Source organism: Marmota flaviventris, chromosome 10 (assembly GCF_047511675.1).
Source record: "Marmota flaviventris isolate mMarFla1 chromosome 10, mMarFla1.hap1, whole genome shotgun sequence".
NCBI classification, from domain to species: Eukaryota; Metazoa; Chordata; class Mammalia; order Rodentia; family Sciuridae; genus Marmota; species Marmota flaviventris.
In genome coordinates, this window is record NC_092507.1 from 109725114 (window position 1) to 109869292 (window position 144179).

At 37.8% G+C, this 144179-nt stretch overlaps 1 protein-coding gene and 2 long non-coding RNA genes across 10 annotated transcripts; 1 reads left to right on the forward strand and 2 right to left on the reverse strand.

Annotated features, from left to right (window-relative positions):
- Nucleotides 1–12945: 12945 nt before the first annotated feature.
- On the reverse strand, nt 12946–87082 carry Wars2 (tryptophanyl tRNA synthetase 2, mitochondrial). 5 transcript variants are annotated; one of them, XM_071618232.1, is made up of 7 exons: nt 86972–87009; nt 75332–75381; nt 44790–45047; nt 28782–28862; nt 26308–26393; nt 16582–16700; nt 12946–15035 (listed from the first exon to the last, which is right to left on the reverse strand). In XM_071618232.1, the coding sequence occupies exons 3-7, from the start codon at nt 45036–45038 to the stop codon at nt 14587–14589; spliced, it is 984 nt and encodes a 327-aa protein (XP_071474333.1). In that variant the 5' UTR covers nt 45039–45047; nt 75332–75381; nt 86972–87009; the 3' UTR covers nt 12946–14586. The 5 variants fall into 5 exon arrangements, with proteins under 5 accessions (XP_071474333.1, XP_027796059.2, XP_034492711.2 ...); XM_027940259.2 differs by lacking the exon at nt 75332–75381 and adding an exon at nt 15953–16047 and having other exon boundaries at nt 14945–15035; nt 86972–87082; XM_027940258.2 differs by lacking the exon at nt 75332–75381 and having other exon boundaries at nt 86972–87082.
- Nucleotides 87083–93850: 6768 nt separating this feature from the next.
- Nucleotides 93851–102158, reverse strand: LOC114096726 (uncharacterized). 4 transcript variants are annotated; one of them, XR_011708916.1, is made up of 7 exons: nt 101584–102158; nt 96295–97415; nt 95339–95400; nt 95156–95235; nt 94605–94717; nt 94116–94175; nt 93851–94023 (listed from the first exon to the last, which is right to left on the reverse strand). It is a non-coding gene; the product is annotated as an uncharacterized lncRNA (long non-coding RNA). The 4 variants fall into 4 exon arrangements; XR_011708918.1 differs by lacking the exon at nt 94605–94717 and having other exon boundaries at nt 101584–102157; XR_011708915.1 differs by having other exon boundaries at nt 93851–94175; nt 101584–102157.
- On the forward strand, nt 99681–101696 carry LOC139707283 (uncharacterized). The gene is made up of 2 exons (XR_011708919.1): nt 99681–99941; nt 101497–101696. It is a non-coding gene; the product is annotated as an uncharacterized lncRNA (long non-coding RNA).
- Nucleotides 102159–144179: the final 42021 nt, after the last annotated feature.

Genomic DNA, 144179 nt, shown 5'->3' on the forward strand with positions numbered 1-144179 from the left:
ATATATATATATGCAATGAAGTACTAGTCAGTCATTGGGAAAAATGAAATTACATCATTTGCTAGTAAATGGATGGAACTGGAGAAGATCTTATTAAGTAAATAGGCTGGAATCAGATAGTCAAGATGTGAATGTTTTCTTTCGTATGTGGAAGCTAGAGAGAAATAAGGAATTTTAAAAAGGGGATCTCCCCCCAAATAGAATAGAGGGAGGGGGTTGAGGGGGATGGAAAGGGGAAGAATTACAAAATAAAACCAATCAAATAATACCAAGTATATGTAAGATCAATCACAGTGAATCCCAATTGTATGTAAAAGTACAATGCAGGGCTGGGGTTGTGGCTGCAGAGGTAGAGCGCTCGCTTAGCATGAGTGAGGCACTGGGTTCGATCCTCAGCACCACATAAAGTAAAATAAATACATTATGTCCATCTATAACTAAAAAATAAAAAAAGTACAATGCACCATTCAGAAAAATAAATAAGTAGAAGGAAGACCAGTAGAATAGAGAAAGGAGATTGGGCAGGGCTGAGAAGAGGGAAAGGGGAAGTGCTGGGACTGAAATGGGACAATTTATGTTAAATGTATATATGAATATATTACAATGGTCTGGGATGTAGCTTAGTGGTAGAGTATTTGCCTGGTATGTGCAAGGCCCTACATCAATCCCCAGCACCCCCCCCCCCCCACCCAAAAAAAGAAAGAAAAATGTCAGAATGAACCGATTATAATGTATAATTATAATAAAGTAATAAATGCTTTAAAAATAAACGTTTGATAAAGAAAAAATTAGTGAGATAAAACTTACGGCTCTGATATAGGTTTGAGTTCATTGTCAAAGTTAATGCAAACAAATAATAGCTACTGAAAAAAAGAAATTTAATTTTGTATTTTTATAAGAACTTTATAGTTATACATAGTAGTTAGGTTTATCCCAACAAACTTATACATGCATGAAATTTGACTTCAGTTCGTGATCCACCTTTTCCTCCTCCTGCCCTCCTTCACGACCCCCTTCTCCTTTCTCTACTAGACTTCCTTTCACTTGACTTAAAAAAGAACTTTTAAAGAATTAGAGGATCAAAAACTGAGTAGAAAGTAATGGGACTAATCCACACGTTTTTTACATACCAGAATTTATTTATTCAAATAAAACAGTTACCCTGGGATTCTGTGTCTTATCCAAATGATTTTTTTTGTGAAACATTTTTGTTTTGTTTTGTGCATGGGACTAAACCCAGGGCCTTGTGCATGCTAGACAGCACTCTACCACTGAGCTGTATCCCAACCCACTCAAAACATTTTTGGAATGCCACTTTTAGAGATGACTTCATGGGCTGTTTACCAGCCACACAAAAATCTCTGAATCATCACTTACTCTAATATTTTTTCCTTCTGCCTGCCAATAAGGGTGTGCTGCCCGTGCTGAGGAATAAATTCTAAAGTTCACTCTCCTGCCTCCAGAGCTACACTTGGTATAGTTTTTATAATTTCACATTGAAATAAATCATCTTGATGAGGTCATCTTTGACCTTCTCTTCTCCAGAGATAATATTTTCCAACCTATATCAACAATCATCAGGAGTATCAACTGCAGAGTAGCATCTTCACCTAAAGAAAAGGTGTCATTTCAGTAGTGTCCCTGTGACAGAATGCACAGCAAGCAATGTAGTGGCCTAAAGTAATTGTGGGCTGGTCCCATCCATATCTAGGGATCCAGATCTTGGGAACAAAGCAGCCCCAGGAATTCAGAGCAGATTCCTAGGAGGTATGCATCTGCCCAGAGAACCCCAGATATGGTGGGTCACCTTATTTCAGAGATTGCTTGTTCTAGGACAGCATCCCTGTATATAAGTTTCTGAGAATTTAGAAAAGGTCTCAGAAGAGTTGAAACAAATTAGGTCTAAGTCCCTTCCTTTCCCAACTCCTCCTTCCAAACAAAGATAAATAAATCAACAAAAACAAATGCATTAGACCAGAAATCATGCTAGCAGGTCCAAACAGTAGAATTATAAAAAGTCTGGTGATGATTTAAATGAGGACAAACTACCTATAGTTTAAGAAGTAGTTACCCAGTGGTCAACCACAGGTTCCTGAATGACCTCAAGACAAAGTGAAGACCAAGGGAAAACGCCATGCTCGTGACCCTACCCAGGCCTGCTGCCTAGATGATGCAATTGGCAGTTGGAGGTAGGGGAATTGTTTCTTTGCACATCATTGATACTTCCAGATCATTATTCCCCTCACCTTCTTATCCAGGTTTTGTAACGCCTATCAGCCTGAAGACCATGTCTCCCTACTTAGAGATTTTATTCCTGGCTCACTCTCCTGCCTGCAGAGCTACGCTTGGTATAGTTTTTATAGTTTCACATTGAAATGAATCATCTCCACAAGGTCATCTTTGACCTTCTCTTCTCCAGAGATAATATTTTCCAACCTATATCAACAATCATTCTTTGGGCCATACTCCAAACTTTGTCATTGCTAAGAATTGCACCCCCCCCCAATAATCTTGATTTCAAGTTATGACCCATATAAACTTGTTTTCCAGTTTACTATCTCAATTATTTTTTTGGACACCATCAGGACTGCCTATCCATTGATTTAACCATCTTTCCACCCACTCGGCACTCCTCACAGCCTAACCTCCCCACTTGCTCTGTTTGGTTGCCATGACTCATTACACCCTGGCATACTACTCAGCTTCTTCACTCTTGGTCCTTTATTGCAATCATCTGGCAAAGTTCAGCTCTAGATGAAGTCCAACTTTGCCTAGACTCTTCCTACACCCGCGCAGCAGAATGTGGCTGGAGCAACACCGTCAACTTTGCCGACTGCTCACATTGTAAATTCATGTTCCCTACCCTCAGGAGAGCCCTTAAATGCTGCCTGGCACTTCTGCATTTCCCTGGTCCATTCCACTCCCTTTCCCTAGTTGACGATTTCACACCTTCTCCTCCTACTTTTCCCTGGAACCTCTGACAGATGCTCCCTCTTCTTCAATCTCCACTGAGGATCTTGATTCCTGTTTCTCTAAGAAAACTGAAGCAAGAAAGAGAACTTCTACTTGCTTTTTCTGAGACGTGTAGGAATCCATCTGCCTCTGTATCCCTATATTGTTCCTTTTCTCTTCTCTGGTCTCCCATCTAAATTTAATCTGTTCACATATGCTCTGGATCCCATTCCCTTCTGCTTATTCAAGGGTATCCCTTTAGTAAGCAGCCTCTCTTATTCCAGCCCCATCAATTTTTCCCTCTGGTGAATTATAATTATTTTGCAATTAAAAATGCAATTATTTTCCCCATCCTAAAAAAGTGACAAAACCCTCTTTTGACTCCATTTATCACTGTAATATTTTTCCATTTCTCTGTTTCCCTTTACAGCAATACTCCTTGAAAGAGTTATCAAGGACACTGTCTCCAGTTTCTTTCCACTCCCCTTTAAATATATTTAATTAGGTTTTAGACCTTACCATCCACCAATGTGCTTTGATCCGGGTCATCAATGACCCACACATTGCTAAACTCAATGGTCCTTTTTTTTACTTCCTTGACAGAGATCAGTCTTTTTTTTTTTCTCTCTGAAAACAGCTTTTCTGCTTGGCTTGTAGGGTTTTCTCCTTGGTTCTTCCTCTGTCACATTGGCTTTTTTTTTCTCAATGTCTTTGCTACCTGCGTATTTTCTCATTTCCCTGAACTTCTGAATAGGATTAGTTTTTGGACCTCCTTTTTCTGTCCATACTCACTCACTCATTTGGAGATTTCATTAAGACTTCTGGCTTATGAAATGCTATCTATAAATTGATGATTCCCAAATTAGTATCTCTAGCCTGGACCACTCCCTGGTTTCTAGTTTTAAATATCCAGTTGTCCACTTAACATCTCCAACATCCTAAGCCAAACTCCTCTTCTTTCCAGATGGGTTACCTCTACATTAGTTCCCATCTCATTAGACAGCAACTTCATCTTTCTAATTCTTCTAGTCACAGACATTTTAATTAACCTGATTTCTCCCCCCCCCCATCTTTCTCAGATACGAATCTATTAGCAAATCCTGTCAGCTTTACCTTCACAAATGTTTTTTCATAGCCAATTCTGCCTGAACACTTCCATCACTGTTAGCCTACTCTAAGCCTTCCCTTTTACCTCCTACCTGGTCTCCCCACTTCCATCTCTAACCACTGTTTTCTATTTGCACCACAAAATAAATGGTCAGCAGGAACCTTTCATAACTTAAGCCTGCAATGGCTCCCCATCCCAATGTCATAAAGTAAAAACCAGTCCCTACAATGGCTTGTGAAGCCTTGACCTCACTACTGTTCTGACTTTGTCTTCTGCCACCATGCCTCCCACTTACCTCCACCTACCCTGTCTCCTTCCCACTCTTTAAATGAGTCAAGCATGCTCTGTGCCAGGCCTTTGTATTAACCGTCCCCAGATATCACCCTGTTATCTTCCTTACTTCATTCCGTTTTTTTCTTAAATTTAACCACAATGAAACCAACCTTTACAACTCTATTAACCAGTGCTTGCATTAGTTTGCTGGGGTTGCCATAACAAAATACCACAACGGTGGCTTAAACAACAGACATTTATTTTCTCAGCGTGTGGAAACTGGCAGGTCTGAGACGGTGGTTTCAGCTGGTCTGAGGCCTCTCTGTGTGGGGACCTTCTCACTGCACCTCCCATGGTCTTTCTCTGTGCCCGCCAAGCTCTTCTTATAAAGACCTCAAACAAATTGGGTTGGGGGCATCCTTACAGCCTCATTTGAATTTAGTTACCTCTTTAAAGGGCCTATCTCCCCTAAAGAATCGTAATCTTGAGATCCTGGGGGTTCCGTTTTCAATATGTAAATTTTGGCAGAACACAATTCAGTTCACAACATTCCATCTCATTTTCTTGTTATTTCTACATCTGGTGACCTACCATCTTATTTTCTATTTATTTCATGTCTTTAATCGCTTCTTTACAATGTCAATTAGAAGAGGGCAAAGATCTTTTTCTCTTTTGTTCACAGCTTGTGCCCAGAACCTAGTAAGTCTTGAATAAATACTTATAAAAGGATTTAATGGATTTACATACTATTTCTTTCCTGAATCCATTTGAATTTGTAACCTCTAATCCCTCAGTGTGGTTTTCAATAAAAAACATTACGTTTGCATCTACTCTGTGTCCAGTATTGTGCTTCATAGGAGAATGATTTAAAAAATAAAAATAATAATTAAAAATTCAAAATCCATTTTTGCAATAATTTATGCTCAAAATACTTACAAACAACTCAAACGTGTGTGTGTGTGTGTGTGTGTGTGTATGTGTGTGTGTACTCACACATATCAGGGGGAAGAAGGGCATTAAGAAATTTAGTTGGTAACCAAGTACTCAAGGAAAACTTACCTGTAAAATAGGGATAATGATACTGATATATTAAACAAATATGTGAAGATGAAATACAGTTTTAGTTTGCCAAACACTTCTTCATATTAGGAAAATGTTTGAAAGTTATAAGAAGAAAGACACAGACCTCTGGGAGCCATATAAGCCCTCTGGTGGAAGGTTCCTGAGGATCAAGAAGGAGTTAACATGCCTGGTAGTGCCCAGGGTCTTGGTGAGCCTGGGCAGCCAATAGAAGCAGATCAGAGATGTGATTTTTGTAATATGAGTCCTTGCTGGGGTGCACAGGGGTTGTGCTAGAGACTTACAGAGGAGCCCCTCTCTAGCCTGCCCACACAGTTCAATTTACTCTCTATAAAAATGCAATAAAAATCTCACTTGCTTCCAGAATGTTAAATACTTTTTATTCCAAATTATTTGAAATAGAAATCCTGATTGACAATGTTTTTGGAAGAAGTTGGATGAAGTATCTTTAAAAAGAAAAAGAAAGGGGATGGGAAGAAGACAAAGTAGCTGTATTTTACCAAACTGGATTATAGTTTAAAGACATTGCAAGATTTTAAAAACATGTGGGCCAGGGCAAAAACAATTTTTAGCAGCAAATGGCAGATATGCAGAATGACTCTTGTCATTCTGGTGTTCCTAACAGTGGATGGCAGAATTAAACCTTGTATTCTGAAAATTCACAAAACTTGGGGGAAGTTGTGTGATGCTAACTGCAACCTCTTCATTATCACATAAGTCTACCTTCACTAAAGTCCCAAGTTTGACTAGTTTTTGGATGTGCTAAACAATTCTATGTTTGTATTATCCAAAACATTCAGCTCCTATGTCAAAGATATAAGATCAGTTTGCTGTTGTGTGGTAATAATAATATTTTATTAGGTTTTGGATTTGTGTTACTGATCTTTCCATAACTGTAACAAAATACCTGAGATAATCAACTCATAAAGAAGAGAGGTTTACTTTGGCTCACAGTCTTTGAGGTTTCAGTCTATGGCTGATTGACTCTGTTGCTTTTAGGCATGTAGTAGTGCAGCACATCATGGAGGAGACATGCAGCAGAACTGTTCACCTCATGGCTGAGACATGAAAGAGAGAAAGGAGAAAGGACTAAGGTACCAATATCCACTTCAAGAGCATGCTCCTCGTGATCAGATCTCCCATTAGGCTCCACATCTTAAAGGGTCCACCATCTCCCAATAGCTTCATGGCTGGGGACAAAGATCTTAAGTCTTGTTAGGAGGCACTTTTCCAAACTATAGTAGGATTACATGCAGATTTCAATTATCTGAGTTAACTCCTGTTAATAAGAATAATGCGGGCTGGGGATGTGGCTCAAGCGGTAGCGTGCTCGCCTGGCATGCGTGCGGCCCGGGTTCGATCCTCAGCACCACATACAAAGATGTTGTGTCCGCCGATAACTAAAAAATAAATATTAAAAATTCTCTCTCTCACTCTCTCTTAAAAAAATCATGCCTTATTGATAAAAAAAGAATAATGTACTTTAATTTTAACCTCAAATTATATTTTTTTAAATGAATTCCATCCATCATCTCCCTATTTCCTCTGTCTTTATGATCCATTAAATAAGATCAGTGTGCATTGACCGATCTCATACAAAATACATTAAGAACAAGAGTCTTCATTCTCATAAATGTACTTGCCAGCCCATTACCAATACCATGTTAGTCTAGCCTGGTCTCTTCTAGTGTTCTAAACATTGAAGGTTATGATAATAAGGGTGCCAACAGCAAAGATGGCAGTTTCCTTCTATGATATTGGTGTCAGACACTTTCAGAAATGATTTGAACATTCCTAACGTGTGTTTAATGCAATTTTATGACTTACTCACTCATAAATTTAATCCATGCTCAACTGTTTTTATTTCTAGGCCATATAACCCTTTACAGGGTAATAAGTACTATAATTTTACTACCCACTGTGTAAAAACAGCTCCCCCTTCTTGTTTGTCTCTCTTGGCTTCAGGAAATCCTTATTAATTCTAATATTGGTGATCTAATCTCTGTTCACTTTAGAAACGAAATTATTTCTCCTTTTATGATTTGCATAGACCCAAATGACCTACATTTCAAGGTCTTTATAAATAATCATACACATAAACAAAAACAATCTGAGCTAAATTATTTTGGGTTAATGTGATGGAAAAAAAGGGAAGGGACAGAAGACAGGAAATAGCAGAAAGTCAAGATAATAATTATGTTTTTGTGCCTGATTATGTATTTATACCTCTCTGTCCAAATAAACTCCTTGAGGACAGAGACTGGTTGTGGTTCATTTGTTCTATTCCTTATTTCCCATGCAGCAGTTCTCAACATCTGCACAATCTGTCTACCTGAAGGCTCAAGTCTATTACCAAGCCCCACTCCCAGAGTTCCTCATTCAGTCAGCGTGGGGTGGAGTCTGGATATGAGTATCTAACAAGTTCCCAGGTGACCCCAATGCTACTGCTCTGGGGATCATAGTTACAGCCTCAGCACATAGAAGGCTGTCACAAAGGCTAGTTGCACTGGATTAAAGCAACCCAGTTGCAGGGGCAACATTAGACAAAGAGGCTGGTAAGGTTAGTGTATTGCCTGGGGTAGTAGCTAAGGTGCAGGAACCCAGAGAGTCCAAGAGAAGGTGGCTTAAATATGCTAAAAGTTATTTACCACACAACAGTCCAGAGGTAGGCAGGCAGTCCAGGGCAGCAAGGCAGCACCTTTTGTTGAGTCCAGGAACCCAGGCTGGGAAGTCAGCTCTGCCCATCTTTCCCTGGTGTTTTCCATCAATGGGTTGAACATTCTCCAGGATGTGGGGGAAAGGAGGAGAAGTTTCCTTTAAAATAGATACAACTTAGAAACTGCACACATCACTTTTTTTTTTTTTTGAACCCAGGGGAGCTTCGCCACATCCCTAGCCCTTTTTATGTTTATTTGAGAAAGGGTCTCACTAAGTTACTTAGGACCTTGCTAAATTGCTGAGGGCTGACCTTGAATTTGCAATCGTCCTGCCTTAGTCTCCCGAGCCACTAGGATACAGGCATGCACAACCTCCCCTAGCTTGCACACATCACTTTTACTCTTTTCCCATTGGCTAGAACTATTTATTTCCCTTGCTTCCAGCTGGCAAATGTAGTTTCTACCCTGCTAAAATTCATAATAAGGGTTCCTTTACTAAAAAGGAAGAAGGAGAGACTGGATACTGGGAACTAGATAGAAATCTCTGCCACAAACTTTTATGACCCATCTATGAGTAAAGTGATGAAAATCTGAGCATTAAGTACAGAGGGGTTTTCTTTGCATTTATACATATCGTTTTGGGGGGAGATGGAGTGAGAGGAAGAGGCAATTATGTTTTAATACTGAGGTTGTTAGTTGGCTAGTACTATGGATCAAAAAACCTTTCTGTTCACCTCAACATGTCCATATTCCAGTATATCAAATGAGCATCAGAATGTGCTTCCCTCAGTAGAGAGATGTGGAGGAAGAGATGGCTTGATGCAATTGTAGAAGATGCAAGAAACAGCATGGAAGTCATGATAACAGTGGCTGGGGCAGAGGGACAATGGGCTGACACCATTGTCACCATTGAGTGAGGCACACAGTGGTAGTTCCTGCAGAATGGTGGGAAGATGGAGGAGGCACAGGGAGGATCCTACACATGTGGCCACATGGAGAGGCGAGCCTTGGCTGTGATGGTGGGGCATCAAGGGAGACTGTGGAGGGCTGTAATAAAACCCACAAAGATGTCATGGAAGAATTTGGCAAGAGCATTTTATACAGTGACTAACAGCAATAAGCTTAGAGTTTCAAAGCATTGAGCTAGAAGAGGGTTGAAGCTGAGAAGGTCTCGGGAAGAGCATTATTTTGTTTCTCTAGAAGCTAACAGGTAATAGAGAAGCCATAGGTAGAGGAAGCAGAAGCAGTGACTGGATTGGGCATCACTTAGAAATGGAAGGGGGAAGAAAAATGAGTTCAGGATGCCCCAGAGGCTGAAGCACGTGAATCATTGTGCATAAATGTGGATGCAGACTCATCAGCAGGGAATTCCCGCTTCTTTGGATTGAGCTTGTGGGAGCTTTGAAGATGTTTAGATGTCACGAGCCGTCTGTGGGCTGTGTGTGGACTATGTTGTGCATAGTAGCTTAATAAGAAGATAAGTCTGGCATTGGGAACCTCCCATGGCACCCCTACAAGGACTGATTGCCTGAGGCAGGTGAACTTGCCCCTCAAGCTCAGCCAGAGATCCCACACAGCACCTGAGATGGGTGTGATGGGCCAAGATGTCAATCAGCCTGCTGACTGCAGAGACTCCGCCCTTGAAACCTTATCCCTGCCTTTGATGTCCCACCCCCAACCCCGCCATATAAATAGAGCAAGTGCAGGCTCCATTTTGCCAGACTATAGAAGCTCCATCCATCTGATCGGCTTGCCCGTCCTGCCCAGCACTCGAAACTACTTTCTGTGTCCTGTGGGTTTTTTTCGTCTTTCTATTTTTTTTAGCTTTTATTTCTCAGCCAGCCCATTCCACCGAGGGGAACTCCATTTCCACCGCCTGTGCAGGATGCAGGCGAGAAAGAGAAATTAGCAAGGAGAAAAGGAGGGTAAGAAAACAGTGAAAGAATAATAATCATTCACTGAAGAGCTGGCAACCTCAGAAATTCTATTTGTTAAATTTTTATGTGAGTGGCCCAGGAGAGAAAACCATCACAAAACCACTTGATCACCCTGCATTTTCGTGAGTATTCACCTCCTCTTCTAGGGCAAGAATTTTTTTTTTTTTTCGGTGATACCTGCTGAGGAACTAGACATTTCTTGCTCCCTGGTTGCCTAGTTCATGGAGGGAATTTTTCTTTCCCAAGGGTTGTCTCCTGGGTCAATCTGGATAAGCCATGCCATTTTGTTATTGTTGTTGTGTAAATCATCACAGAACCCACTCTTTTGGGTGGAGGCTTTTGCAAACTCAGGGAACTCTTAGATAACCCATTTATTTGAACTGACAGTTGCTCCCAGTGGGCTTCCCCGTGGGACATGTTGGTAGGGGAGACCTGGTGGTAAGGGCCATGTACACAGCACTTCTTCATCTCTGCATTCACACATAGGAATCGGGACACAGCTGTACTCCTGGGAAGAGTCTGTATGTTTAAATATTACTCAAACAAAGGAAACCTGTAAAATCAGAACACTATTCTAAGTAGAATCACATCATCTACTTTTCAGAAACACTTTTAGAAACTGACAAGCATAGTCCTGACTTATTATGTGTATATGTGGATAAGAATGGGAAGGTTATGTTAAAAAAAATAAAGTTTGCTTTCAATAGAGCCAACACAATGACATCAAATATCAATTGTTTTATTTATCTGAGGACTACTGAATGTGACATTTTGCTGTGCTTTGAATATGATTTGCCCCTTTAGAAACACCTCTTGAAGTCTACTCTCAACTGTGAGGTATCAAGAAGGTGGAAACCTAATTGGACGATAGTATTGATAGGCCTTTGGGAGGTAATTAGGATTAGATGAGGTCATCAGGGTAGAACCTCCTTGACTGATATTGGTGGCTTTATAAAAAGAGATCCAGAAGAGACCCTCCCATCCCCTGCCTTTTGCTATGTGATGTCCTGCAATTCCTCGGGACTTTGCCAGAAATAAGGCCATCACCATGTGCATTACTTCCATACATACAGAAGACATTGTGTGGAGGCCACTGTGACCTAGTGAACTCCAGATCCTGAGTCCACCCCTTAGAAGCTGAGTTTGAGCCTGATTTTACTTCTTAGAAGCTGAACTATGTTGGGCAAGTTTCTCGACCTCCTGCTCTTCAGTTTCAACCTTAGTCATGGATGATTGGATGGTTGGTAATTATTATTAGCTATGAGGATTAAGTGAGAGAATTCATATGAAGTGGTGGTTCTCAAAGTTTAGCAGGTATCAGGACCACCTGGAAGGCTGTTAATGTAAAAAATTTCTGAGTTCATACCCCAGGTAGGTCTGTAGTGGAGCCAGAGCATTTACATTCCTGATGAGATCTCAGATGATTCTCATGTCGCTGGCCTGGGACCTCTCTTAGAAAAACACTATGTTATAGTTTGGATCCTAAGTGTCCTCTAAAGGCATGGTCTCCAACATGGTGTTACTTGGAGGTGGAGGAAACTTTAAGAAGTGAGGCTACTGTGAGGTCTTCTGGTCATCAAGGCTGCATCTTGGAAAGAACAGTGGGTCTCAGCTACTGTTTTTTTTTTTTTTTCTCTTTAGCTTACCATGAAGTGAACAACTTTACTCCACCATGTATTCCCCAATATGATGTGTTATCCTGAGACAGGAACAAAAGCAATGGAGCCAACTAACTATGGACTAAACCTCTAAAACTGTAAGCCAAAATAAGGCTTTTCTCTGTATAAGTTTACTATAACAGGTATTTGTTATAGTAGTGGAAAACTGACTAATATACTCTGTTATATGACATTTAATACTGTGTCTAATCCATCACCAGAACCCAACAGTGTTAGATGTTTTATGATAACCACCTTTATGATGTGTGTCAGGAGGGTTTCTAGGAGCAAGAAATATCACATTTTATTAGAAATTTCCAACCCATCTTCATTATTTTGATGTTTATGAAGAACCTACAAAGAGCAAGGTAATACCCACAATGTTCTGTGTACCTAGTTAGAGCCAGTGGGTTTGTGGTAAGGTTTGTCAGTAGGTGGAGCTATAGCGCATAAGCTACTGACCATTATACTACCATCTGAAATATTTTGCACCATTTCGGTTGTCTATAAAACATAGAAAATAATAATGAAAATCCCCCTTTTGTAATGAATCATGATAATATATTTCCCTGTGATTCTTCATCTCTATTAAAAAGACTATGCAGAAAAGACTGGGATTCAAATCAGTAGACTAAGTAAAGATCTGCCCTCACCAATGTAGGTCGACAACATCTAATCCATAGAGGGACCATCCAAATAGAACAGAAAGATGGAGGAAGAGTCAATTTGCTCTTTTCTTAAGCAGAGATATCTACCTTCTCCTGTCCTGGGACATAAGAGTTCCTGGTTCTTGAGACTTCAGACTCTAGGATTTACATGAGATCCTCAGGTGTTGGACCTCAGACTGGAAGTTACACCATCACCTCCCCTGATTCTCTGGCCTGTGGATCTGGCCTGAATGACACCACTAGTTTTCCTAAGTCCCCAGCTTATAGACATCATATTATGGGACTTCTCAGCCTCCATAATCATGTGAGCCAATTCCTGCAGTTAATCCCCTCATGTACATATATCTTACTGATTATGTTTCTCTGCAGAACCCTAACACATTAACCAAGGTTTTTAATCATTGTGGGCTAATTCTCGACTTACCTAGGGTTATTTTCAAAGAATAACAACGGGATACACATAAGTTCAATCACACCTCTGCAGACGTTGCTCCTTGGAAGTTATCACATGTTGTCTAGTTTTCCTTCCTTAAGATTATTTTCCATAGGGCCTTCATTTCTTTGGAGAAAAATATTGTAAGAAGGCAGAAACCACACAGACAAGATAAACAATTAGTTTGATAGATTCATCTTTATTTTGACATTTTCCAGTATTTATAACAGGTTTCCTTTGAAAGGGGGAAAAAAGAGAATAAGTATGACTTGGAAGATATATACACCCAAAGATGATCTAGGACTGTAGATATTCCATTCCAAGAAAAGATCCAAAGGTAACATGTTTTCTTTTCCCATGAGCCAGGCTAGCTCTAAGAATCCTCAAAAGTGTTTTTTGTTGTTGTTTTTTAATATTTATTTTCTAGTTGTGGTTGAACACAATACCTTTATTTTACTTATTTATTTTGAATGCATACTTTTTTATATGCATTTTTGTGTGTGTGTGTGTATGATGCCAGGGTCTTGTGCATGCGAGGCAAACACTCTACGAGCTGAACTATATCCCCAGCCTTTACTTACTTATTTTTATGTGGTACTGAGAATCAAACTCAGGCCTCCCACATGCTAGGCAAGTGCTCTGCTACTGAGCTACAACTCCAGCCCATAAGCTTCTTTTAATTTAGGCTCTAGGATACCATTTTGTGGATTTATATCTGTTCTGCTGAAAGGACAGCTCTACTATAAGTAAAATTTTTAAAAAATATTTATTTATTTATGTATCTTTTTAGTTTTAGGTGTATACATTAGTTTGTTTTTATGTGGTGCTGAGGATCGAACCCAGTGCCTCATGCATGCTAGGCGAGCACTCTACCACTGAGCCACCACCCCAGCCCCTATAAGTAAAATTAAAAAAAAATTATTTACCCAACATTCTAGGTATATAGGTATAAATAGTGATCATAGTACAGATGAAAAACAAAACTAATCTTAGAAAGAGTAAAGGTTTTACTCTTTTATTTTAAAATTTATAAAAGGTTTTACTCTTGGATTTGCTTCTTTCTGAGTAATACTGTATGAGTTTATTGTATTCTCTGGGCCTCATTTTCTTCATGTGTAAAATGGCAATTCCTTTCCTATATATTTCATAGGGGGTTGATGAGTCTAATTCCAAGGAATGCAAAAAAAAAAAAAAAAAGAAAAAAAAAGAGGGGGACTTATTAATAACTTAATTCAGGAGCTGGGAGTGTAGCTCAGAGGCATGTGGGAGGCCTGGGGTTCGATGCCCAGTACTGTAGTGAAAAAGAAAAAAAAATTAAAAAGATGAACAATAATAATCAACCTACTTTTATGAGACTCGTATACAAACTGTATCAAACGGCATCTGAAGGATTATAAATCTAAGGCAATTCGTGTGCTGCTTTTTAAAAGGGCTGGGATGAATACTTCTTACAGTAAATATCAAGAGCACAAATCATCTCATTTCCCAAGTTATTGCTCACCTCAATCACATTTGTTCAGATATTTCAGTCCAAGGAGTGTGCTTCAAATAGCTGGGGATTCGGACTGCTATACCTCCTTTTACAATTTGCTGTTTTTGTTTTTCTGATCACAACATTTTGTTGATGGGATTTGGAACATTGCTGTATTTGAGGGCTACAAAGCATTGTCATCAAATGAAGACAATAATCAGCCATATCAAATTAAATGTCCCAAACTATAATTTATATTAATTAATTATTTTTGTTTGAAAGAAAGCTGCCTTTGTTGCAGTGCACAGACTATAAGATACAAAAACCTTTTGTGATTGGTTCAAACTTCCTATAGAATTCCCACCAATTTCTTCACCTCCTGGAGGACAGGATGGGCTAATTCTTTGGCTTTTGCTGACCCAGCTTGTAAAACCTTCTCTAAATATTCCTTGTCCATCTTCAGTTTTTCAATTTCATTTTTAATTGGAGCAAATTTCTCAATCACAGCATCTGCCACCACCAGTTTGTAGCGGGCAGTATCCATGCCTGTGCTGCGGCGGACCACCTCCTCCGTGGTGAGCCCTGTCACCGCAGCGTGAATCGAGACCATGTTGGAGACGCCCTCTCGGCTGGCAGGGTCGTAGGTGACCTCTGAGGTGAAGTCCGTCACAGCCTTGCGGAATTTCTGCACTATCTCCTCTGGGCTGTCTGTTATTCGGATGGTGGCCAGTTTGTCAGGGTCAGATTTTGACATTTTGGAAGAAGGGTCACGGAGGGATTTTACCTTCTTCATGGATGCTAGGTCAAAACACCAACACACATGCCAAAAAACAAAAACAAAAACACAAATAAATCAGCAAGACTCACTGCTGGAATCTGGAAGATATCAAGAATACCAATGACTTTTTTACCTGTCTGGTTATAAAAATAGCAAATATTCATTGTGAAAAAGTCAAGCAATTTATGTAAGTATGAAAGTAAAGATTATCTGAATTATGTAACACTGTTAACATTTTCTCCATACTTTCAGGCATCTTTTAATGCATTTGTCCACCTAAAATGTATACTCTTACCCAGATGAAATTATGCCAATCATACTGCTTTTGCTGTGTACAACTTTTAAGAAAGTATTGTTTCTTCTCCTCTCTGCTCTTCCCTATTAGTAATCATTTATTTACCCCCTGCAACCATTGCCATTTCTACCCCCCAACCAGTTTTAACAATCTGCAGTAATCCTTCTATTTCTTTACCCAGGATTACACACACACACACACACACACATACACACGAGAAATGGCTTGTTTATTGCTCTGATAGAATCAAGATGTTAAGCTGTGCTTCATAAACCAGTGTTATTAATAGTTGCCTATTTTATGGCTATTACAGAAGCATATAAAATTGAAAAGTAAAATAATAATGTCATATATTAAAATTTTATTTATTTGCATTACAATTCTTAATACACCATTATACATTAAAATCTGATTGTTAAAAGAAGTCTGACTTCAATGCCTGGGATTTCTTGAATTTATTTGTGTGAATTTTTGAAATTACCTAGAAATTTATACCTGACTTCTGTCTTTGAGTTGAATCTAGGATCATATTATACTCCTTTACAATGTTGTCAGCTTAATAAAGATGAACAGTGCTTAGGTTCCATGATCTCTGTCCCTGCCACAAAATTTACAAGTCTATCAGAATGCTGGTAGACTTACAGCATCAAGAAGGTTCCAGACTAGCATAGCAATGGAGGCTGAGGCTGATCTCTGAGACCCAGCAGGTGGATTGTACATTCCATCTCCGAGGTTCACTTAAGAAGACAGAATATGAGGATTACAGATTCCCTCTTATTTGATGTAGATTGGGATACTTTCATTTTGCTGTGAGTACTCAGGAAGGCAAGGTAAGTAGGCTTTGAGTTTACAAATGCTCAGCATAGGACCCAACTCTGCCACAACTAGACATGTGACTTGGACACAAAGTGAGCCTTGCCAAACCTTTGTTTCTTTACCCATAAAAGAGGTGAAGATATCTGCTCTACCCAATAAAGTTTGTTATTTTAAATATATCTATTAGGTAAATTATATAGTACTTTACAAATTAAAATCATTTTTAGTTTGTAGTTTCTTCCATATTTCTCAAACATTTTAGTTATCTTTTTCAATAATCTAGTGTGACGTGCTAGTCCTACATGACAGAAACAATGAAGATTCGAGTTCCAAATCCTGAAGTTTGTCTATGAGAAAGCCAAGTTTTGTCCTAAGACAGTTCCCAGCCTCCATCTATTATCCAGTTTTCACTTCAGAATATGCCCGGATTTAACAATCATGTGTTTGTTACTTACTGAGGATGGATTTGGGCACTGGAAAGAACTCCCCATACTTCTTGTTGAAACCTTGTGCTAGATCCTGAACTAGTTCCATGTGCTGGATTTGGTCCTCCCCGACAGGAACGTGTGTGGACCTTTAATAAAAGACAGAAAAACTCAGCAAGGCTTCTTCTTAGATGGAAATGATATTGCAAGCAGCTGCATTTCCTGTGTCTATTTCATTGTTAGTGTTCAACAAATGTTCACAAACTACAGAGGGAACGTTGAGACCCAAGTCTTTACCCATGTATCAGACAAATGCTGGAGAGATGTTTGTCTATTCTGGTTCAGTTTCTTCCATAGCAGAAGAATACAGCCATCAACACCAGTGTGACAGGGTCTTGCTGGGAGGGAGGCATGGGATCTTCAATAGCATATGCGTTACACATAATTGTATTCTAAAACCACTCCTCATTCCCTCACTCAGTCAGCACATATAACCCGAGCCTGACCAGATGCTTTTTACTCAGAGCAGTGGCTTGCACTTGAAAGACACTCCTCCCCATCTTCAAATCAGATATGGCAGAAAGCTCTCTCTCAGGCAAGTGTTTTCCCTCCCTGTCACACAGGGAGTGATTCAAGATCTTTTTGGAACACACTGTCATTTTCAAGTAAATTGCAATCATAGGAGAATTAAGATGCTGGAAGGAACGTAAATAAACAACATCTCCAGGTACAATAATAGATAGATCTTGCGTTTTTCAGCTTCTTGTTGCTGAAAATACCTGACTTGAACAACTTAGAGGAGAAAAAGTGTCTTATGGCTCACGGTTTCAGAGGTTTCACAACATCCTGGTGGAAGGGCAAGGCGGAGGAGCTGCTCCATTCATGGTGGCAGGAGGCAGAGAAAGGGTAAGGAACCACAGAGTAGATGAACCCTTCCAGGGCACGCCCCCAGGGACCTTTGGCCTCCAGCCACAACCAACCTGCCTACAGTTACCACCAAGATAGTCCTTTCATACTAGCATGGTTGGATTAAGTTACAGCTCTCATTATCTAATCTTCCCCACCTCTGAGCATTCTTACATCAACACAGCAGCTTTGGGGAGATAACTCATATCCAAACCATAACAAATCTCAAAAACAATGCTGAATGAAGGAAGCAAATTTCAGAAAACACCTAGGGTACACATTGGCATTTACGTAAATCGTAAAAGTACATAGGAAAATACTACACATTGCTTATAGAGGCATAGATCTGGAGTGATAAGTACGAAAACACACTGGAGGGGTCTCCTCAAATTCATGACCATAGCTGCTTCTAGAGAAAGAGAGAAGGAGATGGGTCTGAGGAAAGGAACAAAGGAGGCCTGAATTTTATCTATAATATTTTATTAAAAAACAAAGATGTGAAACCAAAAATATCAGAATGTGGAGAATCTATTTATAATGATTTTAATTACACATATAAAATTTGTAGGGTCAGATCATGATGAGGTTCATCAAGAAGAATTAACCATTTCAGAGAAGATCTAGTGGGGAAAACTGTACTGAAGTGTTACTGTGGATGGAGATAGGTGATGTTAGTATTTCATATCTTGATTGGCAAGTTTATATTTGATATTTGATAATATAAATATAATAAATAAAGTGCCATAGTTTCTTTTCTTTTCTTTTTGGGTACTAGAAATTGAGCCCCAGCAGTGCTTAACCACTGAGCTACATCCCCAGCCAATTTATTTATATTTTTATTTTGAGACAAGGTCTTGCTAAGTTGCTCAGGGCCTTGCTAAATTACTTAGGCTGGCTTTGAACTTGTGATCCTTCTGTCTTAGCCTCCTGAGCTGCTGGGATTACAGCATGTACCACTACGCCCAGCTACATAGCTAGTTCCTTTCAAGGAAGTTCAATATTACTCCTGGGAGAAGCAGTCAGTTATCATGGGCAAGTTTCTTACCCTTTCCAAGCTTTCAATGTCTCTGTAATGCTGCTTATCTCGTTGGGTGGTTTCAAGGATAACAAACATAGTGCTTGATGCTAAGGGCTCAGTAACCCTTGCTGGTGGTATGCCATATTAAGGGCTGACACAATGAAGGACAAAATGGCACAAGGAAGATATATAGAAGGGTCCTTGATGTGAGGTGCACTGTGACATTTTTCAAAGAGATCATTTCCTTTTTTGGTAGCTGACTCATATACCACAAACACATAGTCCCAGAGATGGTCAGAGACCTGGGTGGCAATCCTGATACGGGTAGAAAACATACCTGAAACGGACACTTCACCTATCAGGTGGTCCCCAAATACAGACAGCATGCTAATATAATTCTGAGAACTCTTTTAATTTAAAGAAAACAGCAGGGACAGAGCAATGAAAGGAAAGGTAAACTCCAGGGACAAAGAAGATGAATCAGGAAGTGCTTTCTGTTCTTAAGTTAGTAAATAAATGTAGGAAATTCTACTAAAGGATTGTGAGGGCCATGTCCATTGTTCTCTTCCACACAGTGTGGAGCAGAAAGCCACTGGCTCAGTGGTTAAAAAAAAAAAAAAAAAGATGTAGGCCCTGGGTGTAACCCATTCATGCCTCACCTTTGAGAATTTCCCTTCTTTGGACCTTGTTGCTCCTGTCTGGTAATTAGAGTGAGGCTGACGTGCAGAGGTCACTTTGATTCCCCCAAACCAAATTAGCCAACAGAGCAGGTTAAAAAGCAATTACAGTAGCCCATAGGAAATCAGAATGGACTGCAACTAACACAGAAAAAACAATTACCATAATCAATACACTTTAAGCACATCAGAATGAATATTTCCACATGCCAAAATGGTTCCAGATTCACCAAGCAACCAAACTAAACAGAAAACACATTTAGTTTTCATAATGACGCTGTGTGCGTCTTGCCTTATGTCGGATCCCTGCCTCTTTTCTTACAATTTGGTGAGGTTTTGATTTTTTTTTTTTTAAAGGAATAAAAAAATTTTAATTTTTTTCACCTGGTCCCATTGCGCCACGTGGCTTTTGCATCTGACTTTGTTTGTTTCTGGTCTCTCCTCCTCCTGCTCCTGCTTTTCCTTTCACCTCCTATAATTTATCTTGGCCTTTACTTCTTATCCATTGAGTTCACACTTCACCTTAATTCAGCCTGTCTTTGATTCTACTCACTTATGGGGCTTATTCTTTTCACGTTTTTAACCTCTCTCCTCATACTCTTCCTTTCACTTCAAATAATTTAGTGCTGTTCTTTTAAAATTTATACGCAACTTAATGATATCCATATTAATGTGCCTACTCTTTTTCTTTTTCTCCAGTTTCTTTTTTTCCCCCTTACCCTGACTGTGCTTTCTTAGACACAACATAAAACAAAAGTCTTTCATCATTTTGATTGTTATAACTTCTGTCACATAATAATGCGTCTGATCTTCTTCTTTGGTGACTAAACCATTTTTCTTTTGCTTAGTTCCTTATTGCATCTTCATTTACTTGGGATCCACCCCACCCCTCTGGCAGAATTAGTGTCCAGATGAATAATCATTGCTTACATATATCTGCTTGCAGAGATTTGTTCTCTTGTCCCCCCACCCCCACCCCCCTCCTACTTTCTTGGCTTGTGTTTGTGGATTTTCAATGCTGCTGCTTTTACCCAGCCTGACAGGACAGGGGTTTGGTGTTGTCTTTTCTATCACGAAGGATTGATCCCCCATCCCTGGGCAATTGTTGGATGTGCTATAATAACTCTAATTCATCAATTATTTAGAAGACCCACAATGTGAAAGGTCCAGTGCTGGGTACTGTGAGAGATATAATAAAGTGGTTACCATCTCCAGGAGGATAGATATTGAATAAAGCTATACATTCTTCCAGTTAGTCCTCTTTCAGTATTCTCATTGCAACACCATCAATCTAGTTACCCAAGAAATGTGCGGTCATCCCTGACAGCCCACACTCCTGCACATCCAGTCCAATGGGAAGCCCTTTCATTCTGACCTCCTGAAAATCTCCTACATTTGGTGAGGCACCATGGTGCACACCTGTAATCCCAGAAAATTGGGAGGCTAATGCAGGAGGATGACAAGTTCAAGGCTAGCCCCAGCAACTTAGTGAGACCCTGTTTCGGGGAAAAAAAAAAAAAAAAAAGTAAAAATGGCTGGAGATGTAGCTCCGTGGTAAAGTGCTTCAGAGTTCAATCCTAGTGCCACACCCCCAAACCAAAAAATCTTACATTTGGCTGCTTCTCCTTCCTCTTCATCATGGTCCAAATTAGACCAGTGAAATAGCCTCTGAAAAGTTCATCCTCGCTGTGCATCTGTAACTCATTTTCTGTATTTTAATCAGTTTATTTAAGTAAAAATTATATGAAATTTATTCTGTCTTTAAAATGTACAAAAAGCTTCCCACTATGTTTGATGAGCTGACATCTTAGCTCAGCTCTCTTCCTTCTATGCTGTCTCCCTCTTTTTAAGGGCTAGCAGCCTAGAACCTATTTCAGATTGCCTTCCTAGGGTTTTGGTTTAGTGTAGCACTTGCCTGATGGCTAGAAAGAAGAAAGAGAAAGAGAAGAAATGATTGTTCAGAGAGTTGTGGATGAATATGTGGGTATTAGCAGTCTGCAGAAATGAGGCCCAGGCAGCTGTTTGCAGGATCTCATAAAAATCCAGGATAGCCTGGTCTCACAGAGAAAGGAAGTAGTTTAAGAACTGGAAGTCCTCAAAGCAGTTTTAGGAACTCCAAACTTTTAAGACGAGCTCTCAAAAAGGTTATCAAGGGCAGAAGTCTGATCCTCATACATTATGAAAACTTTTCTCTGACTCGACTTACTGAAGTATTGTCCACTTTACTCTCCCTACTTTTTGGTTTTGGTTTGGTTTGTGTTGATTTCATAAGTCCACTTCCCCACTGGGAGGTGGTGGAACCTTTAGGAGGTGAAACTTAGTGGAAGGAAGTGAACTCACTGGAGGATGCCCTTGAAAGGAATAGAGGGGCACTGGCTCCTTCCTGAGTCTGTTTTGCTTTCTAGCTGCCATAGGGTGAGCAGCTTGGCCTCACCACATACTTCCCACCATGATGTTGTGCCTCATCACAGGTTCAAAGTGACAGTCAAGGGACCATGTACTGAAACCTCTGAAACTATAATATACCTTTCCTCCTTTAAGTCGACTTACCTCAGGTCTTTTGTCACATGATAGAAAGATGGCTAATGGCTTGGTTTCTTCTTACTCAGTTCTTTTTCTTCTTCCTGTGCTGGGGATTGAACCCAGGACTTCAAGAATGCTAGGCAAGGGGCTGGGGCTGTAGCTCAGTGGCAGAGCTCTTGTCTTACACATGGGAGGCCCTGGGTTCAATCCTCAGCACCACATAAAAATAAACAAATAAAATAAAGGCATGCTGTTCATCTATAACTACATAGAAAGAAAAAAAAAAAAAAAAAGAATGCTAGGCAAAGGCTCTACCACTCAGCTACAACCCAGCCCACTCCATTTCTTAAGGTTACTGTTCCCTCATATCAGCTTTTGCTTTCACTATCTTCTTATCCTCCTCTCATGTTTCTCAGTTTATTTTTTTTTGTATTGGGATTGAACTCAGGGGCACTTTACCACTGAACTATATTCCCTGTCCTATTTATTTATTTACTTATTTAGAGACAGCATCTTGCTAAATTGCCTAGGGCCTTGCTAAGTGGCTGAGGCCAGCCTTGAACTTGGGATCCTTTTCAGCCTCCCAAGGCTCTGAAATTACCGACGTGCACCACTGTGCACAGCTTCAGTTCAAATTGTTGAGAAAGATAACCTATTAGACAGTCAATCGTTCTCTAATGTGAGTAGACATAACAACTCTTCCCTGAAAGTTAATTTCTTTATCTGTAAAATGGCCCATCACCCATTTATCCTACAGAGCTGCTGTGAGAATCTGAATAGATAATGTGTGTCACAGCTATTATAATATCTGGCAAACAATGATGGACACATGTCAATCCTTCCTTCTCTCTCTCTCAAGGCCATGTACAGTTCCTTTTTTTGAATTAGTGACTTACCAAATAGTTGCTGAATTTGAATAAAAACTACATGTGTGTATCTGAGAGGGAAAGACACACATATGAAGAGAAAGAGAGAAAGAAATGTATACTTAATATAGAGCCAGTCTATTGAAATTAGGCATTCAGATAAATAATGCAGGGTACAAAATAAAAATTATGAATACTTGCTATTTTTGAATATTTTACCTTCCTTCAAATGGCTGCTATTTATTAAGCTTTCAAATTAAAGACAATCTCAGGTCTCTATTCTTGGGTTCCTTACCAAGTTCCACCAAAACATTATGTAGGTCTTTTATTAACCTATCTGGAAGATTTTTCTTTCTCTTGTGTTTTTCCTCCAGCCCACAGTACCTAACGCTGATTTTAACAAGAGCAAACATTAAGTCTGTATTTAACTTATAGCAACGTTTTATGAAGAGGCCACATAGATTTACTGGCAGAAAACAAAACAAAACAAAATAAATGTTTTATCCATCCTTCAACCTACCAAACTACCTGTCTATATTTATAATGTAAATATTCATAGACATTCTGGCTATGACCTTTTCCAAAATCCAGAAATATCTGAAATAAAACAAAAACAAATAAACAATACCCCCACGAGTGCAGGTTGTCTAACCTGAAACCAGACGGGAGGCAAATGTTGGGCTGTTCTTCCTAAGAATAAGAGGAGGCAGATGTCTGCCCATGTCTATTATCTAATTATGGCACCAGATCTGGCAGATAGCTGGAAGGCTAAGGTAGTAGGCACTCATCTTGAACACAGATAATTATCTAGTTGTACAGAAAAACATCTCTATCTATTTGAACAATCTGTAACTAAAATGCCAGAATGCTGATGAGGATAGATAAGAATCCCTCCACTATTATCCTCCTTTTAGAAGGTAGTCAAGAGAGAGGCACCTCATGCTTTCCTTAAGACAAGTTCTAACCACCAAATAGACCAGCAAACGTTAAAGGAGGAATATGTATCATATGGGAATTTCTTTGCTACAGAGAGCAGGCTCGGGGATAATAGGCTGAAAAATAAATGCCTATCCTTGGGGTCAAGTATTTTTATGTGAGAATCCTGCTGATGTTGTAGAAAGTAAGACAGACAAGAAGTCATCAGAGACTTTCAAGGTTTACCTTCCATGTCTGAAATACTTATAGTTTTGTATGAGATAAAAGGGCATTCACAGCCTCAAGCCTGGCTTTAAAAAGGACAGCACATAAAACAAGTTTTGAGATCTTAAGAGGCTATTTTTGCCAATGTCAGTCTTTTTTAGAAGTTCCTCTTATATCTTAAAATACCAGGTGATATCAATTCGTACATAATTTGCTCAATAACCCCCACAGGTATATCCAAGAGTCCACTTATGGATAAGAGAACTGGAGTATTTTACGATTCTTCCAATTGTATTTTGGGAAATTGAGAAAAACATACAGTATTTCCCCCTTATCCAAACTTTTAATTTCTGCTGTTGTAGTTAGCTGGGGTTAACTGTGGTCCAAAAATATTCCAAAAATTCCAGAAATAATCGATTCATAAGTTTTAATGGGCATGACATTCTAAGCAGTATGATAAAAATCTCTCACCATTTCCTGCCCCCATTCATCCTGCTTGGGATGTGAATCATCCTTTGGTCCAGCATATCTATGTTGTATATGCAACCAGCCCATGAATCACCTGGTAGCTACCATGGTCACCAGACGACAGCTGCAGTGTTGGGGGCTTGTGCCCAAGTAACTCATATCTTAATAATGGCCCCTGACACAAGTTCAGTGATGCTGGCAATTCACACATGTCTAAGAGAAGCTGCAAAGTGCTTCCTCTAAATGAAAATGTGGGAGAGTTTTCAGCTAAAGGAAAGGAAAAGAAATCATATGCAAGGTTCCTAAGATTTATAGGACCAGTGAATCCTCTGAGAAATCATGTAGAAGGAAAAAAAAAATATATGTGTTAATTTTGCTGTCAAATCTCAAGTTGCAAAACTGACAGCCATGGTGTGTAAGTGCTTAGTGCTTACTGTTTACTTCCATCTCATCATGTAGGCACTGTGTCATCCCACACTGTCACAGGAAGGGTGAGTGAAATACAGCAAGATATTTTTGAAAGAGCCCAAATTCACATAATGTGTATTCCAGTATATTTTATATTAATTAAAAAAAATCATTTATGTATTTATTTTGATGCATGCTAGGCAAGTGCTCTGTCACTGAGCTACAGCCCCAGCCCTCCAGTATATTTTATGACCATATAATTAGACTTCATTCTGCTTCCTTTAAAATATCATTGGCTTGGGGCTGGGGATGTGGCTCAAGCCGTAGTGCGCTCGCCTGGCAAGCGTGCGGCCCGGGTTCGATCCTCAGCACCACATACAAAGATGTTATGTCCGCCAAAAAACTAAAAAATAAATATTAAAAAAAATTCTCTCTCTCTCTCCCTCTCTCTCTTTAAAAAAATAATAAAATAAAATAAAATATCATTGGCTTCCCAAGATATTAAGAGTCTAGCATTTAAGTTGATACAACAAGCAGACACATAATCCCATGTGCAAGTTTTGATCATAATTAAAGACAGGTTGCTTGCTCTCATGGACATTGCCTGTTTGTGGAGTTAGGCAACTATTCTTTGGGCTGTTTCCATCATAATTGTCCAAGGGCTTTGAAGCCCTTCAGCGAGGAGGATACTGTCATCTGTATGCTATCATCAGGTTCACAGGCAAAAGAATTCTAGTTCTCCTAGGGGACAATCATGGCTTTAGGGGGAAAGGGATGAGACAACAGTCCCTGATGCTTTCCCAGCAACAAGGCAAAGGCCAGGAGTGCACTTGCCTGGGAGGCTTTGCTTCTAGAAAGTCAAAGGGGTGGGGGCCGGCCAAGAGAGGCTAATGGAGAGAAAGCAGGGAAGAGCTAGGGGAGAAATGAGATCTCAAGTCCTGGCCAGTACAACAGAGAGCACAGAGAGGAGCATTCTTTGTTGTGTATTTTTGAGGCCTATAAATGGCAGTAGTAGTCAACTGGATGGATTATAGGTCCAAGAAAAGTGAGGGTGTATCACACAACATGTTCAAAATATTTTGCTCTCAACCTTCAGGTTAAATATGTAGCCACTACCCACAGATGGCTATTTAAGTTAATTAAAGAAAAATTTTAAATTCAGTTTCTATGTCACACTAGCAACATTTCAAGGGCTCAATAGCTACATGTGGCTGGTGTTTCTGGATTCAGAAAGTGCAGGTGTAGAACATTCCCACGGTCACAGCAAGTCCTATTGGTCAGCATCACGTTAGAGTGTTGATTACTTAAAAATATATCAACATTTAAAGCTTGAAGTTTGTTCGTGAGGAAATATATATGGCCCCGAGGTTAAGAGGCACAGACCCGAACTTTTGGCACTCAAATCCTGTCTCAGCATGCTACCAACCACTCAGTTGCCTCATCAGTGAGACATGGAAAATAATAGTGCAAATTTTACAAGGTTCTTGTCAGGATGAGTATACATAAAGCATTTATAAAAGCTCCCAATATACAGTAAGTGCTAACTAAGTGTTAGTGCTTAGTATTGTTAGTTTCTCATTGAAGCATATTTCCATATTTTAGTATCTGTTATTAGAGAATAATATAAACTTATTCACGTGTCTAACTCTTTCTGCATGCCCCTTCTCCACGAACCAAGCCTTTGTCAGATGGGTTAAAACACTTTTTTATCATGGCGATGTGTGAGAACAGGGGTGGCCTCTCTCCTTACTTGTAGGAGAGAACGTCAGCTGCTTGGAGTACTGGGTATGTGAGCAGGCCCACAGTCCCGTCGTGCTTCTGCTTGGCAGTCTTTGCCTGTGGGGGATGAAAAGAGGAGGGAAAGAAATCTGATTTGAATTTAATTATATTGCTCAATTAAGAAATTTTTAAAGTAAGCAAAGTGTGATCTGAAGCCACCTGTAATAACATTATATCTCAATTCCTTTTAGCAACTCTAGCCGTCTTTAGCTGGTTTGTCTTCATGCTCCATGCCTGGGCAGGAATAAGGTGAATCAATTTTTCTTCATTTTTTTTTTTTTCTGGTACCGGGGATTGAACCCAGGGGGTGCTTAACCACTGAGCCATGTCCCTAGCCCTTTCTTATATTTTATTTACAGACAGGGTCTTGCTGAGTTGCTCAGGGTCTCACTATGCTGCTGAACTTTGAACTCATGATCCTCCTGTCTCACTCTCCAAGCTGCTGGGATTACAGGTATGCGCCACCATGCCTGGCTCAAGGTGAATCAATTTTACTAATGTCCCTTTATTTGATTTATTCATGTGTTTCTGGTCCTGGGATTGAAACCAGGTACCCTCATGCTAAGCACGTATTGTAACACTGAGCTATCCCACAGCCCCTTGCCCGAAGGAAGGATCCCACACCGCTACTACTTTTTACTCAATTCACTAAAGTACATACTAAGGCATTTTCTAGGTTTCCAAATCAGATAAATTCCAGATTTCACAGATAAGAAAAGAAATGATCATGAAATTAAATTTCCACAAATTAACATGAGTTAACATTCTCTTACTACAATTTATCTGATAAGGGTTGGTTAACAATTATCACTGGATAAAATCATGAACATTTAATTTGGAAATGAGCAAATGGGAAAATAATTCAATTTTTAAAAGTTAGCAAAGCATTAGATTTATAGTCTTTTTAATATTCGCATACTGGACCTAGAATTACAAAGTAAGCAAGGAGACATGAAGAACATTGCTTACAGAGCACCTGTTACATCTGCCTTGCCATTTGTTACTCATTAATCCTCCAAATAACCTTAACCTCATGCCCACTCTCCCATCAAAATCAAGCTGGGTGCTATACCCAGGGCCCTAATATCCTGCCCTCAGAGCACTTTTCACATGTTGTGACTTGTATAATGTCTTTCTCTAAATAGACTACAAGCCTCCTTCAGGGCTACTCTGTTTGTCTTGTTGACTACACTATCTTCAGCACCTAGCATGACAGAAGAAGACTTGCAGAAGGCATTGCTGTAATTCACTAGAGAATGAAGGCCCATAGAAGGCAGTATCACCCCCAGGATGAGGGTTTGAAATCCACGTGTTTCCTATAAATAGAAATCATGGACCAGTGGAGAGGCTTCTCCGGAAAACCAATGTGCTCACAAGACCCTTAGAAGCTATTTCCTAGGGAGAGCAGTTCCTAATTAGTATTAGGTTCCTACAAAAAGGACTTCACCATTCAACTTAGTGGTAGAGTATTGTGATAATACGGGATAATCTTAACCTAAAATCAAAATATAGAACATTAGAGAAGCTAAGGCTAAGGCAAAGTCAGTGTCTAGACAGGACACACTGCCTGGCTTTGTGATGGTGCCTTCTCTTGTCCTTGCCTGAGGGAAAGGAATAAAGGTCTCCCTGGGGCCTTTTCTCTAAGAGCACTAAATCCCATTCTTGAGGCTCTACCCTGAGACCTGATCACCTCTCAAAGGCTTCTCCTGTGGGGGTCAGACTCACCAAGAGCTATGGGGAGACACAAACGTCAGACCACAGCTTTCAGGCACTGTCACTACAAAGCTGTTTCTATCCTGTATGCAAAGGCTTCTGAAGATCCACTTGAGGCCAATGGCCCTGAAAGTATGCTCAAAGCCAGCTTGAAACTGAAAGTAGTGTTGACATAACTGGGGCTACCTACCCTCAAGTTATCCAATTGCAAAAAAATAAGTGGAAGTAAAGTACTTTGAATTATACAATTTATTTTTCTCAATCAAACTTCTTAGTGAAAGTATATCCTTAATTTTTTCTGTGGGTTTGAACTGTTGCCTGGACTCAACTTGTTTAAATGTTAAATAAAATATGTTGTCTCTTCTCCCCACAGTGAAAACATTTCTTCCTTACTGCCAGTTAATTCCCGTGGGGATGGGTGGGCAACAGCAGTAATCCAGAAACTGTGATTATTTGTTAATTATAACATGGTACTTTTCAAATCATTACCAAGTCTATCCAAACACAGACAAAAACAGTTAGTAGGATTTTTAAATGAGAAGAAATCTTGGTGAACCTAAGTCACATTTTGTTTAATGCCCTGAAGTAGAGAGGTGGAAGAGGCTGTCCCAGCCTTCCGGGGTTGCATTCCACAGAGGAAAGCAAACTCAGGGCTCCCGGGGCCCAACACACGCATAACCAGAAGGGAAAATGGTTTCCTTTCTGATTTTTAAGCAGATCACTGATACTTACCTTCCACTGGTGTAAATGCTGTAATCGAGGTAGCCTGACCATGCAGGTAAGGATCCAGTTTAATTGTGTGTGTTCAGACACCTAAAGAAAGAAAACAACATCAACAAAGGTGGCCAGTGTTTCCTTGCATGGAAACAAACTCAACAGACAGCAGGTATTATCATAAGCCACTGAAGACACCCCAGGTCAAGGTTATTGAAAGAAGGACAGGTGGAGAGGGCTTAGTTGTGATTCATGCTGCATAGAATCTTAGGCGAGGAAGAAATTATAAAAGGCCAACTCATACACACACTACTCAAGTGTTCAAGTTCTCCACAGCATCCCTAGCAAGGGGGTGACCAGTCTGTTTCAATATCTTCAGTGAGAGGGATTCATTATGTCCTAAAGCCACCTATTTTACCCTTCAAAAGCTAAACTTACTAAAACAACACACACACACACACACACACACACACACACACGTTCCAAGTCCTCTCTAAATAACTTCAAAGTATATGAAAAAGAACATCATATATACATAGCAGAAAAAGGCACCAAAGTTAAATATTGAATTCTTGAGATCTAGAGTGATTTGAATTTTAGGGATTGCTTTATCATCCCATCATCTGGAAGGGTATTTTTATCATTTCTAGTTCTTCCTCTACTTCCTTCTCTTTTTCTAATCAACAGGAAAATATCAACTTTCCCAACTTGTTTTTGTTTGAATCAAATTTAATGAAGTAACCAAAGCTAGCAAAAACTGGGATGATTCTTGGGCCCTGGCCACATTCTAACTGATCACCCAGAATTTAAGTCCTATGCATCCCGTTTTGAGCCCTGGAGATTCCCAGCCGTTCATCGACTGTGGCTTTTTTTTGTGTGTATGTGTGTCCATATGATTTCCTTAAAAAGCAGAGACTGTTGCCAACTCTGCAAAGTAGCCCCAAATGTGTTCTTTGTGGGTTTTGCAAAAGGAACATAAAGGAATGGGGCTGAACCAGTCCAGGCTGATTTTACTAGCAAGGAATCACCATCTGTTGTAAGATAGTTTCTCATTTTTTTCCCCTCAAGTTATAGGGAGGGAAGAGTAGTTTCCCACGTGTTTGACAAGGAATCACTTTTAAAGTTTTGCAAGTTGCTGGGCTGAACCTGTTGTATTTCTTCCAAGAGGCATTTGGGTTTCATTGAGGCCACTGACTTTGACAGGACTCTCCAAGCAAACTGCTGACTGCTGCTATAAACAAACAGCTATCAGACAAAACAGCAACTGGGGATGTAAGCAAGGGGATTAGAGTAGCCTCTAGTCCATCAAGCAAAAGGCACTCTTGGTAGAAGTAATACAAGGCTGTTTTTAGGCATGAAAAAATGTAAGATAATTTTTTCCCCCTCTTTACTGGGTTGGGGAAAGGAATGAAAACACAGAAAATAACCATGGACATGTGGAAAGAGACAAGATGACTCCTTCCCTTCATCTCTGGTTCACATGCTTAGCTTTGGTGATACGGAAAAAAAAAAAAACTATCAATGTCTCCATGAACTCAAGTATTTTCCTTGGATAAGCTTTTTATTTGGACATATGGAATGAAACTTACTTAATGTTTTTCAGAGATCTTCCTAGTGTTTCCAAAATAGAGAGCATCAAGTTAATTCAAATTATTCTCATGCAGAAAAAGTAGGTCAAAGGTGATTGATTTTTCATAATCCAGCTTCAATAATTGCACAAGAAAAGAAGTACTTCAGAATTTAGTTCTCTTCCTATTCAAGACAATTTCCTGGAAAGGTTCAGATTTTTACTTGAGGAAAAAGAAAATATGGTAGGTAACTAATTACAATATTTTCTTGCATCGTGAAGCCCCAAAATAATAAGATCTGTTTTAGCTACAAAAAAACAACGGTATGGGACAAGAGACTGGCCACAAACAAGTCAACTGTGATTAAGTTGAAAAGAACTGAAGATTTCTGACCCTCTAATTGTAACAAGTCAAGTCATGTATTCGTCAGCCACAGCAGTTTTGCCTGTCTTGTTCACTCCTATGAAACACAGCCTGACGTTATATGTGCTCAGTAAATACTTCTCAATGTACAAAGTCCATGAAAGGCTCTGGAATAATAGGGCCATTATATTTGTCATCTTGATGCTGATCCAGACAGAAGCCATTTCAAGGGAGTGATTGAGATGGATTACAAAGGCATTAAGAGTGGGGCTAGGATGCAGGATATGAAGATAGAGGTATGAGGAGCATAGCAGAGTGGGGTTAAGAGGGCCACCTTTGCAGTAAAGCTACCTGGATCTGAATGCTAGTTCTGCTACTTAGTAGCTGGGTGACCCTGGGTAAGTAACTTAATCTCCCTATGTCTATGTTTTGTTTCTTATAAAATGAAAAAAAAAATAGTACCCACACGAAGGTACTTAGAATAATACCTAGCACATATTAATCAATATTATTATTATTATTACTATTATTATTATAGATAAATTTTAGAAATACTACAGGAAATTCCCATATAACTTCCACCCAATCCCCGCCATGGCAACAACTTGCATAACTATAGTTAAATATCACAACGAAGAAACTGAACTTCAAACAATCCATCCTACCCTAGTTAGATTTCACCAGTCTTACATAGTGAAATCTAAAAAGGGTCTATTTAATTCTATGAAATTTTATTTACATGTGTAATACATTTGCTTTTTAGGGAAAGATAAGAGATGGGTAACAAAGAGCAGTTAGAGAGCAAACATTTTGTTTTTTAAGGGAGGAAAATACTATGGTCTGATGTACTAAGTAGGAAGAGAGCCAGGAAGACACAGGAAACGATTAAATCAAAGAACAATGTTTCTGAAGGAGGAAAGGGAAGGTGCCCAACAAAGTCAGAGAAACAGAGGACTAAAATGTCTTCCACTGTAGTAAGAGGTGAATGTGGCCGAGGTATATCTTGTGAGCTAGGAGTGGAGAATGGACAATTCAGAGGAATTCACTTCTAATGAGCTCTGTTATCTCTGAAAATAGAAGACAGGGCAATTAAAAACAAATGGGGTAAGAAATATACTTTACAGAATTTCTGGGTTCGATAGGAAGGAACAAAAGATCTTCCAAAATGGAATGAGAGAAGCCGATGTTTTGAAGATATTCTTATAGGTGAAAGGGGCCCATGGTGCATAAACTGTACTCTTGGGAAGCCTCTGAAATACTCTCCTTAATCATTATAGGTATTTTTAAAATTTGCAGAAGAATTCAAATCAGTTCACTGCACTTTTAACTGACTTTTCAAAAACAGGATCCACAAAGTGCTAAACATGAAGAATAAGCCTTGATAACACAAACTGCATTAAAATCAGGAACTTCTCTTTATTACATGCCTTAAATGCAAACTAAAGCTATGTATGATATACCACTACATATTCACAGAATGATTGAAGTGAAAAATCCAACAGTATCGGGTGTGGTGAGGATGTTGAGTAAATCCCATACACTGTTGTGGGATGTAAATTGGTCTACCAACTTCAGTAAACAGATATACCCTAGCGCTCAACATTCACTTATCCTCTGACCCCAAAATTTAATTCTAGGTATATATTCAGCATAAATGTCTTCATATATTTCCCCAAAATAAATGTGCAGGCACACTGTAACAATCCCAAATTTGAAATAATCTAAATTTTCCACGTGTAGTTGAATAGACACATAAATCACAGCACACAAAGAATAGGCAAAGCCATGAGGATTAATGAACAATTACATGGAACAACATGAATGAGTGGAAGAAAGAAGCCAGGTACATACCAACAAAATGAGTGCATATTGAAAAAGAAAATTTATACAACATTCACAAATAGGTTACCTTGGGGACCAAAGTAGTAAGTAATTTGAAAGAGAAATGAAGAACATTCTAGCACTTACATGTGTGCATTCAGTGTGAGAAAACAGATTTATGATTTTGTGCTAGTAGGCATGTTTGCTGTAGCTAATATAAAGTTATATAAAAAAACTGAAAAAACTTGAGTCAGGTAGTAAAAAACTCAATAGATGTGATAAATACTAGATTGCATACAACTGAATACAGAATTAGAAGAAAAAAACCAATCACTCCATGGAGAAACAGATGGCCCCCAAATCAAAGCGGACTCTAAATCCTTTCAATGTGGTCAGAGGAGAAAACAGGTTCCCAGCATTGAAGAAAAAGAAGGAGGCCAGAGCAGCCATCATACTGTGCACACCCAGGTTTTATTCTTGTTTCTTTACTTCTATTCCTTATTACACTTGCTCCCTTTGCAATTTCATCTCCTTTCCATTGCTTTAAGTGCAGTTCATATGACTGATGATTTCAAACTTACACCCAGCCACACTTCTCTGATGAGCTCCAGATTCAGGTACCCGACTACCTGTTCAGCATCGCTGTGTGGACATCTAATGGACATCCCGAGCTCAACATCACTGAAACTGACCTCCTGATCCCCCATCCCAAACCTGTCCTGTTCCAGGATGGAAACTCTACCCTGGCAGTTGCTTCGGTAGAAACCTTGTGCCATCCTTCACTCCAGTTTTCTCACACCCTATAGCTAACCCACCTACAAATCTTGTTGCCTCTATCTTCAAAATATATTCAGGACTTCACCACTTCTGCCCCTGTGGCCCGGGGCACCATCTCTCTCCTCTGGCTCACCGTAATAACTTCCTCAGTGGTCTCTGATTCTACCCCAGATCCCCTCTGGTCTATTAGTAACAGAGCAGCCAAAGGGAGCCTTTCAAAACATAGATCAGATCACTTCTTGGCACAAAACCCTTAAATTCTCATTTCCTCAGAGTAAAAGGCAAAGTCCCGTAATGAACTGTGAGACCAGGCAAGGTCATTTCCCGCTGCTCAACACTGTTACTCTATGTCACTCTGGAGGCTCCTCCAGCAAGCTGGTCTCATATTCCTGGAATACACTGATACACCCTCACCCCAGGGGCTTTGCCAGGGCTCTTTCCTCTGAAATAATTCTCAACCTCCTGATACTCACCTTAAGTCTGCTCAAATATTATTTTATCAAGGGGGCTTGCCCAGACCACATTGAAATAGCTGTCTATTCCCCTCCACCCCACTCCCAATTCTCCTTCATCTTTTCCCATATCATTTGTCACTATTTAATATACTTTGTGTTTGGCTTATTTAATATGGTTATTATTTATTTTACGTTATCCCAACAGAATGTAAGTACTATGAGGGCAGAGATTTTGGTCTGATTTATTCACTGATATAACATGAGTACTGAGTTTAGGATATAGTAAGTGCTTATTAAACATTCATGAAATGAATGCATGAATAAAGTTAAAAGTTTATTAATAAGAAATGCCTGTTAAAATGTGGTGTAATAAATGTGGCATAATGGCACCCTGTTCACGAGTATAAGAAATAAGCTAGATTTACTTGAATAAACATAGAATATAAAAACCCAGTTTCATGAAAAAAAGAAAACTGCAAAAAGGTACTACAGCATTACACCCCTCATGTAAAAATTTTAAACCACAAAACAAGTTATATATATTTTGATGGAATTATAAGTACAAAATATGAGCGTGTGGAAAAGAAGTGTGAAATATGAACTAGATTGATATACAGTGAATCTAAGGTTTTGATTGCCTGGAGTTAGAGAAAAGTGATGCAGGGGATGGAAGTAAAGAGGCTGGGCCAGGACAAGGATTAAAGAGAATTTTAACTTCATCTGTATATGTATGTATGTATATATATATATATATATATATATATATATATATACACACACACATACACACACACACACACACACACACACATATATATATATATTTACTTTTTTTTTTTTTCATATAAGAAGTCAAAGTAAATCCAGATATTAAGAATCTTCATTCAGCATTCCCAAATGCTTGGCATATCGTTATCTGTGTTTCACTATATTTAAAAAAATCAAAAATATTTAATTAACAAGAAGAGTACAAAGAAGCATGATTCCAAAAGATATAGCTGCTAGGTATCAATCACACCTAGCTAAGCAATTACTGGTTCAGTAATTCCTGAATCAAATCTCTAAGATACTCTCTGTCCCTTAGGGTTTTACTATTTCCCATATAAATGTTATCTTCCCAGGAATCAGGTCCTGTAAGTTCTAGATAGGACACTTGGAAGACTGTTCAGACTCACAAATTCCCATTTATTTCTTCCTCTTGGAAACTAGCAATTTCATGCTGAGTTATTTTTATTAGACTCTTATCATCCCCATGACAAATCCCCTTAACAAGAACCTTGTTTGAGAATCTGATTTTAATTAAAATAAATCTGTATCAATGATGAACTCTCTTTCCAACTGCTCTGCCTCCTGTCAGTACTTGTATTTGCCAATGAATATTGGTCTCTACACACTTGGTGTTGCCTATTTCTTTATCTAACACTTCCAAAGCTAAACGAGTTACTTCTATCAGCCAGTTCCTGACTTAAAGTCATTTCCATTTAAATTCTGTTGCTTAATATGTATTCACTTATGTGTGTATGCATTTTTTCTTTACCTGTAGCATTATATTTATCAGCTTTTGCTAGGCTATGTCAATAAATAAAACAGAGTGCTTATATTAGAAAACGTTATTATTAGAAAATTATTATTATTAGAAAATGTTTATATTAGAAAAGAAGAATGGTTGCAAATTAATAAGGTCCACTAGAAAGTTAGTAAAGAACAAGGAAATAATTTCAAAGACAATAGATAGAGTAATGAAACAGGAAACAAAGATACAGTAGACAGCCTCACAAAATCATTTGTTCTCTAAAAAGATTCAGAGTAGCCTCTAGCTAAACTCATCAGAAACAAAGAACAATGGATATTTCAAGAAAAACAACCCAGAAGCTGTGGGTAAAAAAGTGGTAAAATTTTAGCTTTCCAATGCAAATGAGAATTTTTGAAAACAAATATCCATCACTATGTGCTACACAGTTTCCCAACACTTGCAGACTTCCCTGATGAGATAGTTGGTGATATTAACTACATGTTTGTGTGTGTGTGTGTGTTTTATCTTATAAACAAAATGTGTTGTAATTTGTAAGTTTTATATAAGTCAGTCTTAAAATACATTTTGGAGATAATAAAGAATAGCTTCATGCCATTAAGCCAAGAAAGAATTACTTTAAAAAACACTTCAGAAGCACACAATCACAAAGGAAAAGACTGAATTATGTACATTAACATGAAAACTTCTGTACAACAGACAGCATTTAAAAAGACAAACCATGGTCTAAAAAAAAAAGACAATATATAACAAAGGATTAATATTCAGGATATGTAAAGAACTCCTACAAATCAGTAAGAAAATAAAAACAGGCTGGGGATTAGCTCCGTGGTAGAGTGCTTGCCAAGTATGCATAACACCCTGGGCTCAATCCTCAAAATCACAGACACACACACACACACACACACACAATTACAAAATGATAAAAGATATGAAAAATTTACAGAAGAAATTAAAAGGGTTAATAAAAGTGCCTAACCTTACTAGTTTTCAGGGAAATTCATATCGAAACAATAAGATAGTATGTTCCATCGATAATAATGGCAAAAGTAAAATGTCTAATAATACAAACATTGCTGAGGACTTAGACCAACAAGAACTCTCCTGTTAGTGGGAATGTAATTAGAATCCAATTTGGAGAGCAGTCTGGCAAAGCCAGTGAAGTTGACCATATATACATCATATATCCTCATGATTCCACTCTTAGGCATCTATACTTAGAGAAAGTCTTTCAGATGTACACACAAGTTTTTCCAAGTATGCCCTGTAGTATTGTTTATAGTAATAAAAAGCTGAAAAAAAAATCTATATATCCTTGGCCAGGAAACTGGGTAAATAAATTGTGACAGAGCCCGACTAATGGAATACTATACAACAGTCAAAATAAACTAATCTCGGACATGTAACATTGAACAAAATAATTATGCATGCAAGAAGATATGTAGCAGAATATCATTTACATAAAGTTTTAAAAAATGCAAAAGAAATCATATAAATTATGGCCATATCATATTAAATAACAATATAAACACATGTGGGAATGATAAATATCGAAATCAATAGAGTGGTTACCTCTGGGGAGGCAGAGAGTGAAATGGGATTAGAGTGAGCTAAACAAAAAGTTTCTATTATATTCGCAAAGTTTTATTTCTAAGAAACAAAACTACATGAAGCAAGTATGCTAAAAGGCTAGAATTTCAATCATCTTCACACTTTTCTGAATGGCTGAAATAGTTCTTAAAAGCTTACCCCAGAAGAAAAATCCTTTAACAAGAAACTCTCCTGAAACTCTTTTATCATTAAGGATAAAAGGAGCATTGCCATTATTTTGACCTCTACCTTCTAATCCCAATTTACCTTTGTACAAATCCTTTGCAAAATCAGGGAGCCCATGGGGAGCAGTATATGGACGGCCAAGCATGACGCATCATTTTACTTAAATCCCTATTAGAGAGTTCTAAGGGGGATTCAGGAAAGCTGAGGAACTGGCCCAGTGGATCACAACTGAGAACAGGTGACAGTGACATACTAGCTAAATGGGTCCAGTTCCAAAGCCTGTACTCTTTCCACCACGGATCTGATGGCAAGACAGGAACTCTTCTGGAAGGTATCATCAACACGAACCTCTTTCTGTGTGTGGGATAGACGCAACGTACACACTGCGCCTTGCTCATCAAGGCACACAGGGGTGCAGATCTGGGCAAGGAGGGGTACTGGTGGAGACTCTGGAGAGAAGGAAACGTGTTAAGAGTTTGCTTATATGATCATTTTCCTAACTTCCCCTTATTTATACCACAGGCCACTTGGATCCTTGCCTCCAGGAGGAACTGGGGAGGTAATGCCACCTTTACAAACAGACCCCCAAGCCTGTCCCTCCATGCTGCTGGTTGTTTGTCCCCTTTCTACCAGGAGCCGAACATACACCTGCTGATGGTTTTTATCAACTCAGGATCCAACAAACCTAACTATGTACTCAAATGCGCTTCCAAAACCACCAGGATAGACGGAAGACGACAGAGACCGTCCAGTTTGGGGCCTTGTTTCTACACCTCTAAAAAAAGGGACAAGGGGGTCGGGTGTGACTTTCGTTTGTATACAGCGAGCCAAGATGCCTGTAGTCAGTTCCTTTGGCCTTCATTCAGAAACTGCTCTCCCTACAGTTCCCTTTTATTTATTTATTATTATTATTGATTTGAGTTTCCTGGGAAACAAAACACAACTAATCAGAGAACAAGGCCACATTCCAAAGCTGCAGATTCCATTTTCCTCCCTTGACTTTTCTGGGGACGGCTTTGGACCTTTTGTAACATGATGTCCGATGGCCTCAGCTGGCCCTTTTTCCTGGCCTCGGCAGGAAGCCAGGGCCTAAAGCTATGTCTTTTTCCACTTCTACCTTCCATCTGCAGAGTGATTAGATTGCAGGGAGCGTGTGGATACCTGTGCCTCAGAGACATCTGGGGGACTCAGACTGCATCTGCACTGAGGCCGGTTCTGCCTGCGGGAAATAAAGGCCCCTGACTCTGGCACTGAGATGGAAATCTCGGCCAGGCATTCTCTGACTCTCCCCACTGTGTGTGTATACACATGTGTGTTTGCACTCGCACATGTGCATGCGTATATACACACACACACACACACACACACCTTTTAAAAGAGAGGGTCTGTAAAATTCTTCACATATGGCAAACATATTGTAGGGGAAGAACCATGACTACAGGCCAGTGGGAGAGAAAGAAAAAGAAAATAATGAGAAGAATCTTCAATAAGTCTAAATTGTTCCAGTCAGGCTGCTGAGAAAGAATGCAAAGGATTGGAGATGAAAATTATTGGTAAAATCAGCATTATAGCATAGCTGAATTCTTTCCCTATTTCACATCATTACTAGGACTCTCTCTGATGTACAACAATAGCACATGAGAAAACTGTTTTTATGCTTTAGTAGTAAATATTTGTAAAAATATATGTAAACGTAAAAATACAAAAATGTAATAAATGTAAAAATACACTGAACACAGTGGATACATTTGAGAAAAGCACATCACATAACATAGAAGAATATTTTTTTCTCTGATTCATAATTTCAAAAATTCTTAATTTTACTTACCAATAATTGTGCATGTGTAGGTGCAGGTGGAATTAATTGTAACTGGCATTGGCGCCCAGTATTTTAAGTATAATTGCTTTCTAAATTCTTATCCTCTCTATCACATATTTAAGGATCAATGAAATGCTTAAATGTTGTAGAAAACTCTCAATATAAAGGAACTAACAAAAACCATTTTCTTTCTTTCTTTTTTTTTTTTAGTGCTGGGGATCAAACTCAGGGCCTTATGCTTGCAAGGCAAGCACTCTACCAACTGAGCTATATCTCCAGCCCCCCAAAACCATTTTCTAAATGTAGACAAATTATCATTTAATTATCTGCTTATAAATTAAGAATTGATTGATCCAACAAACTTTCTCAAAATGAAAACAGAAAAAAGTTCTTCAACGTCTGCTTTAAAGACATAACTTGTGAAAGTGAACTGAATCATCTGAACACAAAATATACTGACAATATAAAGTCCACATAGGGATTTGACAATATAAAGTCCACATAGGGCTGGGGTTGTGGCTCTGGGGTACAGCACTCGCCCAGCATGTGTGAGGCCCTGGGTTTGATTCTCAACAAACAAATAGGTAAATATAGTCCATTGACAACTAAGAAAATATTTAAAAAAAATAAAGTCTACATAACTTGGTGGGTGTAGTGAAAGAAATGCTGGCCTGTTATTCCCTGGGGCTCACTGTAGAAGGCCTTTCTAACTAAATTGAGATTTTTTACTTAGGGCAGGAGAGAAGCACTGAAATATTTTTAGTAAAAATATGAACGTGGCTGCCACACGGAGAATGGACTGCCATTCTGTGAGAGCAGGGCAGGGGTGAAAGGGGAATTCAGTTGTCCAGGCAAGAGGTAAGGAGGGCCCCTTGAGTTCTGCTTCGGCTCCCCATTGTCCCTCAGCCAGCAGCCCCAGAGGCAAAGGCCTGGAACGGGGTGACCAGCAGGGGGCAGAATAAGATTCCTGCCCCACGAGCACACCCTCTAAAAGCGGTCCCTTCGTGAGAAAACGGAGTCCTGGCTTTGCCATCTAAAGCTGTCAAGAAGTTACATACCTTGAACATTTACAAAATAGGAGATGTCTCTAAGATGGTTTTAAGTACATTTTAAAATTCATTTAATCTCCTTATACTCCAATTTAATCATCTGTAAAGGAAAGGTAACAGTAACTTTTGTGGATATTCTGATCATTAAGAGAAAAGTCATGCATATGAAAGGGCTCGGTAAACCTTACTCTTAAAAAGATTAGTTTTCTAATAAACATGACTTCCCTTTTTAATGAATCTTAAAATGCTGATTATTATTATTTTTTCTGTCCCCATCCACTGAAGACTTCATGGGTTGATTATCTCACACCTGCTTGAATGGTTACTAGTGAAAGGGAACTCTTCCATAATGTTAGTGGTAATGGAAATTAGAATAGCCATTATAGAAAGTGGTATAGAGGTTCCTCAATAACTTAAAAATAGAACTGCATATAAACCCCCTAGTGATATATATCCAAAGGATAGGAAATCAGTATGTGAAAGAGCTACCCGCACTCCCATGGTTAACATAGCATTATTTACAATACCCAAGATACGGAAATCAGCCTAAGTGTCCACCAACAGATGAAGGATAATGAAAATGTGGCATATACACACCATAAAACACTATTCAGAACTAAAAAAGAAGAAAAGAAAATCCTTTCATTTGTAACAACATGGATGTACCTGGAGGATATTATGTTCAATGAAATAAGCCAAGCACAGAAACAGAAATACCATAGAGACCACATGTAGAATCTAAAAGAGTTGAACTCATAGAAGCAGAGACTAGAATGGTGATTATCAGGGGAGAGTGAGGCAAAATGGGAATGTTCATTAAAGGACACAGGATATAAAACCACAGGAGGAATAAAGTTTAATAAAGACCTACTGTATAATATGGTGGCTATATAACAATGTAGTGTATGCTTGAATCTTGCAAAAATATTGCCTCACCACATGAAGGTAGGTGAGGCAATACATATGCTAATTGGCTTGATTTAGCCATTCTGCAACCTATACATATACCAAAACATCACACATTGTATACATAAATATATACAATCTTTGTCAATTAAAATAAATGGGAAAACAAAGACATAGTTAATTCTTGATTTTTGGATCACAACCATAAATCACAGCCTATGATGATTCTTTCACATGCTATAGCACTGCACATAGGGGGCCCTGTGTTTAGAAATAATTGTTCTGGAGACTAGCTTATTCAATTATACTTCTTCTAGAAATGGTTCTAAGAAGCAAAAGCTAACACACGCCTTCACAGTCTGAAGATAAAACATGCGGAGGATGTTTCCATCACTATGAACAACTGAAGCTTTATGGTCTTTTCTAAAGGAACCAATACAGAATACTTCTCTAGAGGAGCTCTGTGGGCACTAGGCAAGCACACATTCTATTTAAACTAATGAACAGAAGGACGAGCAACTCCATGGGACAGCAGTTTATAGTCACCAAACATCTAATTACACAGATTAGTGCAAAGGGACAGAAACACAACATTAAGGTTTATTTTTAAGTTTATAAGAATTAACTTTATAGCAAGTAAAAGAAAACTTGATCAATATATCAAAGGTATAAAAAAAGTAAAACCATAAAAATTGAAGTTTAAAATTTTTTAAGTGCAGAAGGATTTACTTTATAGGAAATAAAATAAAACTTGATCAACAAATCAAAGAGCACATATACACATAAAGATTTCAATCTATAATAAAATATGATGTGTGGATTTTGGTAGGTCATCAATCAAAGAAGCTAACTCCAAAAACATTTTGGGGAGGATCAGAGTAATCTGGGTATTAGATAATAATACAGAATTAATAACTTTGCTAGGTGTGATGATAGCATTATGGTCATATACAAAAACTTACTTAACTTGCTGGTTGAGGTGGTGCACGCCTGTAATCCCAGCAGCCTGGGAGGCTGAGACAGGAGGATCACGAGTTCAAAGCCAGCCTCAGTAAAAAGTGAGGTGCTAAACAACTCAGTGAGACCTTGTCTCTAAATAAAATATAAAAAATAGAGCTGGGGATGTGGCTCAGTGGTCAAGTGCCCCTTAGTTCAGTCCCTGGTACCACCGCCCCCACAAAAAAATTAATTAACTTATAGAGAGGCATACTGAATTATTAAGGAAGAAAAATGCTATAATGTGTAGTATCTGCATTAAAATGCTTCAACAGCAACAAGAAAATAACTTGAGGAGATAAGCCACATCATGTTAAGTGATGAGAGTTACAATACACTATTCTTATACATATTAAAAAGTTTTCTTCACTTAATATTTAAAAAAAGGAATGCGAGTCTGATAAAATATCTGGTGTATCTACACAATAGGTTGGTTGCCTAATCCAAAAACAAAGAGAACAGCTAAGTCCGCATGTTCTGTGGTCAGAAAGAGACCTGAGGAAATCTTTCACATCTGCTTTGATAGAAAAGTTGTGAAATGTAGGCAAAACAAATACTTCCTTTAAGTTTTACTGGCAAACTATCAAAATCCACCCCAACAGAGCTGAAGTCTGAGATGGCAGAGAGGGAACTGTGACGGCTCAGGGCTGCACTGAGGCTACAAGGAGGCAGGTACATGCCTGTCAACACTGGTCACCTCCACTATTTGACCTACACCCACAGCCTTCTTGGAACCAACGATCTCGTTAGTCACCTTTCAAGAGATGGAGAAATTTTTTATCCTTCATTTATGAGAGAGCCCTTACAAAGTCTCTCATATTGAGGTTTTACTCTATCATAATTGCTTTTTAAATGACAAAGTACCGTGGAATTATTGAAAATTTTAAGTGCTTATGAAGGTCACTGCCAAAAATCCTTTACAAAGAAGACAACATTTATAATATGTTAATAGGGAAATATTTCCATATGGTAATTATTCCTGGAGGAATAAGTTCAAAGTGCAGTCTTTGGATATGGCTATAAATAAGCCTTTAATTTTAAAGATTATTTACAAAAGCAATCTGGTAAGTGGTTATTTTGTGGAGAGTAGACATATTCACCTAAGAAATATAGGTGTAGGTACTTGTTGCTGGGACTAAAATTTTTAGAAATAACATCCAATAAGGATCAAAAGAGCGCTTATATCAAAAACAGCTTAGATGGAGTGAAGATGAATGTGCTTTGCAAAATGCATTAGGTGACTCAAGAAGTGGCTCTGATGATGACCAGCTTTCCAATGTCAGAAATCGATGCAAAGAGTTTGAAGAAACGTCATTTCATGAAATATGAGAGTTTCATATTTTCAGAGAGAAGGTGAGAGTGCTTCTGAGATACAAAGACCAAGAGTGAGAGAAGCGGGGACAACTGGTTGGAATAAGGTAAAACCTGTTGACTAGGGATGGCACATAATCCAGGTTTCCAAGTATTTGAAGAACAGGTGTGTGAAGAGAGATTAATTTATTGTCTATACTTAGAGAGCAGAAATTAAATGAATGATGCAAATTATAGAGAGGCAGATGTTTGCTCAATGTGAGATAGAACCTTATAGCAATTAGAGCTGTCCAACACTGAATTTGAAAATCATGTGTAATTAAAGGCTTAGTGATGAATTATAAGGAAGTTGGAGTAAAATGCCATTTAGCAATTCCATTCTATTATTTTATCAAATATCTACATGTTGGCAACAAGCTTAAGTTGATAAATTCATTTATTTTATTTTTTAAAATATTTTTTTAGTTGTAGATGAACACAATTCCTTTATTTATTTATCTTTTTAATGGGAGAGGCACTGGGTTTGATCTTTGTTTATTTTTTGAAGACACTTTTCAGTGTGTGTTTGTACATGCATGCACGTGTGTGTGTGTGTGTTTGTGTTTTGAGGTATTGAGGATTGCTAGGCAAGTGCTCTACCATTGAACTATACCCCCAGCCTTACTGCATATGTAATGGGTTGATCTATGTGAATCATTACATTAAGTTTGGTGGACAATAAAACATATTAAAATAATGATAGAAGATTATGATCAAGGGAGGTCATTCCTTGGCTACGGTTTTACTGCAGGTTAAAGCAGATATGTAATGAGGGCATGGATCAGTTAGAATTTTTATCTTCTTTGTTAAAGCATTTCATAATTGTCCTCTCTCTGGGCCAGGCTCTCTGCATGTCCAAGAATAAACTGATTCATCCATAGTAAAGATATGAGTCAAATATTTTGGCTTTTCTCTGAAGCCTTTCTTGGCTTGGACACAAGACACTGGGACTTTGTCTTCCAATTTCCCAGCTTGTTCCATCAAATCTTCTCAAAAGCTATTAGACAAAGAATGAACAATGGGGATTATCCAATAGGCCTTCCAAATGCAATACCCAAGAAAGCAACATTGGAATTACATAAAACCACTGGTCACTAAATTCTGTCCTTGATCATAAAGAGATTAGTCAATAGCACAAAATCATTGGTTCAATGATGCTTGCAATAGAGCAAAGAAAAAAACATTCCAGGATTAAAAGTATTAGATACAACTTTTTTGATAGATGAAGAACTATAAATTTGCCAAGTCCAGTGGAAGATAAGTTGAAAAACACTATTGAAATTTAAGGATACTTGGGTAGGGATTGTGTCTCAGCAGTAGAGTGCTCGCCTAGCACATGCAAGGCCCTGAATTCAATCCTCAGCCCCACATAAACATAAATAAAATAAAGGTATTGTGTCCAATTACAACTAAAAATTATGTTAAAAAAGAGAAATATATGGATACATAATGATAAGAATATAGACAAAACATTAAACGAAAACAATTGCATTTGATGAAGCTGCCCTTGAACAATTTAAAAAAAAAATGAACAGGAGCTATATGAATCATTCAAATTTTTCCTTAAATAATCTGAAAGTAAATATTGTTCTCGATTCTAATCCGAAATGCTGACCTGAGATTGTTGAAAAAGGATGCTTTTCTCTGGATTTATACCACAAGCAAGAAGAGCTGCAGTCATGTCCAGGATGCTCTGCCGAAGAATGGTGGGGTCTTGAGGGATGGTGATGGAGTGGAGGTCAACGATGCTGTATAGCACTGTGTCATATTCATCCTGTAACCTCACCCAGCTCTCAATGGCTCCTAGGTAATTTCCCAAGTGGAGGATTCCTGTAGGCTGAATACCAGAAAATATCCGCTCCATACTGTCTTTCTAAAACGAAGGAAAATAAACATATTTGCTTTTGAGGCAGGATCCCAAATCCTATGCTCATGTTACAATGACTATGATGGCTAGTCCTGTTTTTGCCAACTGTAATCTGACAGTCATTTGCATCAAGCATTTATCCTGTGCTTACACTGTGCAAAATCACCACACTAGGTGCTATTAAAGACCATGACGTTTAATTGTTTTTTTTTTTTTTTCACACTTAAAACCTTTTAAACATAATGATACATGAAAAGAGGTCTGTAACCCCAAGAGAATATGATCTAACTGGAGATACAGGATGTTTATGAAAAGATAAGTAAAGGTACAATGGGGCATCATAATCATGACTAGGTAGGAAAGTAGAAGAGTGCGGTACAGGCAGCAGCTCCCAAGAAGAAAAGACGACTGTGGTTCTGGTGGTCAGTGAGAAAGTCCTCAGACATAGAATCATATTTCACTAGAGAGTAAGAAGCTCAAAGGTTTTTCATGTGATTTCACTTATTTTGTAGTTAAGGAAATGAAGGCCATAGCTTCAGTGCTAAGGGCTACTGCTATTTATTAAAGCGTGTTTTTTTTTAAATAATTGCTGATAGTAAATTTACTGTGTAGATTCTTGGATTAGAAATTAGGAAACACTTTTTATTTCTAATATTATTTTTTAAAGAACTTTTTAAAAACTTTTTTGTGCTTCAGTTTCTTTTTTTAAAATTTTTTTTAGTTATACATGGACACAATATCTTTATTTTGTTTGTTTATTTTAATGTGGTGCTGAGGATTGAATCCAATGCCTCACATGTTCGAGGCAAGCGCTCTGCCACTGAGCCACAACCCCAGCCCTCAGTTTCTTTTAATTTTGATAAAATTACATTTTTATTTCTTCAAAAGAAGTTTTTAATTCTGCATAATTTCCTAAATTATAAAAACATTTTTTTGGTCATGATCATATTTTCTCTTTGGATTGTACTTTCTAGTAACGAAATTTTAATAGGAAAATGAAAAAATGCAATACAGGGTTAAATAAAATGCTGTTTTCCCCCAGAATTACTTAATATTCTATGGTGAAAAAATTCACAATGAGTATGTATCAATAAATGTGCTGTAATTAAAAGGCTCTGGAAATATAAAATACATCATTATCATGTTAACCACCATTACAACAAAAAATTAATAATAGTGACCATAACTTACAGGGCAACTACTATGTTGCTGACACTTTATCTCAATGCCTTATAAACATTAATATAGTTAATCCTTATGTTATTGATATGGTAGGCATATTATTGTATCCAGGGCAGATGAGAAAACCGAGGCTTACAGATTTTAATAGATCTCCCTTGATGACAGAGCTATAAGTGGTGGAATTGGGATTTCAGTGCAAGTATCACTCACTGACTTCAAAGCCCAGGCATGCTCTCTCCACTAACTACCATATTTTGCTTAGCCAGCATCTGTGAAGGCTTTATCATATATGGTATGCTTATTTGCCACTTTTCCATAGGCTTGACATTTTGCAAAATAAAGTTATAGGAACAAAAAAGTCCATTTCTCTTTGTGTACAGTGCAAGTTTCTCTAGTGTGCATGTGTAGAGACCCAGCTGCTGAATCAAAAGGTGTATACTCACACCTGCAACTACCTACCATGTGGTGAACTACTCCTTTACATTTCTACCACCAGCTCTTGTTGTTCCACCTCCCCTCAAAACCTGGTGTTGCCAGCCTTTTGTGTTTTACTAACATGTAGATTCTACTCCACGAAGTAGAATCTAATTATGATTTAATTTCACCTCTTTGTTTGTTAAAGAAGTTGAGACTTTTATGATTATTGGCTATTTTTTACTTCTTTAGTCAAGAGTCTATTTAAATTGTTTTGTCTATTTTTCTCAGAATGGATTATCTTTTATTTATTTAAATATTGGAATATAGGGGCCGGGGATATAGCTCAATTGGTAGAATGCTTACCTTGCATGCACAAGGCCCTGGGTTCAATCCCTAGCACCAAAAAAAAAAAAAAAAAAAAAAAATGGTACATATTCTATATAACTAATACTTTCTCAATTATACATAAAAATATATTCTTTTACTGTGTGCCTATTTGTCTTTTTACATATCTTTTGACTATGAGAGGTTTCTAACTTTACCAGCCAAATTCATAAATTTTGACTACAGATTTTTTTTTTTATCATAGAAGAAAACATTCAATACCCTAAAGTCATGGAGATGTGTGCATGTATACATACTAAAGCATGTGTGTTTGTGTGTGGGTGTGTGTGTGTGTGTACTTTAAAGTTTTATCTTTCACAATTATGCTGGTATCCATCTGGAGTTTTTGCATATAGCCTGTGATAGGCATCCGATTTCTTTCTTTCTTATTTTTTTAACCTTTATTTTATTTGTTTATTTATTTATTTTTTATGTGATGCCCGGGAATGGAACCCAGTGCCTTGCGCATGCTAGGCAAGCGCTCTACCACTGAGCCACAACCCGCCCCTGTCATTTCTACTTTCTTTCTTTTACTGTGTGTGTGTGTGTGGGGTGGGGGGTGGGATGGTCCCTGTACATGGATATCTGATGGTTCTAGCACCTTGAATTGAAAAGACTGCTTCTTCATATTACTCTGGAATACCACAGCTGTCATAAAGGATTCACCACATGGAGAATCTGTTAACGATCCGGTCTTTCATTTCTGTCCCATTCGTCTATTTGTATGTGTGCCAGTATGACACTGCTTTTTAAATAAGTCTTGGGATCTGGTAGTCAAGTCTTTCTATTTTTCAAGAATATTTCACTTGATTTTGCTCCTTTATACTTAATACATTTTAGAATCAACTTGCCAAGTCCTGAGAGAGAAAAAAACAATCTGTTGAAATTTTTGACTGGGATTACATTGAGTCTTATAACATGGCTTTGGGTAGAACCACCTCCCTAACCCAATCCAGGAAACTGTATAGCAGATGAAGATTTATCTTTATACACAACACTGAAAGCTAATCTGCTTTAAATATGTGAATGTTAAAAGACTACTTAAAATCTCCCCATCCTTTTCCCCCAGAATTTCAACTCCTACAAATATCAGTTTATTTCCCTTTCTACTCCTAGGAGGGCAGCTCTAAAATAGAATGCCACATTACAGTTACATTAGGTCCAGAATTGTACTTGATCCAAGCCCTCAGGAGGAGATCAAAAGATTTGCAGCTCTGAGGATATGAAAAATATCATTGACATAACTGAGAACAAATATCATCTAACCACTCAAAATCACAAACAAACACACTCACACTAGGCCTTCAAATAACTAACTCTTTAAATCACAATTTACAAACAGTTTCTAGTTGAGAATTGAGGGAGGGAGGGAGGGAAGGAGAGAGAAACACATGTACTCATAGTACATCTTAGGGAAGCTTCCTCCAGTACCTAGGGACCTTAACCAGCTCTGGGTTCCCGATATGGGAATAAGCAAAAGAGTTTTCAGTGCAGTAAAAAATGATTAATGAGCTTTAAGGTTGATTGATGAAGAGAGAAAGCAAAGCAGAAAAACAAACTCTGAACTTAATAAATGGAAGGGAAAAAAATACCATCCAGAAATACTTGACCTAGGAAAAAGAGGAACTGTTTATGGTAATGTAAAGGGTTATGAAGACCAGGAATATTAAGCTGAAAAAAAAAAGAATCTGAATATTTCCCCATAAATTCCTCCATGGTCAAACTAAGAAATTATTCCCCAGGAGAAATGGAGAAAACAAATTCTTGAGAAAACTAGAAAAGAAAAGCACTAGAGGACAGACTGTGGGAAAAAAGAATTTTGACCAGTGGGAATGGGCTAGACATGATCTAATACATCTTTTCCATTCTCTAGTTTCTGAGATTCTATACATCGGGGCAGAGGGAATGATATTATCAAGAAATAAGAACAACAAGAAATGTTTTGTTCAATTTTCAAGGAGCTATTAAAAAAATACAGCCTCTAAATGGGAACTGGATTCCTGGTCTTAAAAATATACAGAGAGCATCCTGCTCTTCCACCGTGAGTTTATGTTCCCGTCTGTTCCCCTGCAAGAGTCAGCGGGCAGCCTGCCGGCATGGCAGGGGAGATATGCCTGGTACCATGAGATCACGGCGTTGGAATGTAGAGTTTGGGAGGTGGGAGGATGGGGGTTCTGTGTTCAAAAGCACTGGAGCTGGAGAAGAATGAAAATGAATGCACAGCTTCCCCGTGGACCGGGGCAAACCGCAAAGAAAACAGCTTCAAGACGAGCCCACAGGAGCTCACTCACCCATGGGGCAGGCAGGAGCACCAGCCTACAATTCCACGAGGCTGGACAGAGGAGCAAAAGTGAGCATTTTTACAAATCAGGTCTTCAGTTTTACTCAAGGCACAGTTCCTTAACAAATGCCATTTGCAACCAATGCATCCATTGGCTTGTTTTAGAATCAGCACTACCATTGGCACTTGATATATTCCAGAACAGAGAATGGATTTTCAAATCAGAGGTAGAACAGATTTACCAATTTCACAAACACAAAAAAATTTATAATTTTCTTTTCTTTTTTAAAGAGAGAGAGAGAATTTTTAATATTTATTTTTTAGTTTTTGGTGGAAACATCTTTATTTTATTTTTATGTGGTGCTGAGGATGGAACCCAGCACCCCAAGCATGCCAGGCAAGCGAGCCACTGCTTGAGCCACATCCCCAGCCCTATAATTTTCTTAATTTCAGTGACTACTCAAAATTAATTGAAAAATCCTAAGCTATTAAGTATGGCAAAGAACAATGCTTGTGATTCACTTGAGAGTTTCTGCCTTTAATCCCAAATAGAAAACATTAAAAGTAAGCTGTAAAACACTCAACTTCAGTATGGTTGTGGAAAACAAAAATTTCAACCAAAGGTTTCAAGAGTCCTTAAAAAGCCCTGCTATGCCAGGCAAGGTGGCCCATGCCTGTAATCCCAGCAGCTCGAGAGGCTGAGAGAGAAGGATCGGGAGTTCAAAGCCAGCCTCAGCAAAAGTGAGGTGCTACACAGCTCAGTGAGATCCTGTCTCTAAATAAAATACAAAATAGGGCTGGGGATGAGGTTCAGTGGGCAGGTACCCATGAATTCAATTCCTGGTAACCCCCCCCCCCCAAAAAAAAAAATCCTCCTATACACAGCTATAACATCAATTGTTCAGTCATTCTATTTATTCTTTTAATTGTTGCATTATTATTACACATAGTAGTGGGACTCGTTGTGACATATTCATATATGCACATAACATAGTTTGCTAAATTTCATTCCCCAGTACATTTTCTTTACTCTTCCTCCTTCCAGATTTCCTTTCTTTACTTTTATTAGTGTTGCTTCTATTTTTCATGAGGTCTCTTTTTTTCTTTCTTTTCTTTTTTTTACTTTCAATCCTCTAGTATCCAAAAACACAAAGGAACAACTAACTTATTAACTGTGAGTTTATTAAGGACATCTATGATAAGCACTTAATATATATTGTTAGTCTAGTAAATGAATTTAAAAGCAAAAACCTTCACATTTTTTAAAGTTTTCTACAGGCTTCAGTCACTTCCAAATTTTGAGAGTTTTCCCAATATGTACTGGGCTATCCTTTGATCAGCTGATAAAATACTTTTACAGATGTGTTTTTCTTCTTGTGATGAATTTAGCTATCAGAAGTAGTCCCTGGCCCTTTCATAGACCTTATATTGTTTAAGGAAGGTAGGAATCATTGGCATCACTGTCCGTGGAAGGACACTACAAGGCTAACTAACTTAACTACCTAGGGTCACAGGTAGGTGAGTCAGATCTGGATTGAAACCTTCGCCATTGGGTTCTGTGCTGCTTCTGACACACTGAGTTGCATCCATTTTAAAACTTCTTGACTTTAAGATTGGCCTGACTTAAAAACAGCCATTGGAGAAATGACATTTTTAACAAATATTCCCAAGAAAACTGGAAGAATAAAATTAGACCTTTCATCTCTTGCCCTACACAAAAATCAACTTGAAATGGATCAAAGACCTAGGAAGTAGATGAGAAACACTGCAACTGCTAGAAGAAAACAGAGTTAATGCCCCAGCATAACAGCACAGGCACTGACTGTCTTAATAACTTCTAAAGCTCAAGAAATAAAACCAAGAATCAACAAATGGGATGCCCTCAAATTAAAAAGCTTCTGTACAGCAAAGGAAACAAGACTGTGAAGAGAGATCCTACTGAATGGGAGAAAATCTTTGCCACCTGCTCTTCATACGGGGATTAATATTCAGAATATATTAAAAAAATTGAACAATTTAATAAAACAGACAACACAATAATGGGCAGATGAACTAAATAGACACTTCTCAAATAGAGAAATACAATGGCCAACAAATATATAAAAAAAATGTTCAACATCCTTAGCAATCAGGGAAATGCAAATCAGAACTACACTGATATCCACCTCACACCAGTTAGGATGGCAGCTATCGAGAATACAATAAGAGCTGGCAAAGATGCAATGAAAAGGTACATTGACACCTTATTGGCAGGACCGCAAATTAGAAAAGGACTTTGGAAAGCAGTATGGAGAGTCCTCGAAAGACTCCATATGACCACACGACCCAGCTATCCCACTCCTCAAAGAACTAGAATCAGCTTACAATAGTGATAATAGGCATACAGATGTTTATAGCAGTGCAATTCACAAAAGCCACATTTGTGGAATTGGCTTCTGCCCATCAACAGACAATGGGTAAAGAAAATGTGGCATATATACATGATAGAGTTCTACTCAGTCATAAAGAAGGGTGAAATTATGTCATTTACTGGTAAAAGGATGAAACTAAAGAACATCATACTAAGTGAAATAAGTCAGAAAGTCAAGGGTCGAATGTCTTCTCTCATATGTAGAAGCTAGAGAGAAATAAGGAATAAAAATGAGGATGTCATAAAAATAGAAGAGCAGTACTGGAAGGAGATCTAGGTGGAAGGAGGAGAAATGAGAAGGGGAAATTGAAGAATGAAGATTGATCAGATTATGTCATGTGCATGTATGAATATAGCACAAAGTGTTCCACTTTTATGTATAATTATAATGAACCAATAAAAAAATAAACTTAAGACCAACAGAGTAGGGGAAGAAGATCAGAGGGAGGGCGGAAAGGGGATAAAGCAGAAGCACTGGGGATTAAAATTATATGCATCTTGGGGCTGGGGATGTGGCTCAAGTGGTAGCGCGCTCGCCTGGCATGCGTGTGGCCCGGGTTCGATCCTCAGCACCACATACAAACAAAGATGTTGTGTCCGCCAAAAACTAAAAAATAAATATTAAAATTCTCTCTCTCTCTTTAAAAAATATATGCATTTGCAATATGTCAAAATGAACACCACTATTATATATAACTATAATGCACTGATAAAAGCATCAAGAAATGACTGGCCTGGTTTTTAGACACCCCCACTCTCACCAGTCCCTGACCCCAACACACTTCTCAGAAGAAGTTGCTCTGCAGAAGTATTAATCACAAGGCCAAGGGCACACCACTGGTGACACAGCAGGGGCACTAGAATCCACAACTCAGCACTGCCAACCTGCAGACAATGTTCTTCCCAGGCTCAATCCTTTGAATATGCAAGCCCTCCAAATTTCAAGTTGCAAATTGATCCCTGTTGTAGTAGTAAGAAGAGGTGGGCCTTTGTTGAAGTGATTAGGAGTAATGCCCTTACAAAAGAGGCTTCTGAGAAAGTTCACTCTTCCATCCCTTCTGCCATGTGATAATGGTGTTCCTCCCCTCTAGAGGATGCAGCAATAAAAGAACATGTTGGAAACAGAGCAGCTCTCACTAGACACCAGGGCTGGTGCCTTGACCTGGGACTTCCAGCCTCCATAACTGTAAGAAATAAATTTCTGGCCTTTATAAGCCATCCAGGGCTGGGGACCTGGCTCAGTGGTAGAGCACTTGCCTAGCACGCACAAGGCCCCAGGTTTGACCCCAACACCACAAAAACAAACAAACAAACAAAAAACCTTATAAACTACCTTTATAAATGGTCTGTGGTTTGTTACAGTAGCACACATGGACTAAGACAGCAGGCTTGTACATTTATAATGTTCTTTTCTTCTGTAGCTATTTCTTTTGGGCTTAAACATTTCTTTGGGTTATTTTCTTCAGATCTCTCGCTCTCTTCCCCCCACCCCCTTTGGCAAACAGCCTCTTAGTGAGTATCTCCTTATCTGACAGAAATGATAAAATTCAAACTCCTGATAGTTTGACTCCCATCATCATCTCAGGGCAGCTAAGCCACATTTAAATGTTAAGGTTATATGTAAGAAGAGAATAAACTATAAGTCCCTTTAGTTTTCATTAGAAAGGTGAGTAAAAACCAAGTTAACATATATCATCTAAACAAGGCATTAACACTACGTGACATATAATGTGAAATATTTTTAATTCCTAGTAATACTGCTTGCTAAATCAAAGCAGCAGGATCATGTTCTTGCCGGGTACATTCTAATTATCATGGCATGATTTATTTTTCTATTAAATGCACAGTAAATACGGGCAAGACATCAAGAAATACTAAAACTTAAGTATAAAAAAAATGTGCTGAAATGCTTAAGATTAGTTTTTTCTCATAAGAAAATCCTAACATAGGTCTTAAAGTGTTCATACTGGGATGCAATTTTATCATTACCTATTTTGTGGCCATCTGAAGACATATCCTGCCAGTCATAACCGCATTCACACATCCACATCAATATCTGCCCAAAGTCCCTCTTCAGCTCATTATGTGAGAATACTTACCAACTTGCCAGGAGCTGAGAGATCTGGACACCCACACCAAAGTCCTCAGACTATTACTGAAATGTGTGAGAATTAGAATATTATTTTTAAAATTTTTAAAAAGTTGAATTTTTTTGAATTTAATATTTTTAACAGATGTTCCCAAAGAAGAGCTTGGTAGGTGATTAGATAATGGTCGACCCAGTGAGGGGGGCCCAGGAGGCCTTCCCTGCTCTGTGTTCATCCCAGCCAACCCGAGAGTGGTCTTGTCAGAGCATAGTCTGAAACTACTTGATTCAAGATGTCTCAGAAGCTTTAATATTCTGTTGAAAATTAAAGTTGTCTTCCACAGGGTGGTGAGAAATAGACCAGGAAAAGAAAGTTCTTTATTACAATGAATCCCACTTCTATGTATATTTATAGTATCCCAATGAAAAACATGTAAATAGGAAGAAGGGAGGGTCAGAAGAGAAGAAGTGGGTTAAGGGGGTTGGGGGGAGGAGAAGGAAGGGCAAATTATGTAATGTGCACATATGAATACGTCACAATGTACTCCATTATATAAATGCAACACACTAATAAAAACATAAAAAAGAGAGTCTGGGATAAAAGTGTAAACACCACATATACCGACTTAGAGTGACTTTTTCTTTTATTTCTACCCCTAGGAGAAGGCTTAAATGTGAGGGGGTAGTTGATGTCCTTCAATCTCACTAAATGGGGAGCTCACCTGATTCCTTGACTTTCTTGTGCAGCTCATTCCTCTCTGCAGTCACACTGTCCCATCACCCTAGAATGTCCACCCGCTTTTCTGCTTGAAGAACTCTCCTTGGTCTTCAAACCCCCAACAATCTAAATAATTGTAATCCTCTTAAACACTCGGCTTTCCCCATCAGTCTCTCCTACCCGGACCCACTCCTTTTCCTCCTCTTCCTCTCCTCTCTCCCCCTCCCTCCAGGCAGAACAGATTCCTCCTTCATCCGTTTTTCATTATTGCATATATCACATTGGTAACCTGGTAAATATTTTCTTATTTGCTTAGTAAATATTTTCCCACCTAGAATATGAGCTCCTCTAGGGCAGGGGCTGTCTTTTTCATCTTTATATCTCCAGTAAATAGCACAGTGCCAGGTATATGGTAGGCACCTAATAAATGTTAACTGAATGCCTGACAAACCTTTTGCTCCAGCTTTGACTCCCAACGTAAAGAGAAAAATGAACTGCAAACAAAATGAACCGAATGTTCCCATTACAGGCAGTTGCTAAACAAGTTTTGTTCTAAGAGTCTGTTTTAAAATTGGTTTTATGCAACTCAGAAACTCAGTTCTTTAGATGGAGGTTAAGCTCCCGGGAGGCAGCCCATCAAAGCCTCTTTGAGCTACAGTATTCCTGAAGAATGGTTATAACAGCATGATTTTGGCTGTACCTAAACATTCATAAAATTGTTTCTGTGGGAAAATGAAATCCAAGTGCCACATTGGGACACTAGACACTTATCCAGGGTTGGCTCCAATTCTGACTGACGTTCAAGGGACTTAGTGGGAGCGGTTTTGCATGAAGAGGAGGTTGCTTTTGCATATATATTGCTTTTAATTAGGTTGGATGAATACTTGAAGGTGGGGCAATATGAGGCCTCCACCAGCATTCACAGTATTTTCCAACACTGTTATTTTGAGTTTGAACTATCTGAGGTGGCTGCTCTGGCCACCATTGGTGGCAAAGAGCAGAAGGAAGGTGGCCCAGGGAACACATTTTGAGAATCTGTGCTCAATCCTTTCATCTTCCATCTGTTCACAAACTTGGGAGCTGGTTAGAAATGCAAATTCTTGGATCTCCTCCTTGACCTACAAAATCAGGAATTCTAACAGTGGGCTTAACCCCGAAGAAGAAATGGGAGAAGTTATGCAATCTGTGCTTTAACAACTCTTCTAGGTGATTCTGATGCACGCTAAATTTGAGAGAGGCTTTTGGGCTTCAATAATCTATTCTTAAAATTAACTTCAGCAGCATAACATGAGGTACCGATGAAAACACTATGAATGAAAAGGAGAAGATATCTTCTAACCTCATAGCTCTCAATCTTGGCTGCAGACTAATCAACTGGGAGCTTTCTAAAATAATCAATGCCTAAGTCCCCCTGCTATCACCACCACCCCCTGCAAGAGATGCCGATTTAATCAGTCTGGGATTTGGCATGAACATCAGGAGTTTTAAGAGCTCCCCAGGTGATTCTAATGTGAGGTCAAGATTGGGAATCCAGAGTTCTAAGCCAATTACTACATAATTATTCTCAAAAGCTGCCAACCTGCTAGGAAATAAATGCCAACAAATGAAAAGACTGTAAAAAAATCCAAAGAGTATGTTCACTTGTTTATAAGCTACATTTCAAGGCAATAAAATCTCTGAGATGATCATCTATTAATGTATGGTCAGAGGTCCCTTGGGTTTCAGGCAGTTCAACTATCACATGTGGCAGCCACGGAGGTCAGCAGAGTATGAAGGTGTGGTTCCAGCCTTACCATAGTGAAAGAAGACACCTGACAGGCAGTAAGCACACCCTCTCAGATGGTCAGGTAGAGTTACTTGGCAATGTCCAGTTCCATAAAGCCTTATGGCTCAGGGATTCAGAAAGCATATATAGCTTGGACTTCACCAAAAAAAAATGATCTCACTAGGATATTTTAACAACACAATTGCAACAGAAGACAAAATTATCTCTGCCTGGAGCTCTTCTCTGCCCATTACCCTTTCTGACAAACACTCCTTCTGATAACCTGTCTTACCTGAGTCTGGATTCAACGCTCAAGCACACTGTAGGGGGTCTCATGGTTAGCTCAGTTGGTTGACCAAAACCTGGTCTAAGAACAGGTAGGCTTATTGCAAATTGGTGTAGCCAATATGGAAAGCAGTATGGAGATTTCTTGGAAAACTGGGGATGGAACCACCATTTGACCTAGCTGTCCCTATCCTCAGTCTATACCCAAAGGACTTAAAAACAGCATACTACAGGGACATAGCCACATCAATGTTTATAGCAGCACAATTCACAATAGCTAAACTGTGAAGCCAACATAGATGCCCTTCAATAGGTGAATGGATAAAAAAAAATGTGGCATATATACACAATGGGATATTACTCAGCAATAAAAGAGAATAAAATCATGGCATTTGCAGGTAAATGGATGGAGATAGAGAAGAGAATGCTAAGTGAAGTTAGCCAATCCCAAAAACCCAAATGCCAAATGTTTTCTTTGATATAAGGAGGCTGATTCATAGTGGGATAGGGAGTGGGACCATGGGAGGAATAGATAACTCTAGATGGGGAAGAGGGGTGGGATTGGGAAGGGAGGGGGCATGGGGTAATTAATGATGGTGGAATGTGATGATCATTACTATCCAAAGTACATGTATGAAGACACGAAATGGTGTAAATATACTATGAATACAACCAGAGATATAAAAAAGTGTGCTCTATATATGTAATAAGAATTGTAATGCATTCTGCTGTCATATATAAATTTTAAAAATTACATAAAAAAGAATAGGTAGGCTTAGCAGGTGAAGCTGAGGTGCCAAAATTCTTCCACACAACATATGAAATAATAATTCCATGTTCTTTCAAGTGTTCTGAATCTGTGGGAGAGAGGCAAAGGAACCCATAGTACAGAACAAACAGTTCTAAAATTATTTTCATGGCATAAAGATAATTCACAAAAAAATGGTATCTCTTTGGCCATCCCAACTTCTACCAGGTGAAACAAGTCTCACTTCCCAGGGAGTCACGGCTCCCTCCCTTATCACCCAACATGGAGGCTAATAGAATCCTGTAGGATTGTTCCAACCACATTCAGTCCAGACCCTAGTGTCAGCTGAGATTGTTAATCCAACTTTGGAGTAAGTTAGAAGAATGATAAAGAGTAAAATATGATAATAACTAGTCTGGTTATGGTTAGAAAGCAGCATCTAGTGCCAGATTGCCTGAATTCAAGTCCTTGCTCCATTACTTATGTAGTCTTGAGCATCTAAAAGATGGGGTAATAATAGTAGCTACCTCATAGCGGGGGTAAGAGGACTGTAAGTATAACATGCTCAATGCCTGGCAGGTACTTCATAACTTCATAAGTTATCTAACCATTTATTGAGGTCAAATGTTAAGTGTTTTATTTTGATTGAACCATTCAGCATACGGAAATCTGTCCTATAGAAATACACAAGAATGTAAGGACACCTGATATTTCACATGTGATTGTTTAATAATAAAAGAACTACAATGAATATCCATCAATAGGGTAGTAAATAAGTTAGTTTTCTTTTTCAACAATGGAATATTATGAAACAGGTAAGAATGATGTAGGCCCTCCAAAAATTGATGGAGGGGAGAAGCCTGATTCTGGAGCCAGAACTTTGACATCCAATACTATCTTAGTTGTTTCCTTGTGCAAATCACAGAACCTCCTCATCTGTAAAATGGGAAGAAGAACAGTAACAGGACCAAGGACATCACTCAGCCCAAAGCTGTTCTACATAAAACATTTGTTAAATAGATAAATACTGAAAAGGAAGGAAGGATACACACCTAGCTTATTTGTGGTTACCCAGGGGGCAAGGGAATAATGATGTCCTTTTTGACACTTTTTTATTGTTTAATTGCTTTTAAAGAATGTGAACATTTTCTGTTACCAAGTTTTTCTGCATAGAGCTTGATTAAGCTAATTGGCATATAACTTTTAGAGTCTTGTATTAGCTGGGTGCAGTGGTATATGCCTGTAATCCTAGCAGCTAGGAAGGCTGAGACAGGAGGATTGCAAGTTCAAGGCCAGGCTCAGAAAATTAGTGAGGACCTAAGCAATTTAGTAAGACCCTGTCTCAAAAACAAAAATAAAAAAAAGAGCTGGAGACGTAGCCCAGTGGTAAACTGCCCCTGGCTTAAAGCCCCACTACTACTCCCCCTCCCACCAAAAAGAGTCTTATACTAACAAGCATATCAGTAATTACAATTTCCATTTTACATAATGGGAAATAAAGATGTAATGTTAATGATGTGTAAAGGTCACATATGAAGTTATTTGTAAACTGATGGAAATAATATAGTATAATATAAAGTACGTAAGTTTCAAGGATCAGAGAGTGTGCTAGATTCAATTTCTTCTATTCCTTCTAGTACTTTTCACATATTATTTAACCTCTCTGAGCCTCAGTTTTATTCTAACAAGGAAGTTAATGATAGCTAGCATTTATTGAGAAGTCCTACAGCAAGAATGATGAATGCATTATCTCAATCCTTACAAAAAGTGTGAGGTAGGTAGTACTATCATCCCCATTTTACTGATACGAAAACTGAGGCAGAGAGGGGTTAAATGAGTAGTACATGGATTGTAAATGGTGGAGCTAGGATGTAGACCCAGGTGGATCAACTTCAGCCATACATGATTCAGAGCCAGACCATGAGAAGATATCAAGGGCACTCAAGATATTTGCTTTTACCTCTTTGATCCATAAGTGATGCTACCCTCTAGAATGTATGACTTAAACTCTCTTTTAATTTTATGTTATAATAAACTTTTAAGGGGATGTGTGAGTCTCCTACACTGCTTACTTCACTGCTTGATATACTTGTTGTCATTAAGAAGTGGTGGCCCGTACTGGGGCAGGTGACAAGGACAGTAGTTCTTATTCATCTGGGCAGCAGCTTCAGTGCTAATTCTAAACACAGGTGGTGAGAGAGACAGCCAACAGGAAGGGGGAAGGAATCGCTGCTGACAGAGCAACTGGGAAGATTGATGGTTTCCCTCTCTCCTTTTCCCCAATGCGTCGGCCTCTGGGCAGAGATGTAGAAGCCGCTGTGCTGGGGACAGTAAAATACACACCACAGTGTCTGCCTTACTGGAACGCTGATTAATGAGACCAAAATGACACAGAAAACAGGCAGTGCTTCAGAAGGAGAACTCACAGGCATTTCTTTCTTTAATGATTTCAACAAAAGCAGTTCCCATAAACAGCCAGGTTTGACGCAGAATACCCTGTGGTTAGAGCAATGCAGGGGTATGTCTGGCGGAAAGCTTGGAGGGAAAGGTGAGGAAGGGGGATTTGTGATGCAGAAAATTCACTTGTGACCAGCTGGTTACATGTTTGTCACTAATTTCTCCCTATATCTGATAGGCCAAAAAATTCTACAAAGTTCTAAATAAGGTAGTTATTTACTAACCTAACTTAATGTAAGAAGGACATAACAATATTTCATCACAAAGATACTCACCCTGTTAAAAGTACCCACCCTTCCTTACCCTAAATTCAGATCTATAAGATAGCATCAATAGTTTTTAATATTTTACTTAAGCTACAAAAAGTATATATTAAAAAAACAGTATTATCTGTATTCAGAGAAAATAAATGTTAACATCATATATCATTTTCAGTACTTTCAGAGAGCTACTGGACATATCCATTTGGATTTCCCACCAGCAGATTTTGAATTTACTACTATATCTAAAACAAAATCTACTGGCTCACAACCTGGTCAGCTCCTCTCAAACCTGCTTTGCTTCAGTCTTCTCAGTCCAGCCTAATGACAGAACAAGTCTCCTTAAGTCATCCCCAGATTCCTTCTTTTCCCTCACTCACTACATTTTTAGGTTCAAACCCTGGTTTCTATAATTAAAAGCTATGTGATCTTTGGCAAAAATTTGTCACTGAGTTTCTTAATCTGAAATAAAAATTCGAATAGTTCTACATCATTGGATTATTATAATAATTAAACACATTGGTGCACTAAAAGTGACTGGTACATAGAAAGTGTTCAATAAATGTTAGCTATTGTCATCATCATCTAATAAATTACTAAGTCAACGGGACATTAACACAGTTTCACTTCCAATCATCATCTCACCTGTGCTGTTTCAATAGCTTCTGACTTCTACATCCTCTATGCCGTCAGCTGATCTATATTTTTAAAATAATGAATTCTCTACTAGATTCTTCCTTTCCTACAGGGTTAAGTCCAAACCCCTTAATTTAGTGTATGAATTCTTTATAATATGATTTCACACACATAAAGATTAATAAAACATGGTAGAGGTAAGTATCTCTATGAATTAGCCTTAATTAACCAAGTAAAAAGTCTTATGGGAAATTTTAGATTAATGTTTTACATTTACCATTTTTATGCCATGCTATTTTTCATTAAATCTTAGCACTAGAGTCAATATCATGTACCACTAAAACACTAAGAATATTCATTCATCTTTAGGATCTATGAAGTCACAAATGGAAGAAAGATTTATATAACAACTGACATTCTTCTGCATAAGATTAAATTTGTAGTATTTCCATTGCTTGGTATAATGGCTCAAATATGTCCCCCTAAATTTATGTCCACCTGGAACTTCAGAATGTGACCTTATTTGGAAAGAGGGTCTTTGCAGTGGTAATCTGTTAAAATGAGGTCATCCTGGATTACAGTGGGCCCTAAATTCAACAACCCATTTCCTCAGAAGACACATAGAGACACAGAGGGAAGAAGACGCATGATGGAGGCAGACTGTAGTGATGGGGTCACAAGCCAAGGAACATCGAGGACATCTGAGAGCCACCAGAAGCTGGGAAGAGGCAAGGAGGGATTCTCCTCTAGGCTTCAGGGGTCGTACTCTACCCAACACTCTGATTTCAGACTCCCAGGCTTCCAGGCTCCCAGGCTCTAGAACTATGAGAGAATCAACTTCTGTTGCATTAAGTCGTTCAGTTTGAGGTACTCAGTTACTGCAGCCTTAGGAAACTAGTGTACTTGACTAATGCAGTAAACTGACACAGTGTGTCTCCTGGGATCTGTAATCTGGCTGCCATTGCTGTAAGAGTGTCATTACCCAGGCCTCTGAGCTCCTCTTGTAGAGCTGCACAAGCCCATGCTGGGGCATTGCAGAATGGAATAAAAGCATTCTGCATTGACTACTGGGATTGGCCAAACCATGACTGTATAGGTGCCGAGACACGGGAACCATTACTGGGCAGACCACATCAAATAAACAACCAGCCCAGATCAACTAAGTGGGTGTAATCATAGATGAAGTTGCTGTTATTTTGTTCTGGGACCAGTTCAAAGTCCTACGGTCATATTTACATTGATTCCTTAAAATTATTGCACATGGTTGGCTTTTTTTCCATTTATTTCTTCCATTTAAACAGTATCTCTGAAAAATTCCCACTATGTTATATGTTGAGACCTTCGAATAGTTATAATCACTCAGAAAAATGTAAATGTCAACTTAAATACTATTTCCTTTGTTGCAAAATACTGAGCATATACTATTTTCTTCTGATGAGGTAGTATGAAATGGAGCCATTGAACTGCCATGAGCTACTGTTGTTCTCTTTCTAAAGGAAATGGTTTTCCTTTGAAATTTTAATAGATTGTTTTTTGCATAATCACTCCAGAGAGATAGCTTTTCTTAGAAAATCAACAATGAGCTATTTCTTTTACTTTTGAAAACTAAGTACACATGTCTATAAATTCTCTTTGAAGCTCTTCGGAAAGAATCTCTAAAAACACTGTGTATGTAATTGATAAACTTGAGAGAAAAAATTGGATTTTCAAACCAGTGTCAGCTGATCATTAATTCACCATCCTTCTTTATGTTTAAAAGAGTATGTTTATAATCTCTGGAAGCCCTCAATGACAGCCCATAAAGTTAGAGAACAAATAATCCAATATATTTTTGACATGCCACATCACTTCCTGTATGTCACATCTTTGGGCCTCTTACAAAAGTTTTGAAAAAACTGGCAACCCAGATACAGAGGCAGAGAGGATGGTATCAAAGAAGTGTCAGTATTGGAGGCATTACAGAGTTTTCAATTCCTCATACTTCCTATTAAATCTTAGAATTTTGCACAGGCAAGCACTTCGCTCTTCCTCTAAAACTCTGCCCCACACTGTGGTGCTCAGTGGCACAAGAAAATCCTGATGCTGATTTATACTCACTCTGTGTGCGTGTATAAAACAACTGTACATTCCTTAGTCAATTGTCTCACTGACCTAATAAAATTCAAGAACATTCTTTAATTAAGAAAGCTTTTCCTTCTCTGATTGTTTGCGTAAACCAATTTTTCTTTCGGTTATGAACTTGGTTTGTCATGTACTGGTAAATAAATTGAAGAAACATTTATTTCATTTGTAAAATAATGTGGCATCAGAGTTTTGTTTCCCTAATCCCAATAATCTCATTTGGCATTTGTAGTAACCACGTTGTGAATGTGTAAATCAAAATAATTATTCTCATTTATATTTTATTTTCATTTTCAACAGCTCCAGAAAGCTGCCTTTATTTACCAATGAAATATTTATCATGTTTCTTTTAAGAAAACACTTCTAGTCCATATATTCTCCACTCTGATTTTATTTTTATACGTCTTATCCATTTTAATACATTTTGTTTTTAAATGGATATATTCTATTTTTGTAAGTAGATAATTTTTCAGCAGCTTCACAACAAAATCAATACTCAAACTGTAAAAAACTTAAATGCAATTTACTTATGATTTGGGGGGACTCCCCTCTTTCCCAAATAGAAAATTTTAAGATGTTGTACATAACTCTTTAGAGCTAAATTTTAATAAAGTAATTAGCATAAATAATACAATATTGCTCTTATTTTTTAACAATTCCAAATACACTTTTGAAAGTGTATTGTGAGGGTACATTATTTTTCATTTAGCCAACAAATTACTGTGAGCTGAGCAGGTATTAATGATAAAATACTTGGTACCACAATTAACACCATTACTTGCCTTAGTCAGTAAACTCTTGGATGTTTTGTGCAAAATAACAGTCTTTCATTTTGATATTCTTATGATAAAGTCACAGATACAAGAAAGCAACAGCAAAAGCTCATGTCTGAAACATTAAAGAATTGGAAATGTGAGGACCAAATGGAACGAACTGTTTTGCGTGGACAGGCAGAACCCTAGCTGGGCAGAGATGCTGCTGCTGAAATGTCACCAGTTCAGTTTTAAGAAAGAGTTTCTCTTTGCTTATTTTCTAACGTAACAAACTTATGATTTTTAAAAATGCTGCAGCAGAAAAAACAGTCCAATGACACATCAGATGATTTATGAAAGAAACAAAGAACTTTTCAAGTTCCTTCGTATTTCTAGCAATTTTTACTTCTTTGCTGACCTCCTACTCCACTGGCATTGCTGAACGAATAAGGCTCAAATTTATAGCCTTTTCCTCCTCCAGCTCAAATCTGCAGATTGTACTCTTAGTTCCCTGAAAATGCCACACTCTTTCTAAATTCTAAGCCTCTATACATGCACTGCCCTCTGCCTGACACATCTTTCGCTATCAGACAAATTTCAGTTTACCTTTAAGACCCTCCAAACATCACCAAACTTGTGGTGTTTTCCAAATCTTTGAGGTAAAATGAGTTACTTGCCTGTATAAGCACGAACAATACTCTGTTCTGACTCTGTTACAGCGCAAGGTTGGACTGTAATTTACTTGTCCTATGTCTGCTACCCTTACCAGCCAGTGAAATCCTCAAAAACAAGAGCCATGTGTTTATTCCTAACACTGACAGGTGGAGGCTCAATATGTGTATTTGAATGAAGCAGAAATAAACACTCCATGAAGGTTAGGGAATGCAAGACTACAATTACCAAGACGAGTAGTGGGAATTTTCAAATGAGCCCTTCCCAACTGCCCATCCAAATCCTAGCCACCTTTTTTAGTCAACAATACCTACAACTACGGACCACTTTCTAAATTCCTGGTGTGCTATAATTTTAATTGAATTTATAATAAAATGCTCTTAGACTAATATGTGTTTAACAACTACCTTTATAACCCCCTTATAAAGTTATTCAACTCGCCTTATTGTGCAAGAAATCCTACCTGAAGTTTCAGAGGGAATTTTATATGATATTTTCCCGACACTTTATCGGTGCTGTTTAAGAGGCAACAGACAAATATACAAGGAGTTCACGTACAACTTCAGTGTGACTTTTGACTAGATCTGCCCTTTATACTTTAGGGTGTTTGGTATATTATTACTTTTATTGTAAAAAAAAATTAACCTCTTTATATCTGTTCTTATTTATGTTAATTTTATTTATGGGTTATTATTATTTTTTGGTGCTGGGGATTGAACACAGGGCCTTGTGCATGCTAAGTACATATACCACTATACCACTGTGCCCTTAGGTAGAGTGTGTGTCTAATCTATAAAATATAGTGCCATTTCCTTTCTTCTGGAAGACTAGTGCTGTGTGGCCACTGCCAAGCATCCAGGAGCACCCCTAATCTGGCAAGGGCAGAAACACAGAATGCCAGAGGATCATGATGTCTTGAGTTCAGATATGGGATCTATGGGAAAACTGAGTGGAAATGTGTTTATTTTTTAAAAATCTGAATCTTAAAAAAGAACAAATTAATAATCTCAAAATCAGTATCAGATGTTGTAAAAATGACTTCAACAGAACAAATAACATCTGAAAACAAAATATTTGGAAATCTAGTTCCTTCTTTGCTCTTCTGCTGCTGCTATGGTTCAAGGGGTCAGGACTCCACTGTGATAGTTCCTAACAACCAAAAGTGACACAGAGTAAAATGTTTTGGTCCTGTTACCATCTTCAGTAAGGAAGAAACTGCAAACTCCTCATGTTAAGCTGGTAAGCAGAGGAGAAATGCATGCTTTCATATTAGAATCACTTCAACTTTCCGTTTCTAAGAAATAACCAATCTGGAATATAAGTTCATTGATTTAGAATCAAAATAAGATCCATGCTTTTTTTTTTTTTTTTAAGAAGAGAACCAAAAGATTTTACCAGTGAACAAGTCACATTTTACTAGCCTTATAGTAAAGCTTCCTTTTTATACTTTAGAGTGTTTTGTATACAATTACTTTTATTGTAAAAACTAATCTCTGTATATTTGTTCTTATTTATTTTAATTTTATTTATGAGTTATTATTATTTTTTGGTGCTGGGGATTGAACACAGGGCCTTGTGCATGCTAAGTACATGCTATACCACTGTGCTACACCCCAGCCCCTCAACATTTAATTATTAACTAAATGATAGAGCTTATCATCACTTTCCTTTTCACGCTTAGAAAAAAGACCAGAAGCTATTTCCTTTCTTTATTTAAGTAGTATCTGTCCCTGTCTTCCTTTTCAAAGTTATTTACTGAAGTAAAAGCACATGCCATTAAATCTTGCTCTTCACTTATCACATCTAATATAAGATTTATGAACACAGGCACCCAAGTCTATCTAAAGCACATGCTAGTCATTTGTTCACTTTTAAATAGGGAGATGTGAACTGTCTCAATGTTCTGGAACATTCTGATGAGGAGGTAAGAGCAAGGAGGTGCAGTTTCTGCTGGGGCCATTGAAACCACAAATTTGGGCCTCGATATGATGACACTTCTAAACCTGGGCCAGATTCCAGAGCTACAAGCAGCAGAACAATGTGTGCTAGATCTAACAATACACCCTTTCACCTAGCACTGTCCAAACAAAACACTGCTACTATCCCATATCCTAAGGGAAGCCAACACTCATGATTTGTTGCTCATAAAAACAGTACCACCAACTTTATTAAGTCCTGTTTCCAAACTACAGTGTTGTGGGTTTAATTTAATGATTATATTTAATTTCATAGAGACTTTCATTAGGGACAATAGTAGTTTAATTCAATTAAAATAACCTTTCAATGAGCATATACCAGACACCAGATCATTCACTCTTGAATGCATCCATCCATTCAGATATTCATTGAGTGCTAGTGAGGATATAACAGTTAACACAAAACAGAACACTGATCCAGAGATAAATTACAAATAAAACACAGTCACTGCCCTTGAGAAGTCTGTGGTCCAGTGAGTATTGTGCCATACACAGCAAATCCACTGGTCCATTTTACTTAGAGCCATTTTTAAATCTCCAGTCTACTTAAGCCCGGGGACTGCCCTGCATCTATCAGGTCACCTCAGTTCTTGCTTTACAGAGATCAGTATGTAGCACCAACTTTTCTACTTTGCACTTCCAAATGCTTTCATGCTGACAAGTATCCTCTTTCCTCTTTCGCTTCAGAGAAAGATAACCTCTAAGATTCGCCTTTCCACAGAGCTATTGATTCTCTCTTCTGTGTTTGTCAGAATATTTCTCCATCATTTCTTTTCTTTCACCTATCTTTAATCATTCTCTCTTTACCAGGTCCTTCAAGTCTTCCCTACTGTGTGGAAACATGAAAAGGCCTACCCCTGTTGTGGGTTATTTCTCCTCCTACTCCTCCCAAATATTCCTGTGAGAAACCCTACATCTGCTACCCATATAACTTCCTCCACAATCTGGTTTCTTAGTCACAGAATTACTAAAGCTTTTCAAAACCCCAAAATGATCCTCATCCCATAATCCACTGCCCTCTGATACCTTGTTGCTGTCCAAAGAGCTCTTTGAATCTATCAAGTGACACAGTTTATTACCACACTTTAAAACACTCTTCTTTCATTTTCATGAAACTACAATGAATCGTTTATGTTTTAGGCTCTCAGATTTCTTCGATTTTGTCTTTGTTAATTCCTCATTGTATTCTTCTCACTTGTTTAATGGGACCTACTCCAGAGCAGTTTTCAAATTTTTCTGTTATGACCAGTAATTCTCACTGAAGAGAGCCTCCTTTTCTTCACTTGTTCTTGCTCATTAAATTGATCCACTACAAGGACAATGACTGGGCCATGTTGTTTACCGAGGAGTCTTGCCCTTTCTGTCATCCCTGTTAGCCAACCCTAGAGCCAGGCCTGGCTCCCTGACTCTCTTTCCTCATTTAGGAGCTCAGTTTGGTCTCTCGCACCCTCTCTAAGGTAACTAGTAATTCAGGACCCAACATTTGGGTTTAGGCAGAGGGTGGAAAGCCTGGGCCTAATCAAGTTTACCAGAGCTTTACACTGGAATATCAGGCCTCTGCCAAGTTGATAACGACAGCATTTTAATCTTCATATGCTACTGTCCCCATACACACACACACACACACACACACACACACACCCTCTGGAACCTCTTCTGGGCCTTTGGAGCATATTGTCACCTTGTTCCCCTCTTCTTTATTAGATTGAAGAAAGAACTATGACATTTGATTCTTGTAACAAAAAGCTACACAAAGTAATAATATAAAGCTATTTAAAGAAAAGTATAAAAAAAAAGTCCTTTCCTTCTTTATATCAAACCTAGCTAAGGCCATTATATTAAGAGTCAGGAGTGTATCCATCCACATCTTTATTAAAAAAAAAATAAGAAAAATTTACATAGGTAAGATGAATTTTTAAACAAAATTGGAAGACATATTATGTTGCACTTGCTTTTACTTTCACTTTAAAAGTGTCGATCTATTGTGATTGTGTAAAGTAGAGCCACTCTGGAAGACATATCCTTATAAAATAAAACATACCCTTACCTTAGGATCCAGCAAATCACACTCCTTGGTATTGACCCAAATAAGATGAAAATTTATGTCCACACAAAGCACACACAAGTTATTCATAACTGCCCAAACTAGGAAGCAGGCAAGACATCCCTGAAGAGTGAATGGATAAATGGTGGTACTTCTAGAAAAATGGAATATTATTTAGCACCAAAAAGAAATGAGCCGGGCATAGTGGCACATGCCTGTAATCACAGTGGCTCCCAAAGCTGAAGCAGGAGGATCGTAATTCAAACCAGGCTCAGCAAAGGCAACTCAGTGAGATCCTGTCTCTTTAAATAAAATACAAAATAGGGCTGGGGGTGTGTTTTAGTGGTTGAGTGCCCCAGAGTTTAATCCCCGGTTAATCCCCCCCCTCCCCCTGCCAAAAAAAGAGATATCAAGCCACAAAAAGACAGGAAATATATATGCTTATTATTTAGTGAAAGAAAACATTCTGAATGGGCTACATACTGTATGATCACAACTATATGTCATCATGGAAAAGGAAAAACTATGGAGACAGTAAAGAGCTTCGTTCACAGGGGTGGGGAAAGGGAGGGGCGAACAGACTTCTCAGGGCAGTGAAAAGGGAGGGACGAACTACTGCTAATTTGATATCTCCTCTTTTCCTCCCTTTTTCAAGGCCAGAGCAGGGATCTCAGCACAGGTAAACACTCAAGGAAAAAAGACACCAACCTATAGAAAGGAATAGGCTAATCTGAGAGTGGCCAAATAAAAGCTGTATGTGCACAAAGCTTAGCAGGGACAATATTGCTCAACACTGGCAACATTGCTTTGCTTGGTTTATGGTCTGCAGGAGATTTTGTTTATTTTTTTTTAATCTAGGAGAACTATTTGTTGTTCTCAATATCAGGGTATCCAAAGGAAGAGAAGAAGAACAGGAAGATGGAAGGAAGATTCTGAGATTAAAGTCCCTCTGACAGAGTCTGTCTAGAGCAGAATAAATAATAACTTTGGTCTTACTGGAGAACATGAACAAGGTACAAGCCCAAGTGCTATTGTACACAACACACCTTTCAGTAACCCAGCCAAAATTCAGCAAGAGCTTGCCCCACTTCTGAGATCAGGTTTGGAGATCTGGGAGTTGCCCTACTATGTAGGGTGCAGCTTGAGGACCATTCCGTCCAAAGGAAAGTAATTTTCATGGTTAGCATTTGGCAACTTTTCCTGCTATCCCTTTTCAGTGTAACAGACAAAATGACAATTCCCTACAATTTTAAATGCTTTAGACGCTGTAAATTCATTCCTAAGCACATCCTGCAAAGATCCAGAAAAAGTCTGCTGTATCCTAGCTAAGACTTAGTAGGCCTCCAGCTACCTTAAACCATAGCCATATGCTCCCTTATGTTACGGGTCCTATTATGCAAGTCTCCTCCCCAATCCCAGAGGAGACCAGAGGACATGCCACTGCTGTTGTTTCCTATCCACATTTTAAAATAACAGAATAATAAAAATAATAAAAGAAAATCCAGCCACAATTGGCTCCAGTTGGTGTGAATAATAAGACATGGTTGTCAGATTCTTGGAAAGCCGCCAGTGTGGTTATTAGCTGCCCGATACTGGGCCCTCTTATATACAGGATGATGCATACCATTTTAAATGAAGTCAATCTTTAGGACATTTTAAATTTGAGACTTAGGCATGGAGTCAAACAAACTATGAATCAGAATCCTTGCAGTAAGTGCTGTCCATAAGGAAAAAGGATAGATTGAGATGAAGGGAGATGGATTTTGGAAATCAAGCTTTGCCCAATTAAAATCTGGTCCTTTTTTGAAGTCTATGATAGAAGACTCCCAGCTTTGACAAGTTGGCAGTAATCCTTGTGATCTATTTTAGTGGGATATATATTGTCACTGCAAAAATAAAACATACTACAAAACTGGAGAGCAGACCCTGCCTGTGATCATTAGACAGACTGGACCAAGTGCCTCAAGCCTTTGATGCCCGGACATATTATTTTCTGGATGGTGTCCAGCAACCCAATGCAGAATAGCTTTTTCTCTACTGTATCCAGATGGCAAATGGAAGAGATCAAATTCAACAGTTTCAGGGCTAACCTTAATGGATGTGAAAGGCTGGCTCTTCTACTAGCTTTTTAGGGATCTACAATACAAAAAAAGGCCTTTGAACAAAGAGACAAATAACTGGTGTTTTTTTTTTTTTCCTCCCTTTCTCTCTCTTCAAAACTAAACCATAGAAGTGGTGATCTGGTTCAAATCTATCTGCTGATTGAAAAAGACAGCCAAATATCTGATCAGTTCTAATCACTGACATTCTCATGATACTTTCTGTGAAGTTCAAATGGGTGTTAGTCTTAGTATTCTGGAATGCTTTCTTCATTCCCTTCAGCCAAATATTTTCACTCTTCCTCTATTTCCTTCAAAACTTTAACCAAATATGCATGGGAAGTATGTAGGTACATGTGTGTGATGGGGAAGTATATTCCTAAATGTTTAGGCAGCATCATATTATAATAAGATATTCTCACATGCCCACCAAAGGCTAAATTGACTAGCATAAGCCTTAGACATCAGTGATATCATACAAACAGACATGAGAACTTCACTATAAAGTCGTTTGTACAAATAGGAATGTGGTTTGAAGGCCTGTCTCACTCCCCATATATTTCTGATATGTCATTAAGAGGATTTTCTTAATGACATCAGAAATACCTCCACTATTTTCTTAATGACATCAGAAATACCTCCAGTATTCCCATAAAAGTCCTATGATGTGGATCATAAAAACAGTTTTGTACATGGGGGAGGAGGCAACAATGAGGAGGTGGACCCAATACTTGAAATAGGAATAGGTTTACCTTCTGTGAGTTATTCCATAAAAGAGAGAGAGAGAGATCAACTTGAAGTTGGAGTTCTTAATCTAGGTTTATGGACTTGTGAAATTGTACACAAAATCTTGAGAATGCACATATATTTTTCAAGGAAGAAGATCCACATTTTAATCAAAGGAAAGAGTAGACCTCCAAAATCTAAGAACTCTGAGGATGAGATTTAGAATCATGATTAGGCACATTAATAAATCTAAAGAGAGAGTCTACCTTCCCTTGAGGGGGATAAGCTTAGACAAAGGTGTTCTACTGGAAAGCCTGGTGATATAAAGAAAGGGAAATGGGCTGTGACACAGGTCAGCAATGCGCTGCACAGGAGTCCCACACTCGAGATGGATCTTCCAGTTATCATATATTATCCTAGCCAATGAGGTGATTCAGTGAACTCCCTCTGTCTGATTCCATACTCAAACTATAATAATTTGGCTTCCCAATTAAATCTGCCAGCAAATAGAGATTATAGTGTTCAGTGGAGAAATAGAGATGGTACTCCTGATCACTCCATCTTCATAAATTGTTAGAGTCTGTAAACAAGTCAAAATAACACCTGGCATTTTGCCAGGGGAATGTTAAAATTCGTAAACAAGTCTGGATGGTGCCTGGCAAAATGCCAGAGGGAGTGGTTTGAGAAGTAACAAAAGCGAGCCATTAAGTGTGGAGATTCCTTATTGGTTGACTGATGTATCTAGTTTATGCTAATTAGATAAGCTGTGTGGAATGTATAAATACTGCTCCTGTCCTGCAATAAACGGCTCCCACTCCTGCTGTATCAACGTACACAAGTTGCTCGTCACCCCCCGGTTATTTTGCCCAGCCAGCCGGGCTGCAGCAATAAATGATAAATAGTTTGTGTGTGCATGTCCATGAGCATGTAGAGAGTGTGTGTGTGTGTGTGTGTGTGTGTGTATACACATGTCAATCTGTAAAAAATTTTCCTAATTTGGCTTCTAAGATGCCACCTTCTATTTTTTCTTCTATCTCTCTGACTATTACTATCTTGCATGGTTCTTATCATTATCCCAACATCTTAATGTTAAGCCCAGATTTAGTATTTGAACCTCTTTTCTTTCTAAACATACTGTCTAGATGGTGATAACCAATCTTAGGGTTTAAGCAAAAGTCTATTCTGAGGACTCCCAAATGTATATCTCCAACTACACCTCTCTCCTGAGCTCTGGTCTCATATATCTAATGCCTATCTGATATCCACTTGGATGTTCACTAGGCATCTAAACTCCACATGTCTTAATGTCAACTCCTTATGTTCCTCCCCAAATTTTACTCCTTACCATTTCAGTAAGTGTAAATTCATTCAGTTCATTCCAGTTGTTCTGCTCAGAAACCTTGGAATCACAGTCAACACTTTTCTTTCATTTAATTAATCAGAAAATCTTGCTGATTCTATCTCCTTTAAAATAATTGTCAAAAAAGAGGGGGTATCCCATGAAAATAGGAGAGAAACCAACAGAGTAGAGGAAGGAGATTGAGAGGGAAATTGGAAAGAAGGGCATGGGGAAATCTTGGGGAGTGAAATTTACCAAATTATGTTACATCCATGTATGAACATACCATAATGAATCCTGCTTATATAAGTAATTATAATGAATATACCACCAGGAATCCTGCTCATATAATTATGATGCTTATATACAATTATAATTAACATGATTATTATTTCAATAATAATAGAAGGGAGATCAGTATACTAGAGCATGTGGATCAGAGGGAGGAATGAGGGAAAGGGAAGGTACTGGGGAATAAGATTGATCAAATTATGTTATGTACACATTCAAATATGGCCTAATGAATCTCATTGTTATATATAATACACCAATAAAAATTTAAAATCAAAACCTACAAACAAATCCATAGTGTAATCCCTCCATCTTCACCATCCACGCTAGTACAAGCCACCCATCATCTTTGGATTTCACATTAGCTTCCTAACTGGTCTTCCTGTTTCTACTATAGTCTTTTTTTTTTTTTTTTGTTAATCCTAATAGAGTAAGCCTTTATAACCTATGTCAGATGATGTTATTACCTCCACACAGTACCTTCCGGTAATTTCCCAACTCAATCCCAATAAATTGCTTCTAAGGCTCTATACAATCAACCTCCCCACTTCTACTCTCTATTATTCCCCTGTTAGAATTTTGGTATTTGCAGGGGGTCCTGGAACCAACCCCTTGAGTTATATCAAAGGACAACTGTTTGTTAAATATTAGTTACATCAAAGGACAACTATATAATATTTGTTAAATAAAGAAAATGCTCACTTTCCTTCAGTCATATTGGGCCTCCTTGCTGGTCTTCAGACATGCCAGTGAAGGCCCTACCTCATGGTCTTTTCATTCTTTCTTTCTCCTGGATTGCTTCTCCCCTAGATATAAACCAAGTACATATCACCACCTTCAGTTCTTTCATCAAAAGTCACCTTCTTGAAGGCTTTTGCTGACCACCTAACTGAACAGATGCAATATCCCTTAGCAATCCAGATCTCTTGTCCTTGCCTAATATATTTCTCTGTGTCATTTCCTATCCCCCAACATACTATATATTTTAATTACTTCCTTACTGTCTTTTTATACTAGTAGAATGTAAGTTTTTGTCTGCGTTCTTCACTAACATATCTCTAAAACATAGTACATACTGCTTGATGAATAGTTTATAAATAAATTAATACATAAAAATATTCATGACTTTATTACTTCTATGAAGAGATGAGGAAAGAATTCACCAGGTGAAATATCCAAATAATATTTTTCCAAACAGAATTATTTAATACTCCAGGAGACACTGGGTACAAATTATAGAAATTGGGTACATAAACAAGAGCAGATGTTTACACTTGTTCAGCCCTTGTTATCTTCCCACCACTTGAATATTCTCTTAAACTGATCACAGGATCAGGAGATGGTTCTCTTTCTCCCCCAATTTCCATTATCCAAAAGAGTTCAATTATCAGGTATATTATCCATCTAATACATTAAGGTTCCATACATACATTTGTTTGGTATCTTCAACTTCAATAATTTATTCCCATTAGAACCTTTTCATCACAAAATTTCTTCACTGTTGACATTTTAAATGTCAATATTCTATTCGGTGTGAAACCTTCCACCTTTCAACTATTTCATGCTTTCATTTACATTATAGTTGCTCTTCAAACTCACTTAGAAACTATTGCCTCTGATCTTTCCATTTTTTCCTGGCGCAGCAGTCCCTATCTGTCCTCTCTTCTTCCCTTTCCATCCTGTTCCAAGGTTGTCACTCAGACTATATGCCCGTGAGCAACACAGCTATCCTTATCTCCTAATTGGCAAACAAAATTCCAACTCTAGAAATCAACAGCTAGGAGCTCATTCTATATTTGAATGCCTTATGAGCTGAACAGTTTGAAAAATTTCAAAACAATGCATAATTTAGTTATAATGCTGTTTATCAAACCCTTTAGATAAACTTATACAATGTGCCTGATACTATTCTAAATTCCTATATATACTAACTCACTTAAACCTCACAGTGGCATTCTAAGATAGATATTATTGTCTCCATTTTGCAGAAGCAAAAAGCTAAGTGTCTTGACAAGATCATTAAGTGAACTTACGGGCTCCAAACCCTGGTAATCTGGCTACAGAATTCAAGCTTTTAACTCTAGGCTCTTCCTCATCTTACAGATGAAATGAAACAATGAAGTCTAATGAGGTTCAGTAACTCATCCAAGGAAACCAACTTCTATTACCCAATTATTAAATTGAAGAATGTGGATTTGAAAATAGAGAATCTGACTTCAGAATCTAACCTACCAACCTATACCATGTCTTTAGGCCTAAGTCCTCTAAAAAAATAATGCCCACCATTATTCATTTCTCATACCACTCCCAGAAAACTCATTAGACCCACATCTATCTTTACCTTTCTCCCAGTCTCAGAGTTGATCTGTGTCTCCTAATGTTCCATCATCTGCTGCCCTTCTTCCATTTCTTTCCTTTCTCTTCAAACTTTCCATCTTTGCAGACTCTTACAATCATGGCCAAGTTTCTTCCATCCCTCAATATCCCACCTCCACAAACTTTACTTGATAAGGCCATTCTTTATAACTCCCTTTACCTTCTCTGACACTTCCTGCTCAATTGGGCTTTTCAAGAGTAATCCTTTCTTACCATTTGTCTCATTGTAATCAACTTTCAGTATCAATAATGATTCTTTTCTCACCTGTTTCCCTTCTGAATTCTTCAACTCTGGCCTCTTCTCCAAGGTTGAACCTAGAGAGCATTAAAGATCCTGATTTTTTAAAAAAATATTATTTCCCTCTTCACATCCCTTTCTTAATGGTCTCCCAGTAGAAGACACAAATTTAAGTACTATTTAACTGACAGTAACCACATCAGTAGGTCTGGCTTTATTATTCCCTTTTGAAGAACCACACTTCTCTCTCCCTGTTTCTTCTAACATGTGGTCCAATGGAAGCTGACTGACCCTATATCCACATAGTTGATCTAAAAGTGGGTATGTGACTTTAAAAAAGACAGGTATCACTGAAACCTAACCAAAAAGTCTACCAGCTAGATAGAAAATAAATATATATACAACTTAAGGCAAACTGTGTCTCTACTTGAGTCATAAATATGTTAATATATTCCCAATCAAAATTAAGGTCATATGGTCACCTAAAGAATTTCTGTTCCATTTTAGAATGTAAAAAACAGCACATTAGATGTCATGTAGATGCTGAAACATTGGAATCTCCAAGACACTTTAAAGATTTATGGAACAAAAATCCTGGATTTTACAACACGTCTGGACATTAAAGTCACAGGCTGAAATAGACAATGTTTGTGTCTCCCCAAAATTTACATGTTGAACTCTAACTTCCACTTTGATGGTATTTGGAAGTAGGTTCTTCAGGAGGTGATTAGGTCATGACAGGGGAACCCTTATAAATGAAATTAATGCCCTTATAAAAGAGACCTAGAAAGTTAACTTGCTCCTTCTACCATATGAGGTTATAGCTATCTATGAATTAGGAAATAGGCCCTTACCAGATATGGAATTTGCAAGCACCTTATCTTGGACTTCCCAGCCTCCACAACTGTGAAAAATAAACCACTGTTTAAATCACAGTCTATGGTATTTGTTGTAGCAACCAAAATATGCTAAGATGAAGATTTAGCAGGAAGACAAATTAATCATCTTGTCTCTATCAGACATGATATTCCATGACAGTCTGATTATGCTAGGTTGGTTGAAGGCTTTGGTTAAACACATATGACAAGTTAGTAAGTACAGCAAAAAGTTTTCCTGATCAACTACCAAATGCCAGTAGCCATTGTAAAAGAAAAAATGTAAATTCTTTGCAATATCTAGATCATTTAGCTATAAAATCTGCTTGCATTACTCCACTCATTATAGTGCAAGGAAAAGTTAAGATGCATCAAACTGGAAGCTTACAAAAGCCGTACTGACTATATCAGATAACAATGCAGTGAGACTTAGGGCTTTTTTCTATGTCTATGCTGAGTATACCAATATCTATAGAGCAAAGGTGCTAGGAATGGCTTCATAAGTTGTTTTAAAGAGACTTAAAATGGGTAACAGTGCCAGAAAAGGCAAGGTCAATATAATTAATGAATTTTTAAAATCTCCTTCCTAGGTGAAGAAAGTAAGTCCTTGATTATAATAGCAAAAAACAAGATACCAGTTATCACAACATAGCATATGTGTTGAACTAGATAGCTTTTTAAGGAAACCTATGATCAAAATAAAATCTTTAAATCTTAACCCTAAATTATGTCTACATTTTTCTATATACAAAGGTAACAAATGTCAGTATAATAAAAGCCCCAGTATAATTAGCATGACTTGTGAAAAATAAAATTAGGACTAGAATAGAAATAAAAGTCAGTTATGGAAACAAGATAGAAATCCTTAGTCAATCTGGAAAATCATCAAAATAAAATTGGTATTATCTTTCAGTAACTTATAAATATATAGATACTCTGAGAAATAATAAGACTACTTATTAACTGCAACAAACACTAAACATTTCTTGTAAATAAATACATAAAATGTGTAGTTATATACTCAACAATATGCTTGATATCAATGCTAATAAGCATTTTCTCATGTATTACCTCACTGATTTTGATTTTCATTAAATACTTCAGTAATGACAGGAATCATCATACCAAAAACCTAAGTACTAACTCATTTCCTGCACAATTAGCTATCATAGATAAAGCTCAACGGGAAGACACTTCCTTTTTTCACAACTGGTGGTGGTGGCCTCAAAGCACACACTGCCTGGGGAATCACACTTTCTATAAGAAAGGGACAAAGTCCTGTGTAATTTCAAAACAAAATTTTCTGCAGCATTCATATGAGTTTTGTTGTTGTAGTTTGTTTTAAATCACTTTACTGAGGTGTCATTCATATTCAAAGCTATTTTTTGTTTTCAAAGTGCAGTAAAATACAAGAAAGATAAGGAAGGGAAGAAGGCAAAAGGGAACAATCTGAGAAGTAAAAGGGAACAATCTGAGCAAACTTGGAATTGTTTTTAAAAAACAAAGCAAAGGATCCATGTAGGATAGCAATGGCCTAGAGGAGGACTTTGGGATCCAGACTGCAGAAAGTCTTAAATGTTAGGTTATCAGGAGTGTAGTCTTTATGAGAAGTCCGCAGAGGTTTCTGAGTAAAGGAACAACAAAATTACAATTCTGTTTTGGGGAGATTAATCTGGTCAGGGTGTTAGAGGAGGGGAAATTCTATATAGATTCTATTAAGAAACTATTAAGATTGATAAGAACAGAGAGAAATTTTGCTTATATATTATTGAAGAAATAGTCATCATCAAGCAGGGAAGATCCACTGGGCACTATGCACTGGCCAAGGGAATATATATATATATATATATATATATATATATATATGTATATATATATGTGTGTGTGTGTGTGTGTGTATATATATATCTGTGTATATATGTGTGTGTGTGTGTATATATATATATATATATATATATATATATATACACACACACACACATATATACATATATATGGCAGGATCTCAAATCCATATAAAATTCCTACAATGTGAGTATTATTAATACCTCACAGATAAGAAAACTGAGGTTTGGTGAGTTCAAATAACTTGCCTGGCATTAGAGAGACAATATGTGGTAGACCCAGGCTTGATTGATCCAAATAGTCATGTACCTTCTGCTTTGCCACACTTCCTTTTAATAGTCAAATTTAAGATGTGCATATTTATCCTCAACAAAACTAGCTTCTCAAAGTTGCTGAGTCTGAATGTTTTATATTTTGGTGACAACGGGGTGGCTTGAACAAGCTGCCAGCCACTGGAAAAGCTAAAGTTGCCTGTCAAGAGGAATTCTTCTTCACAATTCAAGTGGCAAGGGAACAACCTGGTGTTCTCTCCCAGACTGGCAAGGACTTCACATAACCTGGTCCTTAATATCTCCCTTGTGGCTCTACCTTCTACTGGAAGCTGACCCCCAGCCCAGGAGTCCTCTTCTCTTTTGTAGCAATTTTTAGAACTGGTTGCTTAGATCATTCTCTCTAGGGGATGACAGAATCCAAATCAGTGATTTGGGTAAACAGCTCCATTTCCCTTCACTATTACATTTTTCTGCTTCTAAAAAGGCATCCAAAGTAACATAAGGAGTAAACAGTGGGGCTCAATGAATGACAAGTAGAATGGTCCACCAGTATGGTCTCTGTTCATGGGGAATATAAGTCAAAGCTCACAAGGAGCCCTTTTTTTGGTGTATGAGATCAACTCTGTTCAATGGTGCTAATTTTAAAGGTTCACCAGCATCCTAATTAATGTACTCAGTGGTAATTAGTGAATTAGAGACCTCTTTAATAACTTTTTAAAATGAGAATACTTTAAAATAAAAGTATTCCTTAGTCCGTGCAGCAATGGTCCACTAATTACTTGCATCTCCCACCTTCCCACTTCGTACTTCTGCTACTTCTTGAAGAAAGTACTCTAGCCATAAATCGCATCTAGACTCTCGATAGTGGTCCCCTGATCATCCATCAGCCTTAGCACTCACCACCTCCCTTGCGCCTGCAGGGCTCTGCCCAGATTGACCTTCCAGCTATGGACTGTGTATAAATAGAACTTCCTACATGCACCTAGGGACTCATGTGTTAAAAGCCCTTATATTATTCAAGGTAATCTTAGTGGCAGTAGCCAAATAGAGACATAGAGATAAATTTACAAGACAGCTTTGCTCCTTTCTCATTATTCATCCAGCCAAACAAGACCATAAGAACAGGAACAACAAAGGATGATTTATAATTTCAACTCTGCATGTCACAATAGCAAGATATATGAGTGGCTTTCATGGAACAGATTTGAAAGTTGCAAGGCAATTATCAACGAATTAACATGTGTAATTTGTTTCAGGATTTGCAATCATTTTATTATAGTTAGTGCACAGGATTTGAAATTGGACTAACTAGGTTTATATCTTGGTTCTGACACTTGCTAGCTACATGACCTTGAGTGGGTTCCGTACCCTCCCAGCATCCTCATCTGTAAAACAGTTAATAATAGCATCTACCTTGTTGAATTGTGAGGATTGAAAGAGCGAATGTACATCAGGTGCTTAAAACTATGCTTGGCACAAGGAAAGCATTCAATGAATATTTGCTATTATTATACCGGTTCCTTTCTCCAATTATCATTATGTTTAGTAACAACTGAAATGATCACATTTCTATCAGATGAGGGTCCAAAACTGAATTAAAAATTAAACTAATTTAAATGCAAACAGAATAATACCCACTGAATTAAAACTTAAAAAAACACTGGTGTTTACATATTTAGATTTGTCATCATTACATTACAGAACTGGTGGCAAGAGAAAGAAAAACAGAGAGGGAGAAGGCACAACAAAAATTTAATCAGTAAGTAAAAATTTTAGATGGCCAAATAGTGAAACTTCATATGTTATCCTCAGAATTAAATGAGAATATGTGGAACATTTAAGAAAGTATGACATACTGTATTAGAATAAGATATTATTAATGAAGAGCAAGAATTCCACTGGAAAAATGCTTTACCAAGGTGAGGTCTGTTATTTTATTTGTAATTCCAACTATCTTGCAGAAAAATCTACCAATATCATCCCAAGAAATGGGGATAAGAAATAACATAACCAAAGTCATTCAGAGGTCTATCCTTAGTGGAGTTGTCTGACACTGTAAAGAGTTACAATCAAAAGGAGAGGACAACATCCCTGAATGCAAATTAGTGTCCTGGCATAGACAGCAAGGGATGTTAAAAGACCAAGTTGTGAATTTTCAGGGTTAGTAATCAGGTTGGCTGAATTCAGCTTCCGGGGAAGAAAAGGGGGCAGTAAAAAAGGCAGATTGTTAGCTAAGGAAGTTCAATTGGAAGTGGAAGTGGAACTCAAAAGAAGAAGGAGAAGGAGGAGGAGAAGGAGAAAAAGAGAAGGAGGAGGAAGAGGAGGAAGAAGGAGGAGGAGGAGGAGGAGGAGGAAGGAGAAGAAGGTGGAAGAGAAGGAAGAGGAGGAGGAGGAGGAGGAAGAGGAAGAAAAGGAAAAAATCTGTGCCAAGAAAAAAGTATGCAAAGAAAAGAGCAATAGATGAATTTTGGTTAATGATTAGAGGACCAGGATAACTCAAATGACGGGGCAGTGCAAGGACCTAGATATGACCTTGCTTTGTTCAGGAAGCAGGGAATTTAAGAAAAAGTATCATGCTCCTGACTGGCAATAAAAGATAGGATATCACTAAGAAATGATATAGAGAGAAAACTGTAAATGCCAGAATTAAATTAAGTCCAGCTGGAGTCCGTGTATCATCTCTGTGCCTATAAATTGTCTTTCTGCAGCTAGTGTCTCATACTATGGCAGAGTGGCTTCTATCCTAAATGAGTAAATTTTTCCTATGGAAATTTAGGAGGAAGATATACACCTTAGGTCTTTAGAAGAAAAACTCCGGAGTGGTGGTGGTAGGATAGAATGAAGAGCAGTACCATTTGGGAGGAGGCTGAAGGCCAGACTAGTTACACTGTTGAGAGTGACTTCTGTACCAACACTTTTGTGCACAAAAATCAGCACGCTATGTAAAAATCAGCTGTAAGAAAAAAAGAAAGGAATGAAAGGGGAAAAGAGGGAAGAAAAATTGATTTGCTTTTATTTCATGCACTCATGAAGCTAAATAGGATTATATTTTAGTTATGAAATACATGCACATCAAAGTAAATAACCCAAAACCATTCATTTACAGGGCATCTCTTTAAAAATAATTCATCTATTATGTGTGGTCCTGAATGAGAAACTCACTCAGATGTTTAAGGCAACTGCAGTGTTTTTCAAACTACATCTTAAGAAATCCAAGACTGGCTGGGCACACCTGTAATCCCAGCAACTTGGGAGGCTGAAGCAGGAGGATGGCAAATGTGAGACCAGCATTAACAACTTAGTGAGACCCTGTCTCAAAAATAAAAAAAATAAAAAGAACTGGGAATGTAGGTCAGCAATAAAGCACTCCTGGGTTCAATCCCAAGAAAAAACAAGCAAGCAAGCAAGCAAGCAAAGACTGTGTAGTACAATCTCAGAGGATCTTGGGTTGTGTGTCAAGGAAATGGAGAGAAAGAAATCAAACAAGCAGATGGTAGATACTCTTTCACTTCTTATGCTGAAGAGGTCTGCTTTTACATTCTAACAGGGGGTCCATGTAAAATTTCCTTTGATAAGCAATGACTACTGATCAAGTAGGAAAAAGATAGGCAAACTGGGTTGGGATCCTGGCACTGCTCTTTACTAGCTCTGTGCCTTGAAAAAGTTCCCTAATCTCTTTTAGCTCCCCCCCCCCCCTTATTTTATAAAATAGGTAAAATACTATTTATAAGATCATTGAAAGAAGAAGATAAATCATGCATAGCACATGTCATGAGGCTTTGGCATATAAAAGGCACTAGCTAAGTGTTCCTTTTCTGAAAGATATAGAGAAATAAGTTTTTTATGCAAGAGAATTGTTTTTTAAAATTCTCCAAAACATTAAAGCAACTTAAGAATACTCAATCAGTGGCAGTTTCTAACAGAGCACCACTGTGATTCATCCACTTTTGCTTTGCACCTCAGTAGGTAGGTGCACACAGCAAGTGTGTGTCTCTGTGTGTGTGTGCTCGCGCACACACGATTCGCACATGTATTTGTCTCAGCGTCCACAGACAATTCTTCTGTAACCTGCAGTTATGCAAAAGACATAGTGAGAAAGAGTTGGGGTCAGCAGCACCACTCTCTCCAGCACTTCCTGGCTGTGGATGCCATCAGAGATGCTAGCATAAATCTTCAGCATTTATCTACTGCTCCTCTATATTTTCAGCAGTCACTATCAGTTTCAATTTGTTGCTCAGAGATATTTTTCAAAAAACTGAAATACAAGTACTTATATAAACTAAGTTCAAAAAACTGAAATACAAGTACTTATATAAACTAAGTTTACATGAACAACCAATCAAAAGAGCATTTTAGACAAATGGATTCACTGATTGAGATTAAAAGGAGTCATAGATTCATAGGACACAAATTTAAGAAAAACACAAAGATGAAATAAACCTGATCAAACTGGCAGTTATCAACTAGCACAACTCTCGGATGGCTATGGCAGCTCTTGAAAGGTTTCCCTTCTGGTTAGCTCATGTTGTGTGTTGCCTGGACAGAGAAGAGCTAAGGGAAATATCACTGAGAACACTACCACAATTAAATGTCCGTAGGATCACAGAAACCTACAATAAACAGTAATTGCAAAATATAGAACTAAATCCCCAAAATAAAATTTATCATTCCAATTCATCACTCATTAACTGTGCTACACTGAATGAGTTACTTAACCAAAGGCTGTTTCCTCATGTTTAATACCTATTGTAAAGCCTTTTTATGAACAACATCTCTTCTGTGTATTCTTGCCAAAATCCATAAGCTCAATGTAATCATGAGGAATCAATGGAAAAATCCACTGAGAGACATTCTACAAAACAATTAGCCAACAGTCTTCAAAAGTGATGAAAGACTGAAGAAAGTGTCACAGAGTGGAGAAGACATGGCAACTAAATGCAATATAGGATCCTGGATTTGATCCTGGACCAGGAAAATGACTAGTGGAAAAACCAGTGAAATGTAAATTAGGTCTATAGCTGAATTAATAGTACTGTACCAATGTTAATTTTTTGGTTTTGCTAATTATGTTATGATTATGCAAGACAAAACTTGGTGAAGGGTGTGCAGGAATTTTCTGAGCTAATTTTGCAACTTTATAAGTCTGAAATTATGTTAAAATAAAAAAAAATTTAAAAAGACTTGTAATGAAAATTAAACACAAGATCAGATATTTAATATAATGACATTTTAAGACATGATTTCTTCATGTAATGGCTATACTTACAGATCATTAATTGCAGAAATAGTATGTTACTATTGACCAAACCCAGGCTAATGATGGCTAATACTGAAGCATGTTGTTCAACTGCACTACAATGTGGACATTTTATACTTCAGCTGAATGATTATAAATATTCTTGCAAAAATTCACTAACCAACAATATTTCACTCTTTGCACAATACAATCATGAATTAATGCTTAAAGAATTATGTATCTTGTGTTTGCCCAACGATGACAGGCTTAAATTTACCTAATGCCACCAGCATTTAAATAAAACATGTCAGGTTTTCATTCCTCTGACTCTGTGACTACTCTCATCTTGTCAGATTTCAACAGTTTTCTGTCAAGCAACACCTGGCAAAATAAACCATTTTCATATAAATTGCAGATATCCCACAATGAGTATGGTGTCATACACTGTTATTCCTGGACACCCCACACACACACACACACACATACAGGCACACATACACACACCTTTTCTTTTTTTCAGTACAGGAGATGAAACTCAGGGCTTTTTGTATTGCTCTACCACTGAGATACATCCCAGCCCTTCTCTCCCTAACCTGAACAAAATCCTGCATTTAACATAAAGATCCCCAATGCCAAGTTTTTGTTTTGTTTTTTATACAAAAGACAATTGGGAGGCTGAGAGAGGAAAATAACAAATCCAAGGCCAGCTTCAGCAACTTAGCAAGCCCCTAAGCAATTTAGTGAGACCCATTCTCAAAATAAAAACTAAATAGGGCTGGGAGATGTTGTTCAGTGGTAAAGTGCCCCTGGGTTATGTCCCCAATACCCACAAAATAAATAAAAAATAAACATCCTCCAAAACATTAAAACAACTTAAGAATCACAATACTCTATCAGTGGTAGCTTTTAATAGAGCACCACTATCATTCATCCACTTTTGCTTTCTACCTCAGGGGGTAGGTACACAGCCCAAACCCAATAACAAGTAACTTATCTATCTCTTGGTTACTGATAAAATCACCCATATGATAAATACACATTTCTTTCTATTGTAATGTACACTTGAAAAATATTTTTTGTTTTTTACAAAGGTTATGAGGTATCATAAAAATGTCTAATGCATCTGGCTTAAGAATCCAATTCTTCCGTCACATATTTCTGCATCTGTTCACAAAATCCCTTTGACTTCAAAGAAGGCTTTTTGAGAGAAAAAGAAGATACACATAGGAAAAGTGGCCATAAATTTTTAGTAGTCCTTTCCGAGGCCATTTTAATAACAGCACCATAGGACAAGTATCTCTCTTAGAAACTTAAAATACCACAGACAGTATTAATGACTACAGGTTTGCAAGGAGATTTATGATTTCAATTTTTCTGGTTATAAAAGTAATATATATTCAATATAGAACATGTGAAAAATAATGCTTAAAGAAAACTGAAATTACTTTTAATCCACTATTTAGGAAGATCAAAACACAACAAAAAAGTTAAAAATGGTGTTTCCTTCCAACTTTTTTTTCAGTGTATATATTTAATTAAGTATTTATATGTAAACATAAAATTGTAATCATATTATGAATACTATTGTTATCTTTTTTCAATTAGTCTTTCAAAAGACTGCATTAATCTCTCAAACCATCATTTTAAATAACTGAAATGATATATAGTTATACACTTAAGAAAAAATACATTTCATTCATACTCAAAGCTAAATTACAGATTTGGAAACACTAATATTGTTCTTGAAATTCTACATCTTGAAACAATCTAGATTAACAGTAGATTAACTTTAAGAATAACCCTATTCATAAATGCTACTGAAACTATAGTAGAGGTTTGATTTTTTTTTTCATTAGCATTTATAATGATTTAGTGTCCTAATTTTCCTTGGGCAATCATTAGTGGGCTCTAATTTGTTTTTCTTCTTTCTTTGATTCTGTACTCTCAAGGCACAATTAATTCTTAGTTTGGAATGAAGGAAAGTTGGTGTCTAAGGTTTAGTCATTTTAATATGCCATTATCTATAAATTGTCAATTAGTTCTGGTTCTGAACAATCGAACTCCCAAACTTCAAAGAGAGTATTTGATGAAGTAAATTAGAATCAATTCTTACCTAACATTGCTTCCTAAAATTTAAAATAACATTTGAAGAGTTGTTTGCAGACAAAGAGCTTTCAGTATATTATGTTCTTTATCCTTACAAGAATTCTAAGGTTCAAAATCAATGAAGAAATGAGAAGTTTGGTAAATTAAGCAATTTATGGGATGATTAGAAAAATAAATTGAACTTAAATCTTTGTTTTCATTTACTCTCACTGGCTTTGTTTTGACTTTTTCATGTAGTCATAGATTTTCCAAAGCTCCAAAGTACGTTAACATGTCAATCAGTCCAACTCTTATTCCACTTGATCTGTTAAAGAAAATAAGCCCAGGGGATTGTGACTTGTCATGCACACAGCTAGCATGTGGCAGATGAGACCTCGGCCTTTGTTTCCTAACTTCTGATCTAGTGCTCTTTCGAACACACTGGTTACACTGTGACACCCTCACGGCACACCTACGCATTAATGACAATGGATATGCAAGGTGTCAGGAAATTACCTAATAATCACAGAATCCCACGTTCCCCTCTAGATTTCAGAATATATCTCCATAGATAGCGTGTTGTCAAAGTGTTTACTACTGAGCCTGCATTTAGAAGACATTTAATAATGTCTGAATGAATGAAACGGTAATCCCAACTCTGTTTTTCTCAGGAGAAAATTCCAAATACGGATTGACGGAAAGTCGTGCCCTGCTCTTAACTCAACTAGAATGATAGTAATAGTAGTGCAGTCAGGCGAAGGATAAGACGACTCATTGTGGCAACTTCCGGATATTCTTTCACAAAGCCTGACCTAAGGATCACCAAGAAGGAATGACAATGCAAGATCACTGTTTTTTAAAAATACCACACTGCCAGAGAAGGACAAGCGGCTGCACCCATCTAAACCACCCAGTTCTAACAAGACGCCTTCTCGAAGCTCTCCCATGGCTCCTGCCTTGCAGATGGGAAAAGAAAGGTAAAAGCATGGAACGACGAGCAAGAGAGAAGTCTTAGAATGACCAGGTGTATTCTCTAACAACGTGACACCAAGAACTGGCTTCCCGCGTTGCCTAGTAACAGCCGCCGCGCAAGGGTCGCGGGATTCAAGATGAGGTCACATGGTCAGGCGGCTGCGCGCTCCTTTCACCGGGAACCTTGCGTCATCACGTATCTTTGCAACGTTTCCACGCTCCAAGTAGGCGGGCAGTGATAGGCGAGTGGGTTTTAGAAGAGAAACGGCCCAGTACTCTCCCGAGACAGCGGGAAGAGAGAAATAAGTACAGGGAGAGGAAGGAGGATAAGAGGGAGTTCGCAGGATGGGAAGCTGGTGAGAGAAGGACCGACTTCGGTTACCTGTGGAGCGGGAGCCGGTTCAGGTCCTTTATGAAATGCCCGGATGAAGCTCCAGCACCCACGCGCCTTCCGCATTGCGAGCAGCGCCATCTTGAGAAGGGCGGAGCCGTGTTGTCCAGGATTACGTTTGCTCAGAGAGCAGTCTCAGCCTACAGCTGCTTTGGCTTGCTGCGCATGCGCATGTCCTGGGGTTGGTTCTAGCCGCTTGTAGGAACGGTGCCTGTTGGACTATTTGGGGGATTGGGACACGTTGCGAAGGTGCTGGACTTTTCCCCGGATTCCTCATTTTTATGTAGACTTCCTTGAGGGAAAAACTTAAAGGATATAAATCGTAGGCTGATTATATAAGTAGTAGCACTGTATACTGGGAAGAAAGGTAGATTGCTTTTTTAATCTTGGCCATCCAATGGCAACTTTCTAAATGTTGCCATAGAAATGAAGCCTCCTAGTGTTTCTTTTTCTTTTCTTTTTTTTTAAAAGAACAATTTAATGGCTTTTTGAGACCTATGTGGCCTATTAACTCATTGGGTCTGCAAGCTTTGCTTAGTGAAGGTATAAAAAAACACATGTATGTGTTTTGCCATCAAGAAATGTACAACCTAATGGGTAACAAATCAACGATGTACACTGATGAAGTATTATAGAAGCAAATACAAGGTTTGAGCAGGACGGGTCATTAGGACTGTGGTGCTCCGTCCTAGTCCAGAGGTTCCTTCAGGAAGAAGGTGATACCTGGTGAAAGATTGGGGTTAAATTATAAGACGCATTTATACAGTCCTGCACCTAAAAGTCTACAGTAAGAATCAGTAAAAGTATAATCGGAAGAGATTCTTCAGAATTCCTTTGTTTTGTTCATAAATTGATCCAATAAAATATTGGAGATTCCCAAGGGGAGATGTGGTAAATAAATTATGTAAGAAATGCCTATAGTATTAAGGAGCTGAAATCTAGCAGGGCAAGACAAAACTTGATAAGCCATACAATAAAATCAATAAAACAGATCAAGTTTTTTTGTTTGTTGAATTTGAGATTCTCCTGATAAGCCATACAATAAAATCAAGAAAACAGATCAAGTTTTTTTGTTTGTTGAATTTGAGATTCTCCTATTTTCAAACGTGATGCCCTTTAAATAGATAACATGAGTCAGGAATTTGAGAGAGAAGTTTGAACTACAAAACATGGTATTTGAAGCCAAGGGAATCTTTGAAGCCACCAGATAAGAGTTTGAGGTATAGAAATTGTCAGATGATGGAAATTAAGTAGTCAAGAAATACTGGAGAATTTAAAAGAATGTGGCATTACTGAAGGCCAAGATAGAGACCTTGCCAGGAGGAAGGATATAGAATATCCATTGTAAAATGTAGCTTTGTCAATCTAGTTCTTGGATGTTTGATATTCATATATAGAGCAAACATTACAGTCCCGATTTTAGTAGTTATTAGATTATATGACCCTAGGAATTAGCAAAACTAGATTTCTGACATACTCAACCATTCAGATTGCAAGATAAAAATTTGAAATGAGATTGTAGTTCACCAAAAGCTGTCAAATGCATATCCACTTTATATCCTCAAGCAGTTCTTAGTATTACCTACTGAGACTCACGTGGCTGGTAATATTTTCATAGGAGATATTTCCAAGACTTAGGCCCACTAAAGAATGTTTATCAGAACACAAATCTGATTATCTCAATATACTGATCTTTAAAAATTGTAATTTTGCAAAATTTAAGACATTATTAGAAACAACAAAAAAAAAAATGGCATTTCACACCATGGTGATGACCTAGTGTCTTGAATGTCAAGTCAGCTGGGTTGTTTCTTAGGGATGGACCATACAGTTTTTATAATTGTTTTAAGAATTTTATATTTCTTCCCCTCCCCAGCACCTAGAATAGTGCTGTGCATTCCACAGAGTAGTCACGTCTTTTAAATCTAAATTTGATTTTAACAAATTACACAACTTATTATGTAAGATTGATGTACATTTAATAACTAGAAGAAACAGTTGACAGCAGGAAAAAACAGGGGACCTATCAAAAGTGTACCAGTTCTGTTTGTAGTTTTTCATAGTAGCATTTTCATATTAGGGAAAGAATGAACAAAAGTCACCATCGTTAACCATCTATTAAGAAAAGCCATATACATGTATTTAGCCTACTTAAACATTTCTAATAAAGATAACCATGAACTGGGTGTGGCACATTACTTGGGAGGATGAGGCAGGAAGATCACAAGTTGCAGGCCAGTTTAGGCAACCTAGTGAGACCTTGTCTCAAAATTTAAAAAAATTAAAAGGTCTGGAGATTAGCTCAGTGGTACAGCACTTTGCTAGCACTCACAAAGCCCTGAATTTGACCCTCAGTACTTCAAATAAAATTAAATTAAAATAATGGTAAGCATGAATCTTCAGAGAAAGATTATGTGTTAGTTTACCTTCAAAGAAAAATTCTATAATACACTTTGGGAATGTTTCCATACAAAATGGTTAACATTTTAAAAGTTTATATAATAACAGTGGTAAATTCAGTTCCATGGAAAATTCACTTACGGAATACCTCATTCTCCAATAGTGTTGTTTAAATGATGCATTATTGTGTTTTATGAGTATATTTTATCACAGCTGTCACTTGAGTAAACTGAATAACTTCAGTAAAATGAAATATAAATGTATTAAAAGCAATCTTTAAATATACTTAAGATTAAAAAATGGTACAGTCCTATACTTATAGCATATATTACATGTTTCTACATACCTTTATACTTTTGAACACTTGTTTAAAATTTGATTTCTCATCAACACTTACAGTAAGTTCTGGTAATTTTGTTCTCTTCTTAACATTCTCTGCAAATCCTCCCTCACTAGAAGCAACAGATTAAAACCAGACTAGCAATTGAGGAACAGTTTCTATTGCAACCATGTGTGTCAGAAAAAAAAGGATTAGGTTTCCTTGTCCGAGAACATCAAGGGGAACCTCCACTTCTGCAGACACACCTCTATTCCTCAGAAATGGAGGGTTTATACCTAGTTAGATTTAAGTGGGATAAGAGAAGAGTTTAAATCCACTCTTAGCTAGTAGTATAATCAGCCCTCAAGTCTCAAAGTATCCAGTTTTGTTTCTCTAATTTAATTCTAAGTGTCAGGTTGGTGTTAGATGCTGATCAAGGTAAATGGAGAGTTGCCCTACACATTTATTCACTTAAAGAAGAATTTTGTAGACTGCAAAATCTAGATGGCAATTGTATTCAAAACTTACTTGAAGCACAATCTACTCACCCCTGACCTTTCATTTAAATTGGATGTGTTTTTCTAACAGAGAAGGAGATTCCAGAATGGATGAAATCTTTCTTTTTATAATTCTGGGGGTACAGCCGCAAGGCTCTGGTCATGCCATCTTAGGCTGGACCCATTTGAAGGAGCCAAGTCAAAGTGAGGCAGTTGTTAGTGGGATTCTACCCTTAGGGGAGATAACTTCTGAGAGTCATTAAAGTGTGTGGGAAACTAATGATTTGGTGGTGGTTCTTTTTCAGCTTTGGCTTAACTCTGATTCTACCGCTCATTTTATGGTTAATTTAACACTTAAAAACTTCATATAATACAAGGGTAAATTTTGGTTCTGTGGAAAATTCACTTATGGAATACTTCATTCTCCAACTGTGTCATTTAAAACTCTGTCATTTTAATGATCTTATTTTACCATGGCTGCTGTTTGGGTAAATTAATAACTTAAATGAAATATAAGTGTTGCACTAAAAGTAATTTTTTTTTTTTTGGTACCAGGTATTGAATCCTGGGGCACTTAACCACTAAGCCACATCCCCAGCCCATTTTATATTTTATTTAGAGACAGGGAGTTGCTGAGGCTGGATTTGAACTTTTGATCCTCCTGCCTCAGCTTCTTGAGCCTCTGGGATTACAGGAGTGTGCCACCCTGCCTGGCTAAAAATAATCTTTTATAGTTGATGAACCTGGTCCACAGATATTACTTTGACTCAAACCAAAGAACAATACAAGCAGAAATCAGAGAAACCTCTGTCCTCAGATGAGTGCTGTACTTTTCAGTGACAGCACTGTAAAGCTGAAGAAGTATGGCAGGAGATGGTCCAAGTGGAAAAACGTTTCATAGAAAATGACATTCTTGTGTCAGGCTTCAGAGTTAGAACAAGTTAATATCTCATTTTTTAAAAAGCTGATGTTTACCTCTCCATCCCTAATAGTTAAAAGATGCTCTTTTCCTACTAGAGAGTGCAAATTAGTGTAACAGAAGGCTTATCTTGCATTTGGAGAGACTACTTAGCAGTTTTAAGAAAGGCATCACTATTCGTTTCTTTCCAGATGTCATCTGACAGAATCAGAAGAGACAAAAGGCTATGAATAGCAAAATGTTTTTGTTTTTTTCCCCTCAGAGTCCTTTTCCCCTAGAATAAAGGGGGAATAGTTTTTGAGTTATCAGATTCAACTTTTTGTCTTAAAAAGTCTGACTCCCACTCTTAATACAATGAAGAAATTTTGATTTGGGTTAGCAGAAGGTGGTGAGGGTGGGTAGAGATGGGGCAGACTGAAGTGAATAATTGGCATTCATTAATCTTCAGAAAACGGACTCTGTTGATTGGAGAGTCTTCAGTGTGCAGCACCCAGAGGAAACCGAATTATATAGGAATGTTGTAGGGCTGGAGTTCCTGTTAATGCTTCATGTTTTCTCCTTCATACTCTTTTTGAAATAACCATTTCAACATTAGAGAACTGGTCTTTCAATGGGACAGTGAGTGACTTGCTCCCTTAAATGTGTATCTATAATATAACAGTTTTGGAGAATTACAAGAGTACTTTCAATGTTCCCCATCCCCACTATTCATCTTCAGTATTAGGACATATATTCTATGGAGGAAATGGAGCAAAATTAAACTTTGAAATAGTATTTTAGTTGATTGGCTCTCTGTGCGTGGTATATCTTTTCTAGATGATATAGCCCTAAAGATAAAAATCTATATGCTCTCTTCTCACATTGTATTTTTTAATCAGCCTTAGCTCCCAGGTACTTCATAACAGGGGAACAGGCTTCCCACTACCAAGTTTGTCTTATACATAGAAAACTTTTCAGCAAGGTCTTTAAAAAGCTTCCCAGAATGGCTTTTAAAGAGGCTCTTTTCTGTCTTGTCTGTTTGATCAGACTGCATTAAGTCCCATTCCATACCCTATCTACCTGGTGTGATTCTAAGATACTTGCTGTGACGATGGAAAGTCATATGTAATGCTTAGATCTTGATCTTTGTAAAAAACAAGAGTAAAATATATTTTGATCCCTCTAAAAATAGAGCACTAACCTCACTGTCACAGTCAAATTCCATTTCAGCCAGTCAGATTTCACTGGACTTTCCAAAACACACTGATAATTATGATCAACTATGTTTATCTTCACTTTTTCTCCTTAATAAGTAAAACTGAGCATTAACTTGGAAAAATTTTTCATGCTAGTCCCATTATTGATCTCAGTGAACCATTTAACCATGTGCCCACTTATCCTTTTATGTAGAATGAGTGAAAAACTAGGATGGCTGGATGACATACATTGTAACTCTTTTGGTTCTTGACAAGGGTTTTTGATATGTTCCAATTTAAAGTGTTTAGAGATGCAGAAATACTGTTATAATTAAGATTCATGTGTCAGAACATATCTGCTGACTCCATGTCTATGGAAGATACTGAGATATGGATATTGAGAATGACCTGAAATTTTTTTCAAGACTATTATGGACAGCTACAGTCAATCAAATACATTTTTCCTGCTTCTCATCCTGCTTTGGCAATGTTTAGGTTAATGAAAGAAAATATGAAATTTCTCAACCAACTGTGAGCATGAATGGTCACCCAAAGATCTCTTTTTAAAGGTTCAATGGGAAAAATATCTTGACCTGTCTTCATTCTCTCTAGCTTCTTTAGGTAGACATTCCCTGAGCTCCCAGCAATTTTTTTTTTCTCAAAAATTCTCAGATGTTATTATTTGATAATTGGCAATCACAAGGACTTGTATGACAGCTGCTAATCTAATGAGAGTCTTGGAGAAGGCTACCTAATAAGCCTTTAGGAGAAGTGCCACAGTATGGCAGGCATGGGGGACAAGGTGTGTGCCAGGGTGGGGGAGAATAAATCCTCCTCTCACTGTCTGATCCTCTGCTCTTTTGTTTCTTCCCATTTATTGAACCTCAAGGCAAAGGATCATAATTTATCAGGCCCATAAAGTTCAGGCCCTCCTCCTACATCAGAAGTACAGAATTAGGATGAAAAATTGTAGATAGTAGATCTGGAAAGACTAATGCAAATTCTCAGTATAGAACTACTATCTACAACAACTAGAAACGTAACTGTAAAAAACATGAAAAAAAAAATCTAAATCATCTTCAAATAATTTTCTAATCAGGCATTAAACTGCTGGAAGGCATGACCTTCATCATCTTGGACTTAGCAGAGTATTTGGCACATCAAAGCCATTATTGAACTCTTGCTCAGTAAATACTGACAGATTGATTAAATGAACAAATGAACACATGTGCAGAGGAAAAGGGGATGTGCAGAGGGATATATTAAAGATTGTACAGGGAATTGGGGGAAAAAAGGTTTTTTTGAGCCTAAGATAAACCCTGGAAGCATTTAAAAATTCTCTGATATATGCTTACTTTCTTGTGGTTTGCTCTTTCCACTAAAAATCAGAGTGCATAAAATATTCTGATTACTTGGGGGTTATTACTTAGATTCCCACTAATGTTTTATATATAAATCTAAATTACTATTCTTCCTCCATTCTGTTTCCCTTTCTGTTTGGTTAAATCCCTGTGGGAGGGAATAGCATTCCTGTGGTGGGTAAAATAATTTCTATGGAAATTATTCAAAACACAATTTATGTAAACACTGAAGATATGATTCATTGCTGGATCCAGACCTTGTGCTTGCATCATCTCCTCATTTACCGTCAAGTTCTTGGTGGCCGGCATCTCTTTATAAGGCTCTGTCCTTATCAGTTGTGCATGGAAAAGGGTGAACTTCCCTTTCGAGGGCTGAGGCGGTAAGAAGCAAGAGAGAAAAGACAGTTTTCCAGGAGGTAGTGGTTGCACTAAAAAGAACACTGGACCTGGTTCCCAGTCCTTACTTTGCCATAACCAGCAAGGTGACCTTGGAATGGCCTTTACTTCTCAGCCTGTTTTGCTCTCTGAAAAAAAAAAATGGAAATGGTTGAATCAGATGGTTCTCAAAGTTCCTTCTAACCCTTCACTCTACAAGCTTATGCTTATGTATTGTGTAGTTTTTTTGAATCCAATGATCCCCCAGTAGTTTAGAAATATTCTCCTACAGACTGACAGACTGAAACTGCCCTCTCATTTTGATATATGGTTCCACTGGGACCTGAGTGATTCTTTAGTTACTACAATGTGAATCTGAAGAAAAACCAGAAACTGTTTCTTGGGTAGTCTAGTGTTAAAGGAATTGAACGAAATTGTGACTGACTAGAAAAGAGTGTTAATGAGAATATCATAAGATAATACATTTAAAATAAATAATGAGTCTTATCACGTGTGTTCTGAGGTGGGGATGGGGCCACTTGAGAGTCCCCATATATAATAATATTAGCATTAGATACCTCTGTCTGGGCCCACGAGGTCACTGACAGATGTGCTGACAGGTCACTTTGATGTGTCAAATGCTCTGCTAAGTCCAAGATGATGAAGGTCATGCCTTCCAGCAGTTTAATGCCTGATTAGAAAATTAATTCGAAGATGATTTAGATTTTTTTCATGTTTTTTACAGTTACATTTCTAGTTTTTGTAGATGGATAGTAGTTCTTTGAGAACATTCTACTTGAAATCTACGGATTGGATGTGGTTTGCTGTCTATTTATTTTATCCCTTTTATCCCAGAACTGCTTGGGGATAATGGAGAAAGGAAAAGAAGGGGTTCTCAAACTCTTAGTTTTACTGTGCTAGGAAGAACCTACTCCAATGCTATTGCCACTCCTTTTGTTTAAAAAACAATAAGGTCTCTTCTCTTAGAACCCTCATAGATTCTTAGACCCTTCCAATTATATGAACATTCAACACTGCAAGATGGTGAAAGGGTAGAGTGGGAAGATGCAATGCTAATAATAAACAATTACAGATTCTTTAGGAGCTTGGTGTTCCATTATTTACTCACCTAGCGTACACTTACTAGAAGTCTCTCATGCACACAAAGCTGGATAAAATACTATCCGTACTCTTCAAGATCTCAGTTTACTGGAAAAGAAAACAAACAGCAGACAATCTCAGGAGAAGTGTCTTTGTGTCATGATGATCTTTCAACTTCCTTAGATCATTTTATGGGCAATACTGGACTCACCAGTTACAATGTATGTGACCTTGTATATGCTCTCTAAGGGTTCAGGACCCCAGTTTCCTCATCTGAAAATGAGAGCAAAGGATAACAAGTTCCCTGAGTTCCACTATAGCTCTAAGACAAGTACTGAGCTAGGTCTTAAAGTACTAAATAGAATTTGGAACTGGAAAGAGAAGCAGCCATGGATATGGACATGATGTAAAGAAAGATGATGGTAAAGAGAGTAAGGAATTAATACATCTTCCTGCTTCCACCCTTGTTTCCTCCAGTATACCCCCAATCAGCTTTGAACCACTGAAATGCAAGTCAGGTTACAGCCACTCTGTATTCAATCCTCCAGTGTCTTTCCATATCATTTGGAAAAAATCCAAAGTCTTTATTGAAACCTAGGTATTAATCCACTTTTCATTACTATACGAAAATACCAGAGGCAGGCTACTTTATAAAGAAAAGATATTTATTTCAGCTCACAGTTCTGAAAGTACCAAGGTCTAGGAGCCTCATCTAGTGACTGCCTTCTTGTTGGCAGTCTCAAGGTAGCACAACTATCACAAGGCATGAGATGAAGAGCACACATATGTTTGTGTTTGGTCTCTCTCCTCTTACAAAGCTAGCAGGATTCAATCATGGGGGTTCTACACTAATGACCTTATCTAATTACTAGCCACCTCCCATACGCCCTACCTCTAAGCACCATAGTCAAATTGTTTCCATACTCTTAATATCTCACAATAAGGATTAAACTTCAACACATGAAGCCTTGGGGGACTCTCAAAGTATATCCAAACCATAGCAATCCTTACAATCTAAATGATCTTTAGTCTTCATCCCAACCTCCCTCTGTCTCATTCCCTATTGCCTTCTCTCTACCTTGTTCTACTTCACAAACATTTGTCACCACCTAACATTTTTTTTTCATCCTCTACAATATAAGCATAAGATCGGGGACTTTTGTTTACCTTGTTCTGTATCTCCAAAGCTTAGATAATGCATGGATGATAACATGTTTATTGAATAAATGTTTTCAGTTTACAGATAAGGAATCTGATCAAAGAAAGAAAGTGAATGAGGCCAAACTTTTACTTTAAATACAGAGAGAGTCTGGAGCTATACAAATTTCTCTCTTTCTTTCTCTCCCCCACTCCAAAGGCTCTGTGGTAGACAAAAATAACTGGCCCCTGAAAGGAAAGTGACCACAACACTCGGAGCAACCAAAAGATCTTTATTGCAGCAGTGCAACAAAGAGAAAGGAAAGAAGGAAAGAGAGAGAGAGAGAAAAGAGAAGAGATGAACAGGGAGAGAGCAAGAGCAAGAGAGAGACAGAGAGCGCGCGTAAGAAAGATAAAGAGCAAGAGAGAGAGAGAGCAAGAGAGAGAGGGAGAGAGAGGGGGGCCTGGCAGGAGGGAGTTTTTATAGCCCAAATCTAATGGGGCTTCTGGGTCTGCAAGCTGCCTTGTTGGCCCAAGGGGGGTTGAGTGCTCAGCCTTAAGCCGGACTTGACACAAACAGGTGATAAAGGACCAGATAGAGGGGGGTTTGAGTGCGTGGGCTATCTTGCAGCCAACATCTGTTCAGCCTGCCCTGCAGACAACACAGTTCAGCCTGCTCTGCACCCAACATTCCTCCCTTTTTGTTTTTCTAAGTGACATGGGGGACGGTGTAAAGTCCTCTGGCTTCTTCCTGCTTAATGGTGGGCGGCGTTAGACCTAGAAGGGGAAGAGGAGGAATGTTCGGGGGACAGGTCTGAGAACACCAGGGCAGCCAGAAATAACACTCAGTGGCTACAGACAACTACTGTAGTAGGGGTAAAGTCCATAAAAGTTCCTTGAAGCCACAAGTCCTTGATGGCATAAAACCAGTCCTAGATGGAGGAGATTCTTGGTATCAGCCACTGGTCCTGTAGCAGGGACTCTAGGAAGTATTGGAGGTGGTTTGGTTGAATCCAGTAATGTTAAGGGTGACAGACCGCTTGCAGCCAGTGGAAGGGCAATCGCCTTGACCCATAAACTGAGAGTGGGTGGTGTCATCCTGGTGTCATGTCGCTTGGATGTAGAGCGGTATCTGTGGTTTGAGATAGAAACTTGAGAGAGAATAATGATTAGTAAAAGAAGAAGAGGGTTGGCAAGAAATTTTGAGTTTGGTGGGCATGGTGGAAGTCCAGGACTGGACATTTGGAACAAGTGCCTTTTTAAGGTGGGAGACATGGTGGTACCAGGGGGAGTTTAGGTTTGATGCTTCCTTGTGGGGATACTGTAGAGCAGACAGAATAAGCAGAGTGGACGTGCTGGAGAGTAGTTCTCATTCCTAGGAAGTGAAAGAGGGGTTGTGAAAATTGGAAAAAGGGGTTAGAGAGGGTTTTAGATGGGCACAATGTCTCTGGAGCCAGAGGAGTTGGTCATGAGTCGTAGGTATCCATCTTGGGCATCAGGGCTGGTAGTCTTGAAGAAGTACTTGATTGACCAGCTTGTTGGTGAATTTGTGTATCTGATCTTGCATGAACTTCTGTAGGCAATTTAATAGACATGGTTTTATTAGGAGAAACATAGAGAGGACTAATAGGGGTCCTGTGAGGGGGAGGAGCCAAGGCCATACTTAACTGAACATTCCCCATGGAGCCTGTTGTCTTAGTTGCTGTCTCCTCTTTTCTAGCTGTTCTTGTCCTTTATTACTCCCAGGAATGACTGTGTTTTGGCTTAACTGTTTTTGGTAGGTGTTTAAGATGAAGTTGGTCAAAATTGACTTTGTTTCTATCTATTGTTAAAAGTCAGCTGAGTTCCCATAGGGGTCGCTCGTGGGGGAACCTGAGAGCAGCTTCTTAGTTCTGCTAGTGCCATTTGCGCTAGTATGGGTCCAGGTCTTGTTTGACCATGTGGCTTCCCTTGGAAGCATCAGGGATGTCTCCTGTCTCCAATGACCCTCCTATTCACAGCAAATGCACTGATTGGCTTTTCATTCTCCAGTGGTCTCATTAATCTCCCTGATCAGGAGGTTATGTGGCCCAGAGTTGCAAAGCTCTTTAGAGAAGTTCCCTGTTCCCTGGATTCAGACTGACTCAGAGGGCCAGAGCCAAATATTGGTTTTCTTGGCCATTTTAATTTAACTTTAAGTCTTGATCATAAACATCCAGCAAAGTCAGTTTCACCCTAAATTAAGAGTGTTGGGCTTTAGCTGAAGTCTGGCCTACTTTGGAGTCATTCTGACATGTAGTAAGATGGGAAGCACAGCCTTATCCCAGGTAAGGCTAAGATTTATAAATCTTAGGTAAAGTGTTCTAGTATTGAAGCTGATCTTTTTTTTTTTTTTTTAAATATTATTTTATAAAGTTTATATATATTGTTGCTTGATGTCACATGAATACTAGCTAACACAATATGATATTACATTTAAATTGTACCCAGTGTATAGAACTTTATATTAATCTTATTGATAACAGGTCCAGTTATAAAACATTAAATGATATAAATAAATCTCCGATATGTTATTTTTATAAGCCTAAAATAACCATGTAACCTTCTGGAGAACACCAGCTTGATATAGTTTTTTAAAGCTTCTATCTTAATGACATATACCTGGAAAATATGAGCGCATTTAATATACAAAGAAGAGTAATAGTACCACAATTATTATTGATGTTTTTATATTAATCAAGTTTAGCTTTTAAAGAAATAACATATTACAATATTGCAAAATAACAGTTGTTGTTTAACCATAGTTGTATATACAGACCTTCTTTAGCACTTACTTTAACCCTCTTATTTACTTAACAGACTCTCTTATCCAGAAACACATTTTCCTTCTATTAAATCCATACCTAGGACCTTCTAATTTCTCTTTCCTATTTGTTAACTCTTTCTTTTTTTTACATTTTTAAATAATCCTTGTAAATTTCTGAATTTAGGCAAATTATTCCATTTTAATAAGAGATATTTTGTTATTTGCAGTACACAATTAATCACAACTGTTGACCATTTCATGAAAACATGAACAATGTTTAAGTATATAGAATTATACTGTTGTAGGAACAGACAAGGCAAGGCACCTAAGATAGCACTGAAGATAGGGAAATAGTTTTATTTGGTTGCAGCCGGATTTAGAGGGCACTGCTTCTGTTGTAATCAATTAATCCCCTGAACCCCAAGTTTAGGTTGTTTTAGAATTTTGTACCCAACATGTAAGGGAAGGGGCTCAGAAGTTCGCAGTCTGCAGAAGTTCACAAAAAGCAGTTTTTTGTTTTTTTTTTCCTCTGTTCTGGGCAAGTTAACCCTTCAAGGACACTTGGGAGGGGGAGAGCTTTTTTTTCCCTTTCTCTCCTCTTCCCCCCACCCTCCCCACCCCTGCCAGCTGTTATCATGGAGCCCAGTTGGTAACCTTCTTAGAAATGTAGCCTTCTCTGTGAAGCCCCAGCTCAAAGCCAGTGGCCTTGTTTTACATATTTTGTGAAAAACTAGTAAGGGGGTGTCTAACTTTTTGAGTGCTGATTTTTCCAGCCAGTGACCAAGTAAAACAGGGCAACAGGAAAATAGGAAGTTTATCTACATTGAACTTTTTGTAGAGATTCTTTTGCTGAAAGTCCTAAAATCAGCCATGGTGAAGATTTCTGGAGAAGGTCAGTTAAGCCTTTTCTGTGGGCCTGGGTAAGGAGGGGAAGACGGGAAGGCGGGGCTGAGAGCAGATCTGAGAATGAGGAAGGAGTGATGTAAAAGAATAGGATTTTCCCTAGCAAGGAAAACTTGAGCAGTAGAACAGGTAGAGCAGAGGGGAGGATGGGAGTGAGTATCCCAAAAAAGCCTGTAAGGGACAATTCTTAGTAACCTGTTTTCAGTGATGACAAAGCAACTTTAAAGGCCATTTTCACCAGATCTCTGATAGGGGTCCAAGGGCTCTCCTCAGCTGGTTTGAGCTTTGGGTTAGTTGGTAAGAGGACCTGGTGGCACCTGGTGTGGGCGCTGACAGGAGAAGAGAGGAGTGAGTGGGTGAAGGGATTCCTTCAGTACCTGCTACCTCAGAAAAGAGGCAATGGTTTGAGGAAAGACGGTTGTTTAGGTTTTTGATCTAGTGAGTGGAGAGGAGAAGTCAGGTTGTTCAGGTGGGGGAGACAGTGGAGGGGCTGGGGCAGAAGGTTGAGGGTGAGGACCTATTTGAGCCGGGCGATAGGGTAGAAATTCATCAGTAGGGTCAAAAGTAGTGGATGAGTCCGGAGGAGGAGGAGATTGGGGATCAGTGGTTGTAGGTGTTGGTTTGTAAGCTAGAAGAATTTGCAGAGGTCTGCAAGAGGTGCAGAGAGCACAAGCAAGAAGAAAGCTTTGATATAGCAGCTTTTTACCCATTTTTTCGAATGCTCACAGTAATTGTAGAGATCCCTTAGAATGGAGGGATCCAGAGACCCAAAAGGGGGGCCATCTGCTTTGGTTGTCTAAGGGATAAGTGGGCCAGGCCTGGGTGCTATATTTGATCAATTTTGGGGGTTTGATGTCTGGTGTCAAGGAGAGGGTTTTGAGGTTATCCAAGAGGCATTTGTAGGGGAGAGTCGACCGGCAGAGAGGACACATTACCCATGTCGCAAAGTAGTATAAGGAGGAGGGAAGGGGATGCAAACAGTTTAGAGGAGAAGGAAGGGGACGCAACCGTAGTATAAGAGAGAAGGAGGAAACTGATTTATTGGCAAAAGGAGCATCCCCACTAAAGCCAAAAATCAGGAGTGCCTTAGTGGCAGGTTCGAGCTGCAGAGATTGGTCGTCACCGAATCCTGACAGTCGAAGCTCTCGTCCTGGACGGAGCTGGAGCCGTGGGAGACCTTGGCCAAGGCTTTTCTTTTCGGGACCCCTCCTGGAGAGGCCGGAGACTTGCAGAGCCAGAAAGAGGGGAAAGAGAGAGACAGGGGAAGAGGGAGGAAGGGGAGGGTAAGTGTCTGAGGACTAGGATTTTAGGAGAGCCACAGAGATAGTGAAGGTCTGGGTGGACTGTGATGTTCAGTTCTCTGTTATGTGTCCCTGGAGGTTACACAGTCCTTTGAGGGAGACCTACAAAGCCTATGCTGGTAACTAACAGCTGGGAAGGGAAGGGAATAATTTTGAACCCAGGAATCTATTCTGCCCTAGGAAGGAGTCCCTGAGGGCCACCGTAGCCTTGAAGGCTGTGGTGGGGTGTTTTCCTCCCCGCAGGTGGGCAAAGAGGTTTGCCGGACAATCAACGGCCAAATCCTCCTGACACCACCATTGGGTTTAGGACTCCAGGAAGGGGAAACTCACCAATCGAAGGCTGGTGGTGGATGGAGTTCTGGCAGTCGAGAAAATGGGTTCAGGCCTGGGTTCAGGCCATCCGGTGAGTGGCACTTCCGAAGGAAGAGGGACCCAAAAGTGGGTTTTAACCCTCTCCCGGGTTTCGGCACCAATGAAAGGAAAGTGACCACAACACTCGGAGCAACCAAAAGATCTTTATTGCAGCAGTGCAACAAAGAGAAAGGAAAGAAGGAAAGAGAGAGAGAGAGAAAAGAGAAGAGATGAACAGGGAGAGAGCAAGAGCAAGAGAGAGACAGAGAGCGCGCGTAAGAAAGATAAAGAGCAAGAGAGAGAGAGAGCAAGAGAGAGAGAGCAAGAGAGAGAGGGAGAGAGAGGGGGGCCTGGCAGGAGGGAGTTTTTATAGCCCAAATCTAATGGGGCTTCTGGGTCTGCAAGCTGCCTTGTTGGCCCAAGGGGGGTTGAGTGCTCAGCCTTAAGCAGGACTTGACACAAACAGGTGATAAAGGACCAGATAGAGGGGGGTTTGAGTGCGTGGGCTATCTTGCAGCCAACATCTGTTCAGCCTGCCCTGCAGACAACACAGTTCAGCCTGCTCTGCACCCAACAGCCCCAAAGATGTTTACATCCTCATTCCAGAAACATATAGCAAAAGGGAGTGATTAAGCTAATCATCTTGAGATGGTGAGATTATCCTTTCATAATTTTTGGTGGACCCATGGAGATTCTTTTAAGAGGGGACACAGGGTCAGAGTCAGAGAAGGAAAAGTGATGATGGAAACAGAGTTCAGAAAATGGAAAGGGGCCATGAGCCAAGAAATGCAGATGGAAAAGATAAAGATGGATTCTGCCCTGAAACGTCCACAGGGCACATGGAGCTGCCTGCACCTTGAATTTAAGACTCCTTACTTCAAGAACTTTGAAGTAATAAACTTGTGTTGCTTTAAGCCACCATGTTTGTGATAATGTGAAAGCAGCATTTGGAAACTAACACAAGTTCTACTTATTGCACTTTAAAAGAAAATGCTGGGCAGGTAAGGCAGGGATAATTTGCTAATTCATTATTTAGCATATAGCTCTTGAATATCCCTCCCCTCCATTTGGGTACAATACTGATCCAGATACTGTGTGCACTAATGCTGCAGTCTAGCTGGGCACAAACAGGAAACTTTATTGCCTGAACTCCAGTAGCACTGCATGCACACTCCCCGGGAACTCTCCCGAATGCCACTCATGCGGCTCCTCCAGGAATACACCACACACCAACCGGAACTCCCTCCACTCCACTCCGCTCCGTGTGCATTCACTCTCGGAACCCTGCCAGAACTCCAAGGGAACTCCAAAGTAGCCGGGCGCCAGAGGCAGCAAGAGCCGCCGCCCTATTACTGGTGTAAAGGTCTAATATACAATTGAATCAATCCAGCATCATCTTAATGGCTCTCAACCATTACTTCTGGCAAAATGCCAGGGGCCATTCTGACTTGGCTGTGGCTCTCAACACACTAAGATAATACAAAGAACATAATCCCTGCACTCAAAGAGCTTGCAAACTGGCAGTGATGATTATAATGAGTGGACAGTGAACCCTGAATTCAGTGGGGTGGGATTTGTGCCTGACTTGGGGCTGATGCTTTGGCCTCCAGATGCAGAAATTGAGAGCTGCCTCACAGGGAGGTTTCCAACGGGCAAGGGTATTTTTTGACCCTGCATCTGTTACCCAGCCAGTCACACACTTTCAGAAGCCTCCAAGCAAGACTGACTCTAGAATGCATCTCAGCAGAGGAAGAGATTTGAAAAGGCACCTCAGCCTAGGCTCCTGGGCTAGCTCTTGGCCATCATCTCTGGATTCTTTGCTTGCCTTTTGATGGTTGGCCTAACTTCTGATATTCTTTTCCTTGGCTCTAACTCTATAAGGTTTATTTATTCATTCATGTATTCATCAACTCAACCAACTTTTATGGTGTACATTGATACATTTATTTTAGTAAAGAAAAAAAGATGGCTATGAAAAAGAAACTTTTACATCTTATTTTACATTTTTTAAAGCCAGTAGGATTAAGAAGAGTACTTTGTGTTTCTTTAATTTGGAGGTTTCCCACAATATGCTTTTTACTTAATCAGCAGTATGTATGTGTGTGTGTGTGTGTGTGTGTGTATATATATATATATATATATATATATATATATATGTCATTAAAATATAGATAGATACACACACACAAACACACACACACACACACACACACACACACACATATATATATATATATATATATATATATATATATAAATTTTTTTTTCTGAGAACTATTGTGATGCAGATGCTATGGTAGACCTGAAGGTAAGAGCGAAATCTTTAACTACATAACTTATAGCTTAAGAGGGGTGATGAATAAGCAGAGAATTGCCCCACCAAAAGCAAGTGTCACCAGAGATAGGGTTTCTGTGGAGGCCCACAGGATCACAATCATGCCTGGAGGACAGCACTGAGACTGAGAGGGTCAAGTTAAGGATCCCCAAAGTAACATCCCATAGAGTGGTCTGATCGTTGCTAAGGTTCTGGCCCTTTGGCTTCCTCTGCTCCTGGCCTTGGTTGTTTTGCTAACCAGAGCCAGCTGTGTTGTGGGTGTGCTTTCCCCGATCCTGGTGTTCTCGCCTGGCCCCTTCACTCACTGCCTCCCACGCCCTGGCATGACACAGGCATTTCCATCCATTTCCCAGGAATCTATTTAGAGCCAGCATCCTGTGCTGCTCATGAGGAGTCACAAGCCCATGATGAGATAAGAGGAGGAACTTGGAAGAAAACATTAGGAACATGGACAAAGCCAAGGGGGAAAGTATGCATGTTTTCATTTGCTTTCCCCAAACAGGATGCTTTCACACCACTTTCTGTAATCCAAACAGTATGTTCTTCCTCAACATCCTGTGAAAATGTGAAGTTGTAAGAGATATGTTTTTCTCCCAAGATGGAGTTAGTGCCCCTCCTGGTGCTGCCCCAGTGTGCTGTGCTCCTGGATTTCACAGTCTTTCTCACATCCGGTCCCATCTCCTGACGGTCTGCATTCTCTGTAGACCTCCAACATCCTCTGGAGCAGTGGCCAGCCTTGCTTGAGGCTGTGTGGCATCAACAGTCCTGTGTACAGCAAATGCTCAGTGAACAATTGCTGAATTGAGTAAATTAAAACCACATAGGTACTAGTTTGGGTAAACTTTGAGATGTCTGAAGTCCAACTTTCATTTTGAAATGAGATTTCAGGATGATGGAAAATGGTTTTAAATTTATTATTTAAAAAACATTAAAATGTCCCTACCACAATTCTCAAATATAGACTCACCACTGACGTTTTCAACCTGATTTGATAGGCCTGATAAGGAGTGTAAATTGAGAACATCAAAAATTCTGTTGTAATCACTCTGTAACTTGTGAGGTAGGAGCACAGGGTATGTAAGAGGAGAAAATGCTTGGAGACTCTAAAGTGGATGGCAGATGTTAGTTTGTTTGCACAGAACTAACACAAAAATCAATCATGCATTTGGTCCCTTGTAGACTGAAGCAAATATCTGTGTTTGGATGGGACAGAGGAATGATGGGAGGAACTGTTTCTTGTTGCACTGAGCATTCAGTTGTTCTGTGCTTAGCCAGGACACAGATGGTGTTCCAGGGTTGGAACTGGTCAGGGACAGTGGGAGAAGTGCCCATGCTTTGCTTTCACTTAATCCGCAATACAGCTTTCAAGAAATCCTTGAACTGTTCAGATGCCTACCTGGAGAGGCAATCCTTAATTTTTAAAAATAATTCAAATCAAACAAGTGACAGTGACAAATCTTGGTGACATTTAATACCATTTCTGACCTCTCAGAAGCAGTTGATGCCAACTGTCTTCTCTGGCAGGGACAGCTAGTTCAGCTTTGCAATGGTCTAAGGACCCTCCTGTTCTCTGGGGAAATTGCAAAATACTGCTAAATATTCTAAAAACAAAATTAAATATTCATTTTATTTTAATTTACATGTGCCATCCAGCACTCTTAGAAGATGTCAGTACTGTGGAATGACATGGCCAAGCATAATGTGTTGCAACTCTGAGATCCAGCTGTAAATTCTCAGAATAAGATGCTGATGGCCCAGCAGAACAATGCTGTCTGGTTGTCAACTTGGTTAGCTATAAGGGTTGACCTATACTTCTCGGTGTAGCTGTAAAAAAATAAAATAAATAAATAAAAAAATTGTAGCTCCAACATAGTCAAGAGAGCTCTAGTAATTCTTGATCTTTCTCAATAAGTACTGGTCAGATCTTCCTCGACAGCAAAGCAATTCAGCATCTGCATTTTACAACTGTAATGTGATTTTTGATATAAGAAAACTATTTCCTGGTTTCCAGAATTCAGAAAATAAACACACAACACACAATTAGGAATCTTAGGACCATGAGGAATCAGATACTCTGGATGTTTGCCACTTCAAGCTTTACACTTGAAATTTCCTCCTATTTTCCCTGGTACTTAAGCATATCTTGGAGTGTCTCCTGGGAGTTTACCTATCATATGACAGAACAAATAATTATGTAAAACAAATCCCAACGTGCTTCTCTTCCTCCATCCAGTCTAACTATAACTTAGACACTACTCAGCTACTGAGAGCCGAGTCGGAATGGCCCCTGGCATTTTGCCAATAGTATTGGTTGAGAGGTGAACCATTAAGATGATGCTGGATTGATTCAATTGTATATTAGACCTTTACTGTCTGCCTAGGCCTGCTACTTTGGAGTTCTCACAGGGATTCCTGAAGAGCTTGCATTGGTTGGGGAAGTGCTGGAGGAAGGATTTCCCATTGGTGTGTTCCTGGAGGAGCCGCGTAGTTGGCGTTCGGGAGAGTTCCCGGGGAGCGTGTGTGGAGTGTGCTGGTAGAGTTCAGAAATAAAGTTTGTTCCTGCTCGAGTGGCTCGTGATTTGTGCCCAGCCAGACTGTGGCACTTAGCCATTTTCTTCCCCCATAGAGAATGGCTATTGAAAAGTAAGTTTGTAGAAAATAACATTCAGGGAAAAGTGGGAGACAAATACATTCCAATCTGTCTACCAGGGCACAATAATCAGGAGTCAAGCCCAAGAACATGGAAATTGCTTATTTAAAATATTTTTTTATGTTAAAAGCAATACATTCAGGATAAATATTTCAACTATAAAGAAAAATGAAAAACAAGAAGCAAAAATTCTCCTCTCTAATATCTTCCCCCTAGATCTTGAATCCCATTGCCAAGAAAAACAATGCTAGCCATTTGTGGAGCATCCTTCTAGAAGTATTCTATGTATTTTACAAAGATGTCACAAATAACACATACTTTGCTGAGAGCCACGGCTGAGTCTGTATGGCCCCTGGCATTTTGCCAACAGTATTGATTGACAGGCGAGGCATTACTATCCGCCTCTGCCGCAACTTTTGAGTTCTCGCACTATTTTGGAGTTCTCGTGGGGATTTCCAGGGATTCCCCGAGAGTTCCCATTTGTTGGGGAAGTGCAGGAGGAGGGATTTCCGGGAGAGATATTTCCGGCTGGGGGTTCCTGGACAAGCCTCGTGGCGCGTTCGGGAGGATTCCCCGGGAGCTGTGTGAAGTGTTTTCCTGCAGTTTAAAAATAAAGTTTGTTCCTGCTTCAGTGGCTCGTGATTTGTGCCCAGCCAGACTGCGGCAATACTTTATTCCCTAACAGCTCTATAAGTTTTTCCTCATCATAACTTGAGGATCTTTACATATATTAAACATGTTATATCTCAGTCTTAAAAAAAAGAGGGAGAGTCTTTTCTCTTTTTTTCTGTTTAGTGAAGGTATCTTTATGTATTTATATGATCTCTCTTTGGTGGATATTTTGATTGTTTTAAGGTGCTTACTGTGACAGGTAAACTAAAATAAATCTTACCTGGCATGGTAGTGCACACTTGTAATCCCAGTGACTCCAAAGAGTAAGGCAGGAGGATCACAAGTTTAAGGTCGGCCTTAGCATCTTAATGAGACCCTGTCTCAAAATAAAATATAACAAAGGTCTGGGCATGTAGCTCAACGGTAGAGTACCCCCTTGGTTTAGTTTCCAGTATAGCAAAATAAAATTTAAAAAATGAAAAAAGAAAGAAAGAGAAGAGTTAATTTCTAAAAAGCAGAGTTAATTTCTAAAAGTAGAATGACAAATTCTGACATTAAAAGTATTTATATCTTAATAATTATCTCCAACAATGTTAACCAATATACACCCAGCAACAATGCATGAAAGTGTAATTTCAATGGCTCCCACCACTGAAAATTGGTTTGTTTGTTTGTTTGTTTGTTTGTTATTAACATCATATAAACAGAGGTTACCATTGGAGTTCAGGAAAGAACTTTTATTTTTAACTTTCATAGACATTTGTGTTTGCTTTCCATCCATGTGGCAAAATACCTGAGGTCATCCACTTAGAAGGAAGAAAGGCTTATTTTTTTGGCTCACAGTTTCAAAGTTTTCAGTCCATGGCTCCTTGGCCCTGTTGATCTGGGCTTGTGACAACATAGTATATCACGACAGAGTGCATGATAGAAGAGGCCTGTTCACCTCCTGGAGGTGAACAGAAAAGTAAAGAGAGGAAAAGGAGATGCTGGGCTCCCAATATCCTCTTCAGTGGTATGCCTATAGATCTAACTTCCTTCCAATAGGCCCCACATCCTAAAGGTTCCGTCACTTCCCACTATGCCATCAGCTGAGACCAAGCCTTCAATTTGTGGGCCTTTGGGGGCCGTTTAAGGTCCAAACTAGAGCAACATCTATACAATGTAAACTTGATACAGTAAAAATGTATTCATTTGTGATTAAAAATTATTAGAGATTCAGAACATAGATAACAATTTTTGGAATAAAACTGCAATTGTAACATAGAAATCTAGAATATAAAACCATTCATTATAAAAAGACCAAGGGAGGGAGCCCTTAGAGTTAAAGTTGTGTAATAAGGACAAACTGACTGGCTGTGGGGGAGGAAAAAGCCTTCCAGGCTACTCACCTGAAGGAATTGGAGATTTATCAGAATGGGGGCGCCCAAACTGGGTGGGTGGCGCATGCCTATAATCCCAGCGGCTGGGGAGGCTGAAGCAGGAGAATCACCAGTTCAAAGCCAGCCTCAGCAAAAGCAAGGTGCTGAGACCCTGTCTCTAAATATAATACAAAATAGGGCTGGGAATGTGGCTTAGTGGTCAAGTGCCCCTGAGTTCAATCCCCAGTACCACCCCCTCCAAAATGCAGGAATCAAGAGAGTCATATTCCCTAGAATGAGAACTATCTTTACAGGATATACCTATAATGCAAAAGACAATAATCAGTATGTACTATAGTGTACTTAGTTGTAATTTCTTATACCCTAAAGACAAATAAAATCTGTGCTTCTCATGGTAAGTTCTTAGACAAAGGAGTTTTTGCTCAATTCCCTCTGTTCTCTCATAGACTTGAAAACTTGGCTACCTGAGGATCCATCTGTAAAGTCACACTTTTTTTTTTTTTTTTAGCTTAGAAAACCTATATGTCCCACTCTGAGAATCATTACTCTAATAAAGGAGGTATTCAGGGAAAGAATTCTTGGTAAAACAATATCCAGATTCAAGAGAAAATATCTGAGTTACAGTGACTTAAAGTCTAGTCTGGTCTGCTACAAAAATGTTTCTGTAACATTAAATATCTCATATGCAATTGGTGAAAAGGAAAATTATGCAAGTATAACATGGAATTCATGGAACTCAAACATGATTTTCTCATCAAGGAAAGCTGGAATAGCAGGAATAAAATTATACTCTTTTTTTGTGTGTGTGTGAAAGGAAAAGCTTTTAGTGTGGCTGCTGCTAAGTAGTAGTAGTCCTGGAAGCACTATATTTTAAGAAAATTAAAAATAAGTGCTTGATTGCTGGTTTTAGTGTAAAATTGTATAAAACCCATGAAGTATAATTTGATAGTACCTAGCATTTACTCTTTGTTATGGAATGAATTGGGTCAACCTCGAATTCACATGTTGAAGTATTTATTATACTCAATAAATCAGAATATGGTGATATTTAGAGATAGAACCTTTAAAGAGACAATTAAGGTGAAATGAGGTCATTTAGTTGGGCTTTAATCCAACTAGACTGCTGTCCTCATAAGTGGAGGAGATTTGCTGGGTGTAGCACTTTGGGAGGCTGAGGCAAGAGGGTCATAAGTTCCAGGGCTGGAGATGTAGCTCAGTAGTAGAGAAGTAGAAAACCTCTGGTTTGCATCCTCAGTACCAAGAAAAGAAGAAAAAGAAGGAGAGGGAGAGGGGTAAAAGAGGGAGAAGGGGAAGAAGGAGCAAAAGAAGGAGACAGAGAGGAGATTAAGACACAGATAATATTCAGAGGCCATGTGAAAAATGCAGGGAGAAGGCAGGTATGTGCTAGCCAAGGAGAGAGGCCTCAGAAGAAACCAACCCTGATGGCACTTTCATCTTGGATGTCCAGCCTCCAAAACTTTAGAAAAAATAAATTTCTGTCATTCAAGCCATTCAATCTACGTTATTTTGGTTATGGCAGTCTTAGCAAATTAATACACTCTAGTATATAAAACTCTGGAGATACACGTCCAGAAAAATGAAACAACATATATTTAAAATTATTCACTGTTGTAATACTTATTATAGAAAAAAGAAATGGAAATGACTTCCTGTCTTTTCACAGGGCCCTGGAAAACTATGGTACATCCATCCACAGGAGACTAGATATGGGCATGAAAACCCGAGGAAGGTCTCTGTGACCTGTTATGAAGTCATCCCAGGATATACTCACCACAGCAACAGAGAAATGAACAAACATAAGCAAAGTCCCACAGAGTATATGTAGTATGCTAATTTTGTGTTTGAAAAAAACAAGCAAAAGTATGTGTATGTATTTGCTTGTTTTTGTAAAAAAAATAAACGCAGGAAGGAAAAATAAAAGTGATTATAAAGCTGAGGGGGAATGGGTGGGAATGGGAATGAGCTAGATACAATAAGGATGGGAGTTTTATATCTCTGAGTACATCTTTTTGTATCTTTTGAATTTTCAAATTATATAAATGTTTTACAAGTTCAAAAATAAATTGAAAAGACCAAGAGAAACAAATCTCAACATTGGATATAATCAGAAATAATAAACCTAACCACTTATATAACAAGTTAATAACATAACCCTGCAGGTAAAAAGAAGAAGAGTAACTTGAACAGAGGGATTTGAACGGCATTAAGAACTAAGAGACCTGTAATAAAATCTAGAACTAAGTAGGTTTGTTGTGAAGAGTGGCATCGGAGTACTCGAATTATTTGTATTGAAGGATAAAGCAAATGTGTTTAGAGAATTGAAAACTCCTGTCCTCCCTGTTTAGCACAAGAGATATAACTCTTGAGTGGGGAAAGGTGAGGAAGAACCCTGAAATATCACTATGAACCCTGTGTCAGGAGTGCTCTGCACACCTAGAAATAGGTCTTGGTTTCTAAATATCATTATTAAAAACAGGAAGACTTCTTGGGCAGAGGACTGATTATAAGTTTGGAGGAGGGAAAGAATGAGGTGGCCCTAGACATCAAGGAAATGCACAACAACACATCTGAAGGACCCAGGGACAGGCTTGACACCCCCACCCCCACCCCCACCTCATGACTGCATTTGAGACAGTGTGAAATCCAAAATAGTTGCCCATTACTTATATTATACATAACTACATTATATAGTAACATTAAGATATAACACACTAAATTAAAAAATGTATTTATAGTGATACTAAATAATCACCATCACAACAACAAAAATACTGAAAGAAAGGACAAACTTTCCTTTATAGAAGAATTCTATCTAATAAAATTACAAATTTACCATTTTGTAACCACTAATGGAGTAACTAACGGATTAAGGTAAAGAACAACAAAGATAAACTGTGTTGGAGAGCAGAGTACTCATGCATCCCAAAGTGTTATATCACAGATGGATTATTAATTATAAAGGGAAAGAATATCTTCACAATAGAGACATTCACCAGATGCCACTTCACTAAGCGAGTAAACTATCATTACCAAGGGAACAAACTGACATTAGTTATATCTTCAGGGATGCAATGGAGGGAGTGTCTAACTTCACTTACATAGTATAGGTGCTAAAATGTTTAACCTGCATCCACGCATGAGAAACCAGACAAACTCAGATTGTTGAGCATCCAACATGACTACTGGCATGGACTTTTTGAAAGAGACCAGTTTCATAAAAAGTGAAAAGTTGAGGTGGGAGAGGTGTTATGGTTTGGATGTGAGGTATCCCCCAAAGGCTCTCATGTGAGACAATGCAAGAAGGTGCACAGAAGAAATGGTTTGTGAGAGTCTTAAACTAGTTAGAGAATTAATCCCTGATGGTATTAACTGAGTGGTAACTGGAGGCAGATGGGGTGTGGCTGAAGAAGGTGGGGCACTGGGGGCGTGGCTTTGGGGTATATGTTTGTATCTGGAAGTGGAGTCTGTCTCTCTGCTTTCTGATCAACATGTGAACTGTTTCTCCTTACCACACTTTTCTGCCATGATGTTCTGCCTCACCTGGAGCCCTGAGGCATTCTAAGGACTAAGACCTCTGAAACTGTGAGCCCTCAAATAAACTTTTCCTCCTTTAAAATTGTTCTGGTCAGATCCTTTAGTTACAGCAGTAAAATAGATGACTAAAACAGGAGGGGACTATTCCACATTGTAGGAGACAAAAAAAAATGCAAACTAGATGTGGCTCATAACCTTGAATTTGATCCTGAATTGAAATAAACAGCAAGAAACGGATATTTCTAGGTCAAGTGAGGAAATTTAAATATGGACTGTATATTAAGTGAAATTATTGTATCAATTTTAACTTTAGCAGGTGTGATGACAGTAACATTAACATACAGAATAACTACTTAATCTTTCTGACATGCTGAAGTACTTAGGGTTGAAATATCATATCTGTAACTCATGTCAAATGGCTCAGTGAAAAGAAACTTCTCTGAGTTTGGTAATTTTAGGTTTTTACATTTATATGTATAATCCATATTAAGATAATTTTTGATATATGGTGTGACTTTTAAAGTTGACTTTTCTTTTGTTTTTAGATCATTGATTCAAAGACTATCTTTGCTTGATTGTCTTTGCTCCTTTGTCAAAAATCTGTTGACCATTTGTGTGTGTGTGTTTTTTTCTGGACTCTATTTTGTTCCAAAGATTTGTTTGTCTTCCTGACACCAATACAACACCGTCTTGATTGCTATAACTTTGTAATATGTCTTGGAGTCAGGTAGTGTGAGTTTTCTAATGTCATTCTGCTTTTCCAAAGTGTGTTTGAGTATTTCAAGACCTTTGCAGTTTCATATACATTTTAGAATCAGTCTGTCAATTTTTTCAAAAAGAGGACTATGGGGATTTGAAATGATGATGCATCGAATCCACAGAATAATTTTCAGAAGACTGGTACCTAAACTATTGAATATTTGGTGTATCCACGAATTTATTATTTTAGGTCTTCTTTACTTTTTTTCAGCAATATTTTGTAGTTTGCAGCATGCTAATGTTAACCATCATTTGTCAGGTTAATTTCTATTTCATATGTTTTGATGCCATAGTAAATGGTATTTTAAAATTTCAATTTCTATTTGTAGCTACTGCACAGAAGTATTACTTTTTAAATATTGATCTTGAATCCTCTAATGTTGCTAAACTTATCACTTACTTCTATTGTCCTTTTGTGTTTGCTTAGGAGTTTCTGTGTAGATGATGATGTTATCTATGAGTAGACAGCTTTACTTCTTTCTTCCTGATATGGATGCCATCTATTTCTTTTTCTTTTCTTATTGTCCTATTACCTCCAGTATAATATTAAATAGATGGGGGAGCAACATCCTTGACTTGTTTCTGATCCCAGAGGGAAACCACTTAGTATTTCACTATTAAATTTGATGTTAGCTGTAGGTTTCTCATAGACACTGTTTTTCAGGAAGTTTTTTTGTATTCATAGTTTGTTATGATTTAAAAAAAGGTCAGAGATAGGTATTGGATTTTGTTTTATATTTTTTCCTCTTAATCTATTGAGATGACCATAGATGATTTTTTTGCCTTTTTTTTCTGATAGTCTGAAAAACTATTTTACTTTCATTTTGAAAGATTGATTTTTATTTTTATTTTTTTGACCAAAGAATTCTAGTTTAACAGTTTTTTCCCTTAGTGATTTTTTTAAGTTGACAAGTAAAAATTGTATACATGTATACATGTATACATGTATATATGGTATACAAGATGTTAAGATGTTTTTTATATACATATATATTATGAATAGTTAAATGAAGTTAACATATTGAAGTTAACATATGGATTGACATACAGATCACCTCACTTCTGTGCTTGTGGTGAGCAAGTGTAATCTACTCTTTTAGAAAATTTCAAGTATGCAACATTTTGTTTACTAGTCATTTATGATTTACAATAAAGCTCTTGAGTTTATTCCTACTGTCTAAGCAAAACTTTGTATCCTTTGACCTACATCATAACCTGTAAGGGTCCCGCGAAACGTCGGAGAAAGAGACCACCAAGTGACCACTCATGCAATTGGCAGAAGGGGATTTATTGAACCAGCATGCTGGGGCTCCGTGCCCACTCAAGAAGGCAAAGCAGCCCAGAGCCCCAAGCAGGGGCTGAGCACTGCTTAAGTACACTTTTTGGGGAGGGCGGAGGGCTTTGTATACATCAGAACAAATCATCATGGGGCACGGGAAAATTGAACAACAACTCCTAAACATGATTAGTTCATTCGTTGGTGGGAACAGGTCAGGCTGGAGTGATAGGTCATTTCTAAACGGGGTACACATTCAAACTGATCGGTTCAGGCCCTGCAAGGCCTACGTGCAACCACACAGACCCCTTCAGTTATTGAACAACCAGACAATCAGGGGAAATGTTTACTGGGCGGTTCTAAGCATTGTCTTAACAGCTACAGAAATTTCAGGTTTTGCAGGTAGCATAGAAACCTAACAATACCTCCTTTACATTTTAACTCAGACCTTGCAGCTTAGAAACTTTTACAACACCCGGTCTTTTACCCCTTAACTTTTACGCTTTAACTTCAATTTCTTTTACCCTTACAAACCTTCTCCACAGATTCTGATAACTACCATAATACTCTTTTGTTTTTATGGATTTGACTTTTAGATTCCTCATACATGTGAATTGGTACAGTATTTGTTTTCATGTGTCTGTCTTATTTTAATTAGCATACTGTCCTCCAGATTTGCCCATGTTGTTGTAAATTATGGAATTTCCTTTTTAGAAAGGTTGTATATTATTTCATTTGTTCATATACCACTTTTTTTTTATCCATTCATCTGTTGATAGATGCTTTGGTTGATTTCATAACTTAAACATGGGAGTGCAGAATCTCTTTGATAACACTGATTTAAAATATTTTGGGTAAATACCCAGAAGTGGGATTGTTGCATTATATGGTAATTCCATTTATAGCTTTTTGAGAAACATCTATATAGTTTTCCATACTGACTGCACTAATAGACATTCCTACCAACAGTGCACAAGTGTTTCCTTTTCTCCACATTTTCACTTACACTTAATCTTTTATCTTTTTGATGATAACTATTCTAATAGGTGTGAGGTGATATTTCATTGTAGTTTTAATTTGCATTTAAGTAGTGATTGTGATGTTGAACAGTTTTTCATTTATCTGCTGGCCATTTGGGTATTTTTGTTTGAAAAATATCTATTCAGGTCCTTGCTCATTTTAAAATTAGATTATTTGTTTCCTTTTTATAGAGTTGTTTGGGTTCCTTATGAATATTTGGATATTAACCCTTTATCAAGTATAGCCAGTGTTTTTCCAACACTGTTTATTGAAGAGACTGTCCTTTTCCTATAGTTAATTCCTGGCATCTTTGTCAAAAAAAATTGATCATAAATGTGTGTATTTATTTCTGGTCTCTATATTCTATTACCTTGTACTATATGTATGTTTTTATGCCAGTACCATGCTGTTTTGAATACCACAGATTTCTAGTAGATATTGAAATCAGACTCTGTTCATTTTGTTTAACTATTTTGGGGTCTTATATGTATCCAAAAGAATTTTAGGGTTTTTAAAATTTCTATAATAAAAGTCATGGAATTCTGATAGGGATTGCATTGAATCTGTAGATCGCCTTAGGTACTATGGACATTTTAGCAATATTAATTATTTTAATCAATAAAAATTGGATATTGATTTGTGTTTGTATCAAATCCTTTTATTAACCTCTTGTAGTTTTTAGTGTACTTCCTTGGTTAAATGTATTTCAGAGTAATTTTTTGTACCTATTGTAAATGAGATTGTTTATTTCTTTTTGAGATAGTTCATTGTTAGTGTGTGACAGTGATTTTTGTACATGGATTTTTGTATTCTGCACTTTTGATGAATTTGTTTATTAGCTCTAATGAGTTTTTGTCTATTTTGGAGGAGTCTTTGAGGTTTACTATACATATGATCACAAGTCATGTTCAAATGGCGAAAATGTGATTCCCTCCTTTGGCTTTTGGATGTGTTTTGTTTCTTTCTCTTAATTGCTTAGGAGTTCCAGTACTAGGTCAAACAAAAGTGGCATCTTGTCTTATGGTCTTAGAGGAAAAGGTCTCAATTTTTCACCATTGAGTGTGATGTGGACTTCTCATTCATGGCCTTTATGGTGCTGAGGTACAAAGCAAACTCCCTTTATACATAATTTGTTTAGAGTTTTTATGATAAAATGATGTTGGAATTTGTTTGTCAAATGCCTTTTCTACATTAATTGGGATAATCATGACTTCTGTACTTCATGCTGTTAATATGGGTATCACATTTATTAATTTCCATACATTGAAACACACTTGCATCTCAGGGGTAAATCACATTTGATCATTAAAAAAAATTTTTTTAGCTGAAGTTGGACACAATACCTTTATATTTTTATGTGATGCTGAGGATCCAACTCAGCACCTCACACGTGCTAGGCGAGCGCTCCACTGCTGAGCCACAATCCCAGCCCTCATATTTGATTTTGATGAATGATCCTTTAATATGCTGTTGAATTTGTTTTGCTAGTATTTTGTTGAGTGTATTTGTGTCTCTGTTCACCAAGGATATTGACCTGTGATTTTCTTTTCTTGTAGTGCCCTGCCTGGCTTTGGCATCAGGGTAATGGTGACCTTTCTTTGAATACTTTAAAGGTATTGCTATATTACCATCTCATCTCACTTGCATAAGTTTGGACAAGGAATCTAAGTCATCTCCATTACTGTTTATTTGTAGAACTTTTTCTTATGCTTATTTTATTTTACTTTGTTTTGGTATTAGGGGTACTTAACAACACTGAGCCACATTACCACTCCTTTTTATATGTTATTTTGAGAGGGTCTCGCTAAGTTGCTGAAGAAGGCTTTGAAATTGAAATTCTCCTGCTTCAGCCTCCTGAGCTGCTGGGATTACAGGTGTATGCCACCATGCCTCGCTCTTTGGTTTATTCTAAAAGTTTTCCTTTAGTCACTATTTTAAGCAATTTGATCATATCTTGGTATTCTCATGTGTTCTTAATAATTCTTGTGCTTAGAGTCTGTTGAGTTTTTTGGATCTGTGGGTTTACAATATTCTTTAAATTTGGAAATATTTCACCACTTTTTCTCCAATTTTTTTTGTATTTTCTCCCTTGATTTCTTTTTTTGTCATCTCCAATTATACACTTTTTTGTCTGCTGTAAGTTGTCCCATGGTTCAATGATGCTTTGTTAATTTTCTTTCTTAGTCTTTAAATTTTTTTTTCTTTTAATCTTCTGTGCATCACTTTGGATAGTTTGTATTACTACATCTCCAAATTCACATTTCCCTTTTGATGTCTAATCTGATGTTAATCTCATCCAGTGTATTTTTCATTTCAGAAATTTTAGTTTTCATCTGTAGAAGTTCATTTTTTAAAAACATCTTTCATATCTTTGCCTAATGCATTAGATTTTTCTCTAGATTTTTTTGAACATGGAATACAGTTAACATAACTGTTTTATTCTCCTTATTTACTATCATATATAGATCATTTTGAGTGCTTTTTGATTAATTTATTTTTTAAGTTCTTACCTATGGATTTTATTCAGCTGATTCTTTTGTGTGCCTGGTCATTTTTTATTAGATGCATTGCATATATTGTAATAGCAATTTCAGCCTTACAATTAAAGAACCTATATATTTTATTTTATTTTATCTTGGTGCTAAGAATTAAACCCAGTGACTTGCTCATTCTAAGCATATGCTCTACCACTGACCTACACTCCCAGCTCTAAGAACATGTAAAATAGAAGTATGATTGGCATATACTTTAGACAAAAACAGAATACATAAGGACAGACCTTTCCCAACATTTTAGAAAGTGAAACCAAATGGTCAGATCTTTGAAGGTAGAATTCATTTGTATACGTGAATCTTCTCTATTGCTTCTGTGGTGGAACAAAACTCATCAAACTTATGATCTGGTTCCCCAAATATTAATGTATGGTTTTAGCTCTTTCAGTGGATAACAGCAGCAAACAACATTGCTTAAATTTTTCTATCTTAATGAGCAAAGAAATAGACTCAGGGAAATTAAATATGTGCCAAGATCCCACACTTAGTAACTGGGTTAGTGTGGGACCTAGATCTGTTTGATTCCAAAACCCAAATTTCTTGTCTTACTTTGTCCTGTGTTATGAAACATAATGAATCTCAGTGATTCTCTTCTTTAACAGGAACTTGCTCACTTAGTCCTTCATCCTCTTAGAAAAGAGAAAAAATGAAAACCTTTTAGGGCAAGATAATCTGATACATGTCCAAGTTGATTGAGTAAACTGCATGTGGAGTTTTCTGAATTTGCTCAGGGATCAGATTTAAATCATTATTTCTTGTGGCCTTATCATACCTGAAGACGAGGAATAGATTGTATTCAGTAACAAACACAAAACCCTGAAACTATGCTAGAACTTGTTTCCTTTACAAATAATCTTTACAAGTTTCTACTGGTATGTATGTATTTACTCCTCCAGCATACCCTAGTTCTATCAGTCATGACAGAAATCATGTTTGATCCAGAGACACTTTATAGAGCAATGCAAGGGCTTCTCTTAAAAAGGGTCTAAACTAGAGGAAAAATCTCATAACATAGCTTTACCAATAATGTTGCAATATAGACTGAGCAGGCATGCTTCCTGAAGAGAAGCTAAAACTATTGACCTCACCATGGCCCATTCTACATTTCCTATGGGTGGTTCTGGCTAAGAACAGGGGACCTATCAATGGAAGAAGTCAGGAATAGGAGCTGAGATTGGCTCTCAAGGGGAATAGAAGCCTGGATTCATGGAAAGACCCAGAGTTTATCTGAATTGCCTTCCATCTCAGTCCAGGTTTAGCATCAAGTCGTTGGTGCCTATCACTGTGGCAATGAGGGATTATTTTTATTAAGCATTTTGTGTTTGTGCAAGAGCTTTCAGTCATTAATCATTTAACTCTTGTGCCCCAGGAGACTTTTGTAGATGGGAAAGAAATAATACAATCCTTATTTTACAGTGAAAGATACAGAAGCAATGTTGTTTGCCGCTGTTACACCCTGGAAGAACTAGAACATACATTTGAATTTAGGGAACCAGGCCAGGAGTTTGAGTTTTTATTCCGTCACAGAAATGAGGTTTTCTGTTTTTACACAAAATGAACTTGCTTATTTTTCATTTTGAAAGCAACATGATAGATACTGAAGTGTACTCCAGAAATACATAGACCTCACCTTTGTACATTATATAGCCTGAAAATTTTGCTGAGTCCCCACAATGTTTCTGAAATGTAAATATTCACTGAAGTAGATAAATTGTAAGGTATTATTGATTTTGTTTTCTGATAAGAAAAAATATGTTTCTATAAGCAAGCATATTCAGTGTGGCTGTGAGTAGCCAATAGTACAGTACAGAGGGACTCAGGATCACACAGAGATTTTGCTGCTTGGAGTTAATTCAGTGGGCTTCCTGGAGGAGGGGGTGGAAGTGTTTTGAATTTCAAGTAAAGACAAAATGAAATAGGATGGGTTCAAGCTAAAAAGTTTCTTCTCAGCAAAAGAAACAATCTGTGAGGTGAATAGAGAGCCTACATCCTTGGATCAAATTTTTACCCCTTACCATCAGAAAGAGCACTAATCTCTAGAGTATATAAAGAACTCAAAAAGCTAAACACCACAAAAACAAATTACCTAATCAATAAATGGACCAACGACCTGAACAGACACTTCTCAGAAGAGGATATACTATCAATCAACAAATATATGAAAAAATGTTCAACATCTCTAGCAATTACAGAAATGCAAATCAAAACCACTCTAAGATTTCATCTCACTTCAGTCACAATGGCAGCTATTATGAAGACAAACAATAAGTGTTGGTGAGGATGTGAGGGAAAAAGGTACACTCATACACTGCTCGTGAGACTGCAGATTGTTACGGCCAATATGGAAAGCAGTATGGAGATTCCTTGGAAATCTGGGAATGGAACCTCCATTTGACCCAGCTATCCCTCCCCTGGGTCCATACCCAAAGGACTTAAAAACAGCATACTACAGGGACCCAGCCACATCAATGTTTACATCAGCACAATTCACAATAGTTAAACTGTGGAGCCAACCTACATGCCCTTCGGTAGATGTATGGATAAAAAAAAAAAATGTGGCATATATACACAATGGAATTTTACTCAGCAATAAAAGAGAATAAAATCATGGCATTTGCAGGTAAACGGATAGCATTGGAGAAGACAATGCTAAGAGAAGTCAGCCAATCCCAAAAAACCAAATTCCAAATGTTTTCTCTGATATAAGGAGGCTGACTCATAGTGGGTTAGGGAGGGGGAGCGTGGGAGGAATAGACAAACTCTAGATGGGGCAGAGGGGTGGGAGGGAAAGAGAGTGGGCGGGAGGTTAGCAAAGATGATGGAATGTGATAGACATCATTATCCAAAGTACATGAATGAAAACACGAATTGGTGTCAACATACTTTATATAAAAACAGAGATATGAAAAATTGTTCTGTATACGTGTAATAAGAATTGTAATGCAGTCCGCTGTCATTTATTAAAAAAAATCAATAAAAAATCCTTTCGAAGATCCCTCAGCCCAGATGCTCTTCGTGTTTCTTTCTATGAAGTACAAACACCACACACAAAAAAATCAGTAAATATTACAAGAAAAGGAACCACCAGAAGTCTGGTCCATAAAGGCACAGAGTAATGGAGGGGAAATGAAGCAAATTTTTCCGACAGTGAAATCTTTAAGATCGATTAACTATGAAGTAGTTTAGGGGGTGCTGTGGCAGGGGGAGGGTATCCATTGGAAGCCTTTGGCGTCCAGACTGGATAAGGCACAGAAAGAGCACCTCGGGAATCTGCAAGCCCTCAGCGGGGTCAGGTAATACAACAAGGGTGAGGACTGAGGACTGACTGATTTCCTTTTCCCTTGGCCTGGGAAGATCTTGGGACCAAATCCATTTAGAATCTATGTGACTAAAAAGTTTCAGATTCCTTATTTGTAAAATCTGCAAAAAAAAAAAAAAAGCCTATGTCATAAGCTGATGAGCAAAATAAAAGAAAGCCTGAGAAGTTCTTAGATGGTATCTGGCATTGTCTAGGTTAGATGGTAGTGTAAGCTGCTTCTTCCTCTTTCTTTTCCTCCTTCTTTTCCTCTTCCTCCTCTTCTTCTTTGTATTGAGATTGAATCCAGGGGCACTTTACCACTGAGCTACATTCCCAGTCCTTTTTTAAAATTTTTATTTTTGAGACACGGTCTCACTAACTTGCTGAGACTGGCCTCGAACTTTCCATTCTCCTGCCTCAGGCTCCCAAAGAGCTGGGATTACATGCTTGTGCCTCCATGCCTGGCTGCTGGTCTTCTTTAAGGCCAGGTTGCAAAATTAGATAGTAAATATTTAAGCATAAAAATCACAACAAATCACCAATTAAAAAAAAGTTGGAAAATAATACAAATTTCAGAAAATCCAGGAAAATAGCACAATCCTTATATTAACTGCCTGAAAAATTTTTAATTTTACGCCGCCCCCCCCCCTCCCCCACACACACACATGTAGATATATAAATGCTGAGTGTTTCTGGAATACATTCACATAAGTGCACAGTTAGCAATCAACTCCACAGAGAAGTGTTGTGAACCACATAAATATGTTGCATTCTGCTTAAGCTAAATATATTTTCAACACGACTTTATGTCGCCCTACACAAAGGGAAATGTGACACAGGGGAATTCAGAGCACTATTAATTAATTGGTGTTAAATACTTTCAATTTTATAAACTGACTGGGTCTAATGGCCCACACCTGTAATCCCAGCCATTCAGGGGGCTGAGGCAGGAATATTGAAAGTATCAGGCCAGCCTCAGCAACTTAGTGAGACCCTGCCCCCTCCCACTCAAAAAAAAAAAAAAAGTACAGGAGAGGTAGTTTAATGGTAAAGCACCCTTGGGCTCAATACTTAGCACCTACTCCTCAAAAATTTATAAATTGTACAAAAACATAACACCACATTCACATATTGATAGAGCCCCTTCCAGAGACGCAGAAGGGACTCATGTGATTGACTTTATGTCAATCTCTGCATGTCATGCTGGTGAGGTGAACAATCCCTTCTCACTATACTCACAGTTCTTGCTTAAAGCAAGCAAGATGATCGTGGGAGTTTGAAGTCTTATATTCAGGAGACTCCTTGAGTGTAACCTCATGTTCATTCACAGAGACGAGGTATGTCTCCTATGGCAGTGGGGAATCTAAATTAAGTGGAGTTGTGAGGATCCGATGGTTCATATGGAAAGGAAACTTTGTTCCTTTTGTGTTTTGCTATTTTCTTTTGTGTTTTGCTATTTCTTCATCGACTTTTGAGTTCAAAACTCCTCTTTGAAATTGATGTGATTTACCTAGCTCTGAACTCTTTCATCTTTCAAAAAAAAAAAAAATCCTTCTAGGAGTACTGTGATCCTTCTCCACAAAATAGAGATTGTAGAAGTAAGTTGGTAAGTTTGTTGAAGCTGCCTCAGGGACACTCCACGACGTCCTGGGCAGACACTTTGGAGGCTGGGTTGAAGCCGCAGTTGGGGAACAGGCTAAAGCTGTGGTGGTCATTCCAGAAACGTAACCTCTTAGAAACGTGCTGCCCAGGCTCTTGGAAGACGGGTAAAACAAATAAAGCTGCCGCCTATTTGGAACATACGCTGGCTCTTTCCACATCTGCAGGACATTTAGTTCCCTGCATCTGGTAGTGTTTGTGCAAATATAATTCCATATTCACTAATAATTCCTGGGGCTAAAGGCCCCCCCTTGGGTAACCTTGTTAATATTCTCTCAAGGCCTGGTGTGAACGCCTCATAGCATTTTGATTAGAATTCAATCTTGTGTTTTTTTCCCCCTCTCTGTCTCTTTCTCCCTCTCTCCTCTCATGCTTTTCTGGCCCCTGGTTTCCTGGCCACCCACATCAGGAGACATTCTCCCTCCCTTCCACTCTCCATTCTCAGTTTCAAGGAATTTCCTTGTGTCAAAGGCAAAGTGTGATTGACATATTTTTCCCCTCTTAAGAGCAGTCATCTCAGTGTTTGATTTAACCATCTCCTTATGGGGCTCATACAATCATTACCTGGGTGAAAGAGACCTCCTGCTCACCCTTATGCTTAAGCGCCAACTTAGCCCTGTGCAGCTCTGCATTTTTATACATTTTTGAGTTGCTGCTCTCCTTCACATTATTTCCTACTTTTTTTTTTTTTTTTTGGTTGGCACTGGTGAATATCCCCTGGTGAGCTTTACCTTGAGATTTAAAAAATTTTAGTTATGCACAAACAGGTAGACCAACTGCCTCTTGCCAGTGCCCTCTTCCTGCCACGAAAGGCATTTGCTGTTCTTCAGACCTGCAGAAAAGAATGGAGACAGAATGAGTTCACCTGAGCAAGTTGTGCTCCTTTGGTTCTTTGTATTTCCTGAGCAGCTTATTTGTTTCTCAGGAGAAGAAAACAGAAAACAAAAGCAAAAGCAGACTAGCTAGAGGAGGAGGAATTATATGCAAACTCAAGAAGAACTTCTTGACAGTCAAGGTTCTGATTCTGGAATGTCTGCACTCTGTCCCAGAGTCTCTAAGACCAGCTGCCTCATCATCTAATTACATAGGTTCTGAGGGTTTCTGCCTGAAGCGAGTGAACTAAGTGACCTTGGAAGGTCACTTGCAGCTTTCAATTCAGCAGCAGTCTCCTTTTCTGAGAAGGGCCACACTCCTTGGTGTTAGAGCAGACTGTCTTAAGGGAATTACTCACGTCTTTCTAGAAGTAGCCTGATCACATCCTGCTGTTCCCAGTAATGAATCATGTCTTCTGCCTCTGATTATGACACACTGCCTACTCAGAGCGCCCAACTGCAGCCAGTTCTATTATAGTACAATAATTATTCTCTGAAGAAACATCCTGTGATCCACCCCTCTCCCCAACAAATATCATTGTTTTGGACGTAAATAACATGCTAAAAGATAAAGGCTTGGATTAGCAGTAACAAAAATTATTTTTCTGGCTGGAACATCAGCAATCAAAAAAAGATAATAATATCTTTTAAAATGTAGCCTTAATAAAAATCTGTAAATATATAATTATAACACCTTAATTAATTGTAATGCAAATCCAGCATTGAGTAATATTTCATTTTCAGTCAGGAGTGATGAGCTGTGATCACTAAAAGTACTCTTATTAGCATAGTGTAACAAATACTTCTTTGTCAGAATTATCATCCAAGTTTTGATAAACAAAGCATGAAGCCAATCAAGCAAAGCAAGCAAGTATTCATATACTTCCAGAAACAGTATTATATGTCTTATAAATTCTGTTTTTTAATTTGATACATAATAATGTTATTGTATATGTTATTGTATATATTTATGTGGTACAATATGATAATTCAATACATGTATACAGATCAAATTAGGGAAATTAGCATTTCAGTCTCCTTAAACATCTATCATTTCATGGTGTTGGAAACACCTCTTGTAGTTATTTAAAAAATAAATAATAAATTGCTGAAAACAACTATATTTTCTTACCTGCTACCAAACCTCCCTCTATCCTTACCTTCTTTCTTCCTAGCCTCCAGTAATTGCTATTCTACTTTCTGATTGAACTTTTTAGCTTCCACATATGAGAGAGAACGTGTGGTATATGTCTTTTCTGTGTTTGTCTTATTTCACTTGGACATTTTGTCCCCCAGTTCCATCCACGTTGCCATAAAGAACAGGATTCCATTCTTTATGACTGAATACTATTTTGTTGTGTATATTTATATTTCCTTATTTTCATCCACTCATCTGCTGATGAACAACATGGTGGAGCCATACCTCAGCTACTGTGAGTAGTGCTGCAATAAACTTGGGAGTTTAGGTATCTCTGATGTACTGATTTCATTTTCACTGGACATTGTCCCAGTAGTGGAGTAGCTGAGATATGGGTAGTTCTATTTTTACTTTTTTTGAGGAAGCTTCATACTATTTTCCATAATAGCTATTCTAGTTTCCATTTTCACCAACAGTGTAAAGGAATTCCCCATTTTTTTTTACAATAAACTACTTTTGATTGTTGGTATATCCCACTGCTTTGAGATAACTTGGTTGTAGAGGAAAAGTCAACTACAGGCATTATGCTAGTACCCCAAAAAATCCATGTTAGCTCATGGTCTACCCAGATCAATATTTGAGTCAGAAAGTGGAATTATGGGATTATGCACAGAAAGGATTGCCCTAAAAATACTGGTCTAATAAGGTTAGGATGGATCCCAAGATATTTTTATTTTATCTCGATTTCCTATTATGAGATTCCATTCATCAATGTCTAAATCTTTTCTGCACCAAATTTGTATCTTCAACCTGTCTGTCCACTTGAAATAGTAGGCTTGATACACTTTGCAGCCTGCTTTGTAGAATAGCACTGTCTCTTTTGTTGTGAGGGTTATAATTATGACCTGTGGGACAGCAAACCCCAGCCCTACTTTGGAGGTATTCTTATTTTCTGGTGTCTTCTAAGGAGTCTGTAGGACATGTCTTGTTTGTGCCCCCTCTGTCAATAGACACAATGCCTGTGAGCATGAAGTAGCTCTGCTGCTCTGGAAGGTTCTCTGTAGTTCTTGCAGGATGGTACTCTCAGAGGCCACTGGTGACACTATTATACTGCCTCTTGGTGATGCTTTTCCTTTGCACAAGAGTGAATTCAGACCCTTTCTTTAATAGCCCACAGCACAATCAAGTACAGATTATAACAGTTACTATTGCTTTGTTGGTACAACCTCAGGTTTAAACAAAAAGAAGTATACCCCAAATCATCTGGCAACCAGTGTGCTCTAGACTATGTTTTTTTGTTCAGCTGCTACAGAAAACCTTTCCATCCAATAAACATTATCTTCTCCTTTCATTACAAAAAAGAAATTTTATTTGGGATGGTGATGGACCAAGTACATTATGTTCAGAAGACTAAGTTCTGGCTAATGGAGCAGAAATGAATTTCAGGGAAGCCTCCTTGTGGGATCTGATGTAACTAGAAGGTGCTTCCTTTTCAACTTTCCTGATATCCAAGATAAGGATGCGATGACAAGGCTGGAGTGGATTCTAAGGATGGTAGAAGAGAAAGCAGGATATGCAGTACCCGATTACCTGGTGAAACCACCACAGCATCTTTGAACCAGTTGCTTCTGGACTTCTTTGTATGTTTAGGTCACCCTTATTTGCGGTTTTCTGCAGTCTATATGCAAACCTAATCATGGCACAGTAACTTTGAGCTTGCCTCCCTCATTGGCTATGGCACTGACCTTGTTCTTAGGGTAGAGTCCAGCTTCTCTTCAGCCATGTGGAAAAGCCCTGTAGCATGTCTAGACTTCATAGAGATTCATCCCAAGAGAACCAGAGCCCAGAGAGAAGTAATTCTTTCCTCACCCCCAGCCTAAGGCTTAACTGCCAATTTTTCATCTCTTGACCCAGAAGCTACCTCTTCTCCAGGATAATTGAGAGTTATCATGATTATTCATTCAGACCCTACCCTCTGCCCACAAGGGTGTGGCCTCACCTGATGCTGCCAAATAAGAAGCACATCAGCATCAGGTTTCAGCCACAGTTCAGTTCCTTCATTTGAAAAATGGGGGAATTTTAAAAATAAACATAAAATGGGCTGGGGTTGTGGCTTAGCAGTTAGATCGCTTGCCTAGCACATATGAGGCCCTGGGTTCCATCCTCAGCACCACATAAAAATAAATAAGTAAAATAAAGGTATTGTATCCAATTACAGCTAAAAATAAATATTAAAAAAGATAAACATAAACCACAAAGGATTTTAAAATATACTTCAGGTATTAGTTTTGGAATCCCTATCAGAACACTTTTTAAATTTTATTTTTGGCTAATTTTACCCATTTATGTGTCTTCTTAGATACACAGCAACACACAAACCCAAACCCAGAAATGCCCATACAGCTTCCTATGTGATTTCACATAGACTCATGCATGAGTTCACCTACATGCTGATTTTTATATATACTCCCATATCAATATGCACATCCTCGAGCATATAGTCTGGCACATTGATATGCAAGCTCAAAGGAATATGAATTGAGGATTAGTGAATAGGATATACAAGAAATGCAACCCATACAGCAGCTAAAGAGATTAAGCACATAGATTACAAACAAGCATAGTATTTAATTTTAACGGTATTGCAACAATGTGATTTTTCTGTATTCTCTAAGGATAGTCTCAGTGGGGCCTAATTAGGCAAGTAACCTGAGTGCACAGACCAGTGCTACTGCTAAGCTGGACTTTTTAACTTAGTTGTGTGACTGATGACAGAACTATTGTGAGTTATCTTGAACTCCTTCATGGTAGCAGAGAACTGCAGTCTTGTTTCCCAGCTCATCACAGGCATCCAGTCAGATTTTGAAAAATGACTGAATGAGTAATATTCTTTGCACATACCGCCCCCCCCCCCCCCCCGCCCAAAGGCTGTCTGATCCTCAATGGACATGCAAGAGGAAGTGAGAAAAAGCAAATCAATGTCTACTTGGATTCAGGGGAGCATCAACTCAGGGAGGTAGGCAAGGGGAAAGAGAGATAAAAGGCAGGAGTGATGACATCTCACCCCCTGGCCCAGCAGCTAGTCTGGTCTCATAGTTCTAAGAAGGTAAAGGTGATCTAGGATGGGCTCCATGGAACAAGACATCCACTGCTTCCCCAGAGGGGCTGTTCTAGAGACAGACAGATAGACTGACCAAGACTTCTGTTTGGACATCTCTAATTTTGTTTTTCTTTTTCCATATTTTCTTTTTTCCTCAACTGCTCCTCTCCTTTCCTAGTGTTTGAACTTGTCAAATACTTGTATGTGCTAACCGCAGCCAGGCCCTGCTGTCAGTTAGCCAAATGACACACATTTAGGGCTTTTCATCTTTCTTTATAAACCAGTCTCTCTAGTCTATTTAATCATTTTGGCAGTTCTTTTCTGAATTCCACCCTATTTTAAAATAAGCTAAATTCTCTACCCCTGTGGATTTAAAAGCAGACTGTTGCAAACCTGTACAGAGATCCAGCATTGAGATGCAAGAGATCACCATGTTTTAAACTCTCTATTCTCAGTTTTCCTAAGCAATATGGACTGTAAAGGCCAGGGAAGGTGGGCAGAAAGGAAAGAAAAGTACTTGGCTGCCAGAGATGAAGGCCATAGTGATTATGAGGTTTGTTTAAAAATTTTATTAATGACTGATATAGGCTATAGCCATATGTGGTTTAAAATTCGAAAAGTATAAAAGCATACACAATATTGTTTATATTTTCTAATATGTTGAAATATAAGTTTTAAAAATAGTACCTGAACACTCCAACATATTGGCATAGTCACTGACTTCCTTAATAAGACTCTTAAATCTCAAGAAATAAAATCAATACATGAACTGTGTAACTTCACATCATGTACAACCACAAGAATGGGAAGTTATTCTTCATGTCTGTATAATATGTTAAAATACAATTTACTGTCATGCATAACTAAAAAGAACAAATAAAAAATTTAAAAAACAAATTAAAAAATTTAAAAAGAAATAAAATCAATAATAAATAAATGGGCTTCAAATTAAAAACTTTCTGTACAACAAAGGAAACAAGAATGCAAAGAGATAACCTACAGAATGGGAGAAAAATCTTTGCCAGCTGCTCTTCAGGCAGGGCACTAATATCCAGAATATATAAAAAAATTAAAAAAAACTTAATCAGTAAATGGACAAATGAACTAAATGGACATTTCTCAAAAGAAGTAGTAAAAATGGCCAAAAAAATATATAAAAAACTGTTGAACATTCTTAGCAACCAGGGAGATGCAAAAAAAAAAAAAAAAAAAAAACAACTAAGATTCCATCTCACTTCAGGTAAAATGGCAGCCATCAAGAATACAAATAGCAATACCTGCTGGCAAGGAAGTGAGATAAAGTTACACTCATGCAAAGTTGGTAGGATTGCAAACAAGTACAATCACTTTGGAAAGCAGTATGGAGATTCCTCAAAAGACTAGAAATGGAACCACTATATGACCCAGCTATTCCATTCCTTTATCTGAAAGAACTAAAACAGCATACCCTAGTGATACATGCATACCCATGTTTATAGCAGCACAGTTCATAAAAGCCAAGTTATGGAATTAGCCTAGGTGTCCACCAACAGAACAATGGATAAGGAAAATATAATATATAAACATGATGGAGTTTTATTAAGCTATAAAGAAGAATGAAAAAATGTCACTTGATAAAAAATGGATAGACAACATCATACTAAGTGAAATAAGCCAGACAGACTCAGAAAGTCAAGAGTCAAATGTTCTCTTTCATGTGTGGAAGTTAGAGAGAAATAAGGAATTTAAAAAGGGAATATCTCATTAAAATAGAAGGAAGAACAGTGGAATTGAGGAAGAGTATTGAGGATGGGAAAGGAGAGAAACTGCATAATGGAACTGAACAAATTATGGTCACGTATGAATATGTCACATTGAATTCTACTTTTATGTGTAAGTATAATGCACTAATTAAAAAAAACAAAAACAATAAATAGAAGGAAGACCAGTAAGATAGAGGATAGGGATTAGGGGGAAGGAGGAGGAAAGGGAAAGGGAAAAGTGGAAGTAGTAGGGATTGATAATGAAGCAAATTATATTATATGCATTTATGAGTAAGTCAAAATGAGCCCCACTGTTATGTATAACTATGATGCACTAATAAAAACATTGAAAATAAAAATTCTGCACTCCCTGAGCATCAGACCTCAACACTATTAGAAGTTTGTTGCTAATTGCTCATTTAATTTTCATAAAGATAAGCAATAACATTGAATAATAGGGAATATACAATGTTACTAATACAATAAAAACTTCATTGCCATAGTCTGAGTTTAAAATACTTACTTTAAAATATCATACTAAAAATAAGGAAAAATGATGTGTCCACAAAAGCATATACATTGAGCAGAAACTATTGCTTCTATTCCTGTTATTTAGCTCATCCCACACTGAAGAAGTAACATTATTATCTCTCTGCATATATCATTCCAGACAGATCTTATGCATATACAATCAATATGTATTTATATCTGTGTGTACATGTGTATCGCCCCACCTGTGTAAAACACACACACACACACACACACACACATTGCTTTCCTCCTGTTTTCTCTCTTAATATATTTTAGAGATTTGGAGACTGATATATATATCCACACATAACTAGCTCTCATAGTTCTTTTTATGGCTATGTAATATCTGTAATTATAAATGTGCTATAATTTTATACTCTGCAATTAATAGGTATTTGAAATCTTTCCAATTTTTCAGAGTTACTATCAATGATTATTTAGGGATCTTACTCATTTTTATAAAATTACTGACAATGCCTCATTCAATAACTTTATACATTTTTACACAAGTGTAAGTAGACATTTGGGATAAAATTTCTGGGTCAAAAGATATGTGCATTAGTAATGTGATAGCTACTGACTGATTGTATTAACAGATACACCCATCACCAATATATGAGAATACCTGTTTCCCCACATCCGCACATACACAAAACTTTGACAATCCGGTGGGGGCTGGGAAACCAGCCATTTGTGTATGTTTCTTTTAGTCTTGTGGGTGTCTTATCATTTGCATTTCCTTTCCAGTGAACAGTTCATTTCCTTTGTTTACATTTTTATTGGGTTGTTGGTCTTCTATGGATTTGGATAAACTCATACATATTAGGGAGATTAGCTCCTTGTACTACAATGTTGCAAATATATTTTTTCTGTTTGTCATGAGACAGATGAATATATTCACCTATAATTTCATGCTTCCTGAATTTTGGTTTTATGGCATACATAAACAAGATTTTCCCACTTTGAAATTATTCTTTTAAATCCCACAGTTTCTTCTAGTACTCATATTAATAAGACATAAGATTGGGTGTGTGGTTCAGTTATACAGCACTTGTCTAGTGTGAATGAGGCCCTGGGTTTGATCTCAACACTACAAAGTAAATACAAAAATAAGAAAGATATAAATCTAGGTATTTTTTTCCAGATGACTACCCAATTGTCCCAACATCATTTATTAAATAATTTATCTTTTATCCATAGATTTGTAATGTTATATCATTGTAATATAAAATCTACATTATGTTTGTGACTCTTCTGGGGATTTCTAGTCTAGTTTCATTGATCTGTCATGCCAATATTTAATTATTATATCTTAATTATTGTTAGCTTTCAAAACTTTTCATTATGTAATATAAATAATTCCCTTTTAATACTCTTCTCTTTCTTTCAGAATTTTCCTATTTCCCTTGTTGTTTTTACATCTGAATTTTAGAATCAGGTTGTCTAGTTCAAAACATTTGTTTTTCCATTTTAAAAAATCAGGGGCACGTTAAATTTATTGGCTAGTTCAGGGAAGGTAGGTGTCTTCTTGATAATGATTGCTCCTCACCAAGAACATGATCTGATTTTTCATTTGTTTAGGTGTATCTGTGTGCTTTCCTCAATAGCATTTAATTGTATTTTTTTATTCTTTATTTTTTTAAGCAAAAGGCACTTATGAGGGAAGCGCATACACATAAATGCACGAAAGACTCATCCCCACATGTAGAGATGGGCACATTCTTGGTCAGTTCGATGTCCATGCTTTTTTTTTTTTTTATCAGTACTTGGGGAAGGAGTCCAGAGCTTTGTATATACCAGGCAAGTGCTCTACCACTGGGCTACATCCCTAGCCCTTAGTGGCTTTTTAAAGTTCCACTTTCATAAATTGTAATACTTTTATTTCTTTTTGGCTATTATAAAATTGGAATCTTCAGTCTTCTCTTCTAGTTAATTATGCATGCGTGTGTGTGTGTGCATGCCCACACATGTGCACTTTTGCTTTCTGCTTTTTTATTTTTTTGCTTTCTGATTAATTATGTAGGTCCCAGGCACATGCCCAAATCTATTCTGTTCTCTCTGAGCTTCTCCAAAAGATTCTTCTAGGCCAGGGTATCTCAACCCTACTTTACTGGCATTTGGGGACAGATAAATCTTTGTTGTTGGGAAGTCGGGGAGGGAGGTGTTGTTCTTTCATTGTAGGGTGTATGATAGCATCCTGGCCTCTCCTACTAGAAGCGGGTATTGCAGATATACTCTATCCATGTTGTAATAACCACATGGGCCCTAGTGTCCAGGCCTGGGTGAGGTAAGGAGTGGCAATGATTGGTTCCTGGGATTGAGAACTGCTATTCTAGGCCCATAATACCGGGAAGCTATTCTTTCTTTCCACCCATTCCTGGCCCACTATCTACAATCATAAGAGTAGAAATGATTAAAGTTCAGTTTCCTGTTGTGAGAACCAATTGTTATGTAGAAGTAACTATTGTTAAATAAAATTTATAAGAGGCCATGATTTGCATGGAACTTCTGTACTAGGCCCAGATGACCAAACCAAATAGAGTTACTCACACTGCAGATCAAATACTAAGTCATTTATGGGACTTTCTGAGAAATCAGTGGAGTGAGAGAGAAGAGCCAAAGTCTCAGAGGCCAGTTTGAGCTGACAGGGAAATCCCTCTGTTTTAACCTTCATAAGGAAAGTAACTTTGAAACAGATTGAATTTTTGTTCTCTGCTCTGCTTTCCTTATCCACATTTTGTCAATAAAGCCAAACTCTTCTACTCAGCTCATATAAACACTTACTTGATGTCGCCCAATTCTAGAGCTGAGAATAAAAGCCATTTAAGATCTTCATACTAAACTTGTTGTAATTTTGCCTTATTTATTTATTACCTTTTTTTGTTGTTATTGTTGTTAATGTGGATTGAACTCAGGGGCACTGAGCCATATCCCCAGCCCTATTTTGTATTTTACTTAGAGACAGGGTCTCACTGAGTCACTTAGGGCCTTGCTTTTGCTGAGGCTGGCTTTGAACCTGTGATCCTCCTGCCTCAGCCTCCTGAACCACTGAGATTACAGGCTTGTGCCACCACACCCAGGTATTACAATTTTTATTCTACAAATTTAGGGAGTACGGTGTGATACTTCACATATATTGTTTAAATCAGGGTAGTTAAAATTTCCATCTCATTTTTTAAAATATATTTTTTTAATTCTTAAAAACTTTTTAGTACATTATAGTTACATATAATAGAGTTCATTTTGACACCATGAAAATGATGCATATTTCTTGTCGTTGGTCAAGCTACATGTGGAAGTCAGTCACAGGCACAAATTATGTGAATTTAAAAATTAAATGTAATAAGAAGAGGGAAGTTGATTGTACTGCTTGTGTATAACATAGCTTAGATCTTAATTTCATGGTGTTTTAGCATAGTCTGTAGTTGTTTGATGTGTCACCACTATCTCCTGAATCAGGATCATAGCACTGCAGGCTTTAAGTGATGTCAGCTTGTTCCTTAAGGCATGGCATTATGTCTAGCATCTTTAGTATCCCAACAGTACCATACCACTTTTGCAAATTTCTTCAGTATTTACCACTATGTGATGTATATGTCAGGTGTTCAGTGAGGTTGGTATTTTGCTAACACAATCCCTTTAGCATGATATCTTGAGTTCTTTAGAGGAAACAAATTACTACAGAGGGAAATATTGAGGGATTAGAGTCAAAATGCCTACATTTAAATCTTAGCTTCCAGCCATTAGATCATTAGATATATGTGAAAAGGACCTAATGTCCATGAATGATATTTGCAAAACAGTTATAAACAGACATACATTGTAGGTGGAATGAAGACTGGATGAGACCACATACGCAGTGCAAATAGTACAAAGCAAGGCTTCAAGACACTTTAAACTCTGGCTTAAAACTCTCACATTCTCAAAACAGGATAGCTATTATCATTTGTATGTGAATACAAGTTCTCTATTTGAGGAATTTATGGCTGAAACAATATAATTTTCTATTAAAAATTTAAAATATAAATTGAAATACTGGGGAATTGGTTCAGATGACTAGTTTTATATTATCACTCTACCACTGAGCCACAACCCCAGCCCAAAACTTTAAAATTTTGCCCTTCACATCCAGGTTCATAAATTCAGGGTATGGTAGTTGTTGAAGTAGTGACCCATTTCATTCCTATTTCCTCAACTGTCATGCATAGCAATTGTCCCAGCATCAAAACTTATGTAAAGATGCTCACTGCCCTCAGTTCTCCCTCTTTCATAAAATGAAGTTCACTCCTATAAATGAGACTGTTTCTGGGCTCTTTTCTGTTCCCTTGGACTATTTATCTAGTCTGGTAGCATTCTTAATTATTGTAATCTTATAATAAGCCTTAATACTCTGGGGCAAAAGTTTAACTTCTTTATTCTTTGATATGAGTATCTTGGTTATTCTTGGCCTTGATTTATTATTGATTGTAGAATTAGTTTTTAAAGTTATACACACAAGTTGGGCATGGTGTAATCCCAGGAACTCAAGAGACTGAGGCTAAGGCCAGCTTAGGCAATTTAGCGAGACCTTGTTTCAGAACAAAAAAAATATAAAGGACTGGGGATGCATTCAATGTAGAACACCCCTGGATTCATTGCAACAAACAAACAACAACAAAACAAAACAAAACAACCCAGAAAACCAACAAAAACAAAAACAAAAAACACACAGAGAGATGAAAGGATGTGTGTGTGATATTATATATATGTATATATGATATGTTATATATATATTTATATATGATATTGTATATTTATATATGAAAACCTGTTTGGAATTTATTTAAATCTGTGAGGAAATTAGGGATATCTGACATCTTTATAACATTGAATTTTCCAAATCATGAATATTGTATATTTTTCTATTTATTTAGACTTCTTTAATGTTTCTGAACAAAATGCTATAATTTTCCTCTCAGACTTCCTTCTCTCAGATTTTCTGTATATCTTTTGTTTGGCATATGCCTAGATAATGAATGTTTTTAAACGTTATTAAAACTGGCATCTTTTTAATATTTTCCTTTTTAACTGCTTGTATCTGGCATATAGAAGTCAAAAATACCTTTTAATTTATTGATTTTTGTATTCAGAAACTTTGATAAAGTCTTACTAAATCTTATTATTTATAAGGTATTTTATAAGGTAATTTTCTTTTTCTATACATACAATCATGTTATTTTCTAGTAATGAATTTTATTTCCTTTTTTTCCCTAGTCTTTTTAACCTATTTTTTCTTTTTCTTGCCTTATTGTATAGCCTAAGATCTCTAATGCAATGTGAAAAGCAAGCACAAGATAGAAGATAGTGGACATCTTTTCTTATTACTTACCTCAGAAAAGATGCTTTTAAAATGTCACCATTATTTATGGGGTTTGATGTATGTTTCTTTGTCACATTCAAAAGTCTTTCTCTCAAGAGTGGACTTTGGATGTTTTCATATATCTTTGTGACTACCTGTTGAGATGATCAAATGAATTTCTCCTTTATTCTTAATGTAAAGTAAGTCACATTAATGGATTATTTTATATGCTAAATCAATTTGCATTCCAAAGATACACCCAACTTAGTCATTGTGCATTGCCCTTTTTGTATATTTCTAGATTCTCTTTGCTAGTATTTACTTAGAATTTTCTCATCTGTGTTTCTAAATGAGATTGGCATGTATTTTTTGCTTGTATTGGTTTTGATGACATGACTATCAATGTTATTCTAGTTTCATTTGATGAATTGAATAATATGTCTTTTATTTAGTGGGTGGGTGAAAGAGTAGAATCTTTCCAAGAATTTTTGACAGAACCCACCAGTAAAGCCAACTAGATATGTACACATTTATGATTTTTTTTTTATAAATCTCCCTGGATTGACTCTTAATTATTATAAAGTAATACTTTGTATCATTAATCATGCTTTTTGCCCTAAAGTTTATTTTGTCTACTACTAACATATTCAAAGCCTTTCATTTGGATTGTGTTTGCATGTGTTATATTTTTCCACTTTTTGTTTCAATGTTTCTGTATTCTTATATTTTAGATGTAACTCTTAAAAATAGCATTTCATTATTGTTTTTTAATCCAGTCATATAATCCTTATCTTTTATTAAAGCATTTAGTCCATTAACAGTTAATATAACTACTGATGCAGTTGAATTTAAAGCTGCATCTTATTTTGTCCTTTCCTTCTATTTGATATTTCTTTCCTTAATGTTTCTGGATAGATGATTAAAAAAAAATCCACTCAGTTTTGCCCTTACTTTGAAGGTCTACAGACTATTTTTATCATTTTGGTTATGACTCTAGCAATGATATCTTGTATCAAAATCTAATACTAACGAATACCTTTTATTTCACCCAAAAAATGAAAAAGATATTAGGACAATAAAACTTCATTTAAGCCTTTGTGATTAATGTCCTGTTGTTGTCCTTTTTGTTTTTAAAACCAAGAAGAAAATATTAATATTGGGGTGTTATATAGTGAATATTCACTTCATGTTACCTTTATTTTTTGCCATTCTCCTTGCTCTTCAGCTCTAATTCTCTGTTTGAGATCATTTTTCTTCTTCTTGAAGCACAACTTATGGATTTTCTTTGGTAGTGTTCAGCTATTCTGGTTTGGCCTAAAAATTTCTCTCTAGTCTCAAAGGATAGATTTATTGTGTAAATAATTCCAGTTGGGCATTTGTGGTTTTTTTTTCCTATCATAGAAGTTATCATTTCACTATTTTCTGGATTCCATTGTTTCTATGGGAAAATCAGCTGTAAATCTAACTGTAGCTCATTTAAAGAGAATCTGTCTTTTTTTTTTTCTCCAGTGTTTTTATGACTTTTTCCATGTGTGTGTGTGTGTGTGTGTGTGTGTGTGTGTGTGTGTGTGTGTTTGTGGTCTACAGTTCCATTGTGTGGAGGTGGGGAGTGTTTTTAATCCCTTAAAAACAAAGAAATAAGTGCTAGGGCCTCTTGAAGTTATGAATGTGTCTTTATAAGTTCTATAAAAATCTCAACCAACTCTTTCCTTTTTCTATTTTCCCCTTTGCTTATGAAGCTTGCTATTAGTGTCTTTCCATCACTTTGTCTCTCCACCTGTATTTCTAGGTATTTGTCTTTCTAGTTCAGAAGTCAGTGACTATAGCCCAAGGGCCCAATCTGATCCACTGCCTCTTTTTCTGTGGATGATAAATGAAGAATAGATTTTACATTTTTAAATAGTTGGGAAAAAAAGACTAATGTTTTGTGACACATGGAAATTATATAAAATTCAAATTTTAGTATCCGTTAATAAAAGTTTTATTAGTACATAGCGTGCTCATTTGGTTTTGATTGTCTATGGCTGTTTTTGTGCTACACTGGCAGAGCTAAGTAGTTGTGACAGAGAATGGGCCTTCATCACCTAATATATTTACTATCTGCCCCTTTATGGAAAAGATTTGCAAACCACTATTCTATTTCATGCTGATACTTTCTTTAGCCGTGTCCAGTCAATCATTAAACCTTTGCAAATGTCTGTATACCTCAAAAGACAACCTAAAATATCTTGGTGCTCAAACAAGACCAAATTTATTGCTTGTCATTTTGCTTGCTTTTAATGTGGGATATTAAGTGAGGTGATCCGGATATAAAAAAGTCTGAGAAAAATATCTCACAAAATCCAACAGACTTAGGGATGTTTCACTTTGGTGGAGGTAAATAGTGTTTGTTTGCTTATTTATTTGTTTTATAAGTTGGATAGAGCATAACTAGAACTCACATTTTAGTGACCATATCTGAAACAAAATTAAAATGTTTTCCAAAGATATTTCCCATCTCTGATATCTCACAGAACAAAATATGTGTACCTGGTGCTGAGAATAGAAAACTGAATACGTGGGGTCTTACAATAGGCCCAGAGTTTAGTGGAGAGATGGGCATATGAAAAGTTCAGTTCAATAAACCGTTACATATGTTATAATAGAGAGTTGCATTCAAGGTCAGGTTGCTCTAGGGGTAGGGAATTATTATTACGGAAGCAGAAGACTTTGTAGAGGAGGTGCTGTTTGATAGAGGGAATGACACGTGCAAAAGCCAAGAGATTTGAGAGCACAGGGACATCATGTTAGGGAAATAAATTTAAGAAGCTGCAGCCCAAGACAGGTGAGGCTGGAAAGCTATGTGGGGGCAGGTAATTAAATTCCTTGGATGAAGAACTAGGGAAGTTAGATGTTTTGTTGCCATAGGTGTTGGCAATGAAGAGCCATCAAGGGGCTTTTGAATATAGAAGTAAAATGAGCAGGGGTTTGCTTTAGAGTACTCTGGTTCTGGTATGAAAATTATCTTTGAAGTGAGAGAGGCTGAAGACAGAAAGGTAGCTATCAAGTTATGATGATATGGCAAGAAAACCTGAACTAACCAAATTAGGTGGGCAGGAAGGAGGGCACTTGTGTCTGATTGACCATCTAGATAATATATAGAATAAGGGAGATAAAGGAGGAGCGAGAAAAAGGATAGAACTTGAGACTAATGCTAAAGAGAATCAGTAGAATAGGATTTGAAAAGAAATTTCTCTTACTGTTGCAGTGGTGGAGTTACTGAGTAAAAATCAGATTTCAGGGTCTGAGAAATTAATGGGAGGTAAAGCATTGTGGGCGTGGGGAGGAGAACAAAGTAAAACCCTTGTAAGGGAAGCAACAGTAGGAAACACAGACCCTGGTATCAGGCTGCTGAGTTGGCACCCGGCTCTATTGTTTATCTGTGATCTCAGACAAGTCACCTAACCTCCATTTCCCTCAGTCTCCAGAGCTATAAAATGTGACAATAGTACTTACCTCATTTTCTTTAAGGTTAAAAGACTTATATATTAAGAACTGAGACATGAGTCTGGTACATTTAGTGTTCAGTTAGCTGTAGCTATTATCATTCCATCAAGAAGTGAGATGCTGCCAAGTGTCGGGGTGCCTGCCTGCACTTCCAGCGAAGTGGGAGGCTGATGCAGCAGGACCACAAGTTCCAGGCCAGCCTCAGCAACTTAGCCAGATGTTGTCTCAAAATAAAACATTTAAAAAAGGACTGGGGATGTGGCCCCCCTGGGTTCAACCCTCAGGATCAAACAACAACAACAACAACAACAACCCCAAAACCCATAACAGGTTGAGGATAGAAAGGAGTTCAATACTTTGGATAAACATAGTTGCAGGTAGATGAAAATAGCTAGAGAAGAAGAAATGAAACACAAGAGAGTGGGTAACTGAGGAATGGGAGTCCAAAGTAGGGAAAGGTGTGCAGAATGATGAGAAAAGATGAGAAGGTTGATTCTGGGTAGGACAGGAGGAAGCAGGGCTGTGGACACAAGCATACATCTAAATCTATGTAAATATATGCATATTTACATATTTTTGTATGTAAATATGTAAATTTTATACTTAAATATATTTCTGTATTGACATAAATTTAGGTAGTGGGGTAAATATAACAAAATAAAAAAGTGAAGCTTTTTCCTACTCTATGTATCTGAATTAACCACTGATAACAATTTCTTGGATACCCTTGTATATGTTCTAAGCATCTTATTTTTAATACTATAAATGATAGCACACAATTCATACTGATTTACACTTTCAATTTCTACTTTAACAATATTTCCTAGAGTTCTCTTTGAATGGCTGGGTAGTGGGCCCTATCAAATGTGTTATCAGAATTCATTCATTCAAGTGATGTGTTAGTTAAGGAAGGAAGGGCCATGTCCAGTTACTTGGTTTTACAAATAATAAGGTGATGAACATTATTCTCTGTGTGTATTTATGAAAAAATTGTGAACCTTACCTTGTTGCATACTGATTATTATTGTAATCCTGTAAATATTCTTGAGTTTGTCATATGGGTTTTTTTTTTTTTTTTGTTTGTTTGTTTGTTTTTTGTGCTGAGGATTGAATCTGGGGCCTCCCACAGGCTAAGCATGTGGTGTCTACCACAGAGCTTTACCTTCAGCCCTTTCTTAAGTCTTGTTCTGAATTTGAATCTTGTTAGGCAGGGCCAAAGTAGTATTGGGTAGGGACATTTTTACCTCATTCGAGAGGCAAAACTCTTCTGAATCCTTTTTCTTGCTGCCCTGTAAAGTTTGGAGGTGTTTCACTCTGGTTGGAGGAAATGGAAACTCTTCCCAGCCTAGTGTGGGGCGTTTCTCTCTAGTCCTTTCAGATGACTTTTGAACCATACATTTGCTAAGCAATACTGGGCTGAATTCTAGAAAGGGACTCTTGACAATCCCCAGGGTGGTCTCTCTGCATGGCTCTTTTCTCTCTGGTATTCCACCCATGGAATCAGCTGCCTTGCTTTTCCTGGATTCTCAGCTCCATCACCTCCATTGAGATCACTGGGCTTCTGCAGGCTTCCCCTTCCCTAAGCTGAGGACTTGAAACTCTGCAAGCAGTGAGCTGGGATAATCCCTGAGCTCATGTCACTTGTTTCCTGTCTCTTAGGGAACACTGTAATTTCTTGTCCAATGTTTAAAAATCATGGTTTCTTATATTTTGTTCTTTCTTTTATCAGTTGTTTCAAGCAGGAAGGTAAATCTGGTCCCTGGTATTCCTCCTGCTTTCTTCTAAATCTTTTATATTTTGCATTTATATCTTTAATACATCTGGAATTTATTTTTGACGAGAGAAATATAGTTTTAATATTTTTTCCAGTGGTCAGCCAGTTGCCCAACATCATATTTTGAATTCTTCCCTTTCCTCTACCCAGTCTGAAATGTCACCTTTATCATAAACCAAAGTTTCATAGATATTTGAATCTGTTTCTGAACCCTTGATTCCACACTATAGATTTTACATTTTTAAATCTAGTACCAATCCGTTCTACTTAATGAATTTAAAAATACATTGCATTGTTCAGTAGGGCTAATTATCTTGTTTCTTTGATTTTTCAGCACTTCTGTGAGTAGTATAATGGGTTATTTTTCTTGGTGATCTTTACAATACCTTCAAGGTCCCTCTTAAATATTGCAAATATTATTTATTGGGATTGTATTAAATGTATAGGACCTAGATGAGTTTGAAGGTGGCAAAAAAAGAATAGCTGTAAGATTACAAGTTCAAGACTTAAATATCCATGGTGAAGTAAGAGCCAAAGACATAAGGTGGGAATGAATAGAATGGCAGTAACAATAGGTAAATGATGACCATTCCAGTGGATCATCTGTGCTTTAATGAGTGGGGTTGTCAGCTCCCAGACAGGGAGAGCTCTTCAAAGTATTCAAAACATGGACTGAATTCCAGAGGACTAAAAGTGAGTCATCAATTGGTATCTGTGCTTCCACATTTCTTTTCCTCTGAAAACTGAAACATGCTACAGATAAGTCCCTAACATTGTCAAATATAGCTCTCCCAAGCAGATCTCTTCTTATCCAATGTTTTTGAAAAAACCTGTCTCTCTAGTCGATTGTTACATCTCCAGTGCCAAACATGTTGATCATCCATAGGAGGGACTGAATAAATAATAGTGGAATGAATTAGCTATTTTCTGAATGGCTTTCTCTGCCTTCTGCTTAAGATGCTATGTTGTTATCCGGCCAGTCTTGCTTCAGATTCAAGTGAGTCTTTATGCAGACAAAAATTAAAAAGGCCAGTTCACCTATTACCAGGAAATTACAGTGGATTTCTTTTGCAGTGTAAACTGGCACAGTGTCAAACTATTATTTGGAAAAAAAAATGCTTCACCCTCTTAATTAAACCTTCTTTCTATAGTACCTAAGTGATTTATATAAGCAGGCTCACAGAAGTAAGATAAAGGAGAGCTTAAGGCAAAAATGACCCAATTTATTTTAACCATTCAAAGACAATCATCTCAGTAAAGAAGGCAACATGTCCATATTGTATAAATGTGTGATTCTACTGGATTTAGCCTTTACTGAACTGCACAAGCCACTATTTGAGTCATTCAATGATTTTGAAAAAATAGACTCTCTTAGTTAAGTGTAGTTTTCCAATACTTACCTCTTGAATGAGTTGTAAAAGCATGTGGTTTGGATTGGCACTCACCTTTACTTTGAAACATCTCAAAGTAGTTTCTCAAGGAGGGGAAAAATGGGTGCTCTGGTTTCAGGGACAAAGCTTATTCTTCTGATAGAAAGATATATTTTAAGCACTCAAGGCAGCCTCTATGTAAAGGTCAACTATTAAACAGGAAAAGGAAAATTTAGAAAATTCAGAACTCCCTTAGACATCTTAGACCAATGAGAACTTTTATAGGCCATGTAGATTCACTGGGAGCCTACTTCCTCCTTTTAGATTTTTATTTTATATTATTTTATTTTAAGGGGGCAAAGCTTGAAATACTTTAACACTCCCTTAGAGACTGTTTGGCCATTACATAGCCCATAAAAAGCAATATTTGGATGATTTAAAGGGAAGTGAATCAGAAATTTAAGGGTTTCTTGTGTAACAACTTGTTTTTCTCCCTCTTCTGAGTCAATAGAAATGGTCCCTTGAGTATAACACATCTTAGATTTTATTGAAACAAAAAATATTATCTATGCATGTGGACATAGTAATGCCTATTTTTAAATATTTGTATTTAAAACATTTAGACTCTCAATCTTCCACATTCCTATGGACTAAAAAGGGATTGAACAATTTTCCTAATTTCTGCAAAAGGGACTATTTTATTCAAGCCTGGTCAATTAAATTTTGCATTTCAGAACAGGCTAGAAATATAATCTCAGTTTCCCAGGGGATGTTTTCATCAGGTTTCTCTCAAAAGCTATTTTAGGCTTTTCAGTTACTTACTCCAAGTGTTGATGATGGTATAGTTCACAGTTTTTCTGAGACTGGCTGGCAATATTTTAAATGCTGTTATTCCTTATGTATTTATTTAGCATTTATTAACATCTATTTCTTATTATATTTAAACAAGATTTTCATTTATAAATTGGGTTTGTGTGATTTTATCATTTCTAAGTAGGCTAATAAATGGCTTCACCTTCCACTGATATAAAGGAAATATGGAGTCAACAAACCTAGCTTTCTCTCCTAGATCTGTTGTTCCTTCCCTTAATGACACAGGAAAATTCCAACATGTTTCAGGCCCCAGTATCCTCATCTCTAAATGAAGGTGGTTAGATGCTCTCTGGGATCCTTCCTACAGCTGGTGGATATGCAGTATTGTTCCATAGTAATTACTTATTAAGTGGTAACACTTATTTTTATTGATGAGCTTGCTCTGTAATGAACATTAGAGTATCTTAAGATCTCTCTGGAATATTTCATGCTCCAACTAATTTGGCTAATTATTAATAATCTTTGTAAAACACATGTCAGTGTATTTCAGATATCAGCATGGTTTGTGGAAGGAGACTAGACTTTGGTTCAAAAGTCTCAGACTTGTGTCTTGTTTCAATACTTATTAGCTGTGTAATCTTCAGAATTTTTCTTCATTCATTTCTCAAAGACTCAATTTCTTCATCTATAAAATGTGAATGAAGGTACTACTATCAGGCACAGTTCTTTGTTAAAAGTGATAGAATTACACTCTGGCTAGTTTAGACAGAAATGGGTTTTATTAAAAATATTGAGCAATCAGAGAATCCTCTGCAGGGCCAGAGAAGCTGACTTAGAAATGATGAGGCCAGAACTAACACTAATTCCTATTGCATAGCTTGTCCAGTGAAAACACCTTTGCTTGGCAACAGCTCTGCTTCTTGCAGAAACACTATTGCTTGCTTTGATAAGGCTTGTTGGTGGATTCCAGGAGCTCAGCCATTGCGCCCTGGGATGGATGCCATGCATACCTACTTCTGATAGTCTCACCTTTCACACTAAGGATTCACATAGGTGTGTCTGATGGGCAAAGCCTAGTTTACACTAAAGTCAGCAGCAAAGAAGCCTGGGACGGTGAGGTCTATCCCTGCTGTGGGAATCACAATATCGGGAACTCTCCAAGCTTCGAAAAGATGTTCAGAAGATATTAGATAACGTCAACAACTCTACCCAGGTGGGAATCAGGGTCCCAGGTAAGAGCCCCTGCACCATATGATCAGTGGTTACTGCCTTTTGAAACTTATTTTACTATGCAAAAAAAAAAAAAAAGATAGATG

Coding starts and splice junctions, on each gene's coding strand:
- Wars2 (XM_027940258.2), bottom strand. CDS start 87,061: ATGGCGCTGCTCGCAATGCGGAAGGCGCGTGGGTGCTGGAGCTTCATC. Junction 26,394..28,781: donor AGCATTTACACCAGTGGAAG/GTAAGTATCAGT, acceptor CATCCCCCACAG/GCAAAGACTGCCAAGCAGAA. Junction 15,036..16,581: donor AGTGCCCAAATCCATCCTCA/GTAAGTAACAAA, acceptor GTTTTGACCTAG/CATCCATGAAGAAGGTAAAA.